At 44.7% G+C, this 141,927-nt stretch overlaps 6 protein-coding genes across 20 annotated transcripts in view; 1 reads left to right on the top strand and 5 right to left on the bottom strand.

Annotated features, from left to right (window-relative positions):
- The window catches only part of BRS3 (bombesin receptor subtype 3), a 4,923-nt gene extending 780 nt beyond the window's left edge, over positions 1-4,143 (bottom strand). Inside the window, exons 1-3 of the mRNA XM_021406536.1 lie at positions 3,668-4,143; positions 772-1,123; positions 1-158 (exon numbers count right to left, since the gene is read on the bottom strand). The exon at positions 1-158 is cut by the window's left edge and continues 780 nt beyond it. Coding sequence (XP_021262211.1) covers positions 1-158; positions 772-1,123; positions 3,668-4,110 — 953 coding nt within the window. The 5' untranslated portion in view covers positions 4,111-4,143. The remainder of the gene's footprint in view (positions 159-771; positions 1,124-3,667) is intronic.
- ADGRG4 (adhesion G protein-coupled receptor G4) lies at positions 12,565-33,899 on the bottom strand. 2 transcript variants are annotated; one of them, XM_021406354.1, is made up of 22 exons: positions 33,822-33,899; positions 31,500-31,583; positions 30,979-31,073; positions 30,600-30,652; positions 29,417-29,456; positions 28,871-28,896; positions 27,582-27,730; positions 26,712-26,844; positions 25,665-25,783; positions 24,522-24,732; positions 22,739-22,904; positions 22,483-22,632; positions 21,494-21,616; positions 19,770-19,815; positions 18,771-18,874; positions 17,364-17,485; positions 16,561-16,829; positions 15,691-15,784; positions 14,519-14,808; positions 13,861-13,962; positions 13,370-13,528; positions 12,565-12,729 (listed from the first exon to the last, which is right to left on the bottom strand). In XM_021406354.1, the coding sequence occupies exons 3-22, from the start codon at positions 31,051-31,053 to the stop codon at positions 12,602-12,604; spliced, it is 2,559 nt and encodes an 852-aa protein (XP_021262029.1). In that variant the 5' UTR covers positions 31,054-31,073; positions 31,500-31,583; positions 33,822-33,899; the 3' UTR covers positions 12,565-12,601. The 2 variants fall into 2 exon arrangements, with proteins under 2 accessions (XP_021262029.1, XP_021262028.1); XM_021406353.1 differs by having other exon boundaries at positions 31,500-31,580; positions 33,822-33,894.
- LOC110403329 (adhesion G-protein coupled receptor G4-like) lies at positions 35,747-39,124 on the bottom strand. The gene is made up of 3 exons (XM_021406443.1): positions 39,034-39,124; positions 36,310-36,927; positions 35,747-35,760 (listed from the first exon to the last, which is right to left on the bottom strand). The coding sequence occupies exons 1-3, from the start codon at positions 39,122-39,124 to the stop codon at positions 35,747-35,749; spliced, it is 723 nt and encodes a 240-aa protein (XP_021262118.1).
- On the top strand, positions 57,010-95,360 carry MAP7D3 (MAP7 domain containing 3). Of its 9 annotated transcripts, XM_021405816.1 has the most exons (21): positions 57,010-57,994; positions 67,600-67,701; positions 68,531-68,611; positions 70,014-70,177; positions 72,964-73,078; positions 74,026-74,058; positions 78,820-78,921; positions 80,736-80,834; positions 81,225-81,323; positions 82,437-82,562; positions 84,525-84,670; positions 85,019-85,149; positions 85,236-85,480; positions 86,959-87,094; positions 88,098-88,278; positions 89,322-89,426; positions 89,702-89,755; positions 90,444-90,537; positions 90,979-91,177; positions 92,238-92,533; positions 93,913-95,360. In XM_021405816.1, exons 1-21 carry the CDS (start codon positions 57,736-57,738, stop codon positions 93,918-93,920), a joined length of 2,775 nt encoding a protein of 924 aa, XP_021261491.1. In that variant the 5' UTR covers positions 57,010-57,735; the 3' UTR covers positions 93,921-95,360. The 9 variants fall into 9 exon arrangements, with proteins under 9 accessions (XP_021261491.1, XP_021261492.1, XP_021261493.1 ...); XM_021405817.1 differs by having other exon boundaries at positions 74,026-74,046; positions 92,238-95,360; XM_021405818.1 differs by having other exon boundaries at positions 84,549-84,670; positions 92,238-95,360.
- FHL1 (four and a half LIM domains 1) lies at positions 96,179-127,772 on the bottom strand. Of its 6 annotated transcripts, XM_021405829.1 has the most exons (7): positions 127,626-127,760; positions 124,398-124,541; positions 100,177-100,358; positions 99,377-99,554; positions 98,720-98,889; positions 97,932-98,118; positions 96,179-97,189 (listed from the first exon to the last, which is right to left on the bottom strand). In XM_021405829.1, exons 3-7 carry the CDS (start codon positions 100,330-100,332, stop codon positions 97,032-97,034), a joined length of 849 nt encoding a protein of 282 aa, XP_021261504.1. In that variant the 5' UTR covers positions 100,333-100,358; positions 124,398-124,541; positions 127,626-127,760; the 3' UTR covers positions 96,179-97,031. The 6 variants fall into 6 exon arrangements, with proteins under 6 accessions (XP_021261504.1, XP_021261502.1, XP_021261505.1 ...); XM_021405827.1 differs by lacking the exon at positions 124,398-124,541 and having other exon boundaries at positions 127,626-127,772; XM_021405830.1 differs by lacking the exons at positions 124,398-124,541; positions 127,626-127,760 and adding an exon at positions 123,247-123,606.
- Positions 131,046-141,927, bottom strand: part of SLC9A6 (solute carrier family 9 member A6) — a gene marked incomplete at its 5' end in the record, with an annotated part of 18,056 nt that continues 7,174 nt past the window's right edge. The window contains 11 exon segments of the mRNA XM_021406200.1: positions 131,046-134,199; positions 134,654-134,759; positions 135,298-135,377; positions 136,326-136,356; positions 136,486-136,639; positions 136,840-136,951; positions 138,505-138,618; positions 138,819-138,907; positions 139,111-139,216; positions 139,449-139,590; positions 141,569-141,674. Of these exon segments, the coding sequence (XP_021261875.1) occupies positions 133,924-134,199; positions 134,654-134,759; positions 135,298-135,377; positions 136,326-136,356; positions 136,486-136,639; positions 136,840-136,951; positions 138,505-138,618; positions 138,819-138,907; positions 139,111-139,216; positions 139,449-139,590; positions 141,569-141,674 (1,316 nt within the window).

The raw sequence follows: 141,927 nt of genomic DNA, 5'->3' as shown, positions 1-141,927 counted from the left end.
GAAAAAATAGTAACTATCAGATGAAAGGTAGAAGCATCTACAGAAGTATGGTATGTAAAAGAGCGGTATAGGTAGAGGATGTGGTTGGGCAACCAGCAAAAGGCAAACAAAGCAACAAGCACCAGCACTGTTTTTGCAACTCTCTTGCGGGATTCAATCTACAAGAAAATAATGCATATCTGATATTATTGGCAATTAGTAACACAGTTATGTAGTATGTGCTGATTTTCAAAGGAGTCTAAATGCAATAGTGACCAAAAAAAAAAACCAAAAAAAAAAAAACAAAATGGCAGAGGAAAAAAAAAAAAGAAAGAAAAAGAAGAAGAAAAAAAAAAGAAAATAAATATATTTTATAATTTTTTAACAAAGTCTTTCCAGTTCAGAGCACATTCCCTTTCCACTATAAACCACATGGGAATCTCATCTAGTGTAGGTTTTGAAAGCACAATGCTTGACAAGTCAGGTAACGTGGATGAGGTCTTACTGTTTAGAATTCAACATCGTTAACTCCTGAGTTTAATAGGATCATAATAAAGCAAAGCAAACCCTATATCTCTTTAGGAAGCCATACACTCACAGTTGAGTTTATGAGTCATAAGCATGTGCGTAAGTGCACAGCTGAATTTGAATTGCTAATATGGGTTTATGGAGAATTTTACTCATCTGTTTGTGCATACTATCAGGAAAAGGTTTTGCACTCAGGAATGAAGACTTCAATCAGCATGTTAGATTCCGGAAAATGTGACACTTTAGTGCTTGATCATAACTTACCTGCTTACGGGCATGACCATGTTCTTCTGCTGGCATGTTGAATGTACTTTTGTATAAAGTTCTGGCGATAAGAAAATAATAGACAGAAATGACAGCCAGTGGCACAATGTAGAACACGAGGAAGCAAACCAGGGAGTGCACTTCCTGCAGTATCTTCTCAGATACAGGGTATGGAGCGCATGCCTCAAAAGTTACATTTTTCTCGGGATTGCTGAAAGAATATAAATCTGAAAAAACAGCCTCTGGGATAGCAAATACCATGGAGACAATCCAGACGCAGCCAGCTTTACAGCAGGTCTTCAGGAGCGCGTCCGAGGTCTGCAGCTCCAGGGGCTTAACAATGGCTCTGTACCTAGAAACAATCAACGCTGCTGTCAAAGTCCAGTAGTATTGCAAGCACTGATTATGCAAACTCACTACAGATAAAGGCATCTGTTTTGGCTAAAGTTGGAAGAATCATCTTGGAAATGGAACTGATGGTAGCTCTTTATAATTCAGATGGAAATGCAAAGGTTGGTTTCAAACATGCATTATTTCAATGAGTTAGCTGGCAGAATTCACCATTAAAGCCTTCCTAAGTAAAAGTTCCTTCTACTGTTAGGATAAGAATCAGTAAAAGGAATCATCTCTGTTATTTTCATGGCACTGCACCGAAAGTTAAATGAGGGAATTAGTATGAGAACTGGCTTATAAATAGATGAAACCAAGCATGTGTGCTCTTTTTCTCCTCAATGTTCCTAAGACCCCAGCCGAGTGTAGTGATCTTACTCAAAGTAATGCTCAGTGTTCATTCATATTTAGAAAATATGAGCTAACACAGCTGTTGATTCCTGGCTTGTGAGTCAGCTACATGTGGACTGAGTCACACATAGGAGAAACTTTGCTTGAACCTATAGATGTGTTAAAAGTGGTGTGGAAGGGGGACTTGGAAAGAGAACCACCTTCCACAATGGTGGATGTGGCACAGGAATCACCACAACGTGCCCTTAGAACCTCAGGTACCTGTGACAGTGCAGACAGAAGAGGACCTTCCAAGGGGCCACCAGACTGGCTTGAAAGGAGATATTGTGAAAAAAAGATCCAGAGAACAAGACAGCATAGTTGTACCATTTTGCACAAGCTGGAGCTGTTTTTCTTTTTCTCCTCTAGGCAAGTTTAAATAGAAAACTGCATGCTGGACTGTTGCTTAACATATGAACATAATTTATATTGACCTTAAAGTCTTCTAGCGTACTGAAACCTGATGATGTACATGATTCATGTTCTGAGCTAAGTAAGTTTACCATATAGTTATCCCATGAAAACATTGCATGGAGTACTTATGCAGCAGCTACTATGAAGAATCAGATACGGAAGCAAGTGCCCCAGTGATGGATGCTGAAATGACTTCTTGCAGGACTAAGACCTTGGAACTGTGATAGATAGTGCAATGAAAACATCAGCTTGGTATTCATCAAAATGTTAGGAACTGTTAGGAAAACAATGTAGAGTAAAAAGAGATATTGTGCAATTCTCTGTATCTCTGGTTCAGGCAACTCATGAATACCATGTGCTGTTCTGCGCATCTTATCTCAGAAAAACATAGTAAGGACGGAACATAAAACAGGTGGCCTGGAAAGGATTGATATAAGTTGTTGACTCTTTCAGCACAAGAGCTGGGGCTAACAAATGGAGCCACATTCAAAACAAAACGAACCAAAACCAAAACAGAAAGAAAGAAAGAAAGCGTCAGTGAAAGTCACTGCTAAACGAGTTCAAGAAGAGATTGAACAAGGGTGAAGAAGAGAAATCCATTGAGGTTACAAAGTAGACAGAAACTACGTCTGCTCTGAAGATCACCTGAAGGCTTACGGAATAGGTGCAGTGTTCTATCATCACCGTGTTCTTATTCTCCCTGTGTGCCTTCTCTTGTATTACCACTGCTGGAGTCTGGGTATAGGCCCACATGACCCTTGGTCTGGCCCAATACAGCCACTCTTATGTTGGCTGATTTTGTTGTTAGAGTACAGCAGCAGTAGCATTGCTTGGGATTTAACATCTGCACACGTGAGCTACTTGCTGTTACATACAATCCTCAACTACTGGCATGCAAAGGGAGAAACTTTTTCTTTCTTAATACTAAAATACTAAATACTAAATACTACATTCAGAAAGGAGATGCACTGAAAAGGTATTATTCAGCAACTCCTGACACAAGTCAGATTGGAGCATCGATCCCTACCAACAGTGCTTCGTATGTAACCTGAATTGAATTTCAGAACACCTGTGCTGAAGTATCCCTGGAAGAAGTATAAAAGCTGTGAGCACAAAGCAGAGACAACACTCAAGTTGCAGCATGTTATCTCACTCTAAACACTCACCATGCTGAAAATTACTATAGGCATTGCAGTAACCATCAAGTCAGGAGAGTCATGAAAGTAGTTTGTGTCACAGTCTGTTCTGAGCTTCCTTTTGTCTTTCCGTCCCACATGTCAAACCTTTCAGCTGTAAGATTTTAGAGCCTTGCTGAGTGCAGACAGTAAGGCAAAGGATTTCCACTCTGTTATTTTCAGTTCTATCTTTCATCTTCGTTGACTACTTCAGAGCACCACTAGATAATATACTGTCTTTTCCCTGCCTTAAGCAATTTACTTTTTCTGTGCAACGGTGAAAAAAAAAATTGTACTGTACTTCAAGCTAATAAAAGGTCAGAAGACTTAGAGACTTTTTCTCACTTCATCCCATTAAAAAGAACTGCTCCAATTTCTAACACATTTTTAAGCAAAATGGGAGATTGTTTTTAATTCCATCACAATGTGCCATTTAATATCGTGCAAAACAATCACCTCTGCTCTTTTATTCATTCCTAACTTCACACCTGAGATACTCCCTGGCAAATCAGATGCATCAGACCCACCTGTCAGCACTGAGAACAGTCAGTGTGAACACTGATACTCCAACTGAGGTTAACTGGATGAAAGACAGCAGCTTGCACCCAATTCTTCCGAAGAGCCAGGTATCCACAACGTACCGTGTTGCATCTACAGGCACACAAGTTAATAAAAGCAGCAGGTCTCCAAATGCCAAGCTGGTGATGAAGATGTTTGGAACTGTCTGCATCGACTTAATCTTGAAAAAGACTTTGATGAGTATAGCATTTCCAAGGAGACCCACTGAAATGATGACAGCATATGTAACATAAATTGTGCACAGTATTTCTAATCCTGGAAAGGAGTCTTCAGTCCATTTTTCATTTGTTGTTCCATTATCAATGATTGATTTCAGTTCTGTACCATTTGTAGCTGCACACAACGTCTGATTAGATGGATGGGAGTATACTTGAGACATTTCTTTAACCATTTCTTCTCCTCACGCTGGACTTAATTTGATCAAAAAATTGTCTAATATTTAGCTGGCAGCATATCAGCAAGGTCAGTGCAGAGGTACTGGTTAGTGCCTGAAGTGAAGATTCCCATGGCACGTTAACTACTTTCATCCCCTCCTGTCTCCAAACATGCCTAGGATAAATGCACACAGATCTTCTTCTGAACTGTGTAGGAGGTGGAGAATTTTTTTATTGGCTTTTCAGCTAGTGGAGCAGGGAGGGAGGAGGAAAAAAGAGAAAGAGAGTTTTTTTAAAGATACTAGCAGAAATGGTGTCTTGTTCTTGGAGGTACCTGGCAAAGAAGTGTTGTATTACAATCACTGTATCAGTAGCATTCACAAAGTGCCTAGCAAGTGTTTAGTCATATATTCCAAAATATTCTGGAAAGGAAATAAAATGAAAACCTGACATAGTTTTCTGAATAGTACAGGTAATCACAGAATATGCTGATTGAACATAAAACTCTACAGAATACCCTAATGGCAGATAAAAAAATATGTCAAATTATAGATAGCAATTGTTTAAAAAAACCTTAGGGACAGCCTGTGCCTGTCTGTGCTCTGGTTAGTATTTCCATCACTGAAATGCAGTGACTTTCCAAAAGGCAATATCCGTAATCCTGCTGGCACTTACATGAAAGTTTATGTTTGTCCCTTGAAACAGTCTATGTGACAACAAAGCCACGATTTACGCTGCTGTTTGAACAGGCTTACGGATAGCTGCAGTGCAGAAGCCTACTACTATCTTGCAATAGTTGTATTTATAGGCTTTGAATGCTACAAGTGATGATTCAAGTCTGTTGAGAGAAAAATCACTTTTCATGGTGCTGTCTCAATCACATGTGTTAGTACGATGGGTTTTCTTATCTTTAGATGAGTCAATAGTCAAATCTGAAACTCTGCTCTGTGATGAACCTCTGATTAACTTTACTGTAAACTAAGGAACGAGGAATATGACCCATTGGATTAGATCTCTGGAAATTAAGAAAGCTTATTTCTAAAGGAAAGGATGTCAAAGGGCTGAGTTTTATGTCTTGAAGATGAAAATCAATAGCTGGAGTGTTTTTTTCTCCAGATTGTTCTTCAGCGGTGATGCTGGAGTGGAGAACATCGTCTGCTCAAATCACTGAAGCGGTCTTATGGTCAAGACCCTTTATCTTTAGTTACACACACTCACAAATTCAGCTTATTTCGTTTAGAGAAAAAAAATCCTCTAATTTCCAGGCTCCCAATCCCAATTGGTGGAAGCAGAGCTATGCCATGGTTACCACATGCTGTGGAAAGCAGGCCTATGCTATGGCCAGGTGGAAGAAGGAGTCACTGATATAGAAGGGATGCGGGGGTTAAAGATTCCAATTATGTTTTTGCAAGTGCTTTTAGAAGAGGAGTTCTTGTCACGATCAACCATAATATGTCCCTTTATACAGGCACAGTACGTAGGTTGCTCACAGATTTAGGTGCCTTTGAAGATGTCTGATTCTGTTGTCCACCCACACCAGCATAGTACTGTGCATTATATTTAATATAGAGTTCGGCAACTAAAGCAGATTGTGACAGCTTAGTGTCAGATACTTACATAAAATGTTTAGTTTTCCTATGTAGGTGAAGCAGAGTATCAGCAAACATTAGGAACTAATTGCTATCCACCAAGTGTTGAGCTCTCAAGGGCAGCATCCGAGTGAAACATCAGGTGTTTAGCTAAAGCTGGGTTTGAGCTGAAAGAAGCTCCTTATTTGTCTTTACTTGCACAAGGGGTTGGCTGGTATAAGAAAGCTCAGCTGGCAGCATAGATCCCAACCTCAGGCAGTCCCAGGGCTCTCAGATCCATCAGATCTGGGCTGACAGCATGGGATCTGAGGTTCAGTTGAATCTGCCCTTTCATTTTGTACAGGAAAGCAAACTCAGACATAGGAAAGGGCTTGAAATCCTGTTTACTGCTGGTACTTTGTGTACTGTTTATCCAGAACTGGACCTGAATTAACTATATGAACCTGAATGCTTAGCCTGATGCCTCACACTGTATGAGCCTGCACTACCTGGGAGCACATTTTCCTCTCTCTCTATCAGTGCCTATCAGATTTCTCAGTACCTATTTCTCACCAGCTTCACAGCAGTGGGAAATTTTACTTGGCTCTTCTTTCTATTGAAAGATTGTATTTTCCCCAGCTTTTTGCCTTCTTGGTGGAATATGGCAGACGGAAGCTCTTTTCCTTCTCACAGTTCTTCCTACAGAATGGATCCTACTGTGTGATTTCGCTCGGGCCAGGTTCTTTTTATAGAGTGTAAGATGTTTCTCAGTCGATTGTTAGGAGGTGCAAAATATTATTTTGGAACACACACAAAATAACATTCTTTGGACAAAATGAAATCCAGGAAAATGGAAGGGTGGGTAGTAAGCATCAAAATATGCAGTCTGGGGTGGGAGAATTTCAACGTTTCTTTCATTAATTTCTGTGTGCTTTCATTGATTTCATGGGTGCAAACCAGGCAGGGGGAAACACTGCATTTTTAGCGCAGATTCTAATGGCTTTCAGGTTTGAAAATCCGTCTGAAAAATAAGAGAATGGCATCATTATTGCAAACAGTAAGCAACTCTAAGGTGTTACTTTAGAGCTCTGTCTTCTGGTGTTAAGAGAAAAGCAATTTGGGTAATTCCGAGCATTGTTTAAAGTACCATGCTTCACAGAAAAGGATCGCTCCTTCTGAACTCCATGCTGCAAAAATGCGTGAATAAAACACTCAGGAGTGTATCATTCAGCTGTACTTTTTAATGCAAATGTTCTGTTTTAATGCAGTGTGACTGCTGACTTAAGTCATTACCATGTGCTGTGTAGTGTCACCCACTCAGAAAAATCTCTTTCAGAACCATTTGCTCTGCACCAAACCAAAATACGGAGAACACAGCCAAAATCTTAACTCCTATTAAATAAATTGCTAACATTGTAATTATCTCATGCAGCACATTTTCATTATTTCAGTGTGCACTGGTTGTGCAGAGTTGATGGTTATTTACTCAAATATGTCAAACTGCTTTGTAGCTGGAGCAGCAGGAATTCAGGATTGATACTACAGCTCCATCAGCCAACCTCTTCTTCTGGGGCTTGTTTTAACTCGCATTTTAGTTGTATCACTGCTGCATAGAACTATTTAATTGTCTTAATCTTTCTTTTCTGTCTCAAATGCATTTTTGACCCTTGCCTTAATGGTGTCTCCCAGCAGCGCTGCCATCTGTTGCTGGCTGGCATATCTTGCTGACTATCCATGCAGCAAACTGGCGTTTATGCTCTTGGGGTGTTAACAGCAGAGAGATTCTGAACAGTTTGTCTGTCCTGGTAGGTGGAGCCAGTCTTCGGTTTTGGTAGACTCTGCTGTGGCATCCTTTCTTAAAAAGGCGTATCTCAGATTAAGAGCTTTGCTCCAGATGAGCCTGATTGCAGCCACTAGACCAGCAGACTAGCAGTCTGCCCAGCTCCATCTGCATCTTTTCCTTCCAGGACAGCAACTCCCAATAGCCTTTCTTGTAGCTTGCCTGCTGTTGACATGAAGGTGAAGGAGGGTTTTTTCTCCTCCATCAACAGCTCCAGCAATGAAGCCAGAAACTGCAGCTATAACTAGAGTTATCTGAAATGTAGTTTTCTTCCACTGTGTTTTGCTGTTGCTTTCTTAGAGAACCACGTCTATCTGACTGAAGAACACTGCAATATTTTCATGACCTTAACTCCTCATCCTCTTGTTTTGAGCATCACCTTTGTGTTGGGAAAGGAGCACTTGCTATAGGGACAGCAGTCTGACAGGGACAGGAGTGTGCAATTGCTTTGTTTCTGTGTTGAACCTTTGGTATCTTCTCTTTAAATTGAAATTGCCAGTGGCATGCCACATAATGGCAAGATGAGGGGACAAAGAGTCTTGCAGCTGAGGTCAATAGTAAGAATGAAGCTTTTATCCGATAGTTATTTCACAGGCTGTATGACTCGTGTGACTGCTCCAATCCATTTTGAGGCAGGTGAGTATTAAATGGGAAAAAGTGAAAGCACACCAGATGAACTCTGCTGTCAGAGACAGCAGTCCATGTTTAGAGCAAATTACCAGCAAATCCAGGGCTGTTTCCAGTTCTACTCTGCCTGGAATGAATCATTTCCATGTGCTGCATCTGTGTCCCTCCTTAAACAGAGAACATTTTCTCCCCATTTCTTCTGAGCTACCAAGCACAAGGAAATGGGGAGGAAGGCTGCAGAAGGCACTGCCTGTGCTGTGTTCCTTCAGTCCTGAGCACGGGAGCTTGGTTTCAGTATCTGTCAAGCTGATATTATTCACCAGTATATGGGTCATCAACTTGTTCATGGTCTAGCAGATTCTACACGGAGGACAGGTGGAGCTGTGCAGGACCCAACTGCATCCTGTTCTTTTGGAACTGAAGGTGAGTTTTCCAGTTACACTTCCAAAAACCACAAGACTTACCAGCATAACTAAGAGCAAAAAAAAGCAGTCCCATCCTGCAGTGCCTTGAAAATAAGGTGGAAGGTCAGTTCTGATGAGCTGTCAGAAGCAGCCTTCAGTGTTACCTTGGTGAAATCCTAGGAAAATAGCTTCCAGTTTTGTTACAATGTCTAAATCCAGAGTGTTCAGCACAGTTAGTGGCATTCAGCCTGGCTATGATAGGATGTCACTTATCAAAGGTTCCAAACACCTTTCATCCCGTTCTCTCCACTCTTGCATCCCATTCCAAGAATTTCCTTGGTCAACTTCAGTGTGAGAATGGAGAGTGAAATACTACGGTCGTTTCTCAGATTTCTTCTGTTATGGGAATAATCCAGGAATGAAATAACATAGCAAGCATAATTCTGTTGGGCATCCTTGAAACACTCAGTGATACATGTGATTTAAAACCATCAGAGTGCCATTACATGCAGAATACTTTCTGATAGTTAAAAGTACAGAGTATTATGCAATAGATAATTATCTTCCCAGTATTTTGACTTCTAATCTCAGTTCTTTCTTTCAGTGTCCTAATAATAATAACCACCTTCTAAATTTGGAAATAATTTTACATTTCGAGCGTAAATGTACCTACGTTGCCAACCATTACTGTATGTAGATTCATAAACTGCCAGAAGAAAACTTAAACAATTTTACTGGCCTTCACCTGTCACCCTATGTAATATTTCTCTATCCGATGATTATCAGTGTGCTGTAAATATATGGAGGTAGAGGGCAGCTTTGGGCACCTGTCCTTGGCTGCATTATAGGATGGTAGGGTTTGGGGTGGTCTAAGAAGCAGTAAGGCAGTGGGGAAATTTTTTGATAGGGGTTTACTATCATTTTTTGTTTGCTTTGCCCACTACAGCATTGTCTAACCCATTGTTAGAAACCCACTGAAATCTGACATATAATTGCCTTTATAGGTGAATATACTTTTAGATATATTTCTTTCATCAGCTTAAAATAGAGCAGGCGTTTCGCATTTTCTGGTGTACGTATGGCTCAAAATAAGCAATTTAGGAAGAAGTGAGAATGGCATAGAAATGAAAGGAGCTTTCAGATTACTGCTTTCCCAGATAATGAGCAGAGACCACCAGCACCACTGGAACGGTAACGCAGTGCATGCCGGCAGCTCCACTCCCAGCCAGAGCTGCGGGAGCACTCTCGTCATCTGAAATCCTCAGGATGTGAATCAGAAGTGCAGAGCAGTTTCTGTATCAGATTTGCCTTTGTGCATGTCCTCTCCCTGCAAAAAACATCAGCGCACAATTCTGTGACAGAATGTCAGCATGGGTATGTTGGAGAAGAGCGAGTGTAATGGTGACAGCGCAGAAGATATTATTTCAGCCCAGCGAAAATTATACATCTTCATCCTGGCTGACAACCTAAACAATGCCATGCTTGAAAGATAAATGATACACTGTTTAGCTGGAAAAGCTATTAGGCACATGATGGAGAGTGGAAGTGAGCTAACCGCCCTCCTAGAACAAACAGCGCTTTGCATTTCCCATGAGCGAGTTGACAGGTTTTTAAAAATTTACTTCCAGATTTTGCTTTTCAAATAGAGGAGAAAAAATCAACAGCGCCAGTTGAGAAGTGACCCGGCTCCGTGCTGTGCTGCTTGCTCCTCTTCCCACCAGCACAGCTCTGCAGTGGGAAACTGCACTGATCCGCTTGCATCCCCAGCAACGTCCCAAGGACCCCAGCCCTTGTCTCCCTGCTTGCCCAGCTGTTATTGAAAGCTTTGCTCCTCCCGATCATCTAAGCATGTTATGGGGGCACTTAGCAAATGCTTTATAAAATCAAGCTATGTTTCATGTTTTATCAGAAACGAAGGAAAGCAATTACAGTTATGCAGACAAGGCCAGACTCACATCGCTTTCACATTGATTCTCTTTGGCTGCCATTTTATTTTAAGTTAGAATAACCAAAAGCAGAGTTAGCAGGACCTTTAGCAGCTCTTCCAGTCCATCCTTTGCTCTAAGGCAAAATCAACCTTGCTTTCACCAGCTCTGGGTAGGTACCTGTCTTAGAACTGTACTATTTGTGCTTTTAAGACCTGCAATGATGGCAATTCCATGTGCTCTTTAAACCACTTATCACGGAGGTACTGGTCCTTATCATTACCTAATATCTCATCCAAATTTAAGCCTATTCTGTTCTGTCCTATAAAGTATACACAAGAAGAATTAACTACATGGAGGAGAACAGTGAGGGTGGTACAGAGAGAAACAGTGTCAGGCTGTCCGTCCCCGCCAGGCTTGGGGATGTCACCACAGAGCCACACTGATGCGTGGGGACTCAGGAGAGGGCTGAAGCTCCTGTTCCCCCGAGGGTCTCCCACCATAACCTCCATCCTCTCCCTCACTGGCCATCCCATGGTGGCACATGGATTGTGATCAGCAGCAGGTTGTGGAACTAAGTTGGCAGAGGATTATAGTTCAGGTGACCAACATCCTCAACTGTATTTCATTCTAATTTTCTTATTATTTTTTTTCCAAGTTGAAAACGATTTCAAGTGACAAACAAGTGAGTGCTAGGTGGAACTTATTCACCTGTTTTTTATGCCAACATTTCTCCGGAAAGCCAAGGATCTGAATGTGGTCTGTCTGATTTCAAGTGGGTTGGCTGCAGCTACTGTACATTGAAATATTCATCTTTTCCACTAATTGCTGTGTGGGAGCTATTCACAGAATGAAAGAACCTTTTGTTTTTGCTGTCATACATACCAACTCTAAGATGTTGTTCCATTATGTTTTTTTCTTCTCTGCCACTGGTACCTGCCACAGGTAAATTAGCAATTATAAAAAAAAAAAAAGAAAAAAATCTTTAATTGAATGATACAGAGGAGGGCATTCAAAACTGAAACTAGGATTTGGTTATGCAGGAAGTTACTGCTCTAGGCAGACTCGTTGAAATAAAGACCTTCTTCAACAAGAGGGGAAAGCCAAGTCTCTCAGTCCTCAGGATGGTGTAGTTCTTCTTTCTACTGCTGTGATCAAATTCCATCTTTCACAACCACAGACCTGACCCAGCTCCCACTGCAGTTACTTAAGGGACTCTGCAGATGTGTGTGAGCTGCGCTCAGGTCACAAAGGTAGAAGCCGATACCAGCAGTAAATGCCAAGCAGTTTTGTTCCAACATGTAGTGCAATACTGTTGTGATGTTATGAAATAGACTTTACCTCTGGCTGGATTCACAGCAAAGTACACCCAGGAAGAACCACTGCACAGAGAGCATAGGATTGTATCTGTTATTGTCTGGATTTTTTTTCCGGCTGAGGTAATTGGATACCTTTATGATGCACATGAATACCCACTGCAGGTGAGAATTTCAATTGTTCTTGATTCCACATTCCATTTGAAGGTACAGGGCAATGCTGTCAAACCTTTAAGCAGGCATCTAATCATCTTTGAGACTTCTAAATCCCATGTGGCCATGCCAGCACAGCTGAAAACAAAGACATACAGTTGACAGGAACACCTTGGAAAACCAAGTCCAATTTCTTAACGCAGAAGTTGATCAAAGTCCATTTTGAAAAAGTAAGGAAAGATATTGGTTGAGGAACCTAACCATCTGTTCCAGAGACAGCCAGCTAACAGGCTCAAAAATATGACTTGAAACTCAATATTCTGGATACTGGGCTCTGAGGATGAGTGCCAGATGAAGGGAGCAGAGGGACGATAGGATCGTGTACAATGTAATAAAAGAGGACAGACCATGAGAAGTGATAATGATGAGTAAAACAAAATTGTCAGTCTCTGTACCATGATGGCTAATCTCATAAGAGGACCAAATTCTTATGCAGCCAGTAGTGCAGTGCCAACGAAGCCCACACAGTTGGATCATGGGAAGGTTTAGCTCTATAATTGTGTTCAGAGTGATTAAAAGTACACACATTAAAAGTCATTATTTAAATCAATGTTTATTTCTATGTGTCGTAAAAGACAACCACCAACAGATAATCAGAAGAAAACAAATGCAACATCAACGAAAAAATCTTGCTTTCTGTGGATAGCGCAGCTCTGTGTCCATGGGTGATATTCTTTGTGAATAAGGACGTTTGGTTTCTTCATCTTCTGGAGTTATAGCACTTGGGTTGTAATGAACTTCATCTAGGGAAAATAATGGGGGAAATTTTTCAATGATGATTTTTTGGTTTCACTTATTTAGAAAGAAACCTGACTATGCACAACTGAATGAACACGCCTATGCTTTAACTTTGGGAAACTAACAGAAATCAGCGTGTTTCTAACACCACCTGGGAATGTTTGTTGCTTACGGCAGAATTCCTACAAAGGAACCCTGTGTTCAGAATTTGACTCTGCAACAATTTCTCCATCTTGGAAGGCAAAATCTTCTGCTGGAATTCTTCTGGACTAAATAGGCTCACAGGAGCTCCTGTAGTCCCCAGTATCTTTGCCCTTTTGGGAATGCATGAGACAGAATAGACTACAGTAACTCCCTAACTGGAAACAGGTGTCATGGGAACGACAGCCAATTGGCATAGGGTATAGCATCTCCTAGGTGCCTCAGTTGGAAGCAAAACTGAGAGTTCCCCTCTTTCTGGAGAAAAGCCATACCAGGATCTTAAGGGCTTTCTGACTTTCCTTCCATATAGCAAAAAGCATCTGTGACACAGCCATTAACCTCAAATGGAAGACTGTCATAGACAAAGCAGTGAAAGCTTTCCTGTTTATTTCTGTTGGTTGGGATTTGATGTGGAACCTATTGCATTTTAGTTTGTTTTCTTACCAATCCTAAAACTCCTATTTGGAGAAGTCCCAGGGAGGGTATCTGAACTGAAAGTTGAGCTTGTTCCATTAGAATTTGGATTCCACAAAGCCAGGGAAGGGGAACTGTGGTTTAAAGGTCTTGGTGTAGATGTAGCAGTTGTACCTGACCCATTCCAGCCTGAAAACAGAGATTACAAAGCACAGGAATAAAATTCTGTATGGGAAATTCTTCCTGGTGTGTTACATCTCAAACTGCCAGAGGGGAGAAAGTTCAGGGTTTGTTTCTTGTACCTTCCTTATACAGAATTAGTGACTCAGCAGAAATCTCTTCCAGAAATCTACATTTTTAACCGTGTACTGACACATCATGAATGTATCATGTAAGCAGTTCATGGAAGAGTATCCAATGCAACACAGAAATAGTCAAAAACTATTGAAGAGAATCCCATGCACTTTACTGTAGAACAACTGTGACATGAGTCAAGATAGAGAAAACCATTTAATGCTTACCAGAATAATTATTCTGATGAAATCTCCCACAGCAAAAGTGTATTCGGCACTGCTTCACTACATCTTCCTTCATTAGGCAGTGAAACACGAAAATAAAGAACCCTAAAGAAGCAAGAAGATAAATCACAGGTTTGGGGCTTGATTCTCCAGCCTGCTATCCCTTTTCTGATGTATTTATATGCCACTGATTTATCAACAAGATATGGGTGGGCAGAGAGAGGTGGTCCCTGAACCAGTATCATGTTGGTCCAGAATTGCACTGAAAGTCATTAGTGCATATGAAAGGGTATGAGGAAGAGCTTTCTGCAGATTTGGTATAAGGATAATCTGACAATTACTGGAGATTCTCACCAAGCTTTTTTATGCCCAGACAAAAAGGACTGTGCCAGCTCCTGAAAATATGAGCTTATTGGAGCCCATGTTTCAAGTGTGTGCCTTCATGCATCTAATGGCAATATCTACCATAGCAATGCTGTCTGAACAACACTGTCATTTCACTTCCGTTGAGCTTTCCTACTGAAATAGCCAAACAGTGTAACTCAAAATCTGTATGACCTCTCCACTTCCCCAGTACTTTAATTATGTGATACTATGAATGCATATCTATTCCACAGTCTTAAACTGCTGTTTTTATAGCCATACTGCATTGAGAAATTACCTTGCAAAGTGTTAAAAATGCTGAAGAGATACAAGAAAAATATCCTCACTACTCCCCAGGCAAAAAATGCAAAGCTCCAAGTTAAGCCCAAGAGGAACATCAAGCTGAAAGCACTTTTGAGGTCCTGGAGAAAGAGTCGTTTCCAGAATTTGGGTCTCTTTTGCGTCCTCGATTTCATAGAGTGGATTTGGAGGAGAACGGTGATGAACATGGCTGTGTTTGTCAGAAACACCAAGAAGATATAGGCCACAACAGAGACGTAGAACACCACATTATCTTGAATCCAGCAACTGCAAGAAAGGGAAACATGATGAGGAGTTCTGTGGGCAGTGAAGCTAAAGGAGCCTGGTTTCCAAAATAATCCTCCCGTGTGGTTCTCTGATACCTACCAATGCCATTCCCTAACACCCATTGCTTTCCCCCAGTACTGACACTCACAGAATCTCTATTTTTTGCCTTCTTCAATGGGTGTTACAGAAGTGTAATATCTTGGAGTCCTCTGTCAAATTCAGATGAATCTGATAATTGTTTCATGAATTAACAACGTACACACACAATGATACACTGCCTTAGAAAAATCAATTTAAATATAACTTAATTAGGAGTCTGATTAAGTTTTCCCTCTGAGGTGTCATGAGTGTGTGTTGTCCCTCTGATATTGAAATATTTAAGGTAATTTTCACCAACATGTGGTCAGATTGTGCTAAATAGAAAGCAGAGGAAAAAAAAAAAACGACCAACAAAAACTAAGTGATGCATTCCTTGCTATAAAATCCTTTTAAAAAGGATGAAAGAAAGCAGTGTTTTCCCACTGGAGAAGAGGGAATGCGCAGGGAGCATATACTGATGTCATATCAAACCAAGTTGCCGTTGTGAAAAGGCAGAGAGATTGTCCAATGAGGAAAAACAGAGCTGACACAAACAGTGGCAAAGAATGTTGGGCACAAAGCTGGAAGAATCCCTGCCCATCCTGTCCACTCCACTGAGTGATAGCTACTCCACGTAATTGTCATATGGTCCAAAAGGATCCAATGAACCAGGACCACTGAAAGGAGAGAGTTGAGATGGGGAAGGAAAGACAAAAGCAAGAGAGCAGTTGTTGCCTTCTGGTTATTTCTTCTATCTTTAAGATACTCTGAAGACCATCAAAAAGCTTGGAATGTTGTACTCACAAATTGCTGAATGGATTGTTCTCACTCTGTGATCCATTACCATAGAAATCTTTATTGATAATGAGCACAATAATGACCACAATTGCTGGTATTCCTAATGTGGGAAGCAAGAGAAAAAGAGATATTTCAATAAAAAAAGATAAAATGAAGAATATGGGAAGATGTCAGATAATTTCTGATGACTAATTACTGCAGACATGTACTTCTTGGGATCAAACTGTACTCCCAAAGCTCCTTCTGAAATGAGTGTAATTAAATGTGTGGCATAGCAGGATTAATCTCCTTATTTATGTAAATTACAAATGAGTAGGCATAAAATATCTGTGTTTGCAAAATGTTTGTGAATGTTCAAACATCTCCAGAAGGGATCCAATCTGGTAAAATAAAACCAATTGATTATTACAAAAAGCAGAGTGTCAAAAGAGAAGCAGACTGCAGCATTTTGCATTAAGATCTGACAGAGACAGACATTTTCCAGCCAGCGTTTGATCAGTCTTCCCTTCCATTCATTTCCTGTTTGCCATGTTTCTTTCAGTTCTGGCTTTTCAGTTCGGAACAACTGCTGCCAGCAGTGCCATTACGTATGGCTGCCCTTGAGAGCAATTATATGCAACATTAAATCTAAGGGTAGAGATGATTATATGCTGCACTCTATTCAAAAATGTTCAAAAAATGCTTTAAAACAGCCTCTAATGGCTACAAAAACAATGCACACCAAACTGGTCTCTAGGTCGCCGCCTCTGATTACACCTTCTCTAGCAACTGAGCCATCACATCGGGTTCTTTTTGCCTGTGCGCACCACATTGCCGCTAGCTCCATCTTAGAGAAGGTAAGAAGCACAGAAGTCAAAAGGAAACTTGCTTACTTACCCCACCCAGCAATGCAGCATTTTAGGATGTACTTTGGGATGTAAACGTTGAAAACTTTGATGAGAGCCAAGTAGAGGTGGACAGATTCCATGCACATCCAGGTGAAAGCTGCCAGCAGGAAATAGTGCAGGAGCGCAGCCACGGCGATGCAGAGAGCCGGCAGCTTGTAGGAGGACAGCCAGGGGTTGACCAAGAAGACCACATTCAACATCAGCAGGGCAGCACAGAGGTTCAGCAGGATTTTTGCAGGATTCTCTCTCCTCAGCTTTCTAAATAGGAGTGGAAAGTAACGAGGTTGTCATTGCACAGACTGTGGTGGGTCCATTCTACAGTTACCTAAGCCCGGAACCCCGTTGTGCCAGGAGCTACTGGCACATCCAGTGTGAAACAAAACCCATCCAACAGCACAAACACACCAGAGTGACCAACGGCAAGACAACAAGACCATAAGCATCTCTATTTTACTGTTCGTCACATCCAACATACAGTTCATATAGAGGGAATATTCCATATTCTTGGCACAAAATCTTACCCGTATCCAAGAAATACCCATTTATGAAATGGAAAAAAATTAGGAAACCAGAAGTTGCCAAACAATTCAGTGCATGTCTCAAAGCATAAGGATTTGAATCCCAATTTCACCACAGCCACAGGTCAAAGTAAAGCAATATTTACTCCTTCAGATCTCACTCCCACCCCTTGTGCATCACATCAACAACTATCACCAACCATTCTGCTGGTTTCTGAAAACTTATCGTTGTGAAAGCATTAAGAAGTGATACAAGAAAAAGGATCAGACTTACTCAAGGGCTAGGTATGTCACCAGTGTTATAGCCAAAAAAAGGGAAGAAGCGCCACATCCTGCATAGCTTATCAGAGTTAATACACGATCATTTGTGGCATCTATCTCTGCCCGGGACAAGTCCTAGATATGGGGTAAAGAATCACAGTTGTTTGCCAGAGGAAGAAAATTGCTTTCCACATTTTCACATTGGTAAGAAAAACAGTGCCTATTTTTATGTGTTTCTTATTGTACAGCCTGTACTACGGAAATAACAAATTCAGCAAGGATTCCAGTATCACACCAAGATTATTCAACTGGGAGCTTTCTTTGTAGGAGAAACCCCAGTTTTAATGGTTCAGGGCAGTTGCTGTGCTGGGAACTGCATGAATTTGCTACGTGTCTTGGAGTGTACATCCAAAGAGTATCACCTTGCCAATGCCATGTGGGAGGCTGGGCCCTGCTTCTCCCAGCTGCTTCCGGGAGTGAGGCTGATGGGATTTTGGTTGTTTCCTGCCATGTTTACTCTGTCATTTGGTGAAACTTTGAACATCAAACTAGTGACCTACACCGCTGGCATACAATGGAATTAGTGATGTCAACTACTTGTATCTGTGCTTGTATTCAAGTGGAAGCACATAAGAAGAGAGATCTTTAAACGAGACAGAATTCCAATTGCTTAAATAGAAGCTTCAGCAAGCTGTCTAAAACCTTAAGATCCTCGTTCCTTCCTGCTGAAGTCCCATTTTTGCTACGGGTGAGGGCTTTGGTGCCTCTCCTTGAGCAGGGCAATGCTGACCCCTAGGGGAGGGTGGGCAAGACCTAGTGGGGAAGGGACATCCTTGTCCCTCACTGGTTGAGTTCTGCAGGCAGCAGACAATTCTGAGTTCAGTTCTTGTCCATCTCTTTGCATTTGTTGCAAATCACTCCCAGGCAGTCCTCTCTGCACTCTCATTTTTTGACATTCGACTTCTAGAGGCAGTTTTCTGTGTATTAAAACACCGACTGCCTTTTCTCCTGGGAGGTGATGGTTAATGATAAGTCCCACATTTATATTAAGCTTCCCTTCCTGTTGGAGTGTGGGTAGAACTATCAGAAAGGGATCATATTATTAGTTGCCAACTGGAAGGTAATGAATTACACAGAGTATTTCCAATGCAGGAAATAGCACATGAACAATGATTAAGTCACATTGCAAAGAGGTGCAAACTACATCCATAACATGAATTTGTCTTGAAGCAAGGAACATTTAGAGGACTTTATGCCATGGTAATTATTATAATTGCTTTGTTTGTTGCTGTTGATTTTGGCAAAATGGCAGATATCTAACAGCTGGGATGGATGTGAATCTCCTATCTCTCCCCAAAACTAGTGATGACTTTATTTGGTGCCATGGGACTCTTTTGGAGGTGATTCATGGAGTACTTACCAGCAAGACTCCAAAATGGGTAAGATGGTTACAAAAACAGATTGTGTAATTCATATCTGTATATTCCGTTTCACACCCTGTTGTATTCCAACCACCCAGTCCATCTGTGTAATATAGAAAAAGAGATTTTTAAGCAGAGTTAGTCATGCTCAGTCATTTTTAGCTCTGCAGCATGCAGAATGTGTGAATATGAGCTCAAGTTAGTACAGATTGCAGGGTCATTTAGCAGCATACAAATGATATTTCACACAGGAACACATCTTACACAGTTGCCTGAGAACCTCAAAACTTGGACAAAAGCCTTTGGTGGAAGGAAGAAATATTTAAAGTCACTTACATGCCTGCATGCAGAGAAAGCAAGAAAGGTAAGGAAGAATCAGCTTGACTAGGTTGCACTGCAGGGTGTGGAAATACAGAAGGAAAGAAATGTTTACAGGGCAGAGGAACTGTTTAGAGAGAGTGTGGCACTGAACAGGCCAGATCTTCCCTGGTGAGGTTTTATTTATGACCATATTCATGCGGCGTCTATGGCATATTCGGAAGCTAAACTTCCAATTTAAAAATAAATACATCGACAAACAAACAAATAAATAAATGAAATCTAACATTACTATTAAAGAGGCAGTCTCTCCCACATGAGCTGAACTAACACAACACATGGTTATCTTTCTGCATCCATGTATTCTCTGAGCCATATTCAAAGCCCGACCACAGCAAAGTCCCCACTGAGTTCCCTGGGGCGACTTTGAGAAGTCATCTGATGTTCCCTTGCGTTTCTGCTATTTTTCTCTGACTAACTCTTCTTATCCATGTGGATGCACCATTGCACATTGCCAGACACGTATCCCTAGAAATAACACCAGCTACTGAGATATCAGTGCCAGTGGAAAGGAGCAAAACAGAAGGGGCCAGATGCAAGGAGATGGACGCCAGATTTCAAACAGGAGCCAAAGGCTCTGGTGACAGAGTGAGCACAGCAGTTCTGTACATCACACTTACTGTTCTTCAGAAAGTCCCAAAAGACGCAGTGCACTACTGCATTACCCTAAAAGCAGAGAAAGAAAAAGAAGCTGTGACATTTATTCAGTACATCTGTGCATTGGCTTGCATCCTGCTTATAATTGGGATTTACAGCTATGGCACTTTAACTCCCCCCGTTCTGGAATGAGGAATGAGGGGAGGTTGGTCTCTGTGATTACTGATGTGTTGGCAGCCCTGAGGGTCTGTTGGTTCGTGTAGATGCCTCAGTTCGGTGGCAGTGGGGCTGTTGGTCACTGGAAACCGTCTGGGATAGCATGGCACCACAGCCAGCCTTCCCCATTATCAAGTGAAATCCTGGGAGTCAGTGGTTTTCCCAGTTTTCCCAGTCTTTCTGCATCTTTCATCGTCTGTTCAGGCCAAAAAAGCTGACAAGTTGTCCAGCTTAGATTGATCCCTATATCTGATCTCATTGGCTTCGCATGAGGTGTCATACTGAATTACTGGTGAAATGCTCAAGTTATGACTAAGACCTACCATAAAAATCTAGATTTTACACGACAACAACAAGAAATTAGTAAATCTCACAATCAGAAAACCTTTATTTCAGAATTTCAGTGTTTCTGTTCTTTCTCTGAAACCAAGCAGAGAAGAAACCTAAGAGAAAATAAAGCTTGCATGTGTGCTGCAGGCATCTGAACAAACTTAAATGGGTATTTACTGCAATGTTTGCTCCTGGAGACACTCAAGTTCATTACTCATAATGCTGCAGCAAACTTTCCCAAGGCTCAGATTCATTTTCCTTTATTATTAATGAAGTGTGATAAGGCACAGAGTTTACAGGAAGCACCCTAACAGATAAGCTGCTAAAGACTCGTGATCTGCAGACTGTCAAATATAATTAGGCAGAGAGCCAAAGCTGTAAGTTAGGATGATAACTCATTAAATATTTAATTAGGATATTTTTTAAAGGTCGAAGAAAAAATCCGAGAGGTGCCAGATGGCCTCATGGAGTAAAAATGACAGAAGAGAGAGGATATGTGGATGAAATTTCTGGTTATATGTTATTTGCTAGAACTGTATGTAAAGTCCATATTGCCATAAAAGCGGCATTTTCAAGCTGTCGTTAACTGGAACCTTCATCAAATTCATCTTATTGAATATCTCTGTTCTGCCCTTATTTTGCAATGTGTTTGCATGGAGAGTGGGCCAGAAACATCTGCAGCACAAGGATGCGATGGATTAACCCGGTCAGCAGGTTGGACCCACGCCCACGGAGCAGATAATGTGGGATAGATTTTAGTTTTGAAACATCGTTTTGAAAGAACACAAACCAAAGTAATTTTGAAAATATCTGTGCAGTGTTTTTGCATTTCTTGACATTTACCCCTCTCGGTGACGAAAGGGATTTGCAGAATTAGAAGCAGCTGCAGATCACTGCAGTTAAACCCAAGCTGCCATTTTTTTTTTAGCAAATAAACTATTTCTTGAAAGAAACTGACCAGATCAAAACAAGGAAATGAGGAAAATGCCCCTTGCTTCCAAGCATGGCTTTACAGTGGAGACGTGAGCTCTGCTCACCTGCAGGGGTGGAAGCAACCACTGTCAGTCCTTTGGTTGATAGATGCTGGAGAGCTCAGTCAGCAAAATGTTCCTAACTTATCTGTCCCCTTGTCAGTTTATTTGAAGAGTAAGCGAAATCGTCTTTATTTCAACACATCTCAGAGTAAATGAACACATCCTACCGTATTTTTGTTGATGTGCTGAAGAGTTATATTCACAGGTTCGTTAAGGTTCTGAATCAGTGAATTTTCAACGCTGGCACTCACAACGTAAGTGTTCAGCCTCTCCTTCTGTAAGCTGTCATCCTGCAGTGGGAAAATGCACACACACAAACAATTCCAAGTCATTCTAGTTACCAGCAATCCTGCCCCACGCAAACAATTCCAAGTCATTCTAGTTACCAGCAATCCTGCCCCTCGCTGCTTTCTCAAATGGTCTTTCTTGGAAGCTGCGATCAGCTAAACGCCACGGGATGCCTGATGTAATAGAACTGTTTGCTACTTAATCAGAACATACAGCTAGCAGCCAATTCAGGGACAGTCTCCACATCAGCAGAAGCAGAACAGCTTCAGCTGCATCAGCTGGATTGAGAAATCTGCATAACCATTTCCGTACATCAAAACATCCAGCCGTGTATCATTTAGCTCATTAGACAGCAGACACACTTGTGGCTGTTTCTTCTGTGTGGAAAGCATTGCTCAGCACGCTGCATGCTCCGTTGTACCAAAGGAAATGTCCCTTTTTAAAATATACTCACGTCCCAGAGTTAAGAACACACAGCAAATACCAGAACAGTCCTACAGGCTGTGTGTCGGGGCTGCTGTTATTTAGTGGAGAAAGAAATCTTGACGTTATTTTCATGATATTTGACACACGCTATGGACACTGTTTAAGCAAGAGCTTACTATCAGAGGAGGATGGGGCAAGTTCTTTTCCTATAGAACTAAAGCTGTGGATTAACATCAGCTACAGAAGAGGAAGAAAACGTCTGCAGTCTCCAGACTCCTCTCGGAGCATTATCACTGCTGAGAAGGTTTTGCTGCTTGGATACATTTTCCCTGCACATGTCTTAGTGCTCCGTCAACCTGATGCTAAATGTGCCCAGAGCAGATCACGCTGCTGGGATTTCGGTTTTGTGCGCATTAAGAACGACTGAAGCGATGATAGTTACCACAAAGAGTGAAGTCGTGCCAAAAAAATTGAACAGGATCTTTGGATACGTCTCTGGGTCAGCATGGTTGTCCCCTAAGAATGTCTTCAGTGATTTCGGCAAACGCACCGAGGCCAAGGCGTTTTCAAATGGATTTTCTTGAACACTGATCTGCAGGAGAGAAACAAGGTGCTCAGAGCTGCCTTCCCCAGGACACACACACACCAGCAGCAGGGATGGCCTGGAGGTGGTCCCCGAGATGACACTTAGTTCTCACCTTGATATCCCCTCCGTGGTCGTACGAGGTGACACCGAAGGCCACTCCTTCAAACACGCTGGGATCCGGATGCATCACCAACAAAGCAAAGGACGTGGTTACGACTGACATGTTTCTTTCTGTGTGAGCCAGCTTATAGCCTATCTCCTCTGTTGTCTTCAGGATCCTTTATTGACAGCAACAGCAAGAAAAAAAGACATATCTCTTGAAATGTTCTCCTGGCTTCATGAGGTACAGTCAGGAGCTAATCAGCCAAACGTCTGTGCTCTGGTTCTGATCACAAAGAGCATTCTCTGGAGCAGAATGGACTGTGTTTGGGATAGATGGCATTTTGTTGGGTACAGGGTCAGATGGCTGCAAGCAATTAGGTTAGTGTAGAGTCACAGAATCATAGAATCATTAGGTTCCAACCCCAACCCACCCCCAGCGTGCCCATAACCAGGTCCCACAGCACCTTGATGTCTTTCTTGCAGTGAGGGGCCCAACACTGAGCACAGTACTGAGGTGCGGCCTCGCCAGAGCTGAGTACAGAGGGATGTTCACCTCCTGCTCCTGCTGGCCCCACTATTGCCAGTACGAGCCAGGATGCCACTGGCCTTCTTGGCCACCTGGGCACGCTGCTGCCTCATGTTCAGCTGAGCATCAACCAACACTCCCAGATCCTTGATTCCAGGTTGGAAAAGACCTTCGAGTTTGAGTGTGTTTCGGTCAGCTGAAATTCTGGCAGGTGGATGATACACTTCTGTGGCTGAGAGTCAGCCCACTGCCAGTCAGGGTTATATGGATTGGACTGAATCAGCCCTGGAGCATCTGGGGGGCAACATGAGGTAGTTCTGGGATGACATCAGTCAAAATTCACACCCAACCAAATACTACATTTCATCTGAAAGGCAGTAACTTGTAAAGCAGGCTAATCTGATTATTTGCAGTTACCTAATTGTACCCTCAGGTAAAATATCAGAGCCAGAATAATTTACTCTGCAAGGGATCTCTGGAGCTCTGCAGTCCAGCTACTTCAGAGGTAAGGCTTGTGCAGTGAAGCTCCGACTGTCTCTAAGCATGGAGATTTCACAGGCCAGCTTCCTGGGCACTTCTCTCAGTCAAGTTTTTTTTCTACGTAGAGAGAAGAGACCGGAATCCTTAGGAAGCAGCAAATTAGGGTTGTTAAATGCATGTGAAGTGTGAAGTTAAATCATCAAAGTACCCGAGGTCCAGAATTGCTACTGAGACCTTAAAGAAGCAAAGTCATAGCTTGTGTTGGGATGTCATGCTTAGCACGTGCCAGGTATCATCAGAGTTCTCATTTATATACCTAATATTTTCCTGTAAAAACATTTTTGTTTTCATTACAAAATTTACATACCAACTCCATCTCCATTATGGATCAGGAATCCAGGGTATATATTAGCATTGGAATGTAATCCTTGTCCCTAAAAGCTTACATTGCATAGGAAGAGAATTCGAAGTAGTGGGTATTGCACTTGAAAAAAAGGAGTGTATTTGCGAAGGCAAAGGTGGTGAGCAGCCATCACAGCCCCCACTCCACACACTGCAATGCAGTAGACCTTGAAGAGACGTAACACAGCCAAAAGGACCGTGATGCTGCTCAAGGCTTTCTCTCCAGCAGATTTCCTGATCTGTTTTTGGCTGCTGATCCTCACGGACTCCTGAGTTTGGAAAGGCAATGAATGCAGAGTTCTCCAGTACGAACAGCTGGGCTGCTGCACTCCGCCCCACCTGGAATCTAAGTGGAAACCCACTTCTGTGCAGCTATGTTACTTACCTATTGGTCATTTTTCTGATGTTCAGATCCTCTATTTCTTGAAGTAAAATATAGTCCAGTATAGTCAATATAGCCTCTGCAAGAGACACACTTAAATCTGCAAACTTCACGATATCAGAAATTTTATTTCCAATAACTTCTAGTTCTTCCATATCCAGTGTTGCATCCGGCAAGAGATATAAAATATGCTGTACAACATCTTGTGCATTCTCTGGGTAAAGGAAAAGAAATGGGGAGTACAGATTATAGTATAATATATATATAATACTGTATATAATATATATTATATACAGTATAGATGATTTATGTAAAGCATGGCTTCTCATATAGCTGTATAGCTACAAGTATGCCCATTAAAGCAAGGGATTAGACTGTGCCTCTCCTCTCTTTCTATGTGGGCATAACGCTTCTGATCTATTACAGAAAGTTGGCCCCTAAAGAAGTCAATAAGCCCTCAACATGCCAAGAAAACTGGCAAAAACTTCAAAGCAAAATCTGGGTATTTCAGGTTGTACTTTAAAGGAGGAAAACAATGTAGTTTTCATAAGAATATAATCTCCTACTTTTGGTTTATAAAGATTATCTGTAAATATTATTTAACTTAGATCATTTGTGAGTTCAAAATTAAACAAGCCTCTCCCTCTGCCCAAATGCTGCTTAATTGGCATAGCAGAAAAGCAAATTATGAATGATGTAGTTTGAAAATTTGGTATTTGCCATTCATCATCTCATCATTCTGCTATAATTTTTAATAGTAAGAGAGCTTTACTTCTTGCAAGTCAGAGAGACTCTATATAACTGCAGATATATTTCAGTGTGATCTACACAACATCTACAGAACTCCTTTTACTTGGTGATAGAGAGAGTACAGGCAGGCAAAATCTATCACATTATTCTGTGGTTACTTACTTAGTTCTACATCTAAGTGTTGGATTTGAGACAATTCTTCAGAGCAATAGCTTGAGAATTTGAGGCAATCACAAAATCCATCCCCATTAAAAATATTTGAAGATGACCAAGTGAGTAGGATGCACGTAATACAGTGCTACAGCTTCAGATTTTCTGCTGTCCAACACACACATTACCTAAGTATAACTAATTTTACTTTCATTCACTGTATCATGGAAGTATCCCATGGCTTACCCTCTGTTATGCTGACATTATGAAGATCCAGGATATTACTTGGAAGTTCTTCTAGTAATTTACATTCAGACATATTTGGTTTATTCCAAAAAGATTTCTCAAGATCAATATTAATTGCACTGAAAAAATGAAACAGCGTATTTTAAGTTACATGAAAAAAATACATGAATTGATGTTCCCCATATTTCCCATTGAAATAACTAAAATCATAGAATCATGGAATCATTAAGGTTGAAAAGATCAGTAAGATCATTAAGTCTAACCATCGACCAAGGCTGACAGTAGGATCTTAGGATATCAGGTTGGATGTTAGGAAGCATTTCTTACGAGAAAGAGCAGTGAGGCTCTGGCACAGGCTGCCCAGGGGGCGGTGGGGTCACTGTTCCTGGAGGTGTTTAAGGAAAGGGTGGATGTAGTACTTAGGGACATGGAATAGGGGACAGTATTGGTGGTAGGAGGATGGTTGGGTGAGATGATCTTAGAGGTCTTTTCCAACCTTAATGATTCTATGATACTATGATTCAATGCCTGTGACCACTCTAGACCACGTCACTCAGTGACATCCTCCAAGGTCGGTGCCTCCACCACCTCCCTGGGCAGCCTATTCCAGTACCTTACCAATTAGCCTAATTTTGAAAATGGATTGCAAGTCAGACCTGACTTAGCACTCATTTAGCACAGTGGGAACAGAGACCAAATGCCAGAGTGATTTGAAATGCACCTGGAAGGAGTGATATTCTGCCAATGGAGGGCACAGTGCCATGAGTGGATGGCACTAACGCTACAGTGCATCTGTTCCCCCTCCCAGCTCAAGCAGACAGTCAGCTTCTTACTAGGCTGGCTTGCACTTGCTGCAGGTGATGGGAATGACACAGTACTCCCTTTTCCTGCAGTCTATACTCAGCTGGCCCTGTATGTTTCCCATCCTTCCTGGCATGGCACTGTTGTGTGCCATTACGGACATCTATCTGGTCTCCATCACACAAAGCCTTGCACTCCTTCCTGTTTGCCATTCAAGAACCAAAATGAGATGTTCTCGTCACTCACCAGCTCCTCCGAGCAGACTGCAGAGGATTTTTCCTGCAGCTGACCTCCGCTATGGCAGCTGGACTTGTTTGTGGCCAGGAATAGCTGCCCTTGTATTTGGTCTGTGAAACACTTTCTGGGCAATCCGTTAGTACTGAGGACAAAAGACATAAAAGATCTTTAAAAAGATTGAATAGTCAGAAAGCAGACTTCCCTGACACAGCTGTTCAGCTCTGGACTTCTGCTTCTGCCGGCACTGAGCTGTTGTTTTTACATCTTTTGTGAGCTGGATGGGGGTATTTTACAAGCTTACTGGCTGCAAGAAAACATTTTCCCCTAAGTATTTTGCCTGTTCTTCTGAAACCTTTTTCTTCTTCTGTTTGACAAGGTCAGTTCTCAGGTAAAGTGTTAGCTTCACAGCTAACAAATCATAATTTAACAGCAGAACATCCTGCAGGCTTCTCTCATCTATCTGAAGCTGCTTTCACGTTGCCCCTCACTATCCCATCAATGTCTTTTCCTCCAAGCTTGAAGTTTCGTACTTGACGTTTTGAGTCTTTGATACAAAATATGTTTTTGGATTTCAGGTACAGTCTGTTATCTCCTATCTCTGGCTTACTTCTGCATTTTAAGGACTGGTAAAGATTGTTACCAAACCAAAAAGGTTACTTGCAATTTGAGACTCAATCCAGTCAGCACTGGCACTAAGAGAATGTCTGTGGTGGATTTGGTTTCATTGCAAAGGTGTCTTTGCATTGCATTCTATAGCTTGTGCATCAGGTGGGATCTTGTAGGGATACTTGTAGGGATGTTTTCTACTCCTAACCTCTCCACAGAGCTTCAGTTTGATAAAACACCTGCAGACAGAATGAGATTTTAATGAAGTATCACCTATTGGTCTGACAGCCACATCTCCAGGTTCCACCTCTAATGACAGCAGTCCGTCTTCGTAAGTGTCATTCAGCAGCTGTTTTATCTTGAGACTCAGCACTTCTTGTGTTTCACGTGATGTGACCTTTATAATGGCCCTACAAACATAACTACAGGTACAACATACACATAATCAATGCTATGGTATTAATAGCATTTCATTGTTATACCTTATAATGTTGCTAGCTACAAAAATAGAGAGTAACAGAAAATTATATTGAATTGAATAATTTATGTATGCATTTTATTCACCATAAGTTCAATCCTACAGCAAATGTCACCAAATACCACTTCTTATCTACACGAGCACCTTATCGCTTCAAATGCATTCTAAAGTACAAATTACTAGGAATGCAGGTACAAGAACCTATTTATAGTTTCATGGAAGTGCCTCAAAAGGTTTCCTAATCATGTTATCTTAGCACAGGAAAATCTCTGCAAAAGTAAGCATTCTTCAGCTGCGTTTTAAAGTTCAGAGTGAGCTAGTCATAAAACAATGAGGTCCTTCAGTACTGTGTCCAAACAGAGGCAGCAGACACCAAGGCTCCCTGTAAAGCACAGATTTAACCAACTGCTCTCCACTGGATTCCAGTGTTTTCTCTTCAAAACAACCATGTTTGCTGACTTAAGGAGGTTTGGAAAGACCATCCCTTTCTTTTGAGTGGCTTCAGACACGGCAGAAAGAACAAAGGAGTGGGATCTTTCAAGTGTTTCCAACTCGCTCCTGTTTCTACACAGTTGTTTCCCACTCAGCATGGCCCTTGGGGTAACCATTTACAGCCCTTTGAAGCTGATGGGAACTCAGCTCCTTCTGCTCCCCTGGCCTGAAGTCAGAAGCCAATTAGGATTTCCTGCAGAAGAGGTGCAGGATTCATCCTGGCAGACTTCTTGGGCACGGTCCAGCGATGCAGTCTGCCACTTGCTGGTTTGGTTTTGGTGTGGGGCATTGCTCACAGCCAACAGCACAGCACAAACCTCCCAGTTTGCCATGGAAGTACATCAAGATCCCCAGGATATGGGGTATAAGAGGGAAACCTTGGATGCTCAGATACGTTTCTATGAGTTAAGCACTATTGCGGTTCTGATTCTACAAGTGTTTTTCTGGTTTCTGCAACTAAATGTTTCCAACTTACCCTGAAACTAAAATATCTGATATGGAGTATTTATGTGCAGGCTCATAGCAGGAAGCAGGATTTTCTTATTAAATCAGTAGAAACTAGGAAAATCCAGTTTATAACCACAAGTCTTACCTTTGTGACATCTGCTTTGCCTTCATCTTCAGTTTGCATAGGACACAAAAATTTAGAAGCTGGTTAGAATCAGCAGGTGCAAGGGTGATTGGAACAGTAGAAACCCCAGGTGTTCATTAAAATAGATCCTAATGGTTTAAATGTAATCAAGACCTGTCTATCTAGAGTAGCCTTTGTTTCAGAGTGCTTCTGAGGGACACGGAGACAAAAAACAGAAGCTCACAGTGCACGGATGCTGACTCACACGGAGAGCAGACTAGATCCATATGTAGCATTGTTCTGTCACTGTGCTCACCCAAAGGCATTCCCAAGGCAGACTGATTGCAAGGAGTGCTGGGCATGCCCTGCCTTCATCTTTCAAAGGACATTCCAATGTCTATTCAGATTCAGTAACTCTTCAGCCCCATTATTTACATGGGATACATTATATTTAATACTTTCCACAGAACACGGTGGTATTAGCATTTTGGCCATGTAACTACAATATCGTCAATGCAAAGATAAGGAAAAGTACGTTTTAAAATCAGAAAATAACAAGTTACACACATGGGTCCTCTTGTACACACTGTTTTGTGGAGAGTTACTCCTGCAAGAAAAATGGAATAGAATAATTATTTGATATTAAGCATAAAGATATTGCATGCCCTATTCTGCTATTGCCCAAAAAGGTCTTGTGACCACAAGGAGCCAGGCCTTGCAGCAAGAAGTCATCTGGAATTCAGCATACATATATCTGCATAAATCTCTAAGAACAAGTGCTGTGGCAGGTATGCATTAAGACAGAAAGCTCTGGAGGGATCTGTTCAAGATCTTGTTTCCTCTTCTTTAAGTGATCTACTTTTCCTCACACTTTAAAAACATTTTCTCTGTTAATTTCTTGGAGATATTTAAACAACTTCATTTTTATACGGCAATGAAGATTCACAAGGAGCTCCGCCTTTAGCTAGTCTTGATTTCTTTTTCTGTTTCTCCTCTTACAGTTTTCAGAATCAGGTTCACCTCATGTAAACAGTGCCATGTGTTACTGAATTGCTGTTGTTTGTAAAGCAGGCAGTAATTGCAGACGTCAGAGAAGAAAGTAGGAAAACAAAACATGCATAAAATGATAAAACGCTAGGTCTGTGCAAGTGACACTTTTATGAATTCAACAGTTGCAGAATATCCCTCTTAGTTGCTCACAGTTTGGATATAAATACAGCTGGGTTGGTTTCAAAGGTGCAAAATAGGAGTCTTGGGCAAAATAACTGGCTCTGCCTATGGCAGGGAGTTGGAACTGGATGATCTTTAGGGTCCCTTCCCACAAAAGCCATTCCGTGATTCTGTCGTTCTGTGATTCTAACACCATTGTTTCTGAGCAGGGTCTTGGAGCTGTAACATCCTTCCATTAGATAGGATAAGAACCAGAGTGTGCCTGCTTGTTTGATCTAGACTGCCCACAGAGTTCTGCAGCACAGGTTTCATCTTCACCACGAGCTAATTAACATGGCCAAAGACAATTTCCCCATTTGTCAGCAGATATTTTTCTTTGTATTAGGCAGGATATATATTTACAGGTGAAGTGAGCTCAGTAAACAAAATCTGGGTGTTCCAAATGATCAGTTATATAGATCTGGGGGACTGGTTTACCTTGTTGTCATGGGACCGGTCATTAGTGTAATGGGTATTTGGAATCTGACCGCAATTTCTCCCAAAGGACATAGTGTCAAGGTGACAGCAGTATACAGCTTACCTGATTTTAAAGTTCGTCACAACTAATTCTTCGCCTGCAAATATGACACCGAACTGGAAAGAAAACAGTAACATTTTTTTGTTAACTTGATTTATCGACGCTTGTTCTAGAACTGCTTGCAAATTTAAAATTGTCACTGAAATTCTAAATCCCAATGAAAAGGGCTAAAAATATTTGCAAAATGTCAACACTTTCCCCTTCTTTCTGAATTTAATTTTATCCCTTTAAAAACGCGTTGGATAACACAGTTATGAAACGCTACAATATTGTTACACAGAGACTTATTTCTGTGTTGTCCCATAAGTTTGCATTCTCTACCAGCTGTCCTCATCATCCGATACCTTCTAGAAATAAATGAGGAGAAAACAGTGCCACTCACCCAGTTTTCTGTAAGCTTCCTTGCATCGTAGTAATCAGGAGCTCTCTCAGTTGTGTAGAAAAGTGAAAAGTTCATGTCAACGCTATAGAAGCTGACTGTAGTAAGAGAACCAAGGGAGATGCATCCTGTAGTTGGCATAGACAGGTACCTGCGCTCTGTCTTCATCCCTCCCCTTAGCCATGGTTGTGTGTCCCATTCCTATAGTCATGGAGGCTCTCTGGGAAACCCCACCTGCCACATGCCTAAATCCAGATCACTGCATTGCACATCTAAGGGCCCAAAGTCACAGCCAAGTTATTGCAGTTTAACAAGCAAAGGACAGTCATGCACCAACTTTGCTTTTCACATGTGCTAGGAATGCATGAGAAGAGATAGGAAGATCTACTGACACACAACACCTTGATAAGCAGCAGCAGCTTAAACATGTGACCAGCTCTTAAACTGTCACGTGTACGGTGTCAGTCGGTGCCACTGATAATCATGTCAGCATTTAAAACAGTCTCCTTCAGAAAGGCACTTACTTGCAGTGGGGACATTGGTGCTGCTGGTCGGAGACAACGGTGGCAGTGTAGGAGCTGCTGTTGATGATGCCCCACTTGAACCTGCTGAAAAACATTGAAAGGCCTGAGAATCCACACAGCACATAGTTCATGGGAGACTGTCACTCAGCAGAGGTCACTGCCACAAAGAGCTGTTGTTCTGCTCAGAACAGACTTCTGCAGAGTGAAGGCAAAGGGATTCATCAAGCACGGGATGGCCTACAGTAATCAACAGGAAACAAACAGCGACTCTGATTTAAGATAACCTGGCATAAGGATCCCCATTATAAATGCCATCCATCCTGCCTGTCATTTGCAATGTAAAACATTCTGGGAATTTGTTCTTAGCTAATTTTCCTTGAAGTGAATCACCTTGTCAAACCAGGTAGGGCTTTTGCATTTCACATGCAATCTGCCACCTCCTCAGGCAGACAGGGACAGAATAGTGGTGCTTGCTCACATGCACTACAGGAAATGGCAGTGAACCCAAGCACTGTATGACACTGCAGCCTTGGTGATGAAAGAAAAGCCTGATCACAACATTTTGCTGTAGAGGTACAGATAACTTGCCACGCTGATGATCTGTGCTTTTTCTTCACTCACCTGACTATCAGACTTGACATTCTAGCTCTGACTACAAGAAATAAACTTAACACATGAATTCAAAGCTCAGTATCTCTGAACAGGGAATGTGCTCAGAAAAGGGTAGGATAAAGCCATGCTTTGTCAATCACTGGCTTCTCTGCTGTAGTTCGATGTAAGAAGAATCACCCATGACTAAAATAATAATGAGCTCATCTCTGACCCAGTTAAATCAATAGCAACATATCCGTGGACAATAACAGGAACAAGGGCTGTTTAAAACTTGAAGAAAGGGTCTCCTATTTTTTATCCCAAATGACTTCAGATTATTTAAAGAGATTTAGATTGGATGTCAGGAAGAATTATTTTATGGTAAGGGTGGTGAGGCACTGGCACAGGCTGCCCAGAGTAGTGGTGGTGCCCCATCCCTGCAGATATCCAAGGTCAGGCTGGATGGGCTCTGAGCACCTGATGGAGCTGTGGGTGTCCCTGCTCAGTGCAGGGAGTAGGATCAGATGGTTTTTAAGGGTCCCTTCCAACTCCAATGATTCTGTGATTCTATGATCCTATTTTTTGAGGTTGAAAGGACACCTGAAGTCAAATCAGCCTTCTGAACAGGCACAAGACACAAGCCATCCTTTCCCATGGCCCTTCGTGAATCTTAGATTATAATTTGGACAGCTCTTTACTCAAGCCTCTTCCTTCTGAGATAGCACTGCCTGTTGGAAACAGGAGCATGAGTTACCCCGCTTCATTCTTCCACTACAATTCAAGCCATTCCAGGAGCAAGCTGCCACAAACCAGCAGCTTGCTGTCAGTCAGGAAGTCAATCTGACACCATGGCTACCTGCTGGGCCTTTATTTGGAAAGATCCGCAGGCTCAAATCATTGAGCTGCAAGATGGCCCGAGGTACTGAGCACACGGCCCTCCTACCCATGGCCGCTAGCGCTGTTGGACACAGGTACGTGCAGAAAGCAAGGAACCAGAAATACGTACTGGAGTAACAACAAAACCCTGCAGATAAAGGAAAACCAACCCCTAGCAGAAAAGCAAAGGACATGAAGCTGAAAATGTGTGCTTTGCCCTCCAGCCCCCACACACCAAGCCCCCCCCATCCCCAGAGCACAGCCCCCAGGCCCCAACCCCTGGGCCTGTGCACAGCCTGGTCCTGCAGCATCCCTCCTGGCTTTCACCCCACAGCATAAGCTTCTGGTGGAAATATGTGTGCCTTCCCGTGGTATGAAGCTGCAGGCACAGGCTCTCTGGGCCTCACTATGAAACCATACATAATTAGCCCCTGGTTTCGAGCTGTCAGAAACAGTGGAAGAAAGTGCGTGTTTTGTTACAACTTTTGTAAGAATTCCCACTAGAAAGAAGGTGTGATGAGAATGCAGAAGGGCCAGAGCTGTGCAGACACGCCTTGCTATTGGAACAAATTAGTTTTTCTTTCCTAATAGGAATATAGACATGATATTAGAGTATGATTAGCCAAGCCATAAGTCAAGCAATTTGTAAGCCTCGGGCTCAGCCTGTCCTCCTGGCGCTGCAGTGCTGCGGGTTCTCTACAGAGAGGAGTCTGCAGGCAGCCGTGATTGCAGGCTCCATTCCCTTCTTGTTATTAGAGTGCAATGTTTCAAAACCCATCGCCTCAGGGGTGATGTATGATATCACCCGGTGTCAGCCAGGATGAAACAGAAAAATCTGCTAGGAAAAAAACATACAGAAATAGCCAAACAATATCCAAACCCATTCCAATCAGGAGTGCAGTTTCCATCTCCTTCTCTTCTAATGAAGCTTAATTACAACTTCACAGGCTCCCATTTCTTTCTTTCTCTCTCATTATCACCTGAAGAAAAAAATCTGTTTATTCTCCCATGTCAGGGACCATTGCCAGCAGGCACGTGTGGGACCAGCCACCTGCATCCTGCAACCTCGTTTGTGTTAATTAACGTGCATGTAATTCCCTTCACAAAATGGGGGCTAAGGAGTGACAACAGGAGGAGAACACAAGCTACAAAAATACTGTACCATAACATTTTTAAAGTCCTGGGTTTCAATTTGAGAATTTAATAGATGGTTTATTTAGCATCCTGAAAACAAGCTTGATTTCCATTAGAAGGTGCCGTAAAAATTAGATCAACTACTAAGCAAACTGTAATACATGTACTGTTATATTACCAGCAGTCATTTTCATACATTGAATATTCATCTCTCTCCCAGATTATTTCAAATCAAGAAGAGAATTAGAAATCAGCGTGTGGGTGAGGCAGGGGGAGGAAGAGATGAAGGCTGAGTCAGAGGACGAGAACACACAATTTTACTTCAACTCTTTTAGCAAAGGCCCAGCTGAGCTGGGGCAGCAAAGCATCATCTTCAAGAACTCCAAGAAAAAAAAGCAAAGGCTGAACAATAACCTTGCTCCTCTACCAAGCAAAGCAGTGTGATGGCTGTAATAACTGTATCGTTCACACCATTCAGCAAGCCATCATAAGGCTGCTTCCTTCTGGATTCATATGAGCAGTTCTACTTGCTTTGCCTAATTGAGCCCAAAACTAACATGGGATTTCCGAAACCAAGCAGGCCACACAACCTCCCAGCACAACTGCATAAACTGTCTACTGTTGAGGTGAACCAAACCCTGCAGACTGAAGCAGTGCCCAGGTATGTAAAGAGGAGAAGCAAACCTTGCAGCTAGCAATTGTCATAGGGCATCAGGAACAATTTGAGTTGTGTCAGTAGCACCCAAGTGACTCTTCACCTTGACGTCTCATTGCATGGCAGCAGTTTGGCACAACTATTTCTTGTACACGTGTTTCAGGCATTCTGACACAGCCTGAATACATATGACCCCATACATATGGTCCCATATGGACAACAAATAGGAACTGCTGCCCCTGTCTGACAAACAGGACAGAATCGTGGAGTGCATCTTATCACATCTAGGGACATGGTGCTTAAGGACATGTTTTAGTGGGCAACACTGGTGCTAGGTGGACAGTTGGACTAGATGATCTTAGAGGACTTTCCATTTTTAATGATCCTACGATCACTGATTGCTCACTGTACCACTCCCTGTTACTGCTATGTAGTTTATAGCCAGTTTGTCCCTGTGCAACAGCCAGCTCATGAATTGCAGTTAATTAAAGTAAGCAGTAGATTTACAGTAGAAGCAAAGGTCTTGCTAAGATCTGACACAAGCCAGATCCTCATACACGATTAAATTGTATATACGTGGGACATCACAATAGTCATCTCATCTATTGCTCTTGGGAAAAATTCAGATTCCAACAGCCTTTGACCAGATGGGAAAGCCCCATGCAGTAGTTCATGGCACCAAGGCAGGACTACCACAGTGCCTCGTAGCTTAGCTCATCGCTTGTGAGACATGCTGCCCCTCGTCAGCAACACGCAGGAGGAAATAGCTTAGAGAAGAGGCAGTGCGGAAACAGAACTGCCAGGATGAAGGCAATAGGGTGAGGAGCCAAGAGGCAGATGGGAAGGTTGTGATTTACAGCTGTTATTCATGCCTCTTTTCTTTGCTGCAGAACAAAGGGGTGTGTAAGGAGAGAGGTGGGAGAAATCCTTCTGAGCAAAGGTCTCAGAAGCAGTTGTTTGTTTCGTGTTGCTCTTCAAATTTCCTTGGCTCTCACTTTGATGAACCTGGAGCAGGAGAAGCAGAAGTGCATGGGGAGCTGAGGGGCGGTCCACAGGTGCTGCACTTGACTGGGAAGCTCTGCTGGATGGGAAGATCCTTGGGTTCTCAAACTGGGCACCAACACTGAGCTATTCCTTACAGCTGTGCCTCTGCCCTCCCTGTGAAACCATCATCTCACAGAGGACGAGGAACAATGCATACACTGCTATTGTGGAGCACCTAAATATCATGGCATGCCATTAACTCAATTAGTCAATCTCAGACCTCTGTTTTAATGCTGTGTATTTAAATACTGTGTAGTCCATGCAGACACTAGGGCTGATAACACCAAACACTGCTATGAGAGCTTTCCAGCGAAGCAACATCCATATAGGACGCAGCCTGGACAGGAGCCTGGTGGAAAAGTGTTTGCATCATCTCACTAATGGCTGGTCTCACTCTGAAGACATTAAGCAACCACACTCATTGTCCTGAGATGTGGAGGGTTCCCCACTTTGTGTCCACCATCCCCAGCAACACACAAGCCCCGGGGAGAGAAAATATCAGAGACTCACCACAGCGAAGGTGATGGCCAGCGACGGGAAGGATGCTGCTGAAGTCCCAGTACTCTTCCCTCCAGCTGACAACATTGCCCATGGGGCAGCCCAGCAGCTCCTCCTGACGCAGCACACGGTCCCACATTTGGAAGTAGTACAAGCTGCCAATGAAGCTGTTGCTCACTCGTACAATAAAGCCATCCTTTCTTTTATGGAGATGACCCAGCACCAGGCTTCCATTGGGCTTCAGGCACTCGGTGCTGTTTATGGCTTCACTATACACCAGATTACCATTACAGTAGACTTCCAGCAGTTGCTTTCTGGTGTCCCACAAGCAGCACACGCTATACCACGTGAAAAGGTCTAAATCAATCTCAATGTATCGGCTGGTGCCAAAAAGATACACTCTCAACTGCTTGTTTTCTCCAGAGAGCCCAAGCTCTAAGTCGTTTACGTCAGTGGAGTTGTTGTTAGCGTCATAGGAAAATGCTGTCCAAGAGCTGATGTTGGCTGTTCGGTTCAGATCGATGCACACCGTGAACTGACACAGCTGAGGGATGCCATGGCTGACCAGAGACACGTACTTATCATTCCTTCCCAGTAAATCCAGTATTTCTCCCTGCAGAGAACGCGTTTCTGTAAGAGAAAGAAAAAAATCAAGTAAAGAAGGAAAATGAGGTGTTTATTTCAAAGAAAAAAGCTGCAATACGACCTCACCCAGCGACTTCCCTGGAAGACAATAAAAATATTTAAAGTTTATTCTATTTCTGGTTTCTGCGGCCTTTGAAATTAAATTCTGAGACCACCTACACCACCAGCAAAGCGAAGATGAGTTTAATTCAGCAAAGGAAAAGTCCCCAAGACATGCCCAATAAGAACCAATACAGAATTCAGGTCTGGAGTCCACCCAGTCCAATATCTGTATGGGTGTTCGGTGGAAATGTCTTGGTTCAGCTCTGGGAAAAGAGCTCTTTGCAGGTTTGGCTCCCAGTGGAAAATCTCACCCCTGATCTTTAGGTGAGCGTTCCTGCTAATAATACAAATAATAAGGGATGTCTTTTTTTCAGGCTTTGGAAAGTTTGCTTGGCACTTTTTCTTTTTCACCAGCTCCATCCCCAGCCGTGCCCTTCTGTAGGGGGTCCATGTGCACCATTAGGGAGGGGAGATTTGAGCAGACTCTGTAACTCAGAACGCTCCTGTGCAGGAAATCTGTGTCTTTAACTTGTCTCTATGCTCATGTTTGTACATATGCTTCACTACTGTAGGATGTACTTCATCTAGGTAAGAACTGCCACTACGTCGAGCCTTTTATAACCGTATCTAGGGTTTTTTTTTACAGCATTTTCCTCACATGAACTTAAGTCATTGCCAAACCTGCCTGCCTGCCATGCAAACCAGGTATCGTAGGTCCCTCAAGTCTAACCTGGCCAATAAATCCCAGTGACTGTTTGCATTTCTAGTGAAGGTTAGGTACATCCTAGGCTGCAAGGTAGCTGACTCTTCTCCCCATCTGCTTCACATGCTTCAAATGGGAGGCAAGTGGGAAATGACCCACACACAGTCTAATCATCTGTAGGTGATTAAAAGTTGTGTATTGCTGTCCTGGTGTAACCTTGTGCCCTGGGACTATAAAGAGGATATTTCTCCTTATTCATAATAACACTGCTGTCTTTCATGTCTGTCACACCTCTAAAATCAGCTCCACTGAACACATCAGTGTTCAAATGGAACACACACCACATCCTGGTCTCACTTCCATCACTGCAATGCCACTAAGCCCTCTTTGTTTGCAACCAAGATAATTATTTTCACCTGGAGTGGGATTCCATAGGATTCAGAACAGCAGTGTGTGACATCAGTGTATACGGGCTGGGTAAATGCAGCTGCTCAGTCCCAATGCAACAGACCCTGTCTTACTGGGAGAAAACCCCGGCACATGAACTGACAAAGCACATCGCCAGTGCTGGGACCATAGGAGGAAACCCATGGCAGTGCTTCTAGGGGTGCAGAGAGGTGGGGGCATCTCCTCAATCACAGCTGAAACACTGAGTAATTCATCTGGGCACAAGAAAACACAGCAACAAACTTGAGCTGTACTTTCCAGCAGCTGCAGGGTCCCAGAGGATGAGAAGCCAGATCCCATGGGTTTGCCCAAGAGAAGGGAATTGCTTTGGGAAGTGAGATGGCAGAGCTGGCACTGACAACTGACCGGAGGACCATTGCCCCCTAGCTGACAAATCAGCCTTTCAGGGGTCAGCCCTGCCTCTGTCTGATAGCAGACACAGTAGGAGCCTCTACCCAAAGCTGGAAGTGGCAATGTTTGGCAAGCCCTAAACATTGATCTATTATTATCCAAACATTAATATGGAAGTTTTACTTGGAAAGCGGTCATCTGTGCTTTGACTGCACTGTGTGCTGGAAGTGGCCCCAGTGCAACATTTCAGAGCCATGAATTATCTCTATGCCCCATATTACTCTTGAGGAAAAGTCGAAGATACAAAAACCAATGTGGAGGTAATTACTGGTTCTATCTATGGTGGAGTGAAAGGGTGCTGAGTGTGTTCATGCAGCACAGCTGACTGTGGTTGACTCAGCAGCTGAATTATTATTGGGGAAATAAAACAAAAAAAGAAAAAAAATCAAGAGAAAAAATATCTTAGGTATGCATACTGTGTGTGCACCAAGCCAGCACCGCTGGGCTGTGGGGTGCAGGTATGCAGTGGTGAGTCCTATGGGAATTACCTGCGAGGAGGAACAGTCCCGCAGCAACCACCAAGATGCAAAGAGCCTTGTCAATGGGGGGCTCTCCGGGCACACGCGTGGACCTCTTCATTCTTCAGGCATGTTCTGAAAGAGAGATGTCAGCTCTCACTCATGTGCTTGGCTGAGACATTCAGGCTGCTTTCTGCAGGCTGCTGAGATGGCACTCACAGCACACGAGTCCAGAAGGTCACACTCGCTGTGAGCGAGCTGAGTCACTGGAGCAGTGCTCTGTGCAGACCCTCCGGATTCTGAAAGAGACGAGTTGGAAGAGACCCACAAGGATCACTGAGTCCAACTCCTGGCTCCACACAGCACCACCCAAAATCAGACCATCCTCTGGGGTCACCTGGCTTAACACCAAGTGCAGCCCTTGCCCGGGGTTTCCTGCTATGGGTCACTCTAAGTCTGACCTCTGGCAAGATGGAGATTGTTCCTTTGTGTCCAGGTTTGTAAAATAAATGTCAGAAAATGATTTAAAAAAAAACCCAAACAACCCAAACCTGAGTTAATAACAACTTTCTGATTTTCCTCTGGAGAGTGCACTTTACAGCACTTAAAGTTCGGACATTTCACCCAGCTTTCCATTTACTGCTGTCACAGCAACTTTTACAATACTATTTCGGAAACCAATTACCGTGCTCCCAGCCGGCAGTAACCAAACAGAAGTTCCTACACCTTACTGCTGCTTCATACTTTCTCCTAAAAAACATCACAGTCTTTAAAAGATGCTGCTCCAAAACTCACCTCCCCGCGTGGTGCAGAAATCCAGGAAGGTTTTGCCAAGTGCTCCACTCGGCTTCTTCTGCCAGATGCCAAAACGCAGGTGAAGAGGAAAACGAGAAAATCAGGTGGGAGGTTGTGATGTTTTCTGTGGGTCAGGCAATGGAAAGCAAGTGATTTCTGTTCCAAAACTGCATTTCTCAGGTACTGGAAAACCTGCTGTGACAACAGATCTTCCTTCCCAACAATCTGCTTTATGACTCCAGCAATGATTTGTTGACTTTTGCAATAACATTTAAGAAACAAATCATTATGCTCCAGCCTGCGGTACGTCACGGGCTGTGTTAAGTTTTGTCCAGAGCAAAGTCCAGGACATGTAGAGCTATAAAACACAAATCAGAAAGGAGCTGAAGGGCTGCCCTTGTTCCTCATTCCAGAGCAGCTGCAGTGAAGAGCTTTAGTTTTTATTTTCACACAGCAGCTGTCCAGCCCCTATATGTCGTGGGTAACACTGTGATGTAAAGATAATATATTCCCTTTTTCCTGTTGCAATAGCATTAATCAGGCATGGCTTAGTTTAAAAAATATGAATTACTGCTTGCTGCTGAGGGAGATTGAGTGAGCTGAGACTGAGCAGGGAGAGGCACCAGGGCCACTTTGGGTCAGAACTGACCCGGGATGCTTTAGAAGAGGACACTTAGGACTCAGAGCAGACAAAACACTCTTCTTTAAGAGTACAATGACACAAACAGAAGCAGAAAATGGCCACGAACACCAAACATGTTCAGACTCATTGGGACCATTCGGCTGTAAAGGAGTTTTACTTTACTTTGGATGAGCAAAGATTTTTGGCAGAAGGTTGCTATGGTGACTTTTCAGTTCTTCCAGACCTCTGCTTACTGCAATTACACCATAAAGCCTGGGTGCTGGGAATCTTTGCTTCTCTGGATGAGGAATGTGGTTGGCTGACTCTTCGGGATGTGTTCAACCAGCCACGTTTACTATCAAGAAAACAAAGATATTTGTATTCTTGTGCCTTCAGCAACTGCTTACAGTTGCTGTTAAACCTTCAGGCCACATCATTCTCCCAAGATCTTCTTGCGTAGCCTTTACCTGAAAGGCTGCTTTTCAGAACATCCCATTGTGTGCCAGCTGAGGTTGTTTAGAGGATCATAGAATGACAGAACCACTAAGGTTGGAAAAGACTTCCAAGATCACCAATCCAACCCCAGCCCACCTCACCGTGCCCATAGCCACGTCCCTCAGTGCACATCTCTGTGGTTCTGGAACACCTCTATGGATGGTGACCCCACCACTCCCTGGGCAGCCTGTGCCAGTGCATCACTGATCTTTCTGAGAAGAAGTCTTCCCTAATACCCAACCTAAACATCCCCTGAAGCAACTTCAGGCCATTACCTCTTGTTCTCTCAACTGGACTGAGCTTTCTTTGCACTGCTGGATATTTACTTTTAGTCCATAAACTACAATAACAAAGTATTTTTGCATTTCCTCAGCTTTTGTTGTTTACTTCAGTTGTCATTGGCTGAATGCTGAAAGCACAGAGGCTGTGCAAATATCCTCAACATTTTCCCATCTACAGAGCTCCCCAGTTATCACAGAACCACAGAACCGTAGAATCACAGAACCATAGAACCAGCAGAAACAGAAATATAGAATCATAGAACCACAGAAACATAGAACCATAGAACCAAAGAATCATAGGATCATAGAGTCATTGAACCATAGAACCACAGAACCAAAGAACCATAGAATCATAGAATCAGAGGATAATAGACTTACAGAACCAGGGGCTGGCCTCTGGGCACTGCCCTGCACGGCAATGGCAGGAACAAGGACTGTACATAACATGCTCCTCATAAACCGTGATCCTTCACATTTTATTGCAGAAGATTAGATTAGTTCACTAAATGAGGGTGGGAAGGAAAAGATTAGCAATGTGTTTATTTTCTCTTTCAAAAACTTTGAAGGATGTCAATATTGGTTTTAACACAAAAATGGTTTTGTTTTTTTCATTTCTTTTTCATTTCAGAGCTCTAAGAAAAGTTTTTTTGAGCATGATTTATTGAATCCTGTAGGAAGCATGTCAGAAATCCGGGTAAGATCTCCATGAATTTGTAGGCATTTAAGAAGTACGACTGTATGAACACAACCAGACTTTGGGGGTTATTCAGGCCCTTTGCTACAGGCTGATTTTAGAACTGCATACTCTTTTGATTCTGTCAGAATACGCCAAGCAGGTATTTTTAGAAGGAAAAACTCAAATTTTCTAAGTTTGTTCTTAAATTTTTAAAAATAATACTTTTAAAATCCAAACTGGAACAAATGTTTTGTGACAAAAAAAAAAAAAATGTGTTCTGAAGGACATTTTCCTTTTTCTTCCTTGGTTATTTTTCCATCCAAGAAGCAGGAGGACTTTTACCAAAGCAAAAACCCTGCTCCTCCTGGAGCAGCGGCAGTCACAGAACCCAGCTGTCAGCCAACATTTTGCACCTTGCTTATTGCACGCTGTGCCATCACCTCACATTGCCTTTCTGCACGGCAGAAGCATGGGGTGAGCTTGCAGAACATGACATCCAACAGGACTGCTGCCACTTCCATTCATTTCTGCTGTGACACAGTGCTGCTGGATGGGCAGAGTTCCCTGGGCCTTTTCAATGCACAACTGTGCATCCTGTGCTGGGCAACATACACCCCAGGTGTTTACCTGCTTGCACGCAGCTCATTGCATGCAGTCACTACAATGCTACAAGCACTTACCAGGTGTTACAGCTGAGCACTGGGCTCAGCTGCCTGCATGGACTCTCTAGTAACCACACGTGAGCATCATGTTTGCACGCTTTTAGGATATTTTTCTCTCTGACTACAAAAGATGCAGCTGTACAAAGGGTATCTGGACATCATTTTGCAGCTCTACGGACAATGTGCTGGGTCTTGCTCCAGCTTTGATAGGTGCACAGGTCCTGGAAGGGATGGCCACCAGTGTCAGACAGTGCTTGGGGCTGTCCCTCTTCCTCTTGCAAGCCTGTTTCCAGATATTTGGCTCTGGAGGGTTTCAAGAAAAGGATAGCCATGGCACTGAGGGACATGGCATAGTGGGCATGGCATTGATGGGTTGATGGTTGGGCTAGATGGTCTTAGTGGCCTTTTCCACCCTTAATGATTCTATGATTCTGTGAAGCTCTCAGCAGCACCTAACAGATGCTCCTTGATCCATCCCCAGCTGTTGCTGTTACAGACACAACACATAATCTCTTAATGGTGGGATGGAAAATGCCAAGTCCACCTCTGCTCCACTCCCCAGCTTAATGGCACTGGAGTGACAGCAGCGTGGAGGCTTACATAAATTACCATGCTAATCTCAGAACTGATTTTATTAGTAGTACTGTCTCTTAGTTCTCTGCAGTTATGGATCACAAAAATTGCCTTGAAAGTAATTTGACATGATTAGACTTTGGAACAGGACCATTATGGCTTGAGTAGCTCACGCTTTAGAGTCACCTTGAGGGATATTTGTGCAATGAAAGGGAAGGAAAGCTGAGGTAGATATGAGAGACTGTGGTGGGAGTGCAAAAGAGGGAGCTGTAGCATGAAACATTACGTGAAATGAAATAAAGAAGTATATTCTGGAAATAACCTGCTTAAACCCATCCTGTCTCCACACCTGGTCTGCTCTGAAAGCGGTAACGCAGATGGCCGGCTCTGCACGAGCTGATTATCCGCTTAAAAATCCCCAAACCCAAACTTAATTCAAATCATCCCAAGGTGCTGCAGAGCTTTGTGACTTTCTGCTTTGGCTTGAGGGGCGTGAAGGGTGGTCCTTAAACCGAGGGCTCAGCCTCACTCCAGCTCCCAGTGGGTGAGCACAGCAAACAGACAACAAGCAGCACTACAGTCACACACCGTAATGGTACGCAGCTGAGCTGCCAACGCACCTCTCCTTCTACTGGAGGAAATATTTGTATGGAATTTCACTTCTATTTTATCCTGAACAACTTCTTGTCCTCCCTTTGTCACAGCCGCCCCTATGTCACAGCCACGACAAGGCACAGAGGTCCGAGTGGCACTGGGTGCTGTCCTGGCTCTACGAAACCAGCGACAAACACCCACTGGGTCGAGGAGGAAGACCCGGCTGATCCCCGCGCCGCTGGACGATGCACGCCGTGAGCCGACACGGGGCCGCTGGATGTCACTGTTGCCCCACGCAAGCTCTGCTGCTCCTGGGCACACAGCAGGTGGCTCCTGCAAGGAAAACGCTGTCGTTAAGGCAAGAGGAAAAGCAGCAGAACAAGGGGAGGAAAGCTGCTTGATTTTCCAAAGCAGCATTCAAAAGGAAGAGCAGGATTGCCCAGGTACATGGACAGCGCAGCATCAAAATCAACCATTGTGAGTAACATCCAGAGCTTAACCATTTCCTTTGCCATTCTTCTTAAGCCAGAAACACCTTCTGGGTGAAGAGTAATCACCTGGCATCACCTGGCCTCAGAAATCTCCTGAAGTTACCCTTAGATTCGTTTGTGTCAGTGGCACGAGATCAGCGAAATGACAAACCTGAGGTCTGGCCCTGTGCCTTCAACATCTTCCAGGTTACTTTGAACCTCCCCTTCCTCACCTAAATCTTAGTGGTGTTCATGAATATCTCATGAAATAATGGTTCTCATCTGAACCAAACATCAGTAGAAAGGCTGAACTCAGAAGCAGAAAGACCTCCATGGTCATGGAGCAAAGGGAGCATCCTTCAAGTTACCAAGATGATTGTTTTGACTCTTTCATGCCTGGTGGCTGTGGTTTCAATAAAAAGGATTCCCTGCTCTTAATTTTGCATTGGACCATTTCCATTGGAAGCATATCCCAGTCCCACTCACTGCCTGCTCCTTCCCATCTGCAACCAAAATCAGCAGTGGTAACAGCCAAAACATCCCAGGCAGTCAGTGGGGGCTGAGAGCAGACACAAGGAACTGCAGGAGGAAACCTTGCTCTAGAATGGTCCAGGGGATGGGTGGCTGCAGATGTGGAGAGGAGAGCACATCCCGGGCTGTGCTGCACCCAGCGGGAGCAGAGCGGCCGAGCTATGCCAGCTATTCTGCAAGGAAAGTGCAGATGACACAGAAACTCAAATAGATAAGTGCCATAGCCAAGATTTTTTCCACAGCCCGAATTCAGTGTGTCACATCATTGCTGCTTTTCTCATTCCTGTGGCTGGGGAATTTCTTAAAGTGATCGTAACCCACTCACTAGACATGAACCCAAACCCTGCAGAAGCTTAGAGATGAAACACATGAGGGTGAGATTCACATCCTGTGATATCAGTTCCTCTCTCTGCTTGCACGTGGCCAGGATTTCGCCCTGGGTGTGCATCTAGGGGCCCAACAAGAGGACATGCTACCAGCTGGCAGCACCACGCTGTCCCAGCAGCACTTCATTTTCCCAGGACAGACTGACGTGGAGAGGAGCAATGGCCCATAACACATCTCACAAGCCATGATTTATTACTAGTTCTGTGGTCTTTTTCTGCTATTACTGAGCAATGTCAGGAGTCTTTTTCCTTAGTCTCTTACCAAAGGGAAATGTATTTTGTCCATTAATTATGCATACTAACCGTGAGTGGGAGGAAGAGCAATTCTTTCCCCTCCATTCTAGCTAGTTAACTGCTTGCAGCTGGTGAGAAGGCAAAACCTTCCTGCAGAAGTAGAGCCTGATGGATGGAAACACAGCTCTGGGGCTGCCTTGAAGGAGCAGCCCTGCTCCCTTCCCCATGGGCACAGTGGCACTCACATCAGTGCTTGCTGAGTGTAAAGCCAGGTTTGTCCTGAGTCTCTGCCTCTGTGTCTGCAGCGACCATCTCTTTTATCACTCCAGGCACGCAAACCTCAGTGAGTTTGGCAGTTTTATCCAGACCTATTTATTCTAAGTGCATCCTCGTGCCATCTGCAGAAAACTTTGATTGGGAATTTCGTAAGGCCTCTTTTAACTCTTTTAATTCCTCTGTAAATAAGCAACGGCCTTCACTTAGCAACCGCCTGACTCATTTCCTTTCCTAGCAGTCCCCCGGGGTTCATTCTGCTTTACTTCCTCTTCACATTTTCTGCATCTTCTGATATTTTTTTCCTTTTTTAGCTGAGCCAGGCAGTTAAAAATAGCGACAGGATTGCAGTGTGTGTTTGTAAAATCGATACCACCCCCCTCAGAGATCTTCCCAAGCCCTTTCTTTGATTAATTCCATTTTCTGTTGCGTAATTGCTGTTAAGACTTGAGAAAGTACATGTTTTACTAGTCCTAAAGATTCTCTTTATGAACACATTAACTGCTTCAGTGCAACTCAGATCTATGTTCTGAAATGTTTCTGAAATAACACTGGCATTAACAGCCTTGCCAGATAGGAACAACAAACCGGGGAGAAGAAAGCTTTCTGCTGTCTTGGTCTTTTCACCAGATGCCTGGAGATACATGGATTTTTGATGCACTCTTCTGTACTATCTAAATCTGTCCTAATACTTGTAATACAGAGTTATCTTTTTTGCAGTGCAGGGATACTGAAGCTCTAACACAGAACAACAAGCCCCACACAGAAACGAGCCATGGCCCAAAGCAGCCTCCAGCTCCTGGGCCGGGAGCTCTCAGCCCAGGTTTGAGTCCTGTGGGATGGGTTTATTGTTGCAGAAGCCAAGCCTCCACCTCCCCCCAGAACATTACGTCTGTGCTGTTCAGGGAGTTTGGGAGTTGCAGACAGCTTTTAATTGTGCTCTCCCAGCTCATTGCTAATTGAACATCGCTTTGGTGTTTGTGCATGAGAAGGAGAATGGAAGGGGAGGGGACCCTGCCTGAGTCAGGAGTGTATGTGTTGAGCCGATGTATACCAGGTGGGAACCAAGGTCTCGCTGTGTTGTTCCCGGTAGGATAAAAACCCCAGTTAGATATTTTCAATATTGCACAGTCTCGTTTCCTTGAGCGCAGCAGAGGAAAACCAAGCAGAGTTTCTCCTGGTAGGTGTTTCCAAACCAGGGCCATTCACATGGCCTTGTCCCACAACAGTCTGTCCTGCTGTGTTTCATGTGCCCATCGGAGGACTCTGATTCCCACCAACACACAAACCCTCCGGCTTCCCACAAACCCTCCAGCCTTTACGTTTGCAGCTACAAGCTTTGACATGCAGACTGCTGCTTTGGCTGGGAAACAAAAGAGAAACACTGTCTCTTAGCTGTCATTATAGAAATAGGTGGTAACTGGTCTTTCTATTCAGCTTCAAAGAGCACAGTGGTAAGTGAACCACCAGTTTAACCACGGCTGCAATGGAAGCACCCTCCACCACAAGCAGCATTCCTAATTCCCCATTTATTCTGTTCTGCTACTGCCTGTTGGATACAAATTCCAGATCAGATGCTGCAAGAGCATCCTTCTGTGCTACATCTGTGCTCAGATATCCACACTGATTCACTTTTTAGTATTAAACCATGCAGTGCATTCAAGAGTATGGTAACTTCACAAAATCTATTGCATCAAAGGCTTTGAAAGAAAGTTGTCCCATAAAAGTAGGATGACATCTGAATGCAGAGTACAGCTTTGTGCTTGTACCACTTTTCTCTGGAAATGAACTCTGTCAGAAAACCAGTAAGCAGGCATGAGTAGTTCTCTCTTTACTTCTGCAGGTGGCACCAAGCATTTAGTTCTGAGACATACTTTCTCTTTTAAAGATATTCTGAATATCTAAAAGTTGATCCCTGTGCTATTCTCCCAACTCTTACCATCTCAAGCTGAATACTGGAACAATTCACAGTGAAGGCAATAGAGTTTGGTTTGATCCTCATCCCTCAATGTTAGTGCCATCAGATGCATCTCACTGAGCTGATGCAATATTTCTTCCACCAGCACCTGAGTACTATCACAGCATTTCCAGGAATTTCCCCTCCGTGCTGACCACAGCACAAACCCAGAACTCCCTGGGCACTATTTCTTCCAGCCAAACCCCCCTTCTCCTTTCCCAGCATGAAGCCCCCACTCCTGTACTACTGGAGGCAATGGGAATTTGTCTTTGAAGCCAACAGAAGGAAGACTGAGTCACATCTCTCTGTTCTGCAGGAAACCCAATGCCTACTTGTAGGAGATTTTACAACTTCATATTCCTCATTTAATTGTTCAAACTCCTATCTTTTTCTTAGTTTCAAGAGCTTTTCCCAGCCCTTGTTCCTCTTCATGCTGCTCTCTGGGGGGAGACATCACCAACCAGTCCCCCATCCCCAGCTCTGTGTCCTAGCCACACCTTGCACTGTCCATCCGCCTTGCTGGAGCACCCTCCCACCCTTTGCAGGGTCAGATTCCTGCTTATTTAATGCAGCTTGCCACCAGGACTGAGTCACCCAAGTGATGGCAGGAGAGGGGCAAGCACCCTGCCAAGAACCTGCTCTTTTCACCACCGGAGCATCCTGCTCCATGACAGCTCTGCCCAACCTACATGGATCTGGTGAACCACTGAAAGAGGCAGCACTAAAAGAAGGTCCTCATTCCTAACCACTCACAGTCACTGCAAAACTTCCATGCCACGGTCACAACTCTCAAATTTGCAAATTGTTAACTCCCCCAGGGTTAGCCTGGGTGCTTTGAGTTTTCAGGGCTCAGCTGGGGATTAGCACTCTGCGCCAGTTCCCTTTTTGGGTGCTCCTTCACACAGATGGCCTGACTCACTGTATCATGTCAGAGCTGGATTGCATTTCAGTGCAGCCTTTTGGAGCTGTTACTCTATCCTCAGCCAAACATATCTGCCATACTCACGTGCAAAGGAGAGAAAGACAGCTTAGGGGCCCGAGCCCCCAAATGTCATGACTTATTAACTTAGCAACACGTTTTATTCACCACTGGCTGATGAGCAAAATAAGGAAGTCAGCTTCATCTTTGATTCCTGCATTTCAAAATAAACAAACTCATATAGTACTGCACTGTCATGCTCAGAGAAACCGTGAGCTCCAGGTCTGGAAATAATGGGAAACAAAAGACGCTGTACCTGTCCTATTCTCCTCCCCACCCTGCTCCACAAAGCACACAAAACACGAAGACCGGCTGGCACCCTACACCCATCACCGTTCCACTTGGCAGCGTTATGTATGATTTCTTCACTGAGCTGTCCATGTACTCAAGGTACATGGTACACAATCAGCTAAAACTAATGAAGATTTTCCCTTGTTTCCTCGCATTTTTGAGACACAAAGTTGAGAATAATTTCATTCATGGAGCATTTCTGGTCTACAGCAGAGTGTGCTGCTGTATTTGTACATTATGTTATAGAAACATTATACTTAAAAGATAGATAGCTTCTTATAGCCTCAAATCATGAACTAATAGAGGTTCATGGCATCACTTTCAAGCAGATAAGGAACTACCACTGAAAAGTAAGCAGCAGCTGACACTTATTACACTGAGATCTAAACTAGAGTAGTTATTTTTCCAGGTATGTGATAGCAAGATAACTGAGTTTGCTCAGATGTCACTGTGCAGTGATAATGAGTAAATGCCAGTACTCAGATGGAAATTTCAAACTGAAACCTCCCACCCCCCTACGTTGTTCCACCCACATGCCAGCAAAAGTTGCACAGCTCCAGTGCTGTTCACGCAAGGTTTGTCACAGTTTCTTTTCATACAATCTATGCAGCTTCAATGCTGCAGGAGTCAGGGGTGCAGGTTACCTGAAAGCCATGTCCCTGGGATTCCCCTAACGGCAGATGATGAGGCTGCAGACCTGGGGGGCTGAGCATGCTGCTGTCATAGCAAGAGTAACCCATACTGCTGGTGGATGGAAGCACCATGCATGCACACACACACGCACTAGGCAATTCTTTCATTTCCTGTAGCAGAGCAAGCTTCAAAGGGCCTCTGTGTGAGCCACCTGCTTTCACCCAGTGCTAAAAAGTGTTGAAACTGGGGATTTCATGTACCAAGGCAGTGCTGCATCACCACACATTATAGCAGACTCTTCAGGCCTTTTCAGACTTCTGTCCCTTTTTCTCCCTCACTGGACAAACCATTCAACCTCAACCGCAGGCTTGCAGCAGAGTTCATACACATATGGGTATTATCATGCTGTGTTCACAGTAATTTACACCAGACCACTTACCACAGGATTTCAAATCACTTGAGGCTCACCATTGTTGACTTGAGCCAAACCTACACGTGTGAGAGCAGAAGTCCCAGCCAACAAGCTAGGAGAAACGTTACGAGCCATGCTGTGACCTGTGCTAATCACACTCATACCAAAAGCTGTTAACACTCAGAAAACAGGAGCCATAGAGTTTTGTGTTGGCAAGGAGAGAGGGCTGGAGAGTGTCAGAGCTAGATTTTGCTCTAGCTCACTAAAGCACTTGTTGGACTGCTGCATGGAAGCTGTTTTGTCAGCTGCTGGGCATTCAGATGGTTGGTAGCTGCTGGGCAAGGGTATGGAAGAGTGCTGGTAAATTGGAGCGTTCTGTTTGAATTAATACCATTTGTATGGTCAACTGGCATTGCCATAAAATCTATCTAAAGGATCCCCACATGCTATTCCTATGCCTCATTCATTTCAGAAACACGTAAATGTATTGCTGGTTTGGCCCTTCCTAGAAGAAAGAAATCTAGCTGTTCTTGGTAAAGGTGTAAACAAATGCAAAGCTGGACAGAGTGGATTTCTGGGGAGGTTACAATCCTGCATGTTCCTGAATCCACTGCCCCCAGCATCTAGTCCCTGATCATTATGCACTTACCCATTACTCCACACTCAGAGAACTGAGCTAATGCTCATTACACAGCCACAATGGAGGCCTAATTGCAGAGTACATCACTGATTGCATTGGAGGGGGATGAAATTACTGATTGGCCGTGCGTGCAAAATGTAACTGGCATGCTTTCATCATGTGCATGATTTGCAGCTCTTCTTTAAAAAAATAGTTACTATAGACAGACCTCACACAGGCCCCTTTCACACAGTGGGACATCTTGCTTCCTACCGGTTGAAAACTTATTCTTTCATAGTTTCAATTTTGATTAATCATTTTTGTATTTTTTTCCAGTGGAGCATGTTCTTCCTCTGTGGTGGAAAGTCTGCTTCCACTGCAGCTCACAGCTGTATTTTGAAAATGAATTCTGCTAGGAGATTCTGCAGCACAATTCTCAATAACTTCCTGAGGAAGGGACGTGGAGAGGGAGGTGCTGGGTTCTTCTCCCTGCATGGCAACAGCACAGAGCTGCACCAGGGAAGGTTCAAACCAGGCATTAGGAAAAATTTCTTCACCATGAGGATGGTCAGACACTGGAACGGGCTTCCTAGAAAGGCAGTTGATGTCCCAAGCCTGTCAGTGGTCAAGAAGCATTCAGATAATGCTCTCAGTAATACATTTTAATTTCTGGCCAGCACTGAAGAGGTCAGGGAGTTGGACTTGATGATATTTGAAGGTCCCTTCCAACTATTCTATTCTATTCTATTCTATTCTATTCTATTCTATTCTATTCTATTCTATTCTACTCTATTCCTATTCTATAAAGTACTCCATGCTGTTATTACTACATAGTCAAAATGCTTTCTTTAGATTTTAATGTCAAAGTCTTCCCAAATCGAAGTTAAAAAACAGACATGAGGCCAAAGAGATCATGGAAGGGTTAGATTTTGTGTGACAGATGATCAGAAAATCCTCAAGGAGAAGCATACGGCCTTTCTCTTCCTACTTTATGCCACCACTCAGAGCTTTAAATGAAGAGCAATTCAAATGTGAAAGCAGAAAGACTGCTTATGACAGATGATAATGATATGGCTGTCTCTGCAATGTAGTCCACAGATTCAAGACTAAATGCCCCTGTAGAGATTAATTGTCAAAATAACCCCACCGAACAAGGAAATCAGCCACAGATGCATTGATGCTTGTGTTTTAAAGCTCTCAGCTCCAAATGCAGCCATTTATCACTCCTTGCTAAATGTGAGGTCCTGACTTCCTCGGTAGCACAGCACTTGTGGGGTCTCTGTTTACCAAGTGCCATCTGATGGGTCCAAAACTGACTTCCAGGTTACATTCAGGGGAAAAAAAAAATGTGAAATGCTCTTTTTAAGAGCATTTTGTTTGTGTCAAATGAGCACAAATCTAATCAGAATCTGATCCCACATCTCTCACTATGTGTGCATGGACGTGTGGGTGCAGGGAGGCAGAGGAAATATGTGATACAAGTCATAAAGCCTCCTAGATAATGCCTCTAAAGTATTTCTAAGCCAGTGCACAAGTAACAATATACAGAGACTTAAATTCAGACACAAGGGATCTATTTTACGTGGACAGAAGAATACTCATGTGGAATAGGCGCACAAAGGAGCTTCTTAGGCAAAACAAACAAACAAACACTGGAGTCATTTATCTCCTTGCCCTCTTTTTGTGCTGGAATACAGGAGCTCCACAGTGTTACAGTGGAAGAGGCCTCCCCCTGTGCCTGCTGGGTTCGGCTGCAGAATCCCACTCCAGCCCATTCAGCTGGGTCGGGGCTGTAGGGCCATTTCATGCGAGGACAAGGTAGGGTCTATGGAAAAGCAGCCTGTGAGACCAGGGTCTTTCAAATCCATGTAAGGAGCCAGTGGGAATTGCCAAAGCAGCAATCTCCAAGCCAAAACAGGAAAGAAAACCATAGATGTCAGTAACAGCTACGCTGCCACAGTCTCTTCTCTAAATATTTTCCTTACAAGAAGGAACTACCCTCTGTTTGCCCAAGTATTATTTCAGAATGAAATTGGTCTTTGAAAGCTGAGGAGAATAAGCAAAGAACTAAAATCTTTCTTGATACATTTTAACAGGACCCATAGCTTTTACTTCACATTGAACTTGGTACGTTGGGATTAATTGAATGGGGAAAGGCAGACTCAGCTGCAGAGTTAACAGATTGCAACTCCCGTAAAATAGATGGAACTGCAGCTTCTTGACACTGCAAATGCAGCCAGTATCTGTTTGTGCCAGGCACACGGCGTATTTGTGTAGCAGTAACCTTCTCACACTAAAAACATCTTTGGCCTCTGATTGAGAGGAAAGCAAATTGTATACAGACATCCTAAAATATAAATCACTAGTGAGTTGTGGACGGATCCCCTTACAACCTGCCTGGAACTGCAGCTAGATGGCACTGGGACAAAGGAGGCCTTTTCAAGGAGGTAAATCCCAAAATACCCCAGGAAGTTGAATTTTATTCTCCTTTTTTCACCAGTTTGAAAGCTGATCTTTCAAAAGAACCCACCTTTGCAACAACAGAAAAACGTCTGAGCAGCATTGGGTTACTGAGAGATACTTTCATACTCAGATAACTGAAAAACTGCTTTGTCATCCCAAATTCCCCTACATACTCACCTCGAGGTGGGGAACAATCAGGAGGATCTTCAGATCATTGCATAGATTTGAGGAGTCATGTAAGGGTCTCCGGAAAATGTCCTCTCAGTCAGACACTCAGCACTATTAGCACAGTATGGTTACTTTCCACAGTGGTGTTTTATCTCAGCGCCCCTTGGAATAATACAATGCTCGTTAAAAAAGCCACTGCTGGAATATATTACCTCATCAGCACCTGATGATAAGATTAAATTGTTTGGTATTAGAAGTGATAAGGATTACCATATCAGTGTTTAGCTTGTTGGACTTGTATTACTTAGTGCAATTGACAGTAATCACATCAAAATTCTGGGTAATTTAACAATGATTCCGTAATAATTACCAGACTGGGCTGTAAGGCAAAGAAAACCAGTGCAATTAGTACAACAACTCAGAGTGATGGGATTTGTACCTTAAGAAAACTGATTTTGCTGATTTACCTTAATCTTTTTTTGAGAGGAATGGATGACTTCAGATGAGAGCACTTTAGCAAGTTTAGCCCAAGAGTTTGACTTTTCTTATTTACTATCTTGACTATTTTACTATCTTCAGGGCACTCAACCCACCAAACATGCACATCTATGACAAAAATGCAGTAGCAACCTCAGAGAGCTCTGCTGGAAGGAAAGCCAGAGAACAAATAAATAGATGCACAAATGCCAGAAAGACAAGAGATGGGGAGAACGGGCTTTCACATCCCTATTTTGACTCCAGCAATAACAAAAATGTGGATGTTGTGGGAAACACATATGCTAAGGCAACAGCTGGGTGTTACCCTGCTAAATGAGACCCGGTGGGCATGCACAGCATTACAAACAGGAAAGGAGTGGACCTATTCCCACATGTGTTATAACTCACATATCAGACGCCTAGTGCTTGTTTGTTCTCACTTTATTCCTGCTTGTATGTATTGGACTCCTGTCCTTACCGAACTATTATATAGCAAAGAATGATCTAAGATACAGAGCTGGTGTCATGCACTGAAGCATCAGACCATTTCTGCCAGTTACCCAAGGCAGAGATACATCATCACATTGCCTTCCCTTGAACTCATTTAGCTTTTGCTGAGCTGAGTGGAAGTGCTGCTGTGTGTCCAAGCTTCTGTTCTGTTATGCTTCTGACCATGCTTTCAGGGAAGGTGCTTCCCTTTTCACAACACTGTGACATTGTTGACTCATGCTTAGCTTGCGACACCCCAGATTTTTTTATCTATTCTATTTGCTACTGAGCAAGTCGTCCTCAATCTAGTCCTCCTGCAGCTAATTATTCCTGTCCAAATGTTTCCCTTTGCATTGGTCCCTATTTCTTTTTTTTTTTTTTTCAGGTATTACATTAATAATTTGCCAAGACTGTTCTGAATTCTAAGTTTGCCCTCTAGTATATCAGCAGTCCTTACAAATGTAATAGGAATGCTTTCCATTCTATCATTCAGGTAATTGATAAACACACTAGACCAAGTACAAACTAAGGGCTCGATTCTTTACCTCTTATATTAAGGAATATTGTCTGCTACATTTACACCCAAGGAATTATTCACATGCATAAATAGAAGTCAATTTGAGCCAAGACTGAAAAATGAGGTCCTTAGAGGGCAGATGTGTTAGTAACATAGATGGTTGCAGGTACTTGTCCCAGCAGGAGAGCAATAAGCAAGAACATGCAGTTAAAGTCCATTTGGAGAGAATGTCCAATGGCTATTGCAGTTTTCATGCCATCAATTTTCTTTCTATCAGCCACAGCAGTTAAATTCACCACAGGAAACCTACTATCATCTGTAACAATATATGCCCAACACTTTGGATTTAGAACATTTTGAAATACTTTTTCCTATTTTTTAAACCCTGTGCACAGCTATATGGATGTATCTAATTTCCCTGCTTTCTTGTTTTAGCCCTTATGCAGTGAGACTCCTACACAAATGAAGCTGAATAACAAGAACATTTTACTATTAGAAACCTCAATGATCAAAGCAGTTAGAATCTGTAGGCTTACAGCAATTCTGAGGGTTGCTTTAAACTAGAATACAAAACCTGTTATACCATCTCTCAAACTGAAGTCCAGTCAAGCACAGCACCTGACAATGTGTAACACCACATACTTGGGGAAAAAGGGTAAGAAGTTGGTAATGGGTGGCTGCTTCCTCTAACACCTTCCCCAGATCTAACAGTGGCCTATGTATTTTCTGAGCTGGCATTTCTTAGCACCTGGGTCATCATCCGTGCAAGCTTCCACTCCAATAATTTCAACTATTATTACTTTGACTAATTTCAGTACTGCTTTAATTGAAATGGAGAATATTAAACCCCTAGAATCCTGAACTGCATAGACTGCCACGGCTCTATCGATTTTCATTTCATAATGCCAATATGCGCCAATCAACGATTTGGCCTAAAACATTTTGGAAAGAATCATCATATTAAATTATTCGCTTTTCCACAGGGACAGTGGGAAAAAAAGACAGTCTTTAAAATATGAGAATAAATCAGCTACCGCAATCAAATCTGCAAATGCTGCAGAATTGAAAGACGATTGCCAGTGCTGCTGAAGCCAATGCAAGGTCAAAATTTTAATGAAGTTCTCCTAAAAACGCATAAGGAGTAATTGCATGATTGAACTGAAAACCTGAGAAACAAGGTTAAACAGGACAGTCAGATGGAAGGTATAGTTCTGATTGCTGAAGCATTAGCTCAAACGTTTATAACCCGCTCATCAGAGAAAAAGATAATATAATACACTTTCCACACTGGGGCAGATTTTCTCAGATCAATTCCTGTGTGTCTGAAGATGAAAGATATGCACATCATCAGTATGTATATGAATGGAGATCAGGAAGCAATAATGCCTCGCTTCTACCTCAAGAGCTCTTTTATCACTCATGAATTTGAATGTGCTCGGCCTTTTAAATTCACAGCTTCTGTTGTCCCACCACAAGTACACTGTAAAACATAAACTATTGCATCAGGCAGTCTGCCCGCTCTTTATACTGTGTCTGTTGTAGTTTATGCTGTACAGAATCAATCTAAGCCATTCTGGTGGTATTTTAAAACAGCCATTGATGAACGGAGTAGAGAAGAAGACAAGGATAAAAAACCAACTTTTATTTGCTGCACTGCTCTGTCCAGAACAGGACTGGAGACTTGGATTTCTGTGACTCAGTTTTCTCACCTGTAAAATGAGGATAACACATCTACATGCCTCTGAGTAATGGTGAAATTCAATTCAGCATGTGTATAATGCTCATTTTGATTGCCAAGTGGCAAGTGCTATATAAACGCAAGGTATTATTACTATACATTGTAAACACAAACCTGGGAAAATTGACACAATGTGGGTTTTTTTCCTCTTTAGCTGCCCTTTTGTTTTAAAAACAATAATCACTGGCATTCTAAAACACTGGGAGGAAACAACAGACACAGGATTCTCTGTACACACACGCTGAAGTGAGAGAAGCCAATATAACAAAAAAAATACCAAGCACGGGGCCAGGCTGCAGTCTGAACCTTCACGTTACAGCAGAGCCGTGCTGTACATTTTTGTAACGTTCCTCTTTACTCTCTTGTAATACCACATACATGACGACCTTAGTGCTGCTTTTCCCACATTCTTCCCATTTAGGGGATAATTCTACAGCCCTCTGGCAGGACAACCTTCCATTTGTGATTTCAAAGGGACCTCCAGCACAAGGCTCAAGGAACTCTTTATAGAGCCACCGATGCTCATTTATCCACACCCATCCCAGAGCATAAACAGAGGCAAAACAAGAAGAAACTGTTCTGGAATTCACTGATAACCGAGTAAGGCAGCAAAATAACAAGAGAAAAATTATGATAAAATGATCATATCTGAGAATTTATTCAACAGCTTTTGAGCAATCATCTTTTTTTCCTGAGCAGCTTGGGCCCTCATTCTGTTGGGTACATGAGGAACCACGGTGGTGCTTAAACACAGGACTCCATCCCCAGCCCTGTCGCCAGCCAGGGTGTAACCCAGCTCATACATTTGTGGCTCCGTGCTTCTTTTGAGCTCAGTGAACCTGAATTTCCACGGGACTGATGGATCCCAAGACATGCTTCACTGCAGCACGGGACAATCGAGTCCGTGGCATTCAGCACGACAGCTCCTGCGAGCTCGTCCAGTTGTGTGAGTTTCCTCCAGCTCCGAGCCACCTCTGCGAGGTTACAGCCAGGTGACTGCGCTCAGCCACCTGTTTGCCATCCATCCACCCAAGCTGACACTACAACTTGGTGGGCGCAACCTGAAAATCCACTGCTGCCCCTCTGCGGGACAAGTGAGTTTACAGACGAAGCGTTTTAATGCCTCCTTATCGCGGACATCTGGCTGAACTTCTCATTTTCAGAACTCCCTATTTGAGGGCATTTCATCACAGTTAATAGCGGGATCACGCTTGCAGTCATTGCGGCGCGGCGCCGGGTCCCCGCTCCCTGCGGACGGGGGCGGCCATTTCTACCGGCGGCGTTGGGCTCCACCGTCCATTCACGCGCGCTGACAGCGCCTACCGCTCCCCCATCACTTGAGGCCACGGGGAAAGCCCCGCCCGCCGCCACCGCGCTCCGGTGAGCGGGGGCCGCGAATGGACGGCGCCGTGCAACCGCAGCCGCCCACCCCGCCCGGCCCGGCCCGGCCCGGCCAGGCCCTGCCCACCCCCACGGCGGCGCTGCCGGGCGGTGCGGAGCGTGCGCACTGCGCTCCCGCGTCCCCCTCAGCCCGGCCGGCGGAGTCGCGCGTCCCGGCGGCGCTGAAGATGGCGGAGGGCGGCGGAGGCGCGGCCCTCCCCTCCTGCTCTTCCTCTTCTTCCTCCTCCTCCTTGAAGGGGCTGCGGGAGCAGATGGGTGAGAGGGGAAGGAGGGGACCCGGGGGCGTGCTCGGGGCGGCCTGAGGGTGCGGAGCGGGGGCGCAGCGCGGGCTTTGTGCGGGGCCCGCGGGGCGAGGCCGGGGAGCCGCTCCCGCCCCACCGGGCCGCGCTGCCCCGGGGCTCCGGCCGTGCGGTACGTGCGTGCACCGCCCGGTGTTCGGACGTCCCCGAGGGCCGAGCTCCTCGGTTTGCAGCTCCTGCAACGTGTTGTCCCGGCGGTGCGCCCCGGGACCACTCCGAAGTGCAGGAGGAGGGGACAGGATGTGGCATTGCGGATCGGACATGCGATAATGCTTTTTTTTTTTTTTCCTCCTCTTTCTCCCCTTCTTTGTGCGCTGGCTGAAGGCACTCTGCGCTGCTTTGGTTTTGTCCTCTCGTGTTCACGTGTCTGTTTGTATTTAAGACCCCAAATAACTGTACTTTGCAACGTGCCTGATGCATGTGCCGAGCACAGTTCCGTGGCACTGCTGCACACACAGCTTCGTGTGTGAGCAATTATAAAAGGTAAATATTTCCTCACCTTGATTTAAAAAAAAAAAAAAATAGAAGGGAATAGTGGATTTTGATTTCTCGATTTGATCTAAACTAACGTGGGCTCTGTGCAAGGGCTGCTGTGACAGCCTCCCGTGGGAGTGTTTGTGGTGTGTCTGTGTAATGGCATAAAGAAGAGCGCTGGCAGAAGGTCCTGAGTGCTCAGTTTGTATCGAGCAGTCTTCTTCCCTGTGTTCTGCGTCAGAAATATTACCTAATTACTCTTTTTATTTCTCTGTTGAAATTAAGACAAAGTAAGCTTAGTGCTTGAGCAAGGTAACAGCCTGCCAGAATTAGTGCCCCTCGCTGCACAGACCATGTCTGCTTGACCCATATCCTCTCTGCTGGGACTGCAGAGCTGTGTGTGGGGTGCTTTCATGCTGCATTTCTGCTGAGGGCTTCAGGAAGAGGGCACACGTTTGCTGACAGCTGTCATGGCTAGATGTAGTCCTGAAACCAGAGGTGATATGTTCCTTGAACCAGGTTCTTTAGATATATATGCATATGTTATAATGTGCCCATCGCGTTTAAAAAATAAAAACCCCTCCCTAGATCCTAGAAAGAATAGACTTCAATTTATTTATTTTCTCCCCTGAGGGAGATATAGGAGTTGCTGAACCAGAATCTAAACCTCAGCTTACACAGAATGCATTTGTACCACTTAGTGCTGGAAGATGAAGTCAGTGCTAATGTGAGCCCAGGCAGTGCTGCTGTGAGCATACGCTGCTGCAGAGCTGCCCCTGATTTCTCCCTCGCTATCTGGGGAGAGCAGAATGTTTAGAAATCGTCCTCACAGTCCAGTGGTTGGCAGTGGAATTTGTAAGATAATTGCCGCTGTGTTTGCTGCTCTTTTGCAGAGTTGTGAGCAGCAACCATAATACCATAATGATTACAGCCAGCCTCTGCTGCTCTGTGGGCAGTTGTGTACTTGGCTGTGTCATTGGGAGAACAAATGTCTGTGCAAACAGATGTAGTGCTGCAAGTACCCTTGGTCCTTTGCCTGTGAACTTCTGGTTGGGCATCTCATGTCTAAGGCCAGTAAATACAAATGGGCAGCACCCTGCTGAGAAACTGTGGCTCCCAGACAGGACAAAAGGGATGTATGCGTTGTATGAAGTTACCTCTTGCAATTCTCTCTAGTGTTCATGTAAGGGAAAGGTGTTTCTTTCTCTTTGGGTCTCAGCTGTAATTAAGGTTCTGCAAGCCAGGTCACTCTTGCAGTATCAGTTCTACAACTCCTTTGCAATAGTTTTCAGCATCTACACGTGTCCAATCTTATTTCCTTTCTGTAGGTGACAAACCAGAGTTTGCTTCTACGACTAGGAGCTAGTTAGCATCACAGCCAGTGGTGTCTGAACAGGCAGCTTCCATTACTATGAATTGTGATTACACACTGTGAAACAGCAGCACATAAATGGCACTTTGTTACCCCGTTCTTGTGATGCAAGCTGTTGTTATCCATCAGAGACAAAAGAGGAATTTTGCTCAGATTCTAACAGCGTAAACACTGAGCTTGTGAAGATTGAAAAAAAGAGAGATGGTCAGTTACCTGTGGGTTACCCAGTAGGTGAGGTTTTTGTGAGTGGTGCGGGTCATCATTTAAGCTCATGTAGCTTAATTATTTAAAATTAAAATTATTTTATTATTTTATTTTCATTTTCACTGGAATACTGAGATCTTTGCTTTTGCCAGAGCTCGGCAGCACAGCTGCTAGGATGTCACTTGTGAGCTGAGTCACCGTAATGCAGGTGGTTCAAAACATACATATGTAGTATATTAAAATGCTCTATGTAAATTTCCACTTCCGAGACCTGCTCAGTCTTTTGGGAAGCCTGCCTCAGGACTTGGAACAAAAACAAAGTGCCTTTCTCCAGCTGTCCTTTCTACAAACCTAAGTAGAGGTGTAATTCCCGTTGCCCAGTTTGGTCAGAAGTTGTCTACTGCAGTGACAGCTCCAGTTGGTCTGACTGGTTGTCTCTCCCTGCCTGGGTGACGCTGTGGCTTTGTCCGTCTTGCCTGGAACACAGCTCCTGGTGATATTTTAATCAAATACATACAGAATTAACATTAAAAGGAATTTTAGTGGAAAACAAATAGTGAATGTTACTTCCTCAAGCAAGCAGAGAGGAACACATGCAGAGGTGTCTGGTCTCCAGGTAATAGTTGTCTGATAAAATGTGTCTGCAGTGCACAGAAATCATACTGACAGCTCTGGCAGAACTGGAGGACTCCAGAGTTCCAGAACGGATGTTAGTGAACAGGTCGCTGGTTGGTATCTAGAGATGATGCTTTGGGACCCAGCAGCACCCATCAGACAAGTGGTAGGCTGGTCTTAGCGTAAGAGCTTCTTGCTGAGAGAGAGAAAGAACAAGCTTTCAGATGTAGATCCCTCAAAAGCTTTTGGGTTTTATAGAGTGGTTGTGACTAGAGGTGGTTTTCAAAACTGTAAAGCGAGGGAATTGTCGGGTTCCCATTGGCATGGGGATGCTAGAGGGAAGGGCATCTTCAGCTTTTGGTTGTTGTCTGTCTTGGTGGTATCTGTACAGATGGTTCAGTTTTTAGTCTAAAACTTTTGAATTATTCAAATTTCTCCAAATACGTAAGAAATGAAATCCTCCTTTCTGTAAAGTTTTTTTTTAAAGTCTTAAAAACAAATGCGTATACAGAATATTTTGGGAAACAGCATTCCATTCTCTACGTGCTTTATGCATTAACATTACAAAAGATACATTTGGATTCCATGCTTCCATTTAGATAAAGGTGTTACACAAACAATGACTTGCAAGGATCGCAGCTGTAATGGTGAAATAGATATTGCGGTTTCTGCTGCCCATAAGTACACAGCCTTAAAATGTGACTAGAATTAAGGACTCCTTTCTCTTTAGGCGCTTGTCTTTTTAAATAAGAAATGGATAGGATCATTTAAATTGCTGATACATTGTTATTAATTTTCAGTTCTTAAAAGTGGTGCAGTAACTAAGGAGAAAAGTGAGAGAAGTGGAAGTCATACCCTGAGATAGTCATGGTTGTAGAATTACTGAATTCTGCCATCCTTATGTAAGTAAGAGATGCAATCGTGTTGTGAAAGGATACCCTGACAAAGAAAGCTCTGAGCATGCAGTTCTGATGACTTCTGTGAGCATGACGGATCAGCTGACTTGCTATACTTCAGCAACAAACTCGGGACTTCAAATTCCTGATCTACCACAAATGAATTAGAACTATTTAGTTTCTAATTGTGCAGCTTACAACCAGGTATTCCTTAACTGAGGATGTGCCTGTCTGATAATTAAAACTGTTCTCAATGCTGCTGATTAACTTGGTACCACTGGTAGTGTATAGAATAGCTCTTCCTTTCTTCATAGTGTTTTTCTGCCTTTGTACTTCAAGGGGAACTTCTAAAATACAGCTTTATGAGTATTGAACCAGCTCTTGATTCACTCTTAATTCACCCTCTGCTGTTTAAATGCGCTGGCCTGAATCTTTGGAGGGAGCAGGATGCTGCAGTGGCTGTGAGTAGCTTAATCTGCCATTGGGAGTTACTGACTGCAGGCAGGCAAGCTGCCCAGGCTGCGGGCATTGGGGATTTCTGAGCACAGGCAGAAATCTCAGAGCCTCACTTAAGTACACTGTGCAACAGTTGCCAAAAGTTGCAGTAAGAAATACATCGAGGGTAAAAGGCAAAAGCGGTCCTGACGTGAAGGGGTTACTACCCTTTCATGCAGGGAAAGCTCAAAGCTGTGTGGCTGCAGGGTTTGTATGGAGTTGGTTGTGACTTGCAGCACTAGGCTGTGCGCTCATGGCGTTATTGGGGTGGGAGAATTAGGCAGTGGGCAGGCAGCAAATAGGAGAGCAGAAACATTTATCTGCAAGGAAATGCTCTGAGTGAGCAAGAGCAGCCAGGGTGCTGAGGGAAGGGGGAAGTAGAAGATAGGAGAAGTGAAGGCAATGTGAAAGAAAGAAATCATAAAATAGATGTGAAGAAACTTTATTTTCTTCCGTGTCTGTTAAACCTGTTTCTTGTTCTGTCAGGTTTGTGTACACCTCTGTATAAGCATGTAACTTTGTGTAACTCTTCCATTTCACAGTGAATCCACTGGGAGAGATGCAGGGACATATCTATTATGTAACATTTTCATTTCATTTAGATGTAGTAGAATATTAGGATATTGGAATTTCCACTTTGCAATAATAGGTAAATAGTGATTTCTGCTACACTTGTGGAGGCTCACAAGAGATTTCCAACCATAGCTGGTATCATTAGCATTAAAGCTCTGTCTAACAGCTCTTTTAAAGGCCATCGCTCCAGGTGGATGAAAGCAGTTTCTGTTTGTTTAGCAGCTGGCAAGAGGAGTTTGTAGTTGCCAACCCACAGAAACTTTGCACTGAAATACTCTTTACATCCAAAATGTGACTGTAATGTGTTCTGCTGGAGAATTGTACTGAGAGTACAAATGTTTTAGTGCCCAGCTCTTTCGCTGAGAAACGTAACGAGCATCCCAAACTTTCCAATCTCTGGCTTCTCTGCGTCTAGACAGCAAGGAACGAACAGCAGTGCCTGGCTGCTCGCTGCAAAGTGCAGGTGGGATTGTAATGCTTCTGTATCCTTTATGTAGGAAGTGTCAGGTCTCAAAAAAGGTCACTGAGCAAATAAGCTTGGTAAGCACAGTGCAATAACCAGATTAATAACTAATGCCAGGTAGAGCAGGGCAGTGATTGGAGTCATGTTAAACCTTGCAGAGAGTGGGGAGTATGTGAACAGGAGAAGCATTCCCTTTGGAGTGCCTTTTTGTACAAGTTGTATCATAGCAAAAGAGATTGCTGGAAAAAGGCTTTCTTATTTAAAAAAAAAAAAGGGTGAAGTCATGCTGAATGCAAAGCCTCTTCTCTTTGCTTTGAGAAGGTGAGAAAGAACTGTGGCAGAACAGAATGGCAGAGGAGAAATTGAAGAGAGCAGTGAGTAACTGAGAATAGAGTATCTACCATGATTCAGCCTCACTTCTTTCAAGTGGTGAGCACTAGCATACCTGGCCAACAGTGAACACCAGGCTGCAAAGCATGGTTTCTCCTCCAGAGCACGGGCTGGATGTGTCTTGTCAGCCCTTTGCAAATCCTCTGTGCACGTGGACCACCTCACCATGGCTCCTTGAGGAGTTGGTGACGTTTCTTTAAGCCTTGTGCAGGCAGTTGCTTTCTCCATTAATTAGAAGCGTAACTCTGGGCTGAGCAAGGTTAGAATAACAATGTGAGAGACAGCAGGTCTCTCCGTAGGAGGTATGTTCAGTGTGTATCAGTAGCGTTGGAACCAAGGATGGTGCTCAGCTGGTGTTGTTTTCAGACAATGCTGTAGCACCTCTGACCATAGAAAGCTTTTGTAGGTGGCTGCCAATTCTTCAAAGAGCAAATTTTGGTTCCTTGGCCTGTGCTTTTATTCAGGTTCAGTTTAGGCTGTGTTTTCCCTTAGGGAAACGTGTACAGAGATCAGCCCACAAATGCACCGGCAGCCTTCCTGGTGCCTTCCTGGGCTGAGTGAGTGTGGTAATGTGTCCTTGAGATTGTTTCAGCCCTATCTTTGTAGATTTCCTTATAGGAAATAAGCAGTGTTTTGTTAAATATGTGGATTTTTTTTTCATGTTTCCAGCTCTTAATCTGAGTATGGATGTTTTGAGGATAAGTCAAAAGTTACATTCTTGCGAATGTGTCTCATTTATTTATTTGTTTATTTAGAGCTGCTCATTCACGCCCTACAAAAGAGTGCTTGTGTTGAGCAGTTTTCCAGTGGGATCAGTATTTGTGATGAACCGAAGAAATCATCCTAAGCTGCCTTGAGCGTTGGCAAGAAAACCAGATTGTAGCAGAGAATTAGGTGCAGAAATGGGCTTACATACTGCAATGACAAATGCTGTGGGGGGAGAAAAGCATGTAAAGGTCATAAAATAGATATCCCTTGTAGGGAATAAATATAAAAAGAAAGCATGCAGATAAAATAAGGGCAGGGCGACCAGCAGCTCTCTGGCCTGCTGAGGCTGAAAGGCAGCAGTGCTGTTTTCGGGAGATCCGTGAGCTTCCTTCCCATCTGCTGGCGGGACAGACAGGACAGAATGCCATCTGCCTGCCAGCTGCTGCCGGAGGAGCCGTGTCCCTGCAGCCCCAGGTGGGACAAAATTGGGGACAGGAGCGGCCCTTGGAGAGGAGACCACTCTGCCCCTGTTTTGCTGAAGGATGGCGTCCCAGTGCTAAGGAGTAATGGCCTAAAAGCAGAACCCAGTTGTTTAAACTGCTCGGTGTATGGTCTTGCGTCTGTTTGTCTTAACCTGTGTTAATTAATGAGTGGAAATCAGCTTAAAGGGAAATGCACAGAAATCTCAGCCTTGAATCCTAACTTCCTCCTGCATTCCTGAAAGCATGTGGGGAAGCCGTGAACAGAATCAGGATCTGAGGAGTGGAACTGAAAGGGATCTCTAGAAGGTAGGAAAAGAGGGTTGGAACTCAGTGATCTTTAAGGTCCCTTCCAATCTAAGCCATTTTATGGTGAGAGTCCCTCCAGGACACAAGTGGCATCTTGCAGATTTGACGCAGTCCACCATAAAATCAGAGATGTTTGCTGGGAAGAAGCACTCATTCCACTCTGTGCCTTGCTTATTGGCTTCCTGGTGCCTGCTTTAAACTTTTGGATACGTGTTTGCACTCATAATACTGCTTAACTTCGAGGAGATCTGGGTGAATGCAGAGGCGGTGCGGGCGCCAGCGAGGTGTGCTAAGAACAGCAGTACCCTGTGCGGCCTTCAGAGCCGCGGCAGCAGCCAGGAGTGTTAACCCAGTGCAAGGATAGAAATAGAAACGAAGCCGTATTTTTAGCAGCAGTGCCCTTGGGGCATATTGGAAAAACTAATCGGTGAGGGAAGTGGCACCGTGCTATGAGCAGGGCTGCGGGGTGGGCCAGGAGCTGCACACCTGCCCCGTGGCCCCAGGTAGCACCAGCTCTGGGCACTGCGCTTGCTTTCCATCGTACAGGATGCTGTCCTGCATAGCAGACACTGTAACTGGCACACAGAATCCTTTGGCTAAGTACTCTAGATTGTCTTTTCCCTGCTCTGTGTCCTTTGCAAGCTGTACTGTTTCTGTAACCCACTTTTCCTGTTCTATAGAATCTCCAGTCATTTCTGCAACCTTCATTATATTTTTAAGATGATCTGATTGCCTTGCAGATATGACGCATTTTTAAAAGGTGCCTTCTAATCATAAATATTATTCAAATGTTTGCATTTCATGAATAAACTTAATCTCATATAAAAAGTACATAATCCATAACGACTGCTTTGTTCATCAAGATTTCTGTTAATAAAATACTTCTGCACATGAAGTAAGGTGAATTTTGTACCTCTATAAATTACAGCGTGCCCCTTCCTGTAACTTCCTTACAGAAATTTGCATGTTTAAAGTTTCGGGGAGTACAATAAAATCCCGGTGTTGGTCCTCACTAGAAACTGATTGCTAGAAACAGCCTCAGAGATGAGTTGGGTGCAGCTGAGGAAGACTTTTGTTTGGGGCTGCAATGAAAAATGAATTAAAGACATGGCAACAGCTGCAGGTGACAATTTAGAGTTGCTGAATAAGCATTGTAATCAGCATTTATCGCTGACATCACATGGGATTAAACACTTGGAGGTGATTGTTCTTGGCCATGACCTTAGGAGGGATTATTACTGTGGCAGAACAAGTTGTCATGGTAATACATAAAGGAGGAGAGGCTCTTCCTTCCTCCTTTGCTGTCTGTATTCCTCTATTAAAGAAGGGAAGCCTGAGATCCTTGGCGAAGTTTTGTTTTTTATTATTTTTAATATAACACCGAATTCCACTATTCATTCTTCATGTTATGGTTTAAATTATGTTTACGGTTTTGGATTCTGTGATGATGGCAACGCGCTGCTAGAATCATAAATTGGAAGGGACCTCAAGGATCATCAAGTTCCAGCCCCCTGCTGCACGCAGGGCTGCCAGCCTCTAGATGAAGCATTAGGTGAGGCTGCCCACGGCCCCAGCCAACCTGGCCTCGAATACTTCCAGAGATGGGGCATCCACAACCTCTCTGGGCAGCTTTTTCCAACACCTTACCACCCTCTCAGTGAAAAACTTTGCCCTGACATCTAATCTAAATCACCCCTCTTTTAGTTTAAAACCGTTCCCCATTGTCCTATCGCTGTCTACCCTATCATTGTCTACTGTTTTACTGGTGTAAGGGCTTTCCCTGCAGCACTTTGCCTTCATACCCTGAACGGGGGACTGCATGAAAGCTGGATATCGAAATGAAGCAAATCTGTGAAAAGTGATACAGCAAAGTCTCCCTGACTTCCTAATGGCTTTTGTTATTTAGTGAAACTGATACGGCCAGCATTTCGTTTCTGTGTGATTAACCGGGAGCCGTAGCCCTGCAGTTCTCAGTACACACCTTGGTAACACACAGTAAGGTGAATTGGTCTCTCCACAATTGCTCAAGTGACAGTTCCGAAGTCTAATTTATAATTAAAATTTATTTTTGAGGACCCAATTTCAGTTGTACACTGTAAGCTAACAGACAGCTAACCCACTTTCTGTTTTGCAGCATGAAATAATGAAGGATGCTCAGAAACTTTTCCCTGCTTGGGTCTCATCAAAATGTTACTCTACCACTGCCAACAGTCTGTCATATATTTGTTTCAGCCTGCTAATATATGAGCAATAGGAAAGAATTTTTGTTAAGTCAGACTCGTGACTCTACTAAATGCTTTTCTGTTATAAAAATTCACTATTTAATAAGTTAGATTTTTCTTGAAACTTGTTCTTTCCTACACGTTTTAAAGCATAAGCTTTTGTCTCTGTTGCTCTTGCAAGTAAAAGCTGTGCCACCTCCGAAATCTCTTCAGAAAAGTTGTTTAAGAGATCAGCAGACTCAATTTAGTTGTTTAATAGAAGGATCTGCAACCTCAAATAGGATTTGATGCATTTATTTTATGTATTTAATGAGTCTTGGTTTTAGAGATTGTCTTAATATAGAATGATTCTTTCCCACAGTTGCTGCAGCCCAAGCCATAGCAGATGAAAGAAGAAGCCAAAGTGGTGTCAGCCCTATTGCAGTCCAGACCTCAATCAACATAAAGACAGCAACTAAACCAGGTATAATTATTGGTTGTTGTTCTTAACAAAGTTTTGGGTTCATAGGGAGAGTTACTGGGTGGGAGAAGGAGGGGAACTCAAAACTTCCTTTAAAAGAAGTTTGGTGCTGTTTCCTTGAGAGATCAGAGCATGAAATCCCTAGTTAGATGGGTCACAGTCATTGAAGGGATGGTTCTGATGACAGCTTTTGGTTTATGGCTCTCAGAGTTCGACTGGCAAAGTTGCTTATCATTCCAGCAGGGTGTCACAATGAAGATGAATGCATTCCTGGTGTTCTGGGGTGCTTACCAGTTCACTTGTGGCTGAAATTCAAGTGTTTCTAGGTACAAAGACCGGGGAAGTCTTGGTTCTGCTTAGCCTGCAAAGTAGCTGTCTTGCAGCACTTTGAAGTTGGCATGATGCCCAGATAGAATTTTCCTAGATTCCTGTATTTCTTGACCATAGGAATTAATACGTTCAAGAGCAAGGATCAGAGCTGAATTTGGAATAAGTGTATGTTCTGACAGCACGTCTGATGTCTGTTCAGGCTTTCTATTGACTGGACACAGCCGCCTTTTAATCTGCTGTACACTTTCTGCTACGCTCATTAAAAATATAGGATTGACTGGAGTAAGGGAATGGAAAGAGGGGAAGGGAGGGTATTCAGCTTCTTCTGAATTTTCCATTTGAGCATTTTAATCTCTGTATAGAGTGTGCAGGGCTTTGCCAGTGAGTATCTCTCTGAGAATGTTCCATAAGCCTTTCAGTAGGAAAGGCTCAGAATACTTTATTTAGATTTCAGTGTTCAAAATAACTGACAATTACATGTCTTCAATTTTTCTTTTGACAGTGATAGATGGTTCCACTCTAAGAACAGAAGAAAGGCAAAGACTGGCCAGGGAGCGCAGAGAGGAGCGGGAAAAGCAAAATGGTATTCTCATGTGCAGTTTTAAATATAATTTCTGAAAATCTTTGTGTTAGTATTTTATTCTCTTACTCCTTGTTCAGTCACTTTTTTTTCAGCTTGCTGGGAACAAACTACTTCTGCCCATGGTATTGCTTCATTGACGATCTGTGAACCTGAATGGAGAAGCATTAGAGTTGAGAAGAAAACATTCCAGAGATTTTTGGCTTCTTGAAGCTGTATGTCATTTCTGACATTCAGTTTTCTAGAGACCACCAGGCAAAATTAGCTGTTTTCTTGTTGATAGTGTTAGCAAAAACACTTCTGAAGTAGTAATGCTTAGCTTAGAACCACTACCTGAAAACTGAGGTTTGGGAAATACTGATTCAGAGAAACCCAAAAAGAATACAGCTAATTGAATGGCTTGAATGCTTTGAATACTGCTTCTCTTGTTTTCTAGCCCACTGAAAAGATTCCTGGATTGAAGTGTCAGCAGTATCTGCATTATCTCAGCTAAGAAACTGAGACTTAGAGTATAAAACTCTCACTCAGCTTTATACTGCTTTTGATGTGAATCTCAGTTTATATACGTGCAGCAAGAGATAAAGGTTCCCAGTATGGCCTGCTGTCCTTACTCTCAGTCTCCCAGCAGTTGGGGTGCAGTCTTTTTCTGGCCTGCATTTCTGTGTTGCTTAATGTATGTGTGAAGACACAGGAACGGGAATGGGAGAGAATAGGGCTAGGACATACACAAATTTAGAAGTAGTTTGGGAGCCTTGCATGTAGATGGTACAAGTGCATTGTTAATGTAATTGTCTTGTTTCTCACTTCATTTCATCTGTCTAGCCAAAGAAAATACCTCTGCTGTGCATTCAGCCACTGGCTTTTTGTCTGAGGAGCTGAAGCTTCCTGCTAAACTGCACAGCTGTTTCTAGGTGGAGGCTGTGGAGAACAGCAGTATTACTATTTTGATCTCAGATGCAATATCTGCAGGGTTTTCCTATCTTGTCACTCAATGCTTTACATCTTTTCGTTGTATCTTATTAAAAAAAAAAGAGAATTGCAAAATACAGAATTCCACCCTTTGATACTCAACTTACTACTTACTTATTAAGATTTCACTAATATGATGGTGAGAAAGGTGTGTATATAATACAGGTTATATACATATCCTGACATTCCTGTCTGGACAGTGAAGTGTAATGGCAGAGAACATTCAAATTCATTGCCATCCTGTGGACAGAATTAAAGGCATCTCTGTCATCGTGTGCAGTGTCATCCAGCACTGCTAGCTAATCCTGGTGCATGTTTTAACTTTAAGGGCTGATAATTTTGCTTGGTGGTAGTTTTGCTCGGTAGTCTCTTGTCTGTAATCCATGTTGTAATATCAATGAGTAATTAAGTTTGATTTCAATTTTTTTCTTTACAGCTGCCAAAGAGACCCAAATCCTTGAAAAGGAGAGAAAAGCAAAACTCCAGTATGAAAAACAGTTAGAAGAAAGGCAGAGAAAGCTAAAAGAACAAAAGCAGAAAGAGGAACAACGGAGGGCAGCTGTAGAAGAAAAGAGAAAACAAAAAATAGAAGAGGAAAAGGTATTATGCTTTGAAGCTCTTTAATTTTACAGAAGCTCCTACACTGTGTTCTTACCATGCTCTGAAGTAACGCAGAATAGAAAGTCATGGGAATGCTGTGTGTTCCAACACAAAAAGATTTTACACACCTGTACACTTGGCCATATCCTTCATCTCTGTCCTTGGCCTAGTTTAACTGTGCCTGAGGAGCTCTGGATGTTGGGAGCTGTGGTTGCTGTTTGGCCACTGATTATGTTTCACATACACAAAAAACCATCCCACTCTGTATTCCCAGATGTGTAGCTTCTTTTTGGTGCCCTTCATAGATCCTTTCTGTAAATCAGCATGTATAATAGGTTTTAGACTTTTCTCTACTCTGTTTTTTTTTTGCTTTCTGGGAGTCCAGCCGTGTCCTAAGAGGCTCAGATACTCCCAGTTCTTCTATATTATAATTTGTTACTGTATGTTGTACACAGATAACATTATCAGTGATACTTAACTTTTGCTGCTTCAAGCTGGTATCAGCTCTTGTTACTTGATTGCGACGTCACCATTGGTTTGATTGCATATGGACCAGCAGAGCAGTTCTGGAGCTGAGGAGCTCATTGCAGGTTTCACAGAAGCTGACAATAGAAGTAAATACATTACAATGTGCCTTCTCCTTTGATGAGTAGGTCTGCTGGTTCGTATGAAATGTGATGTACTTAGGAAAGGGTTGATTGCCAAAAGCAGTGTGTCAGCAATAAAACCATAACACACACACATGCTTTTATAAGCCAGCTGTGAGAACTTGCAGTGGGTCATTGATGAAGAGGGTGTAAGCCTGGCTGGGTGTCCTCTGGGAGTCCAGCTGTTGTTACACTGTTCTAGGAATTGGGTTTTTTTTTACCTTTTTTGTCTGGCAGTATTTTACTGGTGTTTCATTCTCTGTAGTCAGCTTCTGGGTGCGTTCAGATTGATATGCCATTTGAACTTCATGGAATAGTTTACATTGTTGAAGAACAAGCAGAAATGTTCAGGGTTGGGTCTTGACCGCAGCCCAGTGTGGTATTATCTCTTCAAGCAACTGCTTTAAGCATAAAACATCCATTATGCTTCATGAAGTATGCCTCAAGCCTACAGTACATTTATTCATGACACTTAGAGGATGGTGGGCGTGTTTTAAATAGGCATGGTGATAAGTGATGGCAGGACTAGCTGATGAATATTTGTTTGGGTTAACCTTGTCTTGTACTTGGTCCCTGGAAGAAGATGGTCTTGTACATAGTTACGTACCTAGCAGATAAGAAGATAGTGTGCACTTGACCTGTGAACTCACTTTCAACTAAAAAGTGAAAATAGATCTTAACATTTGGACTCCGACATTAGAAGACAATCGCTTTTAAATAAGCTATCTTAAGGCAGTGTTTGCCAGCAAGATATCATCTACACTTGTAATTTAGCAGATAGTAGAGTATCAGAAAATACACAGTCTGCCACATTCTTGTTGGATACTTTAGCCAAGTCTCATTTAGTTAATCACCTTCCTTAGATAATGCAGAGGAAGGAAGCACAGTAGCGAACGCTGTGGAAAAATAAGTAGTTCTCTGTCTCAGCCAGACTTGAAGACAGTTAGGCATGGCTAGAGTTGAGATACCTGTCTTATAACAATTACTCAATTATTCTGCACAGCTGTGCAACTGATTACATTGATATCTTGATAACTGATTTTCTTTTGTTCATAACACAAAGCTTACGTCTTTAACTGTGACTTTCAAGAATTACTGCACAGCAGATACCTCGTGGAAATCTAACCTACAGGTTACATAAAGATTACATAAAGGCTAGGTGGTTTGGCAAGGAAAACCCTTTTGCATTTATCTTTTGTCTGTGTATGGAGTGTATCCTTCCTTCTAAGCTTACTTTATGTTACGCAGTGACTGTGTCAGTCTGTTGTGAAGTGATGCTGAAAGAAGGTGAAAGTCTTAGGTCCTCAGGAGGGAAAAACTTTTTGATAATGAGTCCCCTCGGCATCTGACTGTAATGCATTAGCAGTAAATACTGCTTCAAGAGATCGCTTGGGATATGACTATTCCAGTGCAGAAATCTGTTGTTGACACATGTATAGAAAGCTGGCTGTTAACGGAGAATAAATGGTCCAGCATGGATACAGTCCATCTTTATGCACAAGAGCTGAAATTCCCACACTAGCACTTATTGTCCTGGAGGCAGGAGAGCTGTGCTTGGTACTCTGTCCTGTCAGCAGTGATTGCTGTGGGCTGCAGCTGATCAATGTTTTATCCAGTTTTGCCTTCACATCTTGCTATTTCTGGTTTCACTGTATTTGCATTAATGTCAGTATCTGTTAGGTCAGTGTTTTGTGTCGTTTTCTGAGAATACAAATAACATTATGCTTAGACCTGGTATTTTATACTGGAGAATTTTCAGCACCTCTTAGAAATAACTGCGGAGTATAAGTTTAAAGAATAAGCAGTTATTTTTGTTCGGTTTGGACTTCATCCTTATTTAGAAAGTAAGTAGCACTGTTTACTGAGTAGGAAATCTGGTGGCTATTTTAAGTAAAGAGTAGAATAGATTATCTGTGCTTTAGCTCAGCCTAATCACATTTACAGTTTTGAAACCATTAATTGCCATTAATGTTTTTTGTGTGATAGTTTTTGCAGTAAAACTTAAAAAAACAAAACCAAACAAAACAACAGATAGTAAATCTTGCTGAGGAAAGAAAAAAAAATGCACGTTCTGTCTTCTGGCATACCTGTGCTTTGTATTTACATAGATAGCTTCATAGAGGTGTTGTTTGATAACAGGAGAGACATGAAGCAGCTCTGCATCGTACCTTGGAACGGAGTCAGCGTCTGGAAACACGACAGAAGAGATGGTCATGGGGAGGATCTGTAACTCCAGATTCAGAGAGCAAAACGGGTAAGTAGCACCTTTCCTAGCATAGCTAGTTGCAGAATATTACAGGTGTAAGGCAGGTGTAGTGCTGTTCATAGAGACCTGAGGATCCTTTCCTGTCTTGGATTTTATAACAGGATCCATGGGTAGGTTCCTATTTGTACTTGTCCTGAAATAGTGCTGAGATGTGGAGCTGGATTTGACTTCAGAAAGGACTAAATGGGAATTGCGTGGGAAATACTACACCTGGCAGCATTGCATTGGTAGTCCCCAGGCATCAGATAAGGGAATTGTAATATATAATTTTAAAATAGTTCTGAGTCCTTCCATTGCAATATGTGTAATGGCATGCTAAGAGCAATGGTAAATGTGACCCCAAAAAGTCATACTGTGGTATTCCATCTAAAATGTTTTGAATGCAACCTTAGCCATTACAGAATGCAAACATTATTCGAATGACCAGTAATGGGTAAGGAGGTGCAGTGGGCAGTGTCTGTGTTTCCTGAAGAACAGTTTCTGTCCTAGTTTAGATGATGCATTTTAACAGTTTTTAATTGAAGCTCAGTTTGATGCATGCTTCTCACAAGAACCTGTTTTTGCTTGTAAACATTCTGAAATCAAAGCAGCCAGCTGGGTTTGCACTGGGAGGGTCCTTTTCATGTACTGCCTAGCTGGAAGACAATAAGTAACTTAAAAATCTGGTATTATCCAGGAATAAAATAAAGCCAAAAACTCTTCAATTCAGCCTATCTTATGAATTGCTGCAATTGGACTGTGTGTTTCAGCTTTTGTTTTAGTAGTGTTTTTTTCTGTCAGCTTGAGTGTTGATTTTAAGTGTTTGTGTATAACATGTTTGAAAGTACTTGTGATAGGAATTATCGTTATGATACCCAGCTTCCCCATTCTTAGTTGCCTTACATTGTTTACTTTTATACCCTGTGACTAAGCTTATGAACCTTCTTCTTCCACAGAGCAACAGACCACAGATGAAGGTGAAACTGGTGGTATTGATTTCCAAACTGTTCTTTTTCTGTTGTCTTACGCTCACTGCTAACCTTTTAAACTTGAGTTCTTGTTTCTCTGAAACTAAAGAAAACCATCTTCGTGTAGAACTTTTCCTGGATCTTGGCCAGCTGTACAACAAATGTGATCCCTAAGTGGAAAGCAGTCCTCTATGTTTTTAACTGTCCCTCCCAGCTAATTAAACTACAGCTTAAGTCATGGCGTCCTGAGGGAATTTTGAAGGAGAGGATGTGAGCATTAGAGTTTTTAAAGATGGTGTGGGGAGGAGAAATTCTCAGTGGTGCGGATTTGACCCTAAATTAACTGAGTAGTTTAAGCTTTCCTTTTAAAATGGGAAAATTTGAGTCCTTTCATAGTTTCCTAATTTTAAAAAGTGGAGATCGGTTTAATTTTTTGTTTGTGGAGTGTTTCTTTGTTGTTTTTGTTTGTTTTTAACAAGCAATTAAGTAACTGTTGTAAAATCAGACAATTTTTTGCTAAAACATTGTGAAAGGGAATGGGTCCTGTGTGCAGTTTCTTCTTCCATGACGGATTTTGCAAGCCAGATATGTCCTATTGTCTAAACATAAGTCCGTATATTAAATGCCTTTTCTTCGTATTCCTACATTTGCCTGTGTACAGACTGAGCCATTCATAGCAACCCTTTGGAACAGTAATACATTTGTGAACTCTGTATGTTTAATATGCAAAGTTATTTCACGTAGCTAGTTGAAGGCAACAGCTCTCAGCTGAGAGCCAGCTAAATCTGAATCCTGAAGATCTGTGCATGCTCACAGCATTACTAATTCAACACAGCTGTCTCATAATGCTGACAATATGGGACTTGAAAATGCAATGAAAGTCTGAGTGAGTATGATTTAACTACCATGGCTTATTCTGGCAGCACAGGCGAAGCATGTGCATTTTATTTAACTTCTCTCATCCCTTTCTCTGCACAGCATGAATTTTTCATTTTCTGCAAAATTAGCCACTTTTGCTGTATTGGTTTACCTGTTAAACATATGTTCCTTGGGTACATATATAAATGCAATTACTGTATTTCACATTACCAAATGTCACTGAACTTAGAAAGCAGGATATCATATTTGTCTTGCATGTTTAGGAAAGCACTATTTTTTTTTCCTCCTGTATTCTTTTCTATCTGTAATTTTAAAACTGAACTAAAGCTAAACTTTGTATCAAACATAAAATAATGCCCTTTGCTCTCTCCTAATTGCTGTGAGGAAATGAGTCCTGTCTGTCCTTTGATCATGGAGCAAGACTTAACCCACAGAGTGGCTGAAGCACATTAAAAAGAGACAGTGTCTTCCAACAAACATGCTCCTAATGTGAGGATAGACACTTAAGCTGTGTCTACATGAAGTAGAAACAGGGAGAGCATCTATGTTCTCTTATATGAGACCAATATGAATAACTTGGCACCAATTTTGAAAAATTTGGCTGTGGAGATAAACAGCATGGTATTTGACCAAGACCCTTTTATGCATCCACAGTTTTAAGCTCGTGTTAGTTTTTAGATTGAGGTTTCCAACATACAGCTGTCTTTCCTGGGCTGGAAAATGATGACTGGATTCATTCTTTTCATGTTTATTCCTGTTTTAGGTTTGCCCTTGGCTTCTTAACTTTCTGGGAGCTTGTTGCTTAATGGTTGTTAAAAATCTGCACAAAAAAAACCCCAAACATGTAGGATGCATACATCTAGCTAGATCTCTAAGAAAAGTCTTTGTGATCTCTTTCACCTTGTATGTGTTTAATTGCTGGAAAGAGAACAATTACATGTGGATTTTAAGAAAATGACACAATCTGAGCTCTTCTGCATTACATCATCATGACTGAGTAATGCACCTGCTCCAACAGCACGACTAGAGCAAATTTCAGACTGGTATTTTTCCGTCATCAGTTGCTGTGGATTTGGAATTAATGGCTCCATCTCTGTTCCTAAAAATGAAAAACACCAGGGGGCAGATTTCCAATGTTCTTTATTTCATACGCTATGCAAGTCTTTCTTGTCTTTTGTATTGCTGTGGAAAAAATAATTTTTAATATATACAAATATATATATATAAAAAATCTACTTTCATAGATTTATAGATATAAAATTAGATGTGTCCTTCCATGAACCATCCATGTCAACAGTAATATGCAGGAATGGTGACCAGTAAAGCAGCATTTGTGGGTGGTGGAGGTGGAAAGTAAACCCCATGTAATTGAACATTTCAGCAGCCATCAGCCATTCTGTGTTGTGTACAGAATGTCATTCACTCAGACTGCACCAAATACACTGCTGATGGCCTGAAATTTTAAAAACTGATGAAAGCCCCGGAGTCAAATGCTGCGTTAATGACAGTGCTGTCAGTGCTGAGATGAAACGTGCTGCGTGTGGGTCTGCCAAGAGAAGTGGCAAGGCTGTGTAATAAAGCATCCTTGATGACAGAGCCCTTATAAATGAGGGAGGTTTAGTGATGACTGCTGAGCAAAACTTGATGTTCAGGTGCACCTGGAGACTTGTGCTATTAGAATAGAAATTAGGCTGCCATATTCTCTTTTCTAAGAGATTCCTTATCCTAGTAGAAACTTGAAGGGAACTAAGAGGCAGATAATCTGATTTTATTTAGCCTTATTTTATGCAGCCTAGATAGGCAATGTCCTTACTCAGTAAAGCTCTGTGAGAAGCTAGGGGTGAGAGCTGCCCTCTCTCGTAGTGATATATTTAAGATATTGCATTTCACAGCTCATTACCCAGTTGCCAACTCTTTCTTTGCCTTTGATGCTACAATTAGTGTTTCCCTTCCATTAAATAAAAACAGCTGTTTAGTACCATATAGAATGATGCTATCTGCTTCTTCCAGTCATAGGTTCTAAAGATCTTAGACAATTAATGCAAAATAAACTTTCCTGGAAAAAAAAAAAGCAAACTCAAATCTCAACGTAATACACTTTTCCAATTAGATTTTTTAAGTGAAGTCATCAGTTGAGGTATTTTTTTTATCTGAGCAGTCATGTACGGACTATACTTTTTTTTTCTTTTGAGCCTCCTAGCAGCAGTTTCATCACTTGCCTTTGCAAAACAGTGCAGTCCACCTTCAGAAGTTGTGAACTTGCTGAAGAAGAAGTACTTGGTTGTGTAACTTTTCTCAAGGCAAGATTAAAGTTTCTGACTCTCAGTAGGTCATAGACCAAAGCTCAGACTTCATACAAGTTCTGAAGTCCTAATTTAAACTAAGAGACCTGTGTGCAGTATCTCCATGATGTAGGGAGGCATTTGACTCCCACATGCTTAAATTAAGGCATGAGCTGTGGTTTTTTTTTCCCTTTCTTTCCCTTTTTTTTTTTTTTTTTGAAGCAGCCGCTAGAGGGGAGTGTTTCTCTTTGAAAAGATCCAGATGTAAAGCATTATGAGTTCCTGATTTATTGCATATAAAACCTTTCAAGGCTGTTTTAGTTATCAGAGCTCTCGGGCTTCATTCACTAAATATCACTTTTGTTGCATTAGGAAAATACCATCTAAGCTCAGATCTTAGTTTCTTAACTTGAATGACCAGAGATTCCCCTTTCTCCCTCTTGCTTCTTTATTTGCTATCACAAGAGCTTTCCATTTCTTCAGCTTCAACTTCAGAATGTGCTTTTCCCTTCACGTGGCCCTGCTGCTTTGCAAGGGAGCCCCATAGCTCCTGGTGCTTCAGGAAATCTGGGTTGGGTACGTGAACCACAAGTATAAGCAGAGGCAGGGTTATCCATAGGGACCCTGTGCTTTTGCTGTAAGGAGCTGCTGTAGCTTGTTAGCCAAAGGGAAAAGAAGCTGCCTCTGGTGAGTAGTGCTGCTTTTTCCTTTGACATTACTTATGCACTAATGAGTTCACATTAATCATCTCTGCAGTTCAACATGCCAGTAAAATCAATTCTTTCTGTTAGATGGATAGAATTTCTCATGTTTATTATGCTGCTCCGCGCTACTTTGTGTGCATTACTGTTTTCTACATAGTGAGTTTCCATAGCAATAGATGCATACTTTCCCAAGGTTTTCATTCTCTGGAGTAGTTTGAAATTAAAAAGCAGGTCTTCATCTGTCTTGTGGTGAACCTGATGATTTTGCAATGTGAGATGTGATATTATATGTGTATGTGTTTGTATGTACAAATAAATTAATGCTTCGCAGTACAGTTGTTTCAGAAGAGCTGGAAGGCTGCTGGGAAACACGGGCTTAAGAAATAGCTTTTCCGAAAAAAATGAGATTTCTAAAATGAAGCAGCTTCATTGAGAAGTAATTGGAGATAAGAATGCTTTCATCCTTCCAGAAGCATTTGTCTTATTTTAGTTTTGTTAACTAGTGATTGAATAACTGGTCTGACACAACCTGAGCAGAAGTTAGGAAGGAAGAAATCACTGTTGTTCAGGCTGTGATATTCCTTTCTCTGTCCTCCAGTCTGGTAACAGCACCCAGCCTCAGCAGTTGTTGTCTTTATGTGTTAGGAGCACAAGGCTTAAAGTCTCTTGTTTGCATATGTGTGCTTAAGATGCTTTATTCCACTCAAACTAAATGCCTTTTCTTTGCATGCTACAACTGATGCTAATTGTATCAAGTACCTTCAATGGAAGAAAAAACCAAACACCTCTGTTTCTCATTAACCAAAAACCTGAAATGCCCTTCAGGATATAACACTTCCAAAGGTGCCTTGGGAAAGTGTGAAAGGTTCTTCCTTAGGTATGAAGATGAATTCTAAAGTAACCACTTCTTTACACAGCCAGCAAGCGGTCCACCTCCACAGCAAACCTCAAACCAACAGAAGCTGCCATGAATAAACGTTTGTCATCATCTGCAGCACTTTTAAATGCTTCTGATCGAAGTAAGTGTTTGGGTTTCTGTTGGTAGCAGGTGTACTGCTGACCTGTTACTGGGGAGGAGACAGGAGGAGGAATGATGCTCCTCTTCCTCCCTTGCTGTGTAACTCAGTTCATATTTTCATCTCAAATGAGCTTTCATGCAATTTGTTAATCCAGCCTGACTGTTCAGGGGTTTGACCCAGTTGATGTGATCTCTGTTTAAAGGAGAAGAATGACGGTAAAGGTTGCTATTCTTTGTTGTTATTGTTTTCTTTAATTATTTCTGTAATCGTGTTACTTAAGTCCAATCTTGGTGAATGATTGATTCCCAAATCATTTCACATTGTTTTAGAGGGTTGCATGCCTTAAATTACATCCTAAATTTTCAGCAAACTTAAAATAGTACAAAAATAGTTTGAGTTGCTCTGTTAGACAGCTCCAGTCATTTGATTGCCTGTGTGGAGGGAAAAATCAAATTAGTTTTGGGATCTTTCTTTTGTGCAGGTCCTGCACTCTATAAACACACGCTTTCTTTTTAATCTTAGAATTCTGTTTTAACCAGATAGAAAAGAATGCATGAAATGGGAATTTTCTTGGGTGGAAGTTGGTTGCTTTGTTGTGACCTGGGGTTGTAGTGTGGTTATAGCCATGTAGGTGTACCTTACTGTGCCAATATCAAGGAATAGGAGTGGACTACCAGCACCATTCCTTCAATTTTTTTAAAGGATATCTGAGAGTGTTTGTGCTTTAAGAGGTCTGCTACAATTTCTGTGGCTTCCAATTTCATTGGAAAAAAGCTTACTGTCGATATGCAAGCTGGCTATGCTAGACAAACCCCTACCAACGGTACTAAGGGCACAGCTAGCAGTATTTTTGCTGGTTCAGGTTGGAAGGTGATGCAGCAGAAAAACTTGCATTCGTACAGTGTTTGCCTGGTGGGGAAACTGGTGAATATATTCATAGTGACACAGCTGCAGGGGCAGTCTCTGAGTCACTGGGGACTGCTTACAATCTGAAATGATTTTTGTATGTAATGTCTGCAGGGTTCAGCTCTGGGTATGAGTCAGAAACAGAGCCATACAGTATAAATTAGGCATCTAACAAAGGAAGCCAGTAATTATCAATTAAATGGAATTGCTTTCAGACTTACTGTCTACCTTGAACTCCTTTGTGAATCTTTGCTTTGGAGAGAAAAAAATCTCAGGTGGTTTGAAAGGGCAGAAATTTGGAGAGAACTTCTGAGCGCTTGAGTCAGCTCTGGGCATAGAGGGTGACAGACTGACAGGTTTAGATTACAGCAATTCTGACTCTTGGTCTGGCTCTCAGGAAGAAATGTTTGCTGAATGATGACTACATTCAAATGATAGAGGAAAATCCAGCTGCAAAATTGACCAGATTGCTTCTGCCATGTGTATGGGAAGGTGGAGGGGCAAAATGCAGAAATGGGAGAGGAGCTTGTCCCTGGATCAGTGGAGGATTTCCTCAGTCGTGTTCTGTGTATGTGCTGAGCTGAGCACTTTGTTTCTCATCTTACACTGAATGTGAGCAGCAGCTTTTTTTCAATTATTTATTCACAGAGTTATATAAGGATGACCTTAATAGGTCAAACATGAAGTCTATACGATTGGCATCCTGTCTCTGTGATAAGCAGTGTACGGGAGTATAAGAAATAATGCTTATATGGAGTAATTCTTCCCTGATCCAATTTTTCTGCTTCAGAAGGATCTGTACTACGAAGTGACTTAATTGAACTTCTGTATCTTAGGGTGCTGGGGCTGGTGTTGGAGAGGACTTTTCAGCTTTCCAATGAGATTAATCAATGCACTTTCACTTCCAGGTACCACAAAACGAAGCTCCTCGTTAAACAGACTGAATAACAAAGTCCCTCTACACTCTCAGCAGTCAGCACTCAAAGGTTCACAGGTGGAACAGAAAGGTGCTAGAAATGACTTGGTCAGGAGAATTGGGAGGCATATATGGGATATTTGAAGTTGACTTTAAGCCATGTCCCAGTTTCACTATGCCTGTTTTTACTCATGCTTTCATTGCTGTAGTGCACTGTGGCATATCAATAGTTACATGCCTTCCAGTGCCAGATATTGGGTAACCTCCTATAAATCATTATTTCTATAAAAGGGGAAGGGTGGGGGGAGAATAGGCAAACAGTAGCCAAACCATTTAGCCTACGAGAAGCTACTTCTTCATAATGATAGATCGGTGTTTGTAGTTGATTTCTTGGCAAAAGCAAAGCATGGGACTGGCAGCTTAGAAAATTATATATGTAAGTATCTTGTTAAAAATAATATTCCTTACTCTTGGTCTCTAGGAGGAGCAGAAAAGAAGAGGAGCACATCTTTGAATAGAATGAGTAGTAAACCCCATTCTTCTTCTGAACTAGAAAAAGTGAAAAAGGAAGAAAAACCAGGTGGTTGTTTCATAAAGCTGAATGCTTCTTTTAAAACCCATTCCCAGTAAAGTTTGGATAGGCCTGCTTTCACTAGTTCCCTTTAGTTCTGAAATCTTCAGGACTTTTTAAGGGCTTTTTAGTTAGCCGGTGGCAAAGATAAAATAGAAAAGGTAGAATTTCTTCCTTTGGACAAAAAAAAAAATCCTGTAAGAAGGACTTGACTTTGTTGGATTGGGCTCTAAGTAGTCTAAGATTACTACTATTACTACTTAGTAATCTAAGTAGATTGTAAATTGTCTCTCTGCTGAGAGATGTGTATTTGAAAGCTGGTAGTATTCAGTTATAGCAAATGTCAGTGAAGTGTTCACTTCTTAGTTCAACCTTACTTCTGCTTTTTAAGCTCTCTTTCATTGTTCAGTTTAACAGCATCTTTGGTCCTGCTGCTGGTCTAAACTCTGTGCATGTGAATGATGGAGGAAACCTGTTACCACTCCATTCTCTTCTGTTCTCTGTATTCTCACTGTTAAATTTTCTCTTTTCTAGTACCTCATCCTAAAGCAGATGACTAGCAACTTCTTTAACACTGTTTTTCCTTTTGAGTTAACAGTTCTGAAACTTTCCTTTTTAGCAGCTGTTGCCAGCAGTGGAAACAACATTATTCTGTTTCAGAATCTTTCCTGTATGGGAAAATGCTGGGAAAATGCTGGGTGCCATGTGAATTTGTCTGTGCCAGTGATGCCTGGTGGTAACCACTGGCTTTGTATTGCAAACCTTTGTATCATGTCAGAACAGCTTTCCTGCAATACAGAGTGTATAGCTCTGAAGAGCTGGTCAAAAACTTTTCATATTTTAACTGACTTCAGCATTCATCCCTTTTATATGCATGTCACTCTACTCATATTAATTTAATCGGTATTAAGCAAACCAAGGACAAGTGCAGCATAAGAGATTGCAATGTTTAACCTTTCTGAGCTTTTGGTTTTGATTTCCCTCTCTACGACTTTGGTATTTTTCTTCCCAAACTGTTATGGTTTGCAGTGATGCTCACAAACCTCCTTTGCTTTGTACTGCTTGTCTTTTTTGTTATATGATTTCATGTTGGATCCTTTTTGATTTGTTCCCATCGTTTAGCTCGTCGCTCCCAGGTCAGTCCTCTGGACAGTAGCGTAATCAGTCGCCTCCTCGCCCCCACTCAGGCCTCCTTAGCTAGGAGTAAAAGTGCTGCTACATTGTCGGCTGATGGACAGGATCCCTCAGGTAACAGGAGGGCAGCAAGCCTGAAAAGTTTTGGCAATTGTTCTTCGAGCAAGAACATAACATAATAGTAACTAACTGTGCTACCCTCCAGTGTGAATCAGATACTTGATATACGGTTATGTATAATATTACTTATCCAGTGTTTTCTTTGGTCAGTAATAACCAATTCATATGTTGTGTTGCATGTTTGCTTTGCAAAACCAGAGAAGAATACTGGCTTTTAAACTGTGATGCCAGTTTACCTGTTTGTTTGGGGTTTTGTTGTTGTTTTTAACTGAGACCTGCATTTGGGCATACACTCAAATGAATCTGAGATGTACTGGTCAGAGAACAGTGCCAGGAAATTAAAAGGGCGGAAAAAACAACCAGTCGTCTCAAAGGAGGCTGAAAGAATAAGTGCAAGGCCTAGATTTCTTTAGTGGGAAAAACTCTTGGACAAACATGGGAAAGGGATGGCCTTACCATAAGTGCAGGGAGCCCTGAGCTGGCTTTGCTTGGGCTGGCTGTAGGAGTAGAGGCGCACCAGCAGGAGCGCATAATGGAGCAACCAGTGGCTCAGCTCAGTACTAGCACAGGAATTTCTACATTGTGCTCAGCTGCAAGCCCTAACTGCATCCCACATGCCTTATAACCATTACTGGTGTTGAGAATACCCCAGTAAATACGTATGTGGAACCAATGCAGAGTCCTTTCTCCTCTCTTACCTTATAACTTGTGTTCCCAGTTTTGCTTATTTCCTCTTTAGCAGATTCTTCCATCTTTATTTTTGATCTTATGCCACTTAACTTGATCCTTGTTGGTAATGGTAACATTTCTGCACTGCTCCCCTTGTATAAAACTCAGGTTTTTGGTTCATAGCGGTCACATTTTTCCACACCTATTTATGTGCCACTTTTATTTTACCATGAATATTTCAGTTCACGTCATGTGGGGAAATGCCATCTTCTTCACTGTTGCTGACAGCATGTGACTTACTCACTATTGCTGAATTAAAGATAACTTACAGTTTTATCAGTTTACTTAAAAGTACTTTAGCACAAACTAAGCACAAACAGAATGCAGTTCTCCTTACGCAAATGCTTTAAATATAAAAATAAAATGTATTTTCCATAAAGTGACAAAACTAATTGCTGGCATCTGTCACAGTTTTTCGTAAAATGATAAATCACATCTAGTTTCAGATTTTTACATGTATGCATGCTTATCCATCTGTGATTATTTTAGTGAAGAAGTAATTAGAAGATACAATATTGAAAGAAGTTGTATTGTTTGTGAAGCCATTGACAGTTCCCATATGAAAGCCATTGTAGTTTCACAGTTGACCCTTTTCTCTTTATATGATTCTTCTACTCCACTTATTTTGATTTGGTAATGTGAATAAAGGGCACAAATATATTGTAATAAAGGGGTCAGAGAGGCAAAGTAGAATAAAATAATGTTGCCTAAATGCTTGTTTCACAAGAAAGTTTTGTAAAGTAATGCTCAGATTCCTAATGCAATGCTGCTTTGAAACTCTTAGGAAAGATGCAAGATTTCCCCATGAGTGTGGGGGGAACATACTTAAAATTTGATCCAGTCGTAAAGAACTTGCGAAGAATCACGCTAAGCCATTAAAACTGTTGTGAAGCATTTGTGATAAGATGCAGCTTGAGTGGAATGAAAGTAACACTGGTGTATTGCAGATTTCAGCATTGTTTGGAAAAGCATTTTATTTTTATCTACCTCAGATTGCTGCTTTCAGAGTGGTTTTGTTCTTAGTGCTGTTGCTTTCAAAGTACTAATCGTGTGGTGGCGGTGTCTGTGTCCATGACCCATTGCAATGTGCACTTCCTGTGGTGTTTCTCTGTACGGTTTCTAACACACACAATCTTTCTTTTTCTCTCTCTCCCTCTTCCTTTTCTCCTATTCTTATGCTGTGCACTTGGTTCTTGTTTTGTCTTGTCAAATTCCTAACTTTTATAGAATCTCACCTCTGTCCTCGTTCAGCTTCAGCCAGTTCCATCACTTCCCCAGTCCCACCTCCTAAAGTGCCCGTGCGCAGTCGTAGCATCGACAGATTGAAGTCCTCTGTATCTTCATCTGATGCAAGTTCACCAGATCCAACCCAGGTTTGTTGAAAATCCACAGGAATTAGGTTTGTATTAATTTGGGGGTTTGGAAGAGCTCAGGATGGGATCCTGATTTAGCAGATTTCTTCCTTGCTGAGATGCCCTGTATCACGTGCTTCAGAAATAGAGTACTGAAATTGAATTGGAATTTTACACTCCTTGCATTTAAAATACTGGAGAGATCAAGCTGTTTGTTGCTTGTGGTTCCTAAAGGATAATTTAGATAACATGCTGCCTGGGTCTGTGTTTTGGAACATAAAGCAAAAGGGCACGTTGAAAATTTCTATGCTTATGGCAGCAGCTACCCTATCTTTAATGTATCTATTTTATTTTTATCTATCTTCTTAGAAATCAGAGACTGAGAAACCATCCCCAGGTTCTGGGTTGCGTCGCCCTTCCTCTCCATCTGTGTCTGCCCGTAGAAGATCCCCTTCTCCTGCTAATTTGGTGAAGCGTCCTCCGTCACCATCTACAGTTAGGTTTGTGTCCTGGCTAAATCTCTTAGCTCCATCGTGTATGTGAGATTTTCAGCATTATCCCTGAAAAATATTCTTTACTTTTGCAGACAGAAGACTCGCCCACCTTCACCCAGTGTATCAAAACAAAGGCCACCATCTCCTACTCCGATCTCTAAACCGGCACCCATCCAACGCCCACCTCTCACACCAGGGGTTATCAACATTACCAAAAAGAAAACTGAAGCAGAGAGCAAACCAAAGGATAAGAGCACAGAAGGAACGGGACATGAGCAAGGTGCCCCACCAGCCTTGGACAAGGATGCAGTAGCAGCTAGCACAAAGACCAAAGAAGGTGGGCGCCTTTCTGTGACTGAGACTCTTATTCTAGGTATGTCCAGTGTGTGCTAGAGCTGGTGGCTGCCCTCTGTCAGTTTTGGAATCTTTTCCCTGGGACTGTAAGAACAATTCTTATGCACAATACACAAGCCTGATTCAGCTGCTGAGAGTGTACTTGGTGAAATTAGACCCTGTACCTGCAAGTAGCAATTACATGTCCGTGGGACTTAATCATAGAATGGCCTGGGGTGAAAAGGACCTCAAAGATCATGGAGTTTCAACCCTCCTGCTGAGTGCAGGGTCGCCAACCACTAGACCAGGCTGCCCAGAGCCACGTCCAGCCTGGCCTTGAGCACCTTCAGGGACGGGGCATCCACAGCCCCCCTGGGCAACCTGTTCCAGTGCGTCAGCACCCTCTGGTATTAAAGTGCCTAATGATGGCATTGTGTTTTGAATGTTTTGTCTTTACATCAGAAGCAAAAGAACTGATGTCACGTTCATTAAAATTACCCCAGCTGGAAGGCTTTATAAATGCTAAGCAAACATGTATGTGCTAAATATTAAAAAAAGGAAGGCGCTCCTCACCAATATTATGCTGCTGTTGCTCTACTGTCACCAAGAGCTCATTCTGTGAATATTTAGATGACCTGCAGTCATGGGAAAAAAAAGTAATATTTATAGAGAGTAGGAATAACTGATAGCAATCAGAGTTCTTCAAATATTTATTGAATGTAACTGGCTGACAAGATTTGTTTGTGGGTTTTTATATGTTAATTTATGATAGTATCTCTGAAGTTCAGACATGGTAACACCAGGCAGGGCATGAGCAGCCATAAACGTCAGGGCTGTATAAAACCTGCTAACCCAGTGGCTGGAGCTGTTCTTGTCTCCGTGTAAATTGGAAAATGATTTGTTGTTAACACATGATATTCCTGAAGTAATTAGTATGAGCCTTCAAGGCCAGGGGAAACGGTGATTATTTGTATCCAAAGATACCCTATAAATACAAAGGCATGAATATTAACGTTATGAAAGAAGAAAAATTTTAAAATTAATATTTCCTCTTTATAATCCTGAATGTGTATTCTGTTGTATTCGAAGGAAACAAATGTATTTTCTGAAGCAATTTTTTATTTTTCAGTTTTCTTTAAATGTTTCTAATTGTTCTAGAATGAATCTATCTTTTAGAAATACGTTAGAAAGCACTATGGTAATTGGAGAGTATCATTAACCATATTGCCCACAACATGGCTGGAACAGCGTGGCTGAAATGAGTTATTTCAGCATCAGTGAGCACCCACTTAAGATTGCCCTTTGGCTCATGTGGGTCTCTGTACACAGAGATGCTTCCTGCTGGGTGTTGGGGGCTGATCCAAATGTCAGTGGGTTAGTAGGCAAAAAAAAAAAAAAAAATTGTCATCATATACCAATAACATCTTTCTTAATTTTAAGTTACCAGGGATTTTTAACAGCAGTTTCTTTTCCACTTTGCAGAGTCAGGTAGCAAAGCAGCAGCAGGGACCACCACAGCTGAGGAAGCTGCTAAAATCTTGGCAGAGAAAAGGCGTCTAGCACGGGAGCAGAGAGAGCGTGAAGACCAAGAGAGAATTCAGAGACAGGAAGAGGAAAGGTAACTGCAGGAGAAGGAAGTGATGCTTCCTGCAGAGGGTGTGGTCGATGTGAACACTTCAGCTGTATGTTTCCCTAAGCATTAAGTTTGAGATGGGACAAGTTGCTCTGTATGTTGTCAGTCTCTACCTCAGTATATATGTGATGCACAGTCACAGTGCAAATCACTGCCTCCTTTTCCTAACAGTCGCCCCTGCTGCTCCTATTTCAAATCTAGAGTGTGCTTTTTGCACTCTTTGCTTTGTTGTCTTGAAATATTCAGCCTCTGTACAAAACTTTCCTCTGAACTCAGGCAGTGAGTTCATTAAATCTCATTCTAGTGATCCTACGTCTGGATCAGAAGTGTTGCAGCCAAATAATTCAAAGCATTCAGAAGACCTTTGGTTCACCACATAGAAGCTGTTAAAAATAACAGCTTGGTGCTAACTTCACTCCAGATCAGGGGTTACCTGTCTGTGCTTCTCTGAACATTAGAGTAGCAGGTTTGTGTGTTTTCCACTGATGAGTATAAAGCTGACATAAACTTAAATGCAGTCTGATATTGATGTTTTATCAGAAATATGTCATGCCTTTACTGGATAAGATTGGTTGTGTATGACCATGCGACATCTCCAGTATATCACTGGAACTACGACTATAGAAGAAAAAGTCTTTTCTAAGATCTGACTAGATTTGTTTGACACTGAAAGCTTAATTCATGTCAGGGATGTAGTGGCTTCTTTTAAGTTGTCTCCTAATACATGTCTCAGACAAACATTCCATTATTGAAACAACTGATCTTGGGCTTGTCTTAATCAGCAAAGAACATCCAGATGCACGTAGTTTCCTCCAAGTGTTTCTGCATTTCCTTGGACTGGTCTGGATGGTGAAATCTGTGAATCTACAGCAGAAACTGTCCTTATGCAGTTACTCTGTGACTGGCTGAATTAGAACTTCTTGCTTTCCTAGTCTGCCTCATGCGCATCCATGCTTACAAACACAAATTTATATCTTGGCAACACTAGAATCAAAGAAGAAGAAATGGCCAAGAGAGCAGTTGAAGAAAAAGCACGACGGGAAGAGGAGCTCCGCAAGCAGGAGGAAGAAAAGAGACTAGCTTATGAGGAACAGCAGAGACAAGCTGAAGAGGAGAGAATGCGCCGAGAACAGGAAGAGCAGGAAAAGCTCGCAGAGCTTCAGCACCAGGTTTGCTTATCTGTAGGCTTTCAACTGCGTTTGGCTGGGGAATGTTGTGAATGCCTTTCCTTCCCCTAGTCTGTACGATACCTGTCAGCTTTTGATAGATTTAAGTATGGGACAGAAGCACACATTTTGGAGTTCTCTGGGCTTTTTAAGCCATCTGGAATGTTCTTTTCAATATGTAAAAGTATCTGTATTAAGCCTGCTTTACCAGCATGCTGCTGTGGGTTATAAGAAGATGGTCAGTCTGTCTGGAAAGTCATCTGACATCCTCTGTTCCCAGATGAGCAATAAGAAAGATCAGTAGTTCTACCAAGCCTGCTTTTCTAATTGATAAATAGTCTTCCACAGCTAATACCTGCGAGCTTTTATAAAGGCATCTTTCTAAGTGAAGGAAACTCTGTTTTGAAGAAAGTGGACTTTCTTTAAATGAGATTGATTTAGAAAATCAAAGCAGCTTTGCAGTGCAATGGCTTGTGTTTAGAGAGCTGTATCTTATGGATAGCACTGACATGTGTCTAAAGGTTTCTTTAAAAGCTTGCTTAAATTTATAACAATTAATTAGTGTTGATTGTACTTTTATTTTCTTTCTAGTCATAGTGAAAAAGATCTTTTAGTGTAGAAGGAACAGAAGATGCTCAGCACAGAGTTCCTTTGAATAATAATGCCTGGCTGGCAAGATTTTTAAATTAAGCTTGAACACAGAGTTCAGTTGCTGTTCTGCTACTTCATAAATTGTTTCTTAGAAAAACTTCATCATGAAGAATAGTTTGAACCCTAAGCAGCCCAACAACATCCAGAACGTTTGCATGATGATAATATAGCCATGCATGCTATTTTTCTTGTCAGTTTTTGAATGTCATAGTAATATAAATTTCAGGTCAATAGCTGTATAATTGGCATTCAGCTGCAATGTGGGTTCTGTTAAATAGTGATTGTCTGCTGTTCCTGTCTGTGTTACACCAGAATCTCTGTAACAGGTCTGCTTTTTAATTCTTGGAGATGAGTTGTTCATTGAATCCATTTCTTTTTATTTTCTTCATTTTCAGAGGGAAGAAGCTGAAGCAAAAGCTCAAGAAGAGGCTGAAAGACAGCGGCTGGAAAGAGAGAGGATTATGCAGCAAAATATGCAGGAAAGGCTTGAAAGAAAAAAGGTATGCTGTTTTGAAAGCAAGAGAAGTCCCTGAGCCCGAAGCAGTGGTTGAAGTGTTAGTATTAAACTGAGCAGGCAGTCTGTCTCAGATTTGTTTAAGCAGAAGTAGTAGTTGCTGGTTTTTTTTAAAGCCAGCTGTGACTTGTGAGCTTTCGAAACAGTGAGTAAAGTAGTAAGCGTATGAAATACGAAAATGTATGATGATTGATGAAAATTTAAACCAGAGTGCTGAAATATAAAGCTCTGTCATTGCAAATATTTTCCACATTTTAACAGAGAATTGAAGAAATAATGAAAAGAACACGGAAATCGGATCAAAACGAATCCAAGGTACTTATTTGCTTCGATCTGTGTAATGCCCCTTCCAGAGAAGGCTTTGTCTTTGTCTTGTAACCTTTGTTCTTCTGCTATCCTCAAACTGGCTTCCATGTAAAGGTGCAAGTTCTAGTGCATGAGGATAATTTTCAGTAGCTTGTATACATTATATACATCCTTTTGCCTTGCTGTTTCAGAAGTCTTTGATGCATTTTTATTCAAGGCATATAGAAACAATGTGATCTCACATTACCACTTGTTGACCAGGACCAAAAAACACTGGTTAGTAGTAATGGATTTTATTTTTCAAACAGTTATCCTTCTCTGTTCAAAACGCCGTCCTATTTTGATTCCATGTGGCTGAAAACCAATAATTTTTTAGTGCACACCTTGGAGAAATGAGGGGAAAGAGAACTCAGGAGTATTTCCTAGGCAGGAGATGGAAGCAGGTCTCCCACACGTTTACAGGCTCTGGCTCAGCAGAGCTGCTTGTTGCTGTGTGACCTGAAAACTCAGAGTCAGCTCCAGCAGCCCTCTCAGTTGACTCCCTGTCCCAACCATGGACACAGGTTGTCTATTAGCCTCTGGATTTGTGTGGCCTTAGTGCTTGGTGCCAAACAGTCCTGCGTGGGAGCTGTAATTGAACCATTTGTGAACAGCTGCATGGCAGTGAGCTACTGTGGGTAATGTTCTGGGAATTCAGTTGCAGAATGAAGGAAAGTCTGCTTGCGAGGTCATGGAGGGAGAGGATATTGAAGAGGAGGAAGAGCTGGGACTTGAGAAGGCTGATCAGCCAGGTAAGGAAAAGTGATGAGTCAGATCTAAGTCGCTGTCAGTGTCTCAGTGTTGTTTAAGGTGTGCAAAAAATTACAAATCAGTTAATGGCATCAGTTGTGATTATCTGAGACACAAGTGCCAGAAGTGCCATGGAGTTTTTCTACTTAAATTTTTTCTACTTAAGCCCACTTCCACACCACAGAAGACATTGAAGATGATGAAATGCAAAACAATTTGTGTGTGAAGGCAGTGTGCTTTCTCTTCGTGAGTGTATTTTTAAAGATGGAAAACAAATACATTGTTATATGCAGATTGTCTATAGATTGATTTCTCTATTGAAACAGAGTGCCTCAGATTTTGGCTAGGAAAGGTCATTTTGACACTTGTATTATATTCATTTAGAATAGCAACACTGTTCCTGAAGCTCTGTTGTGTTGTTTTTTTTTCTCCCACACCTTCAGGAAAGCTAAATGGCATTGATTTACCCCAGGAAGTCAAAGGGGAGACAGGGGGTTGTGTACAGACTGCACGTAGCCTGATCTCTACAGAATCTGAGCAACACACTGTGACAGAGTTGAAGGCCAGTGAAGTATTTATGAATGGCAGCGATTTGAAAAGTGATGAGGGGTCTCTATTTTTTACTGAATTAAAGGATTCCAGGTGAGTCTGCGTTGTTGAGCAGTTCTCTGTCCCACAAGAAATCCTTCTTTTTTTTTATTTTTTTAATTAGTTTTAGTAGTGTATTTAGCAATGGATCAGATTTTGCACCCCGCTAGTTGGGTGGTATTTCTCTGCATGTGCTATGTGACTGCTGTCAATTTACTGGCTCATGGAGAAGCATGTCTAGGTAATTGTTTGCTCAGATAGTACCATGCTGACAGTGCTGGCTTTGCTAAGTGACACACATAGCCAGCAACACAGCAGTGTTACTTATAAAGAATGATATTGACTTGAAATCTTTTCCCTTTATGTAACTTTTCATTAACAAAACATTAAACAAGGAGGAGGGGGACAAAAAAGAGAAGGAAGCATAACCTACAGAAAGCTGCAGAACAATTTCAGTGTACTGAAACACCAGATAGAACACAAAAGCCTCCTTTAATGGACAGTTTTTGTTGTTTTCCAAAGTCTACCTTTTTAAACATAAAATATTTGCATCTACTAGCGGAAATTTCCTTCTGATGCTAGTTCCATTTGCTTATCTAAACACTAATGATTTAGAAATGGCATTGTGAACTCTTTTCACAGTGATAATAAATTCCTCTAGTGATGAATTATGAAGACTTTTCATTATTTTCTCAAAAATGAATGAAAATTGATCACTCTGATTTTGAACCTGTTTATACTCAGTCTTCTGAGGGGTGGTTCTGTATTTAAAAAGTCTAACTGGAGGGGAAACAGAAGGAGAAATGCGTATTACTAAAATAGAATTTTACTGGAGCAAGTCTTTAAACTTGCTGGTTCCTAATATCAGTTCTGGAACCAGACCTTACCTGGGAGGTATTAGTATAGTAAAAAGTGGTTACATGTGGGTGAGTCGTTCCTCCACACTGGCTCTTGGAAGGGAGTTCCCACGTGGCAGCTGCAGGAGCTCATCTAGGATTGCCTTTCAGGATATGCAGTGCTTTGCAAAGTATGCAGACTAATTGGCTGGCCTGTAATGAATCTAGAGGTTAAAAATCCAGGAATTGTAATACAAATATCTGTTTGCTTTTTGTAGCCATCCTGCAAAAGAAATGGTTATCGATGACTCAGCGAAGTTGGGTGTTAATGAAGCTGATCATACCAGTGGACTTATTCAGAATCTTAATGGAAAATCTGATTTGTGGACTTCTGAGGAATTCATTGACATTGGAGTACATTCCAAGTCAACCAAACTGAGTTCGGACAGTATCTCTGCTGGTAACTGTAATCAAAACTTGAATGATGCTGCTACAATACCTTCTAGTCCCAAATTGACTTATGAGGAAGATGGTGCAGTGAATTCATTGACCAAACCTATAGATTCTTCATCAGGTAATTCAAGCTGATTTCCCTATCTATCTCCTCCTCTGTCTAGACAATTAACTTTGTTGCATTTTTACTCTCCTTGCCTTAACTTCAGCTTGTTATTTTCAAGGCACTTTCTCCAACGTGTAGACTGGAGGGAAAGCTCTTTCTTTAGTGCTTGTAACTTGCATTCTGACAAAAGAAGTCACCAGTTGATGCCTTGTTAGGGATTTGCTCTATGCAGCAGCTAAGGCCTGACACGAAGGCTCTTCCAAAGACAAAGCCAAGCTCCTATTTAGCTCCTGCATCTCCTTTCAGCACTCAAGCCCATCTGTTGTATTCTTCTATTCTGGTTTCTTCTAAGATGTCTTAAATGGCACATGTTACTTTTGAAGATGCTAACAGTTTAATAGGTGTCTGATGTAACTCCACAGACAAGACCCGGCTGCTTTCCCCTTTCCACTCCTAGGCATGTTCTGTAACTTCTTGATGCTGACCTGCATGGTCTTGAAAGGTTTCTTCAGGCTCTGGCAAAGTACCTGTCCTCTATACTTACTGTACAATAGGCTTTCGCTTCACTGAAGGGGAGTAACACCAACCTTAAATTCCACAAACGGTTGTGTTACGTGTTAGGAGGAGTAATAAAGCTACACATGCAATATTCAGAATTTTCTGAAAGAAATCAGGCTGCATCTGAAGCCCATGTACTTGAGGACCCAGACCCTGATGCAGTGTAGTGTCAGAGAGGCCTCGGTGTGCTAGTTTTCTTAAGATTAAACTGCTCAGTTGTTGGAGCTAAACCCCAAGTGAACGTACTCACAGCAGAAGATCTCTGTCCATGAGATAAATGACTGCGTGAACAGGTGAAATAAATGACAGTGGGAAGAAACAAGACTTGGTATCCACAGTTTCTTTCAGTGATGTGTAGCACTTCTTTTTATTAAAGTGTAGCACTTTTCTAGACTGAACTGTTTCCTGAGTCTCCTCTGTCACTGTGCGTCTTGTGAATTTCGGTCTGATGGACATAGAGACATCCTGAGACTTTCCTGTGGGCCACTACTGAGTAGTCTGTGGGAACAGAACGATTTAATGTGAAACTGCTGATCACATTGTGTTGTGATCAAAATCATTTACTTCTTCGTGAAGAAAGTGTTGCCTTTTAGTTCTGAACTGGAATGTGTTTGGAGACAGTAGGCTTTAAGAATTATGCACACAACTTTGGAAATTAATACTCGTATACTTCTTGCTTTTTGAAAGAAAAGCTACTATGCTGATGTTGCACTGTAAGTTACCAGGTGGTTCTGTGCTTACCCTCCTGGACGTAGACTCTGACAGTGACGACAGATTTCTGTAGAATACACACAGCATGATGGTTAAACGTTTTCTTTTCTTTGCTCTTTGGACAGAACTGTGAACACTAGAGACCTGGAAATAATCTGATTGCACTTCAGTTATCCAGTGTTTTATCAAGTACCGAAGGCCTTGTTTTGAAAAGCTGCTTGTTTGCCTTTATCCATCTTCAAGTTTGCAAAAAACATAAATAACACCAGAGAGGGCTGACAAACTTCTAGATTTGCACCTTGAAACATTTCAGGGAGACTATTGTGCTGATGTTCCTTTTCCATTTGTTTAGTTTAGTTGTTAGAGAGGATTTCCTTGTTCAAGTAACTGTTGTTTCCCCTCTTACAGACGTTACACTGACCTGTTGGAGTCTGTTTGTTTTCCTATCAGTATAACACATAGCAATGTGCCACTGGGGACTTCCCAGTTAGCTACGGGCCAGGTTTTGTGTATTCCTAAAACAGTACTTGAAGCTTACTTACTCAGCGTGTATTAAAGCTGAACACCAGTGGTAATGTTCTGGAAAAACACTGTATGCTTGTTGGGTCACGTGCTATTTAAAAATGCGAAATTGAGTCTCTTCCGTTTTGAATTGAGAAGGAAAATGTCTTACTTTCTAATGTAAAAATCCGGGCGGTTTCAAAATGCAGTGTTGTGTCATCACTAATATGTTTTAACCTATTGGGAAACATCACAACATTATACAGCCTGTGCACTAATGTACTGCAAAACTGTCGAATACCTGGATGCGTTTGTCATAGTGCAGTTTAACATGTCATGCTTTTAAAAATGTTTTCCTTTTGAATTATTTATCTACACTCGTGTAAGTATTATTTTATTGTGTACATAACAGTATTAGACCATTGAAGTCATATTTTGTTCATGTTAATTACTCCAAGTATTCCTGTTCTAGCTTTATAATAGTGACTGCAAGCTGCATATGTATTTCCCTCCCCCTACAGCCTGCAGTAAGTAATCTATTTAACCTGAACTTGCCTGCTTTACAGCATGAAGAGATTAACTAAGCATCTTCTGAAAACTGCTACTAGAATTAATAATGCAGTCTTGTTCCTGTGTCTCCTGTAACAGAGGTACTGAACAATTAAGCGATTAATTTAAAGAATGGCTATCTGAAATCCTGCTATAAACCCTTGGCTGATACTTCAGGTCAGATGAATCATCCAAATGGCAGCTGCATTTCCAGTGGTTAATGAAAATGGTTTTGCTGGAACTAAAAATGTTCTTTCCCCAGTGATTACAATAGGAAACCCTCAGCCTTCTTCCTCCGTTTGCTGTTCAGAATATGGTAGTACTGTTTTAGACTTTAGAGCAGTGCCTTAGGTAAAAAGAAAGATGTATTTTTGTACGATAAGCTGTTTCATTCTGGCAGAGACAATCATCCTAACAAAAGATGCGGATATTTTTTCTGTGCCGATATTGTTTGTCCAACGGTCTGTTACAGCTCTATGTAAATACGTGCGCACTGTTAAATAAACTTTGCAGTTGAACAATGCTTTCTTTCTGTAATGCTAAACATTGCCTTACTAGGAGGCTCCAGCCCCTTGCCATGCTGACCTGCCTCGAGATGCCCTCTGGTACTGCTCTAACTGCTCCTCCCTGCAGAGTCCCAAACCTCGGTGCCTCTTTGGCAATTGCATTTGTGCAGCTGGAAAGGGATGTGTACTAACAAACACCTTCAGCTGTTGCTGTGTTTTTACGCACCTATGAGATTCTCCTAACTGTTGAACTCCTTAACTTGCTTTTCACTGCAAGCCTTTGCCTTTTACTTGTAGCACCAGCACCTTGTTGTTCTAGGGGTAAAAGTCTAGCAGTGCTCTGTGGCCACTGTGGAGCTGTGACCATCACAGAAACAGCAAGATGCTGCCCCTTGTTGGTCTGGAGGGATATCCCTGTTTCTGGTACGTTCTTGTGTACGAAGGGGAATGGCTGAAGCAGCATCCAGTTTAGAAATATTTCTGGATGGTGTCAGCCACTGCCACAGGGGGGAAAAAAAAACAGAAGCATGAAAACACTTGAAACCAGCATGGAGGTGACAAAAAGGTAATAGAGCTGTATGGACAGTGGCTGATTGTATGTTCTCCAAAGGATTTTTTTCACATAGATTGGTTGTGGCAGATGTTCCACTGTCAATTATGTATTTCTTTAATTAGTTTATGTACATTGTTGCTCTAGTCTTCAGGTACCTAAGGACACAGGTAGAACAGTTCATTCTGTCCTGTATCGAGGTATCGGACTTGATCTCAGAAGCTCAGCCATAAGAGATGTCTGTCATATAAGATAGCAAAATGAAAACAAAACAATTTTCCAGACTGGGAGTCCAAGCAGGCACTAGTCTCGTTTTTATTAAATCATGAAACATACACTGACATGATAGGAGAGCTGTGGTCGTCTGAGCTATTTTTAAGGCACTTTAAATGCACGTGCATTTTGCAGTAGTTGAAAGAATTGCTTATTAGTGGATTAATAATTGGATGTATACAGCCTTATTTAAACATGATGTAAAAAAAGCTGGTGAGCAAAACTTTGGGGCAAACAATGCAGAAATCAAAACCAAAACAAGGTTATGGAAACTTAACTAACGCTAAATTGTACTGCCAAAATGTTGTTATATGTAAGATAAAGCCACTCCGTACACTTGTTGCAATTTGGCATGGTACAATAAGCAAAGGTACTTATTGAGCTGCTGTTCATGGTGTGATATATATGTCATGTACCTGTACTTGCAAAAGCATAATAATGGATCTCTCTAATCCTGGGTGCAGTGTTTGCCTCTCCCTTTCCGAGGTGCATGCCTAGTCAAAAGCACTTGGTGTAAGCACCAAGCTTAAACCTATACTAGACAAGTTTAAAACTAGCTTTGTTTTAGTTTAAACCACACACAGATTATGGTAGTATTTGGATTTTCTAATGCTAAAATCTAAATGTCGTTCCAAGCCCTTAAACTAATAGTTACTTGAAGGCAAGGTTAGCTTTTTGCAACAGTACATGCTTTCTTGCTGCAGGAGCTTCAAAACTCAAACCCAGTATATTCAAGCTATTTTAGTGTGTTTATGCTAAAATTAAAAAAGGTAAAATTCTTAACATGCACAACCTGCACCTTTACCAGGACTATTTTGAAAAGCGGGGCTTTAAAATCCATTTTAAATCAGTTGCTGTCTGTTCCTTACAGTCGTTTGGGACACTCAGCACAGTAAATTTTTCCATTATGGCAAACAAAGCGCTTGTTGGCCAGACCACGGGCACACTTGGTGCATTTGAAACAGTAATCATGCCAGGATTCATCTTCGTAGTTAACCACACTGGTTCCTCTTCCAAATCCTGCTAGGAGAGAACACAATTATAGGACGGCGATAGTAGCTTTTCCCGTGGCTGGGTTAGCCCACCATCCAGCAGATCCCATTCTTACTGCCTCTCATGCTCCTATAGTCTTGCAGACCATAGTTGCAATGCCTGAAATACTAGCCCGAAGTGCCGTGTTGTTTGCTGCTCTGTAATAATGCGATCCAGGCAGCTTAGCATATTGTCTACAATAAGCTTTGTCCCTTGGATTCCTTCTCCAGGGAACAATCCATGTGAAGGAAAGATGAAGACATGGACCAAAGGAGAGGTGGGGCTGAACAGCCTGCCTTGTTCTTATAGGCACAGATCTGTGCTCTGAAATGCAAGACTTGCGCCACTGCTAGGATAGCACCCCCATCTCAGGGCTGAGCTTTGTGGGGTTTTGTCACCCACTAACTAACAGGGACACGTAAAATATATTAGATGTACAGCAAATGGCACTTCAGGGCAATAAAATAATTTCTCTTTTTAGACCTCTGGTTCTTAGGCTAAGATTGATGTGTGAATAGTTCCAGCTGGGGCAATTTTGGAGGAGGTACACTTCAGGAGTGCAAAAGGTAAAGAAGCATGTGAGTTAGAGTTTGAGCACGTGTAAATTGCTGGGATAAGGCTTGGGATATTAGACCTGCTTCTGGTGTTGGTGGCCTCTGAGCTGCACGACTTTGGGGATCACAGTTCTGACCTGAAGCACCCATGGTCTCAAGCTGCATAAAATCCAACTTACCTGTAATAGGATTCTTGCAGCCAGCACACTTCTTGGCAACACATTCCTTGTAGCACTCAACACAGTAAAACTGATCCTCTACAGCTGTAAAGCGCTTCCCACCCAGTTGCTTCTTGCAGTTGGAGCAAATGAAACACTCTGAATGCCAAGGCTGTTCCTGGTAAGTGAGACCTCCAGAAGTGATAGGCTAGGAGGAAAAAGAGCAGTAAAGATGTCTCAGAACCAGTACCAAAGAATAGAGGTGATACAGGCATGAGGTGTTGTGAAGGAGAGCTTTGTCACAGTGAGGGTCACTTGAACATGTTCATTAAAACGAAATTGTGCGACTCTTGAGCTCCTCAAGCCTGCAATTTTGCGTGCCTGGAGCTTGCATAGTAGTTTATCTTACTTGCAATTACACTGCAATTCTGCTTTAATCAACTGTAAGAGTTGTACAGCAGCTGTTTTATAAAACATTGTTTTATGGCTTGAATACACAATACACACTAGAGAACTTTAAGCCGCCTTAGCCTTGCCATCCCTAAAGCAAGTACAAGGCTGGTGCACATTTAGTTTCAACAGTTTTGCCCTCAGCAAACCCTACAGGCCCTGCTCAAGTACAGATGTGCCATAGCCTCTAGCTCTCTCACATTATTACACTGCTAGCAGCAGCACCAGTATCTTAAGAAAGAAATACTAGCAGTGGTGCAGCTCTAAGATGATCTGTCTACTGGTTTACTCTCCTAGCTTCTAATACACATGCTACAGGCCAGTTCTGGCAGCTGCAGTGGCAAAGGGGAAGGACTTACATTCTTGCATTTAGCACAGGTCTTGGCAAATTTATGCTCATGGCAGGAGACACAGTAGAATTCATCACCCTTGGGGAAGAAGCTCCCAGATCCAATCACTTGCTTGCACTGGCTGCAAGTGAAGCAGTCCTTATGCCAGACCATCTTCTTGTATTCAACATTTTGGTCTCCTACAACAGAAAGAAATAACACGGTGGGATTTCAGGCCTGTAACAAGCATGCAATGACCTCATGCAATGTAACAGCTGTAGGCAAGATCTGTTAAAGATCTCTTAAAGTCCATACAGGACTTTAACAGCTCTACATAACTAATTTCTACATCCAATTTTAGTAAGGATCTTCCAGATTTTCTTAGGTTCAAGTTTGCTAAGTGCCTGAGCCCTTCTGAGAGGAGGATCTTGTTTTACAGAGCAAAGCTTTTGATAGAAATCATTTAATACTGACTACTAAGGTGCACTATCCACATGAGGGTTCAGAGACTGCCATGCAGTTAACCCTTGTCTAGAATGGACAGGTAAGAGCAGCAGTAAAAACCTGCACCACTTTGATTCTCCAGACTTTCACTATGGTGCCATACTCCTAACTGCTGCTTAATTAGCCTCTGGCTTTGCCCTAGAGCAGCACTCAGTAGTCACATCAGTATGCTAGCACCAGTACCTGCGATGATAGGCTTGAAGCAGCCCTTACACCTGGGTGCATCCTCAGTAGCAGTGCAGTTGCTACACCAGACCTTGTTGTTCTCCCTTAGCATGAAGGGCTCATTGACCAAGGACGTGTAGCACTTGAAGCAGCGGAAGCAGGTGTCATGCCAGTAACGGTTCTTGAAATGCAGCTCCTGGAATGAACAGAAACAGTGAGCAATAAGCCCTTCTCTTGCTGAGCAGCACTAAAACCAAGCTACTGTCCCAGTGGTAATTACCATCACATACACAAAGCTACATCGATACAGAGCTTAAGTGCGTTTTGGGATTTTGGGGTAGTAGAAGGTGCTTCAAGCCAACAGCTTTGAGATGTGGGGTTGTGTAAGCAGGGGCTGCTCTGGTCATCCTGTTCCTTCCAGTTCAGGTGTACATTATTGCCATAAACAGGGAGCAATAAACATTTACAAACTGATAAAAAAAAAAAATCCTATGTTCCTGAGTGCTTTCCCCAGAAGATGAGTTTTCTGGGAGACCTGTGAAAGCTGGATTCACTGCCATTCAGGACAGTTCAGCATTTGCAGCAGTTCACATGGCTGAATCTAGATCCTGAGACCAGATCCCATGTAAAGGCAGCCAGACCACAGCGCCCCATGGTCTCTGCTCTTTGCCCAAGCACTGCCTGCAAGCACGGCCCAACAGCCAGGGTCTTTGAAAGAGAACTCCATACAGAAGCTTGCAAAAAAGGGAAACAAACAGGAGGGAAACAAGCATCTGCCTGTCTTGTTCTCATCACCTCTGTGAGTGCTGAGCAGTTACCTTGGAGTCGGCACCAATGGGTTTCTTGCACTCGATGCAGGTGTTGGCGCAGATCTTCTCGAAGCACTTGACGCAGCAGTGGCGGCCCTCCTTCTGCACGTACTTCTTGCCTTGCAGCGAGTCGCGGCAGTAGTGGCAGTCAAAGCGCTCCGACATGGTGCCCACGGTGTAACTGCTGGGCCCTGCAGGAGGGAGGAGGGTAAACTTAGAACCCTGAAGCGCTGGTAACTGCTCTGGCATCACAAGAAGTGATGAGAAAACGGCTCTGCCGTGAGCGTGTGGTGGTGTCACGTGCCTCAAGGGCTTGATGCTAGAGAAAGCAGCTTCTGGAACAGCAAGAATTACCCCAACAGTTCTATCAGCTCAGTGGTTCATAAAACAAGTCAGCTCTCCGCCAATTGCACTAGTCCTAGCACTTTCTGGGTGCCTCCCACTTTGCCTATAGAGTCCACGATAGGCTAACACGCCATTGGGCTCAGGGTCTGGCTGCAGTACCCAGCCTGGTTTTGGTCACAGCAGTCACAAACATGTCCCTTGGCCCACAGGGAGAGAAGAACCATGAATTGAAGAAAAAGCGGGCCTTAGGGTTAGGCCGTGTGGGCTGACTCCTGGCTGGGGGCTGCCCAGCCTCCTGGAAGCACTGTGCTTGCAGTTAGCACAAGCAGTGTTTTAGTAACGCAAATATTTTCCGTGCCCTTAACATCCATCCAAGATATGAATGCTAGATTTCTGCCTCCAAAAAGGCAGGATGGGCTCTGGCCAAACACAAAAACGCAGCTCTCGCCCTCCTGGCGACTGAACTGCTGTGCTTGCAGCACTGCAGAGCTTGCTCGCCCCATGGCTTAGGGAAGAGCAGAGCCATACGACAGCCTTTCCCCATCACCTTCTTCAGAGGAAGAATACCAGACTGTTTTATTTACATCATTCATGTCAAGCAGGGATAATGGTACCTAATCACTCAGAGTGACTCGGGTCGTTATGGCAGACCCACTGCAGGCCTGGTGAGATCCTGGCTGAGGCACCACCTAATTTGTGTGCAGAAATCACCGCCAACCGAGAGCAGAGCAGAATAGTTTCCATGTTTCCAGCCCAAGCCTCCAGCCAGCTGCAGCCCTCCGAGGCCTTTCGTGCCAGATACTTGTGCAGCTTCCAGCTGCCTCTATCGCTGGGCTTTCATATACAAAGTCATGAGGAGCAAATAAACAAGAAAAGATCTCCCTACATTTAAAGAAATGCAGCGGCTCCGTACCTTTCCCCATGCCTTCCCTCAGGGGAAGCCCACAGGGCTCGGGCCAGGGTCAGTACCCAGACGGAGCCACAGCAGTAGTCTGGCAACGGTACACCGAGAGGAAGTTCAATTATTCTTTTCCTGATAGAACTGAAGCGCCAGCATGGACTGGAGGAAGGAAGCCGTCAGGGAATAGCTGCAGGACGCCCATCACTTGCCCGCTGGCTGCTGTGCGGGCAGCCCTGCCACGTTATGGCATGAGGACCCGCTTACACAACGGCTTCTTGGGCAGCTGCCCAGCCCAGTAATTCAAGAATTACCATCAACCGCATCGCCCAGCCTGCCAGCCACAGAATCGCTGCTAAGCCCCTGCTTGTGAAATCCGAGCACGCATCAAACCGAGCAGGCCGCGACCCAGGCATGACCGTGCCAACACCAGCCTGAGCCGCGGATCGAGCTGGAGCGTTTCTGCTCCAGAAATCAGGACAGATGATCCCAGGGAGAGGAGTGCGGCACAGGGAAGCTGTGGCAGAGGCGGGGGCCGGGTTCACTCCCTCTCCCTTCCCTCGAACTAAGTGAAATGGGCCACAGGCCGAGCTGGCCAGCATTGCGCTCTGTAGGGGCTGGGGCTGGAACTGCCACTTGGCCAAGGTCAGGAGACGGCCACGTCCTGCTGACAGCCACGCCAAGGGCTGTGTTTGTAATGCTTCAAGGAAATGAAACAAACAAACAGCTGGGAAACATGGAAACTATGTGAGCCACCTCCAGCCCTGCAGAGCTTCATCAAGCAAGCGGGTTTTATTTAGAAGAAATGCAGTTGCACAGAGTCCAGGGCAAATGGTATCTTAACTTTCTGGGTCTCTGGTTTAGGGTTGCTTTCAACCAGAACACGTACTGTGAACATATGGCTCAAGGAGTAACACAACCTCGTGTTCCCGTGTAACACACCATGCGCTAACATGGGACACATTTATCACAGCAGCTCTGAGCCCCACAGGCAATTAACCCAGGGCCTGGCAGCCCCAGGAGTTTCTGCCCACCTCGAGCCATCTCACAGCACAAAACCTCTACTCATAAACCAGGCAGTGGGACCACAGTGGTGATTTTGGAAATGGAGGAAAAGTCCAGATGGACTCGAACAGTTCTCCAGCCTGGGATGATGCCCCCATGCAAAGGATGCTCCGCTGGAGAGGAGCAGGTAAGAAGAGAAAGCGCAAGTTTCCGGGGAAAGGGTAAGTGCAGTACATGCCTATCCTAACACAGCCTGGAGAACTCTCAATAAGGGGCTCAAGAAATATCCTGCAATACTCGAATCCTCTTCCTGTTCTTATCCAAGAGTTCAGACTTCCCAGACAGAAGCATCACCAGTTTTCCAAAAGCTGCTCCAGAAACTGTCTTCACTTCCAGCAAAGTGTCCCTCTCCCACCAGCCCTGGCAGTGGTGCTGTCTAAATGTAGCTCCCTGATGAATTTGGCTACAGCTAAAGGGCAGATAGCCAGAGCAGTGCCCTTCTCAAGTATCAGGGTATTTGGCACAAAGACCCACTGGAATTCAACACTAACATTCACCTGAGCACAGAAGTACAAGTTAGCCACTTGTCCCAAAAGAGCATCTGCTACTTTTCAAAAGCAGCCCCTCAGCCCTCGGACAGCCCTTCATCTTTCAGAGGTCTCCAACATGTGGGCCCCAGGGCTGCATGCAGCTCGTGGATCAGGGCTACATCTGTACGGCGTCGGGGCAGACTTTGGGACTGGTTAGGTCTGTGCCATTTCAAGTGCAGTCTCAGCAACTGCATTAACATCAACCCTACCTGTCCCTTCAGTTCCTGTCTCCCATGGCCCCTGTGCTGGTTCGTCCTGGTCCAGTCAAGCTGTATACCACCACCGAGCTGTGTACCAGGACATGGTATCATGGCGGTTTGCGGAACAAATGAAATCAAATTCTTCTGCAAATGACGCTGAAGCATAGCAGATAAGCAAAGCACTTAGCACAGGATGTGTGTTAATGTCTCCGGGGAACGTGTTTAAATGTGATAAACCACCAAGGAAGAACTTGAAGTGTGGTCTCTAAAAACAACCAGGGAAACTGTACTTAAACCTCATGGACCTACTGCGTTTACCCTTTCCCCAGTGCCACCTAGGAAGGAAGAGGCCAAAGCTGTTGACCCTCTGCTGGGGTACTGGATACACTGGGGAAGAGCAGTTACTTTTTGGCTCTCCATCAGCTTTGTTTTTCTCAGCAGACAGCCCCTGCACCACCGGGTGGTGACAGCAACTGCCTGTCTGGGCTCAGGACCTGGCACTTGCTGGTGCGTCACTTGAGTGACTGCGCTCAGCACCCTTCTGGGCAATGTTGTGTGGTGTGCTATAAGCACTAGGGAATACCCTTAAAAGAAGGTTCCTGTTAATCAGAAAGGAGAAGAGGTGCTCAGGACTGCGTCTCAAGGTCACTGGCACAGTGCCCTGGACAACACTGATTCCTTTCCTTTGGCTCTGCATATCCCTTGCAGGTCATTTTTGCTGGGAGGGTTGGCAGTAAAGAGCAAAGATCCCTGCTCTCCCGCTGCCAGGCTGGGGCACGTGCGAGTCTCATACTCTATAATTCAAAAATTAGTCTGCTGATAGTAAAGAATCTTCTTTATTTAGAACAAGAACAGCTCCAAGTTCCTCAGGCCGTTGCCAAAATCATCCCCTACGGTCCTATTGCCACCATGTCTGAGCACATCCCTAACATTATTTAATCTTGTCAGTTTCCCAGGGGAGGAGGGACATGCTATTAAAAAAACACATGCTTCTACACTCAATACAGAGCTCAGCTAAGGCTAACAAAGCTCCTGGCATACACAGCACCACCGCCCAGAGAACGGCTGAGCACTTACGCAGACTAAGTCTAAGCCTTTCAAAATGACCTAAATCAGTTAAAGCAAAAAAGTTCTGTTTGGCACCTAACTGTGGCTGTCTTCTCCTCCTTTAGGTTGCCAGCTACAGTTCCCCATGCCCGGTGTCCCCAGGAGCTAGACACAAGGCTTTCTCCTGCTGCATGGCTCATCCCCCCCGCAGGTATGGCAGCACCCCATGGAGGATGCCCTGGGGAACGGGGCTCCCTGCTGGTTCAGGAGCAGACACTGAGTTAAGCTCCAACTGCAGCACATGCTCAGCACGAGCATTTTATATCACAGCACGCACTGGCCTTAATTCAGGAGATGCTGCCACATCCACCTGCCTGGCAGGACAGGCAATGGGGCTGGACAGAGGCCCCTTGCTCAGCCCTGAAGGCTGGGGTGTTTCTGCTCTCTCTGAAAGGAGCACAAGGCTTCAGGTATTGCTGCTGTCATTGCTTCATCTGCACAGCATCCCAGTTTGTGCGCTGGCTACTCCAGTTTGTGTTAATTATCAAGGAGCTAAGGCATGTAGTGCTTTTGTGAGCAGCCCTGGTTGCTCATCCAAGGAGTTTGGTCAAACAGGAGCTGGGACTCAGCTCTCTGTCATCTCAGTGTATTGCCTGAACCACCCCCAACCTGCAAGAAGCACATGCATAATAAAAACAGTGTCAATGCTGTATGTGTGTTAATTGTGATCAGTGCTTGTAGCACTTGGACTAGAACTACTCCAATGCCAAACAAAGCCTGGTCCTCACACCAGAGAACATCCACCCTGAGGAAGATGGCAAAGAAAAAGATATCTGGAATGATGCTCTAATATCTAGTGATGCTTCAGCCCTGCACCCCTGGGCCACATCTCATCAGGAGATGCAACAGCACTGCAATTTCACATTGCAATTCAGGCCTGTGAGTACACATTGGACACACAGGAACTTAGCTTCTAAGAATCAGATAAGCTTTCCAAAACTCCAAAGAGCATTTGATGGCTCAGAACTTGGAGAGCTAAAGGGTAGTCACAGGTACGAAGACACATCAGCATGCAAAGGGGACGTGCAAAATACCCTCCTCAACATTCCTGTCTGTTAACAGGAAGAATTGGGTTTGCTTATTGCTGGTGATCTACAAGATAAACACAGAGAAAGGACAGCAACCACAAAGCTCCTGCTAGAGCAGAGCAAACCAGCTGGGTTTTCCCGCTGGGCTTCTGCTGGGAGTTCCCCTGCTCAGGGCAGCAATGCCACAACAAACTCTGCACAGAGAAGTGCCATCCCCTGTTCTCACCCAGCTTTCCTCAAACAACAGCTGAGCCCCAGCTCTCCCACAGCAGCAGACACAAAGAACTTGCCATCCAATGCACGCTGCAGATAGATGAAGCCACCACCACCTGTGCCCCTCGCTGCCCTGCTCCCAGCTCCAGTCCCACACACTGCTACCATTAGTCCCATTCGCCACCATTAGTTAAAGCTGCAGATTGCAGAGAATTAACACCGCATTCAAAAGAACTATTTCTCTAGTGTCGGACACCGTTAGCAAAATTTTCCTCCCCATTTACCAGGCAGTGCACACACATGCACACAGCAGCGTGTCCACGTTACCTGCGTGCCTGTGGAAAGCCATGATTACCAGCCCAAAGTCACAGGCAAAACAGTTCACAGTCTCTTGGCCGATCAGAAGCTGCCCCGTTTGATAACATACATTTAAACGAAGGCTATTAATATGGGCAGGACTCCTACCAGATGTCCACTCCCCTCCCCAGAGATCACAACCTTAATCCCCCTTGAAAATTCTTACCATTTTAGGTGATCTGAGGGAGAAGAATAGGATCCAGAGACCTCTGTAGGCAACATGTAAATACCTGCCCCGCTACTCAGCACCCAAATTAGTCCCAAAGGCAGAGAGCGCCTCAGGAACTTGACCCCGTGCTAGTACTATTTGGCCTTGGCTTTAGAGCTAGATTGTGTCTCATATCAGTCCTGAGCTAAATAACAGGCCCCGCATTAATTCTGACCGCTGTTGCCCAAGGTAAGAGGAGAATCACAGCCCCTAGGGCCAGCAGGGCTGTGGTGTAAGGAACCAGACCCAGACCACATGCAGGGGCTGTCCCCTGGCTGTAGGGCCCAGAGCAGCCACAGGTTGTACCTCTGGGGACATAGCTGAGAGCCTGGGAAGCACCGTAAGGTACATTCACGGGAGCTGGACTTGTCTTCAAGGCGAGCGGCAAGCTGAAGTCTTACTGCCAGTAAAACCACCGTGCCTGGTCCTCCTCCAGCTTTCACCCTAAAGAAGCTCAAGGCATAAATCATCCAAAGCAATCAAGTCTCTGAAGAGCAGCACTTGAAAAGCCAGGTTTCATGATCGTGGGGCTTCTCTAGCATCTAACAGCGTGGCTGGGCTCTCTCCCCCATGGGATTACAGAGCCCTGCCTTGTGTCTCTGCCCTCTTTGCTCATGTGCCCCTGAAGATCTGTAGCACAATTTGAATCTGCACGACCTACTTCCACCCAAGCCATGGCAGGGAGCAGGAGGAGCTCTGCTTCAAGGCTCTCCTGCATGGAGGTATGTGGGCTGCAGCAGCAGAGGCAGCTCCACGGCCCTGTGCTCCAGGTCACACAGCCAGCGGCAGTGCGTGCACTCGGGGCTGCGGCCAGGGCCGCCCAGCTGCTAATCCTTTTCAACACTGACTCACTGCACGGCCGTGGGAAAGGCAGTTAACCTCCTGACAGCCAGTGTTTATCATTCACAGGCCAACCCAATGGTGTCTGGCCTCTGAGCAGCCACGCACTGGCACACCTCTGCTCACCACCAAAGGTGCCACGAGCTCCTCAGGGAGGAGCACGCAGCCTTCAGCCCAGCACCAGGTTATATGGGTGTCATGCAATGCACGTGCAAGGTCAGCATCATCCCAACATCCTTGAGTGTTCCACATGGTCTCAAAAAACCACACTAGACAGCACACTGTCCCAGAACAGCCCAGTGCAGACCCACTCAAGTAGCAGTTTGAGGCTGGGAAATGTGCTAAAAGACAAACACACCAAAATCCCTTGGCTAGGAAAAGCCTTACGTTACTCTGCCCCAGCTCACCTATAAACCCTTGCAAATTGCTTGCATAATTCAGATGGCAACAGGAACCCTAACAACTGGTATTTTCCTGTGCTAATCTTGCAGCGCACGGTGCAATATTTACAGACATGAGTTCATTTTTGGCAACGCGTGTCAAGTTTGCACCATTAACCATTCTCACTCCTTTCTAGTTCCCTACACAAAGAGCTGACACATTCCCACATGGCTGTCATTTCCTCCTTCCCCAGGACACACTCTGTTTCCAATCACAAACAGCAACCTCTGCTCCCCATCCTGAACCACAGCACAGCACTGCCGCGTCCCACCCAGAGGTGGCTGCAGTCCAGCAGCATCTCAGACACTTGGCCACCAAAATGCTTCACGTGCACAAATGCACGTGTGTTTGCAACAACAACACGCACGGGTTGGAGGAGGTGGCAGGGAGGAACCTTGACCAAGCAGCAGGAGCAGGACACAGGAGCGTGAAGCCCGTGAAGTTTCACCATGAATCTCCCTGCAGCAGCATTTCCTCGCACAGCTCAGCCTGGCAATTCCCCAAAAACAGTCTGCAATAACAAGGTCATTTTGCTTCAATTTGTGGCCTCCTGGGCCAGTGCAGCGGGGACAGGCTGGGAACAAGCCCTGCTGAGAAGACAGGGCTGCTCTTGTATTTTTTTCGGCTCATTTTAGCCATATGACCTTGAGCAATTCCCATCTCCCCTCACAGATCTAATTCATCGTTGCAAGCCTAGCTCCCACTGAATGCAGTCAAACCCACCAGTGGTGCAAGGTGCAGTACAAGCACCAAGGAGGAGCACTGTCACCCTGTGGATCATGGCATGGAGCTGAAGCCACCAAGAAGGAACGCATGCCCCAGAGCAAGGAGGGGAGTCCCTGCAGACAGCACATGCTGCTCCCAGGCACATCCTCGTGCAGCATCACCACGAGGTCCCCGCTCCCACCCCCATCCACACCACCATGCTCTGCCAGAGCTGGACAGAGAGGAAAGAGTGCTGTAAGCACACAGCAGGGCATACAGGCTTGGGTTTTCAGGTCTTTAGCATTAAGCATGTCCTGCAGGTTTTCAGCACTCCATGATCTGGACACAGTGATCCCACCACACAGGTCTGACTGCAGAGCAGCGTGGCTGGCACATAGTGTCATCCGCTCGGATAGACAAATGATTCACATTGTGCTTTCCAGAGTATTTTCTTGCCCTAACAATCCTGCCAGAAAAGGTCTGGGCGTCTCAGCTTGCCCACACATCCTACTGTCACTCAACAGGCTGCGAGTCCTAAATAGAGCCAGTGGAACCCAGGCATTGATGAACTATTAGTCACCATCATCAAAGAAAGAAGCAGGCAGCAGTAAATACGAGCAGGAAGGGGGCACCTGTCCACCTCTTACGGTAACACTTCACCTTCTGCTTCCATCAGCTCTACTTAGCAATGCAGTGAACCTGCACAGAAAACCACAGCAGCAATTCAGTTGCTCCCCGTGAAAGCAAAGCAGGAGCCCAGGCTGCTCCCAGCCTTTCCATGGGACCAGCAGGACGAGGCTGCTGTGATAGCACTGCATTGGCACAGCCCCTTTGCACACAAATTTCCTTCTTTTCAAGTAACAGCAAATTCAGGGTTGCTTCATTTCTTCAAATCCGCTCACAGCTGGCACGCAGCGTGCATTCTCCCAAAGCAGGGAGCCCTCCTTCTGTCCAAACTATTGCAGATCTTAAACTCCCCCTGGCACTTCTGAGGCAGAAACTGAACAAAGTAACTCTACTAACAGAGCTCACGCTTCTTTTCTTTTCCCATTTTTTTTTTCCTCCTTTTCCTTTTGCTAAAGACAACGTTTGGAGGAAGCCAGCAATAAAGGAGTTGGGCCCGCTGACGCCAGCACCAGCAGGGTTAGGATGGAGGACTGACCCTAGGGCTGACACAGCTCTCCAAGCGCTTGGCACCCCATGTGCTTCCTGCTCCCAGCACTGGTTCTGTGCTGGTGCAAGGAGCACAGAGCAGTGTTTGCATTGGGAGGGCTATAGGCAGACAGCCCCTCAAAGAAAGGGCACTGGGATGATTTCCTTCCTTCTGTGCTGACCTCCAGCCCAGAGACTGGAGTCCCACCCACATGGCTGGGTCCTTCCAGCCAAGGGAAGATTTTAGGATCAGCGATGGAGATGTGGCACAGTGGGAGCAGGAATAAGTTGATGAGAAGGCAGGCACAAGCTAGGTAACTCTCCATGAACTCAAATATAACGCCAGTAGAAACAAAGGGGGGAAAAGAAGGAAGGATAAGAAAAGAGAAAAAAATAAGCTGTAGCAACAGACAGGAAGGAATGGCACAGCGATAACGGAGCTGGAAACAGAGTGATCTGAAAAACAGCAGAACTGGGAAGATATAAGCTGGGTTTTTCCCATCTGCCTCCATCCACAGGCTGGACTGCTTCCAGGACTATTCCCATGGCAGCTCCAAGTTTATTTCCCTGCTGCCATCTGCTCTGCAGCTCCCCTCCACACACGCTCCGACTGGCACTTGTTCCTGTCACCTGTTGCTGACATGGCAGCCCTCTGGTGGCTGCTGAAAGCTGAGTGACACCAAGGCTCGAGGAGAGCATCTGTATAAATCAAGAGCTGCTTTGTAGAGACAAGCTCTCTCCTTGCCTGCACCAGGGATGGAGAACAGAACCGCAGGGACCTGCAGCAAAGGCACAGAGCACCCTGGCCAGGCAGCACGGCAGCCTTCTCCAGAAGAGATGAGCTCTGCTCTCCCAGCAGCATAATCTTACCATACCTGTACAACAACTGCCTGTGTTGGGGCTTCACTGAGCTGCTAGTGAGCTGTCTCTGAAATCATATTTCAAAGCCTCCATTATGCTCTTTGCACTGCTAATTGCTTTCAATTACTTCTCATAGGCACGGCAGCTGGCTGAGCAACGCTGTCCCCCCACTGAAGTTAAACAGCTCACTGTGATGAGCACAGAAGTTCAACTATTAGTTTGTATCACTGCCTGGACTCTGGGTCATTCACCTTCCCTGGGAAATCTACACATTAAGGATCAGAAATGCTTCCCAGCATACACTACACAAGCATCCAGTGTTCATTCAGCACTTGTGAAACACTGAGGATAAACAGCTTTAGCTGAGGTGGTCAGGAAGTGTCTGAACAATGCTCTTGGTTGTACGGTCTGATTTTGGGTGGTCCTGCATGGAGCCAGGAGTTGGACTCGATAATCCTCGTGGGTCACTTCCAGCTTGGGATGTTCTGTGATTCCCTGAGATGGGTTAAGCAGATACTTCTCAGAAAGGGGCCGGGCAGAAGCACATCGCCCAGCTACGGGTGAAGACAGCCACTGTTCTGATGAGAAGGACGTGTCCTTCCTAGCACTGGCACACTGGCCGGGAAGACTCCCTGGCATCCAGCACACCATCAAAGCACTGCCCGAACTTGGCACAGGTGCCAAGGCTGTGTCCTGAGCTCTGATTTCGAGTTGGCAGGAGCCAGCCCTGGGTTTAGCATATGGGTTTAGCAGAGCAATCAGCCCATCACCACAAGCACGGGACAGTCACCTCCAGCAAGATTAGCATTTGGCTATCTGTGCTTCCAGTTGTTAGATGGCGCTGGTGGCTGAAAGGACCAAGTCACCCTTGTTACGTGGTCATTTTTAAAAATAACCTTTCCCAAAGCCCCACAGTGCATAACCCTGTGTCCATCTCAGCAGAGGAGATCAGCTTGCAGGGCTGATGGGGTATTTTTGGGCTCTCTGACTAATTGTCAGGACATATGCTGTGCATTCTTTACAAGGAAAAACAAAGCTGCAAAGTCCCCTCCGGTAAGGCCTATGGAGTTGGGTGAGTCACAGAAGTTATTCTCAGCAACCCAGGCTTTGAGAGTGTTTGGTTCCGTGTCTGGCTCCAGAGAAGCGTGTATGAAAATGGAGGAAGGGGTCCACTTCCTTGCAGCCTGACACCAACAACAAAGGCTGAGCCAGGCTGGGCCACGCCGCATCACAAGGGCAGAAGTGAAAACCTTTCACACCTTGGAGGGGCTCCAAAGCTGCAGCTGCTTTTTCTGGCACCACCTCACATAGGCACTCACTGGATGTGCTCCAGAGCAAGCAGAGGAGAGATCGCTCACTTGAGGAGGCCCACGACACCCACACACCTGCAAGAGCCTCCCAAGACCTCAACAGCTCTTCACCCCGAGGCCTGTTTAAGCCAGCACTCACCCTGCTCCATTTCTCTGATTATTATTACCAGAGCACACCTTCACACCAGACTGTCTTTCAGTGCTCTGACCCCACTGCCATCTCACCCCCTGCTTGCCGGCCCACACTCTTCTGCTTTCCCCTTCTCTTGCTCTTTTTGTGCAGCAGAAGTGCTGCACTGAAAGCACACACATCTGGAGGTGATGAGAGCCTCCACCAGTGCCTTCTGCACATCTTTCCCCTAAGCTGCACAGCAGCTTCCACCGAGAATAAGCATTGTCAATTCAATTTCTAATAGTGGCATTAAAATGTATGAGCCATTTCTCTGGAGTCAGGGATAATATTTTCAAAGTGCCTGTGTGATACAGGAACGTAAATCTCATCTTTCATAAAGCGATAAGGATCTCAGGTCTCCCTGGAAATCATGTCAGATCTGAGCCGGGCAAGGACTCTGCTGAAAAGTACCCTCCATGGGTTGGTTAGAAAACACTGATTTGAATTAAAATTAAAAAAAAGAAAAAAAAAAAAAGGAGCAAATATCCTTACATCTTTCATCAGGGTTAGGATTCAGTTTCAGCCAAAACCAGAGGCACACAGCCCTTGGCCCTGGTTTGCAGTGACCCAGCTGAGCACTCTAACCGCAGGACAGAATTATGCTGCTGGATTAAACTTGCTCCCCTTTTGCCAGAGCTGCAAATGCCTTTGTCCCCACCTCTCGGGGACAGGCCAGAGCAGTAGGATGTCCCCTCTCCTATGCTCCCTCCACAGGTCTCCTAGCAGCGTGGCACAGCATTACTATCAGCACTTGCTCTCAGAGCAATGGGCAAACCCTGTGGGCTGCTACATTTCTCAGACAGAAACCTTAGGATAAGAAAAATAAGATCCTTAGAAGCGTGCTTGAATTTAAACATAGAAATTAACTGGAGTTCGTACAACCACTTAAGTGCTTCATTAAGCCATCCTCTGCTCTGCGGCTGGATCTGGGCCCAAAAACGATTTTGTTTTCTTTTTCAAGTAGCAGCGAGACAATAAATTGAGGCACGATGAGTAACGCAGTCTGCAAAGGGAAGCAGCCCTTCTCAGTACAATTGCTGCTGGCTGTCAAACAACAGTCCAAATCAAACCAACAGAGGGTCGGCTCCACACGACGAAAAAGCAATGTTAATCGTGCACAAGTGCCAGAGAAAACCATCAGAAAGCTAAAGCAGATGTGAAACAGTGGCTTGTTTTCTTTTAAAACCAGCTTGTGCAGCAGCACTGCACGAGGGCCCGCAAGAACCCGCGTCCTGCTCCGAGGGCAATGGGGAAAGCACAAGTTTTCCCAATCCTTGAGGATTTCTCCAGCAGTAACAAGGCGCTGGGTGGAACGCCAGCATCACCTTGCTATTGGGCTAAGTGCTCTTCCCAGCTGTGCAAGCCCAAATTTCGCTCGGTTACAGCCGCTCACATTAAAATCACCTTCTTTCCAATGCCAACCTGCTCCAAATGCTGGAGTTCCCAGAGCCCTTCCCTGGCGCTGATCACCGGACACGCTGCAGCTGTGACACAGCGCTGCCCGCAGTGCCGAGGGACTGGGCTATGTCCCCAGCACGTTTCCCGCATGGCTCCAGAGAGCAGCTAGCAAAATCCGCCCCCGGGCCTGGAAGGGACTTGAAAGAACACAGAGACCTGACACTCAGCGCCTGTAAAATTATAATAAAAGGCTTCCAGAACATAAAAATACCCCTGCTGAAAACAACGTGCTTTTTATAGACACGGCCTTTGTCCCTTGCTCCAGAATGCGTTTGGATAAGTGATGCTGTTAATCCAAGAACAGATTGTGTTTTTGCATCTTGTGAGTACGTTCGAGGATTATGTTTCAGTTGCTCAGTTTTTGTCTGTCCCGCACGCCTCTGCCCCAGAGCCCAGGCTCTGTGTCCCTCCTGGAGCTCATTGCTGAGGGCACGAGGAGAGCAAGTGCAGGAGGTCAGGGTGCTGCAGCTGCCTGTGTATGCCACTGGAAAGGAAGGGGAAAGTGGTGCCATGGGGGACACTGCACATACGGGCAGATGCAGAAAGTTGCCATACTGATATCTCATGGAATGGCTTGGGTTGGAAGGGACCCTAAGGATCATCAAGTTCCAACCTCCCTGCCACAGGCACGGCCACCAAGCTCCAGATCTGATACTGGACCAGGTTGCCCAGGGCCCCATCCGACCTGGTCTTGAACATCTCCAGGGATGGAGCAGCCTCAGCCTCCCTGGGCAGGCTGCTCCAGCATCTCATCACTCTCTTCTTAAAGAACTTCCCCCTGCCATCCAGTCTAAACCTTCTCTCCTTGAGCTTAACATGATGTGCTGCCATTAATCACAAACAAGTCCTGGTCTTGGTGCTGCCCTAGTTACTTAACCTGGGAACATTTCAGGGTGCAATAATGTCAGAACTCACATTTTCAAGCCCTTACCCAGGGTGTGATGCAGAAGGTTGGTCAGTTTTTACCAGTGCACAATAAAGGATACAGGGAGGAAGCAGCAGCTAACCCCTCTGGGGCTCTCTGACCCATGGTCCCATCGGGAACACAACTGCTGCATTTCCAGGAATTGTGAGGGCCTGGGCTCAGCCACAGCCCCACACACCATCCCCTGCACGAGCTCATTTGCAAGGCAAAAACTGTCTGGCAAAGCAGCACAGGCAGCGTCCAAATGTCGGCCGAGCAGACAGCGTTCCTGGCGCTGGCTCCCTTTCCATCCGGCTGCTCCAGCTCAGGCACCGGCATTGCTCAGAGGATGAGCTCATCGCTATTTCAGGTTGCATTTGCACTTGGCCATCTCCCTGGTAACCAAAACAAATTACTCATTGGTTTACAGCAGATTTATTGGTTGTTTGTTTCAGCCTCGAGTGAAGTACACAGAGAGTGTCACTACACCGTGTCCAAAAGCGCGTAGGACGGTATTTACAGCCATTGCTATGGAGATGGGCCGCCTTAGCATGGGAGGCTAGAGGGAAATCTGACTGTGAGCCTGGCCCTAGTGACATGAACTGGCAAAAAGCAGGTGTGTGGCATGGTGGGAGCTCAGGTGCTGCTGCACAGCAACCTTGGGCTGTCCCAGACTGCTGACAGGTGTCAGTCACCTCCAGCACAGCAAAACAAGCCAGGGAGAGGCTGCTCACAATCCTCCCCAGCCAGAAATCAGGAAATCCTTCCCAAAACAGGTATCTGACCATCTCAATTCCTTTAACACCAGCTCTCCTCAGCTCCATTTCACAAGACAGAACCGTGAGGACACAAGCCAGTTGTAGGATCCACTGCCTGCTTATGCTCTTGGACAAGAATTTTCCCCCCATTCATCATCACAGGCACCAGCACAAGGGGCAGGAGGAAGCCAGGGAAGCAGGACTAACCTCACTGTATTTGCCTGCAGAGTACTCAAAAGAAATCAGCAGCGTCCGTTTCTCTGTTGCACCCAGACCCGAGCCAGCGTACAGCTCAGAAGTTGCCCAAATGGCCTCGTACATTTCACATGGGGTTTGGGCTTCTGTTTGTTTTGCTGCATGTGTTTTTGCAAAAAAAGGCTCTACCCAGATGGGCTCAGTCCAGCAAGACAAAACATTCTGAAGCCCCGCAGATAGGCAACCTGCAGCTGAGCTCCCAGCCCCATTTTCCCAAACAGAAGCAGGCAGACTGCGTCCCCTTCCTGGGAAGGGCACATCCCACCACACAGGCAGATCCAGAGTCAAAGTCTGTCACCGTGGTGGGTTTTGGCTACAAGTGGAATCAAAAGGGAGAAGGGGAGATTTCAGCAAGAGGTGAGCGACATGCTCACGTATTAGAAAATTAGGGCAAAATAAGAGACTTCGCTCCCTGCCAAGCAACTTCGTGCCTCCGCGGGGTGAGCGTGGGCTGCATTCTGGTCCTGCTCCCATCCTGCTCCCGTGCCACTTCCAGAAGCAGCACTGACATGCTTTGTCCATCAAGCAGTGTTTACCTGGCAGGCTGTTCCAGGGTGGAAGCGTGACTGGCTTTCAGTCAGCTGAGCAGGGGTGGACAGGAAGCAGCATTTGCATGTGTTGAGTGAGATATATAGCTCTGTGTATTTTTAAAGTGAGATGAGACCAGAGAGAGAGGGAGGGATTCTTGCTCCCTTGACTGCTCATTACTGCCTCGCCTGTGGTACTGTCGGAAGCACGGCCGGGTCAAGACAACGCCTAGAGATCATCAGGGAATTCTGAAGTGGAAGCAAATCAGTAGGAATTACTCATACGTCTGCATCAGGACTGAATTAGAACCACACAGCCCCGTGCTTCTGGAGGTGCTGTCTGCACTGCATTCCCTCGAACCACCAATAGCACTGTGGTAAATGCTGTACAGAAGAGCAGAACGTAGTACCAAGCCCTTGGGATGCTAACAGGATCCTAACAGTGCCCCTGCAGGTCGTTCTTCTGAGCAGATATCAGCCAGATGGCTCACATGGCACATGCCCGGATTGGGTAAGTCACACTAAAAAATGTAGGGCCCAGCGCAACTGCACACAGCTGCCCCAGGGCAGCCCATCCTGCAGGATGTAGGTAGTCCTGGGGATGGCACACGTGGGGTGTTTAAAAAAAGCTCTCTGATATGCAAACAGGAGCAGGAGCGAACCAAGAGGTGCAGAATAAAGTGGAAAAGGCTCAAGGGTCCAAAAACGAGACGATAAGACAGAAGCTGGAAAGGCAGGCAGTGCCTCAGAAGTGACTAATTCCATGCCCCCGCTCCAGTGTTTATTATAGAAAAGAAGAGATAAGAAAGGCAGCTAGTGGTAACAACTGCCAGGGGCAGCCAATCCCAAGCTAAACAAATAGCAAATGCCGTGCAAGCAGCCTGCCAACTCAGAATGGTTCCCACAGCTTGGGGCATTTCTTTAGAATAAATACGCTACCTTCTCCCACCCACCTCAGCGCCCCATAAGGGATGGGGAAGTTGTGTTTTGAGCAGTTTCATAGCTACTCTTAGGGGGATTGTGGCCACGGACAACTGGAACCACACGAAAACTGAATATTCCCCACCAACAGCATTAGGGAAGAGCTGGGAGCCAAATCCCAGCACAAAAGCCAACTAGGAACCGTTGTGGGCCAAAGCAGCTGTGGGTTTAGTGTGTTAACCATTATTTTTCTTAGCAAGGGAAGAAAGGCACATCCAGCACACTAGTTCATAATACAGTCTCGGAGAATTGAGTGTTTGTTGGTGGTTTTTTTTTTGCTGCCTCTGTCCAAACAAAACAATGGAGAGCAATTCTTGCTCTGCCAGAAGCTCTGAGCCCTCTGCTGCGTGGACACTGGTGTCACACAGGAGAGCTCACGTACTGGTGCAACCCCTTGGTCACTACAGCTAGCTTGCAAGAACCTAAAGCAAAATAAGTGGATTATCAACCTCAGCACCAAGTGTGCCTCCCAGAAAGAGTCCCTAGCACATCCAGCACACACAAGTGCTTGCTAACACCACTTCAGGACACAGATGCCACTGGAGTCAGCCATCATCTGATTTGAAGCTCCCCCATCCAAAAGCATCAGGCTCTCCAATGTCTTGAAGACAAGCAAAAGGAATTTCCAGAAGGAAAAGCATTTTTCAGCTATTTCTCCTGTTCTTCCTCTCATCTACGTAAAAAATGTACAGATAAGAACAGAACAAACTCATCTTACTGTGGTTCTACAGCTCAGCAAGAAGTAAATTGGGTTTAATAATTGGAAATAAAATGTTTTGGAGCCCAAGACACACCTGTCAGGCAGCCTCCTGTGAGGCAGATTTCAGTCTTCTCTCTTCCACAAGTGGAAAAGCTGCCCCGCAGTGCCTATTCCAGCAGGAATGGTCTTCTCCTGTTCTTCACTGGAGGTCTGGGTGACAACATGCAATCCCAGCGGAACATAAATGCACCCACCACTTTAATCCCTCTGAGTTAGCAGCTGCTCGCTGTGCACTCGTGTGCCAAGCAGGCAGCTCTGTTGGGCAGGGGACAGCAGTTTCCATCTCCACCTCTTTCCCACCACACAGGAGACATCCCAACGAGCACCAAGCACGAGGCTCAGCTCAAGCAGGCACACCCCCAGAATGAACGGATCTTCTGAAAACACCGTTCTGTCCGAGCAGTCTGAAGTTAAGAGGTTTTGAATTTCCTATTTGCAAAAACAATGCAGTTCTGCAATACCACTCCAACCAAAATTGTAACTTTGCCTTAAAGTTTCCAGTCAAGCGCACAGCAAAATACCACCACGTCCATCCTGGGCTGTCAGGAACCCTGAGCAGCCTCACCCAGGCCACTCTTCAATTCTGCCTTTTTCTAGAATTACTTCCCCAGGACACGTTTCATCTCACTCCAGCATGCTTACAGCGCGAGCCTCACCCTGCTTTTGAATAGCTCCTAAGCCCTGAAAGGCATTTTAACCTTGTCCTGCCATAGGATGTGATGTCCCTGGGGCTGGCTCCGTGCTGCCTGCCTCCAGCAGCCCCAGAGCATGCAGGTCAGGGAGCTGAAGCTGGGCTATGTCCCATGTCTGACCCCAAGGGATACCCCAGTGCCTTTGCTCCCACACGCTGCCAAGTGCTGCAGACAGGGTTTCGCCAGAGCCCAGGGATTAAAGTACTGAAGCCAGAAGATATGGCACAGTTCTCCTAAAACTATGCTGCAGAAGTGGAAACAAAGCATTTATCTAAATAGCATTTAATCCTTTAGAGTCCTCTTGTCTCAAGAGCCATCTGGTTAAAATTCCTCTCCAAATCAGGGTATTTAAATGAAACATGAGGTCTCTTTCTTCCTCCCACACTTCCTCTGCCAAAATCAGACATGAGATATCTGATCTCAGACACGCTAACTTTGTTATCATCCCTGTCTGAGTTTTCCATAACAGAGAAATGAAGGGAAAAAAAGTCACAATGAATGGAGCTGAAGCATTTTGACTGTAAAGCTCACAATGTGTTTTTTAATAAAAGAGTGACAGGAAAAGGTTCTTATATGGACATTACTTCCATTACCTTTTCAAGCAAAAGGTAATTCTACATAACTAAAGCTACAGAACTATGTTTGAAATCTCAGCATTGCTATCTAAATTATCCAGTGCTGTCCCCAAAGTGGGACTGAGCTTAAAAGGGCATCATTCACATATGTTACTGCTGAGGAGATGATAGTATTCCTGGCTCTCATCATCATTATCTCCACTGAAGCACGTGCCCCAGCCCCACTGTGCTAGGAGCTGCGTGCTCACAGCACTGGCAGCAAGTACAAGTTTCCAAGACAGAGATGGAGAGGGCAATGGCTCAGCTGTGGTACCCAGGAACCACGCGATATCACGCAACAACCCTGTGTTCATGAGGTACTACACAACAAGGAATTCACTTCTTCTCTGGGACAAGGAACAGAGTTATTTAAAGCTTGTGTCATATGCTAGTGCAACAGACAGAGACTGTACGATATATTCAGAGAATATGAGCCTAGATCAGGGCTGAAGCGCATCCTACAGCATCCTTCTCTTGTTCACAAGCATGGACCCGACAGCTCCACCAGCCATCCCATGCCATGTGTCTCCATTTTCCATTCATGGCGCAGTTCGATGGAGACGCTGCTTCCGAAACAGAGGCCAGCCAAGATGGGCTGGAGAGTGTTTATGTTCAAGCGTTCGAGTACCATAAACACTGCCTCCTTTTGAACAGCTGCCTTTATTTACACCCAGGCAGAGAATTATAACAGCGTAGGTGGAGGCTACAGCCATCATTCACAACAGGGAACAACTTCAGTTAGAAACACTCCAAGAGCCCAATCCGACAGATGTCTCCTGGCCAGAGCTCCCCAAGAGCAGTTCAACTCAAATAGCAGCTGTAAGCCCCAGCCCTGAAAGGGTCCATCCAAGCTCCAGTCCCAGAGCTGAGCAGTTGGATTTCAGCTGCACTGAGCACTTGGTTTTTGCACTTGCGGTGCTGGCTTGGAAGCACCTCCATTGAGCCAGCAGGTATTAGTAGGTAAGGAATTTGTCTGTGCTGGGCTCTTTAAGGAGAAATTAGAAGCTGGTTTGCATTCAAGAATTGGGAAAAAAAATAGAGAGGGTGTTGTCACTGCAATGAAGTACGTGGGTGCTTTTATCATTAACATTTAAACTTCCTTTCTTAAAGCCATATTTGGTTGCATGATCAGCTATTTGCTTCATACATCATAGCTTAAGAATTGAAGGAGTTTCCTTTGTGCAGTTTTTAAACAAAAAGCACTTCCTCTCAAAACCAGGTATAACTAATTGGTAGATGGATTGTTCTAATCATTTTTTCCCTTTCATGTGCTAGAGTTCAGTGATTTACAAAGCAGCCACATCCACATCTAAGCCACAGACCAGCTCCTGCTTACGCAGTACTAGCTGAACCAGAATCTCATGCATTAACTTATCTTGTGAGCAGTTGCTAAAGAAAAGACTGATGACAGAAACACCCATCTTGCAAACACATCAGTGAATAGCTTCACTCATCCAAGTGATTCCGCAAACACAGATAGAGATGAGGGTGCAGTGTTTGAGTAAAGATAAAGGCGTTTGCTTTCAGATGGGGACAGCTGTGAGTGCCACTTGTTAGAAACTCTGCAATTGTTGACACTCCAATAACATGGAAAGAAAGCAGTGGAAGTTATTAGCTGAAAGCTGGCATCTCCACATTCCCCAGCTCTGTCCCAACCAGCGTTCTCCCTCAGTGCAGTGGCTGTAACTCCAGCCTTTCCAAGAACACCGCATCACCTGAGCTGCCAACAGAACAGTCCCTGGTTTGCTTATTTCCTCCCCAGCTGTTATTAACCACTTCAAACACACACAGCTGATCCCCTGCCTCAGAGAGCCTTGCTGACAGCTCACACACAGCTCTGCACCACTGCAAACACTCCTGAACACCCACTCAGCTGGGAAGCAGAGAGAAAAGCTCTATGTATACCCAGTGGCTGCCTGTGCTCTCAAAGCCATCACCTTCCAGGGGGGGAATACACACATCAGAGAAAGAAGATGCAAGAGAAAACAGAAGCAAGAATTTAGATAAATCCCCCAGCTAAAAACACCCCTAAAGCAGAGGCAGTCTCCTACGAGGAAACTGTTTGCTAACAAGAGTGCTTTAGAAGTACATTCTGCACTCACAGACTTCCCGTTTCCCCCAGCCCTGCTCACAAGCCTTCCCCAGCCAATTCCGCAGCCCCAAGGCAGAGAGAGGAACCAGCACAAGCCCTGAAATCCAAAGACCTGCAGAACACAAGATGCTGAGATGCTCCCTGCTCAGCGAGAGGATGCTCGAGAAGTCTGAGAGAGAGGCATGTGCTTACTGGCAGCTGGAGAGCCCGGCGCAGGGAAGGGATGGAGCACGCTCCCCGTGCAGCTGTGCTGTGGCTGTGGGCAGGACGTGGGAGAGCTTCGGTCCAGGGCTGAGCCTCCAGCCCCTGGCTGGACAGCTGCTGCTTTGACACTTATAGCAGGGAGGCGCGTTGCAAAAAATTCATCCAGCCAATAGCACCGGTCCTGCCTGGGGAGCAGCTGGAGGTGGGGGGGAAACAGCCTGCTCCTCCCAGGGCCCCTGCACCAGCACTTCGGGGGGGAAGAACCTAACCAGCCATGGCACTTTGCCAGCATTGCTCCCCCGCAGCAGCAAAGCGTGCTTATTGCTGGGACCTGTGGGATTCACTAGGCTGGGCAAAGCACTGCTACCCCACGATGCTCCCAGAGCACTTCACGCACAAAAAATGTAGCACCAAATCTTTGTCTCTGCGGGAGATTTGTTGTCAGTCTCCCATTCTGTCCAAGCAATCCCCTCCCAAATCTAAAATATTTCCTGCCATGCCATGGGTCACCATCAGGTTCATGGATGGAGATCCAGGGCAGAAAACTAACAGGAGAGATGTGCATCAAGACAACAGCCTGCAGGGAGGGGAGGAAAGCAGACAGAGAGAGCACAGCTCAAGCTATGGCAAAAGATGAGTATTTTCTTTAAAGACATGAGAAAAAGAACTATTGAGTAGCAAATCATTCCTGCATTTAAACACATTTGCCTGCTGGAACTGTACCACAACAGGCAAATCTGACAGCATTCATCCTATTTTCTTTTTCCCTTAATTTCTCCATCCCTTATCCCATTTGTTTTCTGCTTATAGCTTCGAACCTTTTCCCACTTTCATCCATGCTCCTATTGGATACACAGTCCAGCAAGTTTACTTTCCACAGAAGGTGCTTGGGTTGCACCTTTTGCCTTACATTAGGTTTTGTGTGGTGCCTTAGAGAACCACAGAGCTTCTGAGTAAAGATGGCAGAGGCAGGGCACCCTTAGGGGTGTGCTGGAGAGACCACAGATGTCCCTGGAAAGCAGAGCGTGATACTTGGTCTGAGAAATTTCTGTTTTCTTAGTAAAAACAAACACTGTGCGAGGGCAAACACACCCTTTACGAAAGCATTTGCATTTTTGTGCATTGCTTTTTTCATGCTAACAGGTGAGTCCCACAGACTTCCAATATCCCCATGGCCCACATTAAAAACATTGCTTGCAGGCTGTCCTGAGGTTCAAGGCTCAGGTTGTCACCACTTGCCAAGAACTTCAGGCTTACATGGAAGACAGATGTGAAAAACCAATTATTATTCATCATTATACACTGAAGCTTACAGTTGATTGCCATCAGAATCTAAGTACTAGCAGAAAATCTGAAAACAAGCTAGAGCCTAAATTCTGGCTTATATTTTTTCCAGCAGCCCCCCCAGCCCTCACAAATGTAGTTACCATCAGAGCTTTTCCCTAGTGGCTGTCTGTAACCAATCAGACCAACAGGAACATCGGGAGCGTTTGGAGGCTGCCACAACGGGAGCGTTTGGAGGCTGACCCTGTGTTTTTGCAGCTGTCCCTGGGGGGAGCACAGGTACCGTGGTGAGCAATGGCAGGTACCTGCAGCTCTCCAGCATCGTGGAGAACAGGAGGCAGAGCATCCCAGCAGCAGCCATCTGAAATTTTAGATGCCATCCACAAACAATGCAAACTGGAGGTTTCACTGCCAAATCCCACATACCAGCCATCACCAAAACCAGCTCTGAGGTACAATGTCTATCGCCTAATGGAGTAGCAGCTAAATAACCAAACAGCACATCAGAACTTGCAGGATCAGAGCTTAAATCTGCAGATTTAAAGCAACCGGTGTACCTGACACAGAAGGACTTAAGCACTCTTAACCTCATGCGCATCAAAATAGCAGCCTAATTCTGTTTGGAAATTAAACAGAAGATGATTTAGAGAGCACAGACAGCACATAACTAAAGTCAAGGAAAAAGCACTCCGGCTTGTATTGCAGATGATACAATATGGCAATATAAAAGCCGCTGCCAAAGCGCTATACTGAACAAGAATGCACCGCAAAAATGACACAATTCATTTCACAGAGTTGAGACAAAGAGTGAGTGCTATCACCACCGCTTGCTAAGGAACGTCGCTGGTTATTGGGCGCGCTGATTTTTGGCAAATGCAGTAAAAGTTTAAAAAAAAAAAAAAAAAAAAGGAATCCAACGTATCCCTGACTAGCTATCCAAACAAAATGAACTATGAAGCACTTAAAACTGAGGCGGCCAAATTACTCACCCAAAAGCTAACTGCTGGGAAACTTTATTTGGAAATAGTGGAGCTCATAAAGCTGCTTCAGGGCAGAGCAGCACTCGATAGGGCCCCGGGGAGCAGGAGCCTGCCCCAAGGCCACAGCAAAGGACTTACCTGAGAGCAGGGAGCTTGTCTGCACCGCGAAGAAACAGATGCTGTAGATCTCAGGCGCTCTGCTTTAACTCAATCACTCAGCAGCTGCAGATCGAGCAGTCTTCTATGCAGTCAGGCCCATTTTAGCACGTCAAAGCCATTTTGAGGTGCACCCGTGCAGAATGAAGCTCCCACACCCCTTAGGTGGGCTTGGCTGTCCTCCCAATTTCCACTCGCCATAGTACCCCAAGGCCAGAGCTAACAGCAGTGAGAGCCACCCCATCTGAGGTGACAGGGCCACCACCATCACCTGTCCTCTGCAGGGCCACACAGAGCTGGGGCAGCTCTCCAGGCCAGCAGAAACAACCTCTCCTCACAGCATGCAAGGACCTAGCAGCCATTGCCCAGGCAGCACTCAACCCTCTCACTGCCTCTTCCCTTCCTTCCCCTCCCAGCTTTCCCACTCCAGGTGTGGGTAATTACCAGTTCCCCTCATTAACTCCCTCCAAGGAAACACCCTTTCTCACAAGCAGCATTACTCCTTCCTGCAAAACAGACTGGAAAACCTTTTTCCCCTTGCAACATTGCAGCCTGAGGGAGGGCAGCCACAGGGGTGCCTGGCACAAACACGGCCACCTTGTCCTGCCAGTGCCTGCGAGCAGGAAACATTCCTCTGGCAGAAAAAGAAGAGGAATGAAGCAGGGGAGGAGGCACAGCGGTCTCTGTGCCCACCATTTTGTGGCCCTGGGGACAGCTCTGGCCAAGCTGGACCCGAGCCCACAGCAGCTGGGCCTCACCTGCAGGCGGCTCTCAGCAAAACATCCCTAGGCAGGAGAAGTAATGGAAAAGCTGAAGCGTTTCAGAGTCATTCCTCTCAGGGAGTAAGGAAGGGTGGAGCTTTGGGGGTTTTATAACGGTGTGGTTAAAGCATCAGTGATGTAAACCCTTTTTCCATGGAGTTTAATGCGGAGACTGCTGAGCTGTCAGGCTCTGTGCCAGGTGCACCTCTGCAAAGCACAGGCATTGGTCAAGCAGAAAGCAGAGCTCGAGGAGCAGCGTTCAGTCCTCCAAACCTCAACAGAAGGCGAGCACTGCGTATCTCCACCTCCCTAGGGTGGACCATCAGCCCAGCAAAGGCCTGTGAGTGTGCTCATCTTCAAAGAAAACATTACCTGACCATGGCCTTGCAAGATGGAGAAGATGCTAGAGCAATACACTGCAGGCAGCAAGCCCATCCAGGTGTAGCTTGGGTTTGTTTGATTTTGCTCAGCAGGTGATAAATAAACTGCAAACCAGGGGGCACCACTTTTTCTGCACTAAAACAGAAAAAGGTTGCATACAATGTAATTCTTACTGTTGGTATGGTTTGAACATTATACATGCACACACACTCTAGAGAGAGGGGTTACACTGCTGCCAAGGGGCATCAATGGACCCTTTTCCATCATCAGCTGTGCCGCCAGCCAAGGATGCAGGAGGAGGTCCTGAGTGCAGCGGGCAGACAGTAAGACATTGAGTGGGCTGTGGCTGCTGCTAACCTACTCTGCTTTTCACCCTTTAATGTCAAAATATGTCTGTAGCACAGCCCTGCAATGCCATCAGCAAACCTGGATCAGCAGCTCAAAAGAGATTTTCAAAAGCTGGAAAAGCACCTGCTGAAAGACCAGTAGCAAACAAGCCTGTGAGCAGTTACAGTGACTGTGTTATTTGAGGCATCACCACTCAGATTTTCCTGAGTGACACCAGAACCTGCACTTTGAGAGAGGCTCTTGCTAGGGATCGTTCCTACCTTCAAAAAGCAGCTGTGGGGAGGGCTCAGCTGTCAGGTTAAGAGGGGCGGCCGTGTCAGCCTGCTCGCTGGCCTTTGGCAGAGGCCAAAACGCTTCTCCTGGTACGAACCACTCCTCCTGCTCATGGAAAATAGCGAAGGTGACTCCCATTTATAAAGGATGATGCACCAGGGCCCCACAGAAACGGACCCATCTGTTGGCTCGCCGGCTGCATTTTGAAAAGGCAATGCTGACAAAGGTTTCCACCTCTCTTTCCAGCAACAATATAAGTTTTCAAGGAATGCTGGCTGCGTAGGCGGGCATTTATCTGCAGCCTGCAGGGGGCTGTTCAACACGCCAGGTTTTCTGCCAAGGACAGGGCTCGAGGCTTTGTGCTGCGCGGTTGTTTGGAGCTCAGCATCTCTGGGCACGTTCACGTGCTGTGCCTTGTTTGCTTTGCTGCTGGATGTGGGAGCTGTGGGGCAGCGGCTCGAAGCTGAGCTCCAGCTGGGTGTGCACCTATGGGACGCGCTACCCCTGAGAATGGGCGCACTTCTGCAACCCCCCACCATGCTGTGGCCTCCTCCGGTCTCAGGGCTTGTATAAACCTTGCCTGACCCTTGCAGTCCGCAGCACAGGGAATAGTCTGGGCAAACAAATAACTTTCCTCAAGCAGAACTACTGCTGTGACTAAAATTTTTCAGCCACCCTCCATCCACCAAAGTCAAGTCAGTTTCCATTGACTTCCACAGCTGCTGGGTCACTGCTCGCTTAAGTGTTTCCAGACTTTGGCCCTGCAGCTAACACCTTCAGCTGACATCCCTCAAATATTTTAGTATTTGCATGAGCAAACCAGATGATAACATCTGAGACAAGGTTTAGTTCTTCTTGGTCTTTATCTGTTGCTGGTTCTGGGTGGATATATCTATCCAGCTATCAAACAGATACCCTGTGTTTATCAAACAAAGGGTACTAGTGGCAATGAGGTAAACTGATAGCAATATAAGGTTTTACTTTTAACATAGCAATGGGATTTGCAGAGGGATCGGTCACAGCCACCTCAAACATCCTTATTTTTATCTTGCTGTCCATAACTCCCCTGTGTTCTTTTTGTGTGGTATCAGTCTCAACGTGAGTTTCATGTTCCAGATTTGAAAAGCGGCTTCCGGACGTCAGATCAAAATTAAGTCCCTTCATTATTTTTAGCTTTAGATCTTAGTCTCGGAAAATAATAATAATAATAATAATAATAATTAATAATAATAATAATAATAATAATTCAGAGAACCCAGAGGCTAATGTAAATAAAGTGTTTTAGCGGCAGAGGAGTTTTCCAAAGCATGACAAATTTCATTTTGCCTGAGTCTGCAGCTAAGAATCAAATCAATTAGCAAGCTGAGGACCATGAAAAAACACGCGCAAGTGGGTTAGATCATTGAGATGCCCATGAGAAATGATAGGCACAGCGTGGGCTGGGGTTTAGAGCTCAGGGAACACAAACGGAATTCCTCCTCCTGCTACAAGTGCCTTGCTCCATTTTGGCTGTCCCTCTGTCCGCCAGCTCCGGTACAGGCAGACCCAGCTGTACACAGTGCACACAGTCCCTGCTTTGCTGGTTTGTGGCTGCCATCTCCCTGTCTGCACAAGAATTTTTACCTTCTCTTTCAATTCAATTTCCCCTTTCCTGAAGAAGCTTTTATTAAAACTGAAAGGCTATTTACAGAAGGTTTAGTCCCTAATAGTAAGGTTGTTTGGGGTCTTTATCCCCTCCCTCAAACAAGTGGGCAGCGTTCCCCTAAGCTGCGTGCTTTGCATCATAGCCAGGCAAAAAGTCACTCTGCGGGTGCTTTACAAAGGCTTTGTTTTGCAAGCAACAAAAAAAGAAATAGTCATGGGAAAATTACAAACTCCTTGGCACTAAGGAAATTATGAATGCAATTTCCTGAGCTCCGTGTGCTGGAGGAGCTGCAGCAGATAGTGGTCAGGCAGCTTTCTCTACCGAAAGCCACAGCACCAGGCTATGGAGATCTGCCTGTTCTGGACTTTTTCTTTCCTTCCATTTCAGAAGGGATTTTCAGCCGATTTAGACTGCAAACAGACTACGGGTGTGTTTTCTGTGGTTTCAAACCAAGTTTTCTGGGAATCAGCTTTTATGCAAAAATGAGAGCTCCCTTTTTAGCTGAATTCTGCTGAAGGAAAGTGATTCAGAGACAGTTTGAAGTCAAAGCTGAAAGAGACCTAGGAGAAAGAGCTCAGATATATGCGTGGATATAGAGAAACTGTCTTCCTGCCACTTTCATACTGAAATAAATACCTTCAGTAAAAACAGATTGTGGTTTTTCCCTTCGGCAGCTCGAGCAAGGGAACAGGAGAATGAACTGAACCAACAGTGGGGAAAAATATTTGGCAGTAGACGCTGGGGATCTGAGGAAGAAGGTGAGAGGTACGCCGAGGCCATTTAGATTTTGTCAGACGAGCAGCACCCTGCAGCAAGGAGCCATCTGCAAGCAGCAGAGGCTGGTGCACACACTGACCTCATAGTACTCCACGCAGAAGCCCTTTCTCCCCACACACTCACAGGGTTGGGGGGGAAAAATGCTGCCAGAACAAAATGTAGGGACTCATCAGTACCTCGTGTCACCCTTCCCAGAGCTTCTGGCACTTGGCGAGTGCAGGGGTGATGTTGGGATGCGGCCCTGCAGCTGGAGCCAGCCCGTGCCCTGTGCTCTGCCTTGGAGCAGCGCTGCAGCATTGAATGCCCCTGGCTCCTGCAAGAAAGGTTTGTGCCCCTTGAGCAAGGCTGCGAGTGTCCCTGGCAACTCAGAGCCACAAACATCGGGTGGTCAGAGCCAAGAGGGACCAGCCAAACTTGAAACCTGGTAACTGTGGTGTAAATATTTACACGCTGCGCCTTGGCTTGACTCATTCTGCTACATCAGGAGCACGGCCAGCCACAGAAGTCCAGGTATTAACTGTCCCATTTATTGTGGCCCAGGACCTTCCAGCCGGACCGTGATCCCACCGCCTCAATGTCTCACGTCAGCCCCGGAAAGCTGCAGGTGCTCCTCACACTCCTCTTCCCAAAACAAGGGTGCTCCAGTCTTGGCGTATCTACAGCATTCAGCTTGCCCCACAGCTCCCCACGCGAGCCGAGCCTTGCAGCCCAGCCTGCTCTGTGCTGCTGCTAGCACAGCTGCTCTAGTGCAATTGGAAGCACTGCTGGCTAGGGAAGCTCTGGGATGATCATCTTTTTCCAGGGAATGTTTTACTCAACCCCTACACCCTTGTCACGAGTGCCATCAGTCTATTATCAGCTCTGTCATCGCAGCACAGGCTGATTCCAGCTGAAGCTGCGCGTCGCTGGTGGGGGCTGAGTTTAGGCATGTGACTGTGCCAAAGGCGCTGGCACCTCTAGTGGGACAATAGCACTGAACCCTTTAAGGCAGCTGGCCCCAAGCTAAGGCATTTTATTGACAGCAAAGATCTCTGCAGGAAAGCTCCAGCTGCCAAGCCAGTCCAGGAAAAGCAGGGACCAAGTCACAGGGGGAATTCATTTGCCTTTTGTAACAATTGGGGCATTCTCACGTGAGCAGCAGGCACAGTTCTGAGATTGCAGGGTGGAAAATGTGACCTTGTGCATTTGCAGTGCTGTATCCCTTTACCTGATGGTCACACCTGCTCTGTCAGAGTGATCCAGGCTCCAGCACTGCCGTGGTGTTGCACCTTGAAAAACAGACAGCAATGCAAATAGTGACCTCAAACCACTCAGCAGACATACCTGAGCTAAATGGCTTTGTGATGTTCACATTTACTCCAAAGCTAAAAAATACAGTGAGACTGTAATTCCCCTTGTACCCCTGTGAGCTTGGGGAGCAGATTCAGCCATTCATCATCACAGAGCACAGAGGAGCTGCTTCAGGGTGCTGCAGGAAGGTGGGAGATACACTGCGCTCAGCTGTCCTTGTGGTTATGCTTACAGAGCTACTAAGCAGAAAGGATTCATTCTAGAATAGACCACAGCACTGGGTGGGGTAAGAGAGGTGCTGCAGATGGGCTGCAGGTAGAGAACGTACCTACGGGTGGGGAGGTGTGGCTGCTTTCTAATTGTCTCTAATTAGCTGGTCCTAAATGAGGAGCAGCTGCCAGGTACCTGCAACGCTTGGCCATGGTTTACATGTGCTCAGAGGAGGGAGAAGGGCAAGGGGAAGTGTTCCTGCTGCAATCTCAGCCTGGGCACATTTACACTGTGAAGTGCTTTGGTGCTCAGTGGTTGGTGTCCTGCTCACAAAGCACCCTGTGCACCCCAGCTCTGCTGGAGGGCACTAAGCTTGCTGCTGCTGGGAGGAGAGCGGGCACCCTGCAGAAAGCTGATGGCTTTCATTTATACACTTATCTTTGTCTGCATTCCTGGCAGCTTATGCGTACAGGAAAGGGAGTGACGTTCACGCATACCCTCAGTAGTATCTATGACCACACTATTTAGCTGAATATAAGGGGTTAGGGATCGCAGCCATATACGGGCTCCTCGGGGCCAGAGCACTGCTGGCACCTCTCGTGGGAGGGCAGATGGTGGAGCTGCCTGTGGAAGGCCGATTAAGGAAGATCAAATCCTTTTGTATATATCTATGTCCAAGTGTTTGACAACAAATCCAAAGCTCTGGTACATGGGAGTCCTGAACCTTAGAGAGTTTCCTTACAGAGCTGACTGTCAGCAAGGTCCCTGCCTCTTCGTTTGCTCGCCACTTGCCTTGTCTGCCAGCTGCTCTTCAATCACAGACACAGGTGGCTGAGGGATGCTTGCAGCTCAGTGCTGGAGGAACAGGCAGTGTTGGTCTGTGAGCCTAACGACCCTCAGGACACTGGTGACGGACAGTTGCTGTCCTTTGCAATATTGCCACCTAGAGGGCCCAGCAAGGACAGGAGGTTCTTGCATGCCACCATGAGGTGAGGAAAGAAATTCCAAAGCCTTTTTTTTTTTGGTAATTTTGCCTCACATGAAGGCATTCCCAGCATGGCACAGAGGCAGCGAGCCAAGCACACAGCTCCCAGGGATGAGAATACAGCACTGCCCTGAACACAGGCGTGTGGTTTGTTTGAGGCTGTAGATAGCCAGTGTTGGCCACTTCCCAGTGCTTGATTGATCCCGTGGGAGTAGGGCGGCTTGGCTGAAAGCTGCCCATGACCTCTCCAATTAATTGAACTAATGGAATGGGGGCTGCTCAGCAGCTCTGCGTGCCTACCTGCAGTGCAAGTCAGTGCTGGGATCTGCCTCTCCCTTCCTCCAGAGCAGCACCTGTGCAGCACCGCCATGCAGCCCCAGTGCCTGTGCTGCAAAACAGCTCCAATGGATATGGCCACGTGCACTGGGGAGCGCTGCTGTGCTGGAGAGAGCATTCAGCAACAGTGAGCCCAAGGGCCCCAGTCATCCCCTACTTTAACACAGCGATTTAATTGTAAGGGGCGTGCTGCACTTCTCCGGAGAGTTTGTAAGGATAAGGAGCTGCCAAAAGGCATTTGTTCGATCGCTAAACCGTGCCCTCGCTTCCTTTTGTTAGGTGCACAACCAAGGGCTGGGTGTGCACACAGCAGGATTGCTGGTGTTTGCTCTGACTGCTTCTTTGATTTGGAGGTGTGAGGGTGTGTGGTGAATTCAGTGCCCTTTCTCAGTAAGAAGATGAACACGTGTCTCCTGTCCTGCTCTGGCGGCCCAGGCAGGCATCCCCTCGGCCGGCCACTGCGCTGGGGACACCGACAGAAGGAAAAGCCGTCATTTTCTCCATGCCAAATCATTATAAAAGATCCGCTTTGCAGCAAAACGTCACAGCTGGTTTTACAGCAAGCATAGTTGTTTGCAAGCAGAAGAGTTCCTCTGTTTTGCTGGCACAATCGAGCAGCATCTCTGTCTTTTACGTGACCCAGGATGGCTCCTCATGGGCTTGGTTGGAGGAGCAAGCCCTGTACACCTGCAAAGAGGTCCAAGAAGGTAAAGCAGCACCTCTTCTCTTTGCTACAGGTTTATTTCCACGTGAGTTAAGGAAACAGTACGCACAATTCCAGAAAAAAAGATATTTTATAGGCCCAGAATCCTTCTTTCACAGTACAACGCAACAGTAAAGGATTTAGTCAGTGTAAACAGAAGGTCCAATAGTGATCATCAGCTATCACAGATCAGCTGCACAAACACCACAGCTACAGGGTTAATGCCATTACCACACAAATCGACAGTACTAGTACAAACCATAACTTCACCTGCAATGCTTTTTCCTGTGCAAAAACCATGAAAATTCAATGTACAGAAGGAGGGCACCTTCCCTACATTTTTGTGTGAGATGTAAACTTCCTCCTCGAAGTTATCCCATTTGGCAAAGGCTCTTGGGGCCCAGGACACTGCTTCCCAGCCCCTGCAGCACACAGAGCAGCTCAGCTCCGCGTCCCAGCCCGGCACTCGTGGGCTCTGTGCTGCAGAACAGAGAAGGGAATCGGCTGAGGATCAGATGAGTCATTTTCTGAATCTCCCCTGAAATGCAGCTTACATTCATTCTTTCAAAGAGTTTTGTGAAATAGTCCTGGTCACACGATGTATGGATAACAGCAGTTCATAGGTACCCCATAAAATCATCATTTGTTAACTTTGTTTTTTTAACGTACTAATTGAGCCGTGACTGGCATCAAAAGCTGAGGCTTACAGTAATCTGTTGGCAAGCTTGAAGAAAGTGGATAAATGACTTAAGTGGGAAGATCAGAGAAAGAGAGGGATGCCACCAAGGCTGCGGGGAGGCACAGGCTGCAGCTCTGCACCTGGGCCAGGATGGCAGGAGGGAGCCCTGCAGCACCCACGTGCTTCTGCTGCACGGAGCCCAGCCCCAGCTAATTCATAGTCTGACCACACAGGAAAAAGCAAGAGGTGGTTATTTATCATACCTCTTCAAAAAGGCAAAACAAACAAAAAGGATGGAGGAGTGACGTAGTAAACCTAAAGTCAACACGTACCTACTTGTTGGGTTGATTTTTTTTTTTTATTTTTTTATTTTTTTTGTTTCTTTGCTTTTTAATTATTTATTTTTTCAAACACGTGGAGTTAAGTTACAGATGCCATATAAAATGCACACTTTATGGAATTCCTGCATAGCAGGAAACAAAGAGGCTAGCGCTAATCCAACAGCTACGTTAACAGCGGGACTGCCATTTATTGGTGCAAGGAAGGTTCCCTACCTAAATATAAACAGAGCGCACCCCCCTTCTAGAGGAGTCCTGTGGCAACACATATACATTTTGTTCAGAAGGAAAAAGAAAGCATTTTCTTGGGGATAAACTGCCAAAAGAATTGGTTTCGCATCCGTAAATTTAAGGCAATGTTACTTAGACCTGAGAAAATGAAAAAAAAAAAGAATACATATTTCAATTTATTTTCTCACCCATAAATATACAGAGTTTCAGTACCTCCTGTCTCCTCCAACTCTCAGGTGCTTCTGGGGAAAACAGCCATAGGGAAACTGCTCTGAGGTCTCGGGGTTGGATCCAGGAGATGCAGAGTTCATTCCAAGGAAAGCTGCTGGGAGCCAGGAGGGCTCACCCTCCCCTGGCTCTTTGTCAAACATTTAAACACCTCTGTCTGAGACCTCTGGAGCGGGTTAACTCCAGAACAGGCTACAGTGCACCGGTAACCCTGAAAGGTTTGTATAGCAAAACTGCAGCTAAAACAGACAAGAAAATTACATACAGTGAATTTTGGTGCTTTCCGCCTTTGAAGAAGGAAAAAGAAGGATGTCAGGGTCAACGATTTCACTGCACCTTTATAGCCATTCCTGTAACTGCAGATCAAATCCTGTAACACTAGTGTGAAATCACAAATTGTTCTGCGCTCTTCCTTGGGAAAAAAAGTATAATAAAATAATAATAAGAAGAAAATCAACTGGCAAACGTTGCTCATTAAATGGTAAAAGACGTGAGAGAGATCAGGTGGGGATTACAGACACGCAGCATGCTAATGCTAAGGAGTTATTAAACAAAGTGCAATGATTTTGACCATACAAGAGGACGGACAGATGGACAACTCCCTTCGGTACCACCCAGGGGCTGAGTGCCCCTGGGGAAGCCTGGAGGCACCATGGCAGCCTGCAGCCATTGGGGCTGGCCGCGCTCCGGTCCAGCACATCCACGGCTTCAGCAGAGATTCGCTTGCACAAAGACACAGTCGCTTCCCAAATGTGAAATTTGGTCGCCAATTCGGGGTTTGTTGGCTGCTTCTAGAAAGCTGCTGAAAGACAGAGTCGGCCCTAAAACCTGTGCACGCCCTGTGTAGCTTCTGCGGGACCAGCTCCTTCTCCAGCACAACCCACCCCTCCATCAGGCTGCTCACTGCTGGCTGGCAGCCCGGTGGGGGTCAGCCACCAGCCTGCTAAAGCAGCGGGCTGGGCAGAGCTGTCGGGTCACTAAAACCAGAAGATCTCCAGATCCCTGCTCAGGTTCCCACACAGCCAATGAGAGTCTGCGGCCTGGCGTTCTGCTGACATATCAAACACAACTATCCAAAGATCAGAGGCAAAAACTAACCCTCATCTGAGCAGAAAGCAACTCCCACTGCTGGCCAGCACCTCCCGCATTCAGAGGAGGGGCAGGGGCCCAGCTCCTTTACTTAGCTAGCTAGGAACAAAACCCTTCATCAAATCACACATTACAGAAGCTCACTGTGTGCAAAAGACTCTTACGCTAAAACGGTTCCACCCTACACAGTGCAGTCAACACAGTTTTTAACTTAAAATTGCAGCTTGTTCTTTACAAGTGCTTGGCAGAGAATATTTATATTCTTCTGACACCATATAAATAATATTTATACAGCTTAAACATTTTGAGACATGCATTAGACTTTAGGTAGTACACATTTCTTGATCATATATGCAAATATTACTGTCAATTAAACCAAGCAGCCTTACGCTGGACCGTGCCTCGCGCTATCCAGGACGCTTGACGGCGGCTCCGAATCGTCCATGGGAAGGACCAGGCGTGTTCCCCGGATCACAAGTTCATGGTCCCCAAAAGCCAGCTCCCGATCGAGCGCGTCCTCGGAGCTGTTCCCCACGAAGCGCCGCGGCACGTTGCTGGACGTGACCGAGTCGGTGTTGACGGTAGAATCCCCGTAGGTCAGGCTGATGTCCCCATCGTTCAAAATGAGGTCGGAGTCATCGTCCTTCAGCTGCTCCTGGTTCTGGGCAACAAACAGAGGGAAAGTGCTGGTTAACGTTTCCCAAGCAGCTGTCTGAAATCACATGATCATACAATACCCCGAGTTGGAAGGGACACATAAGGATCATTGAGTCCAACTCCAACAGGACCGCCCAAACATAATGGTGCTGAATGAACAGAGGCGCTGCACCGCAGCCTTTCCTACACTGTGGCCCTGCAGACTTGGGAAACACTTGAACTTCTCTGCTGGAAAGACCCGAGAAAGGACACCCAAGTTTCGTGGTGCCAGCACCAAGGGAACTGCCACCCATATACCACGTGTCCCTCCGTGGCCAAACAGTCAGCTGAAAGAGCAACACACTCGTGGGACTCAGCCCATGTATCTGGCTTCCTCCTTGGCATCCAAAGCCAGCACGGGAACACAAGCACATCAAACCCCACTGACACTGCCAAAGAGGTGGCACCACTGCACTCACCTCGTAGGCCTGAGGGCTCGTCAGGCAGCGGGCTATGGGCCCACAGCAGCCTGGCAGTGTGGTGGTGAGGGGAGGGCCGCTGTGCGTCAACAGAGGCTTCAGATAGCTGCAGGGAGGGGTAAGGAAGAACAAGGAACACGAGAGGAGCACAGCAGTGTTCAGGAGTCAGGAGTGGATGCAGCAGTGGGGCCTGGTGTCTGAGGGAAATCACAAGAAGGAAAGAAACACAGATCCCTGGAATCACAAAACTGAAAGGGATAAGCAACCTGTGTGCAACCAACAAGTGGGATGTGAGTGGATCGGGGCACTGTAAGAAGAGGCTTTGCAGCATCCCTTGTCCCATCAACCTGCACCTCTCAGCCTGGCAAATGTTAGCTCATGGAAAAGCATTGGAGAGGGAGGAGAGACACTGATCCAAGCAGGAGGGCTATAAAAGGGAACATCCCTCTGCTTCCTTGCCCTCCTGCCCCGGGGAATGGGGACGGAAGACCTTTGGAGACCTTCTGGGTTTCCAGGCTGGGAACACAGCTTTGGACTGAGCCAGCACTGTGCTAAGTGGCCACAGGACGGGGAAGTGAGTGCTGGGTCATCTGCAAAGCTGGCATGGGGGATTTGGCTTGGCCCCAAGCGCAGTTCAAGGATACTTGTGATCGAAGTTGTACCACATGCGGAACAGCCAGGCGCTTTCTGCCTTCGTGCTCCTCCTCTCGCTCTCTGGGATGCCCTGTGAGAGAGAAAAATGTTATCAGTAGCAGAGCAAAGTGCTGAGACTCTGGGGAATGCAGGAGAACAGCTTCCCACTGCTCCCCCAGCAGAGAGCTTTGGGCACAGTGAGCGTGGGACATCACTCACAGCCTCAGGGAGCTTTTCTGCTGGGGCCTTCCAGCTTCTGACCTCAAGGGTTAGTGCCTCGCAGCCAGCAATGTGCCCAGCCATCACGCTTAACAGCAGCTGACAAGGCCAGCCTCTTCGCAATTTCCCTTGAGGTTTAATATGCAAATAATCATGTGCCATGAGCACTCAGTGCTTCCTTTTAGTTGGAGAAAAATACAAAACTGTTCGGAAGGGTCTGTGAATACAATTACACATTTCACAGCAATTTGGCTTTCAGATTCCAGCTGCCTTTCTCCTCAGGAGGTGAGCAGCCCAGCCAAAGGCTCTGAACGAAACAAGGCCCCAGGGTGCAGAGCCCACCCTGAAATCAGCCAGAGGCACAGCCACAGCACAGCCGGGCTGCAGCACTCATCTCACCACCATCAGTGGTCCCTGCTCGGTTATGTGGCTGCTCCCAGCACACAGAGGCATGGCAAGACTGGAGATGCTACATGAAGTGGGACAATGAATGGCACTTCTGTCCTGCATGGGATGCTGGGATGGCAGAGTGCCTCTGCGTCATGCACATTTTGATATTAGTTTCAAAAGGAGAGACAAAATGTATTGCAGCAATAACATGGACTGTCTAAACACTGCAACAAAACACTTCCGAGGCTTTCTTTCAAGCTGAACAAAAGAAAGCCCCATTATAACTCCAGAGGGCACAGAATAACGATGACTCCGACTGACTGCAAACTGCTGAAAATCCTCCTGCAGCAAGAAGGGAGCAGAGCAGGGAGGAGCATTCCCAGGCACAACCCCTGCACCAAGGAGTGCAAAGACCAAAAGCTGCACTCACCACGTTCTCCTGATCCGCATCCACACCGACCCTGCGGAGGAGAAAACAAGCAGAGGGTGAGCACAGGCAATGCCTGATGGGCGTGTGTGGCCTGTCATGGGGAAGGATGGGAGCTCTGCAGCTCCCGTGCCCACACACTTGCACTGGTGGCAATACTCACCGGATGTTCAGGCAGGACAGCATGGCCGTGGTGCCCCCACCGAAAACCCACACTGTGAAGAAGACGATGAGCAGCGTGGTGCTGAACATCATCTGCCGGGCGTAGGTGGCCGTGTCACGGATGGCAAGGGCAAACGCCATGGCTCCACGCAGCCCTGCGACGGGAAGGGACAGTGGAGTAGCCAGGGGTCCACCTCTGCTGCAGGTTTCCCAACGTGGTACCAGCATCCCACTGCCCAGACCCCCGTGCTCCACCCAGTGAGTCCCACAGAGCCCTGTCCTGCCCAGCCCTGAGAGGTGGCTCGGGTGGGAAATGATGTGCAATGTGCTCGGAGGCAAGGAGGCAACAACGTACCAGCAAACATCATCATGTGCTGCAGATTTGTTCCAATCTTATTTCTCCTCCCCAAATTCAGTAAAAATGACAGTGGGTAAATATTGGCAGCTCTTCCTAGGAAGATAGCAAGCTGTGTTTGTACTTGTTAAGGAAACTGTTCTTCCTGTGTCTCCCATCATATCCCACCTCTGCACACAGAGCTAATTTCTGATGCCAAGCAGCAACACGAGTTGTTCTGTAAACACCAGTCCTCTGGATGCAAAGACAACAATCCAGCTCAGTGCGGGAAGAGCATGCTATGCTTCACCAAATTGCTGTGTGAAGCACACACATCAATTCAGGAATATCACACAGAGACAAACACAAATAAACACGGGAAATGATGAGAGGGCAGGTTTGACAACAGAGAGGAGCAAGATCACCATTTCCCACTGCACGTTCTCCTGTGCTGTGCTCCTTTTCTACCACGAGCACTACTCGTCCTCTGCAAAGCTCAGGTTTTCACAGCCTCCACAGCCTCTGACATTCCTCAGCACATCGCACAGCTCGGCTTGAAGCTACAAGCAAGGCCTCATTCCCAAAGATTATTCAGCAAAATGAAAGCAGCAGCAGTTGAGAAGGAAAAAAAAACCCTAATGCTCTGTGTTTCCATAGCCTGTGAGATACAAGAAAGAGCAGCCCCTTCATACTGCTTTCCTCTTTGAAGCTGTGTCTTTTAATACCAGCGCCCAGATGGCAAAACTAATCTTGCAGCCTCCAGTATTCAGTGCAGCCTCGAATAATATGTAAAATGCTCCCAGCTTTTATGTTCTTTCCTGAACATCATGAATTTGCATAAGAGATGTATTTCGTGTTCCTTCTCATGAATGAGCTACTTCATCAGCAAGCCAGCTACTGAAAAGGCAGAGCACATCACTTCAATCCAGCACCCAAATGCATTTCCACGCTCTTTGCTCCCTTTACCTCACTGCAACTTTGCAAAAGCTAACTGGGGAAATTCAGCAAACCCCACTGGAACTCGCATGTCAGCACTGGTGAAGATAATATTTATTCATCTGTATAAAGATGCTTCGGTGCAGGCAAAGGGTGAAAATAACTCTGCACATCTGCTATGGCTTCCCTGTGATATGAACAAAATTCCTTCAGAGAATTCCTCACTTTCCTGAGGGGTGCTACTACCAGGGCTGGTAGTGTGTCTCCACTAGCATCAGCCAGCAGAAAGGGAAATCCTTTCTCATTCCATCACTCAGAAGCATCTCCTATAGCTTTACTATGCTATTTTGTCAAAAAGGTGCTTTTTTCTTCTAGAGTTAACCAAATGGAATAGCACAGAAAAGAGGAAAACAAACTGCTACATCAGGAGGTGCCTATCTGCAAAGCCACTCCTGTGCCACACTGCCACATGACGAGGCATCACGTTCACATCCAGCGCTGAGCCCCTGCAGCAGCCGATGGATGGCCCTTGGAAGCAGGCAAGAAAGCAAAAAAGAAGAAAAGCTGGGAAAACATCGTCATAAAATAACCAGCAACAGCATCACCGCACAGGAGAAATCCCCCTTTAAAAATGAAGCTAGGCTGAGTGGAGGAAAAAAAACAACACGTTTGTATGAAAAACCACAAACTAGGAATGAGGAACCTCTCCCTTTCTTTTCTTGTTCATAAAAAAAAGGCTCTAAAGGATACAAAAGCCCCCACCACGAAGGTAGGGTTAAAGATGTGGTTCTGGAAGGTGAACAGTGCAAGTCCCATGTAGGAGAAGATGAAGTTTTCTGCCAAGAAATTCAGAAGTTCGAACAACTGAAAGAGGAAAACAAATTAAAAGGGAGTTAAACATAGATTTAACGAGAAGAATGTTAGCCCATCCATCACAGAATTAACACTTCTGCAGAAGCAACCCTAGCAAAACGCAGCTGCAGACTGGCAGATGCACTTCATTCTGGCTAGAGAGAAGGAGAGAATACTGAACTGCAGATCTGGAGGACGAAGGGAGCTCTCACCTGTTTAGTTCTGTGCTGGGACTCTGTAGATAAGTTGTTATAGGTGTAATGGGCTTGCGTGATCCCACAGAAGAGTACAGCCACCACACCTGGGGAGCACAGCATCGCGTTAGACTCCTGGCCATGAAAAGGGAGCTAAGCTTCACCCCAGCAGCACGGGCTTCAATGCAATAACCCTAAAACCCAGAGCAATTAAACTTATAGAAGCAGAGGGCGAGCCCTCTGCGAGAAGCGAAACCCAAGGGCACCATCATCCCTGCGGATTTCTATCCCAGGTGCAGCTGGAGCTTGCCTGTAAAGCCGCACGCTTCGGCCAGCAGGAAGGTGCTCCAGGACATCAAGAAGAACAGGCCGGTCTCCAGCAGCGGGAACTCCCGTAGCTTGGTGAACTTGGTGACGTTGCAGATGGTTAAGGACAGCTCGGAGAGCAACTGCAGGCGAAGGGGTGTGCAAGCTGTGTATCACAGCAGCACTGCACCGCCTGCCCCAGAAGGCCACGGTGCTGCCTGTCATTCATTTGGGCATACGGTCACGAAACACTGGATCTGGATGAAACGCAGCGCAGCAAAAGAGGAAGCCGCTATGAAAAAGCTTGGGGGGAAAAAAAAACAGCAGTGAAGTAAAGGATATTAAAGCTGTCACAACTCCAGTCGCTGCTCCCATTGCAAAAGATCCACTGAATATCCCCAGGAAGATCCCGATGGACTTGAACATCGCCGTGACATCAAATGTGTGGCTGTTGTCACCCGCCGGCTGGTACGCAACAATTGAACTGGAAGAGGGGAGAAAAGCACACACAAGAACAAAACGCTCCTTAGTCTGCTTTGCAAAACGCTATGACTGCTGCAAACTGTGAGCATGAGAAAACAGAGCGGGGGGGGAGGGAGCCCCGGTCCCATTTGGGCTGCCCTTCGCTCCCAGCCCCACTCCTGCAGCCCAGCCGCCCCAGGAAGGCTTTGCATTCGCTCCTTCCAGATGCATGGGAGCATCAGACCAAAGCCCATCTCTTGCACATCTCCTGCAAATGCATTTGCTAGGCAACAGCTCGTCATTTACAATGGCATTGTGGGGGCTTGGCATCAGCTCTCCGTAAAGCCAGGCCCTCTGGGGACACAGAGCATTTAAGTGGGAAGCCTGCACTCCTCTGCCGACGCCACAGAGGCAGCTGATGCGAATATCCCCAGGAGAACTGCAAGTTCCTCAGTTTTATTGCATTTAACATGCACTACATTTCTGCTGCACTGCTCTGGGTTCTGAAGTGCAATCTCACAGGGCAGCAAGACGAATGGGGATGGTTCACAACCAGCTTTCTCTGAGATACAGGTGCTGAGAACATTAACTCCTGGTTAGCCATCCCTCGGCTGCCTCTCGGATGCGACCCTTGGGCAGCTGCTGTTTAACTCCTGAGTTATGTTGGAATGGAAAGCTACTGTCACCCACGCTTCCTCCAGCTTTGCCCCTAACAACAGACCAACGTTTTTCTGCAATGCGAATGATAAACCAAAACCCTTTCCGACTTGTAATGGGCCCCTTCCCTTGCTAAATTCCCCTGCTTTTCATAAATGTTAATTTTTTTGCATCGTCTTTTACACTGCAAGCCACAGGTTTCATTTCTTTCGTCCACCTTCTACTTCCCATTCACTACCATAGTCTTATTCTGTGGCTTTGTTGTTTTGTGTGGATTTTTTTTTTTTTTTAAATCCCAACTGTTTCCTCGTTTGGACGTTGGTTGGGCACTTGACCCTTTTGCAGCCTTCCTCCTGCTTTTAGTTTTTACACCACTAATAAAACAAACACCACTGCCCATGCCCTTCAGGAGCCTTTCAGCTGCCGTGAAATCCCCTTTGGGAGAAGCAAGCTGCATCCCAGCCCCACGCTGCACACCATTTTTCAGTTCTGAGTTCAGTTCCCCTTTACAGCCAGGTTCCCTGCCACCAACTCTGCCACAAAGCACTTCCTCGCGGGACAGGAGCGATGCAAACAATTCCAGAAATGCTCAGTTTAGTAAATGCAACCCAGTACGGAGCTCACAGTGCTGCCTCCACGTCAGTAAATCCCACGCAAGCAGCGTGCCAGCGTGACAAGTATTCCAGAAATATTTTCTGCATTAGTCGTAGCTATAAGTTAACCTGTCACAACTGCAGACATGATATATTTCCAGATAAGCTCCCATAATGACAACACAAAGGCAACGCGGATAAAATATGTCCCACACGCAGAGGACATAAAATATTAAAGAATATTATAAAACATTCTTTAGAAAGGCAGCCACTTGCTGGTGCAGGTGTTCAGCACAGGATAACTCCAGAAATGCCCTCTTCTTGAGGCACAGACAGCAGGCAGAGAAAGCAGACAGCTGCTTTAGCAGCTATTCCCACCCAAACCAAAGCAACGTTCATGGGTGGGGGGCAGGGAGGAGCAGACAATGAGCAAGGGGCTTCAGTGGGATCCTGTGGCTGGAATGCAGATGTGATGCTTTTGGCATGTCAGAGAGGCTGGGTCAGCAGGCCATCAGAGAGCACAACGTCCTGCAGCAAGACAACTCCAACCCACACTCCCCAACAGTGTCATTAAGTGACACTGTTAACAGTGATGGAAAGTTCAGTACAGCTTCTAGGGACACTCAATAGGGAATTCTGGTTTGGCCAGAACCAGTGCTCCTATTTTAGAGGAGTGAGGCCAGGTGGCTCCCCACAATGCCCGACACGTAACGTACAAAACAATTAAAAGTAAAAACAGAACACACTTACGAAGACAGCACTATGGCAACGGCATCATTGAGGACGCTTTCGCCAAAGAGAAGGGCATACAGCTCAACATCAACCTGGAGTTCATGGAATATGGCAAGAACAGTCACTAACAAATAGAAAAATAGAGAGACATTCAAAAAGGTGCCGTCAGCTTGGTGTCATCAACGACAAAAAGTCCCTTTTAGAAAGCTGCCTTCCTGTACTTCCAGCAGCACCAGCTGCTCCCTTGTGCTCTTCCTGCCTTCCTTCTGCCCCCTATGACACGGATTTGTTTTCTGATTGACCTTCCCATCCTTCTAGGACGGCGCATCCTGGGCATTAGGTCTACACCCTCATGCAGCGAGCAGGCTCTGCTGCCA

The sequence above is a fragment of the Numida meleagris genome, chromosome 8, assembly GCF_002078875.1.
Source record: "Numida meleagris isolate 19003 breed g44 Domestic line chromosome 8, NumMel1.0, whole genome shotgun sequence".
Lineage (NCBI taxonomy): Eukaryota > Metazoa > Chordata > Aves > Galliformes > Numididae > Numida > Numida meleagris.
This window is presented reverse-complemented; position numbering and strand designations above follow the sequence as displayed.

Coding starts and splice junctions, on each gene's coding strand:
- ADGRG4 (XM_021406354.1), bottom strand. CDS start 31,053: ATGAACTTTTCACTTTTCTACACAACTGAGAGAGCTCCTGATTACTAC. Junction 30,653..30,978: donor GGAAGCTTACAGAAAACTGG/GTGAGTGGCACT, acceptor TTTTCTTTCCAG/TTCGGTGTCATATTTGCAGG. Junction 21,617..22,482: donor GCACGACTTCACTCTTTGTG/GTAACTATCATC, acceptor TTCCCACTGCAG/GATGACAGCTTACAGAAGGA.
- LOC110403329 (XM_021406443.1), bottom strand. CDS start 39,124: ATGAAGAGGTCCACGCGTGTGCCCGGAGAGCCCCCCATTGACAAGGCT. Junction 36,928..39,033: donor GGGACTGTTCCTCCTCGCAG/GTAATTCCCATA, acceptor TTTCTCTTACAG/AAACGCGTTCTCTGCAGGGA.
- MAP7D3 (XM_021405815.1), top strand. CDS start 57,736: ATGGACGGCGCCGTGCAACCGCAGCCGCCCACCCCGCCCGGCCCGGCC. Junction 88,279..89,321: donor TCGCAGAGCTTCAGCACCAG/GTTTGCTTATCT, acceptor CTTCATTTTCAG/AGGGAAGAAGCTGAAGCAAA. Junction 89,427..89,701: donor AAAGGCTTGAAAGAAAAAAG/GTATGCTGTTTT, acceptor ACATTTTAACAG/AGAATTGAAGAAATAATGAA.
- FHL1 (XM_021405827.1), bottom strand. CDS start 127,746: ATGCTGCAGCGCTGCTCCAAGGCAGAGCACAGGGCACGGGCTGGCTCC. Junction 99,555..100,176: donor CCATTGGTGCCGACTCCAAG/GTAACTGCTCAG, acceptor TGTTCATTCCAG/GAGCTGCATTTCAAGAACCG. Junction 97,190..97,931: donor CTGCAAGAATCCTATTACAG/GTAAGTTGGATT, acceptor GTTCTCTCCTAG/CAGGATTTGGAAGAGGAACC.